Raw genomic sequence first — 124,265 nt, forward strand, 5'->3', positions numbered from 1 at the left:
CACCCTTCCCTGCACTCTACTTGATGCTTGAGTAATTTAGCACTAAACTTCGGCTCACCTTAGCCAGGACTATTGTTAGGCGCGCATGCTAAAAGCGCGAACTATTTGCTTTGGATCACGCTTGGGCTGCTGCACAAGCGCTCGTGCAGCGGGTGCTCCAGTCAAGTCAGTCGAGGATACCCGCTCGCGCTTGTACAGCCTTCACAGTTAGTCCATGCTAAGGTGAGACGAAGTATAGGTCTACTCAGTAGCTTAGGTATTAATAGGCACCATGTTCAAGATCAGTACACTCTCAGGTAGATAATAAAGGTTTCTCAAAGATGTGTCGCTGTGTGACCCGCGTCAGCCATGTCTACGCTCGCACCGCCTTCTCTTTGTCGTCGTTCCAAGCGCTTCCTCGCCCAGTTTATTTTCCTTCCGCTCTACCGGAGTGGCGGTCCCGTCGCGCGTGTCTACTTTCCGCCGGGTGGCGTTCCCATCGTGCGTGTCTAGTTTCTTCCAGCAAATCGGGGGCGGCGATGGTCATCCACGCGAAATAATGACCACCGATCAAGAGAACAATAAATGTGTGTGCGTACCTTTCGTCACGATGACCAACGATCAAGACAATAAGTGTGTTTGAACCTTCATTCAAAATTCTGTGCCACGCCTGTGTCGTGTGCTAAACAGCTTCACTGGTCATGCACCTGCACAGAGGGGAGTGGATCGTGACTTTTTGTATATTAAAGTTCATTGTCGCCATACTTAGAAACATGAGCAGCGTTTCTACATTAATACGAAGGGCTAAGCATATTTTTATATGTCTGTAAAATCAATTTAAATATAATAATTTTGAATTTGTTTAGAATGTTTTGTATGGAGCAGTTATCACTTTTAAAAAAGGCCGTTTAAGTACGGGACGTATCCCTGTTAACCTCGTTGCCACAGCATGTTATATATCTCTGAATTACATAAGGTGTACCATCATTCCTTAGGGATAGAGATGTTTTGGGAACTAGGTTAGCATGCATGCGTCCTGTGAACAACTGTGGCGGTACAAGTGCGATTTGCTGCTAACTAAGGGAAGTGTGTCATCATGTTAAAAATAGCTCATGTTCTGTTGGGAACCATGCATGTACATGTTCCATTTATAGATATGATGCCCACGCACCATTTCTTACAAGGTGGCCTCCCCCCCGCCCCCCTAAAATAAGTCGTGCTTTTTGTTTTTACTGCGAAGACAAACTATGCAATGCCGAACACTCAGCTTGCAGACAAAATTAGCGCAAGAAGTCTGGACCAAATGCCAAATTTACAGAGTCTGTGTTATTTGATCCAAACGCTATAAGGGACTTTGGAAAATTTTTATAAAGGAAAATGACTGGCCAAGAATACATGGAGATGAATGGCATGCACTTACAGAGACGGGTCTTACTTTCATATTTACACTTTCCGAAAATTAATCAAACATTCAAATGATATGGAAAGTTCTCAAACATTGACATCTAGTCTGGACTGCTAGCGCTACATTTGAGCAACACCAGCCTTTGGCAATCGAGCTTATTGTCGCAAGAAAAAAACGCTTTCAATCTATTTAGGGTACATGCTATATCATTGGACAAGTTTCTTTAAGTCCAGTTTGGCAAAATATACCATTTCGTGAAGGTATTTGTAAGTCCTGTTTTGTCGCACATACATGCACACATAGCTGGTGAAGCCGAAGTTCGCCATGTTGGGGTTTCGGCATCTTTTGTGAAAGTAACTTCGGTAGTTCCTTTGCGATTCGAGCATGTACCAAGGGAAAACTATTTTTTCCAAATTTATAAAAGAAAGTTAAGTACCAGGACCCAAAAAAGTTATACATTCTGGGGTCCTGATTGTATTGAACCATTACAATGAGTGTGAAGGAAAGCCCAGTTCTTTTGCCACCAAATTCATAACATTTTTTTAAGAAATTGAATTGTACCGGCTGACTAGATAAAATGATATGCCGTCAACTTACAACGTTCCCTGGAAAAAAAGTTAAACATTTTGTCATAATGAATGAACAAACAAAGTATGTTGGCTCAATTCTAAGATCTCCATAGGGACTAGTAATATTAAAAAGGAGAGAAACTAAAAAAAAAAATCTAACTATATACTTTTGTCAGCGCGCCGGTAACACGAAATGTCCAAGGCCAGAGCAGCGAGTAGGGGGCGCGCTCTGCGTCGACGCAAATACGTGGCACACGAAATAAGGGAGCGGAAGAATGCCGCGCATGCTTTCGCATTTACAACTCATAAAAAGGGCTTTAGAGTGCCTCCAGCTTTTTTTCTTTCTTTTCGTGTGTCTAAATGTTGCGTGGCTTAAAAGTTTAAGCGCGATATTTCTCCAGCTAGCTTGCACCATTACCCTTATATCAGTACTCTAACCTACAGTCTGTCGCAGGTTAAGCAACGGTGCCCAAGACGCTCCTGCAAAGCTCTCAGGTCAGCATGAATACTGGTATCCTCCTTTCCACTTGTGTCCCCTATAGTGTTTTTTTTGCTCCAGTGGAAAGGGTGGTGGGCTTCGTGGGAGGAGACTATCATTTGTTTCTTATGTTGCAATAAGCTATAGTGATCAAGTCTCCTGACACTGCTTAAAATTTGAAAGTTCTTGAAGAGCCCCTTGGACACTTCGGGTGAACCAGAGGCAACACGTGTGACGAAGATCCGACCCCCCCCCCCCCTCCGAGCTCAAATCCACGAGTCGTCTGCAAAAAAAAAAATATGATGTTAAATTGTGAAAAGTGTTTTGTTACAGGAAAGCTTATTACATATTTTAACTTACGCTTACTTATAAGCGTTTTTTTAATTGACCTACTTATTTATTCAGTGCATCTCTATATATTGCAAATATATCCCACTGTATTATTCTGTAACATTATCTTCCAATCTAGCTACAGTAAATCCCCCGATGTAGAAAACCACCCCAAGCCGAATACCTCCTGAATTAGTTCATGCTCTGTGTGCACCGACATAGCATATGCCGTGTGACCAACATACCTCAGAACTTAAACACCGCTCTAAGTTAAACAGTGCGAGCGGCAAAAAGTAAACGTTTTAGGAAGCCATCATTACAATGGCCACGAAGAATAGAATTGAGATTTTAAAGAAAACTGGGTGTAAATAGTATAGAAGTTAAAACTAATTATTCTGTACGTACTATCTTGAAACTCAAAACTGCTCGTTTTTTATAATTTTTTACATGCAGCACAAAACACAATAAGGTTGTCCAGAAATGCTTGAAAGCAACCCTAGAACAAACCGTTTGAAGGTTAAGAAGGTATTCAGATTTGGGGCCCCTGGTTCAGCTACCCAGGTAGCACAAAGTGGGCTCCGAGAGAGGGGGACGATCGAGGGTCCTATGTGGGCAGCCCACGTGGATCCCACGTCGTATTTGAAACTCAGGTTCAAGTCGACCTGACTTGGGCTGCCCACCAGGCTTCCCTCGTGGGACCCACATCGGGCTTACTTGGTAAGTCTACCTCGGCTTCCCTCGTGGAACCTGCAAGGGGCCCCCTCCTGCAGTCCACACGGGTTGCCGTTGACGGGCCCACGGTAAGCCTACTTGGGCAGCCCACCCCCCCCCCCCCCCTCTTACACACACACACACTTCAGAGGAAACCTGCAAGAATCCTACTTGGGCAGCCCACCTAAGTTTCTGTCGGGGAATTTCTGTGTGCCCAAGTAGCACAAAGTGGGCTGTGAGAGAAAGGCCGACGTGCGTCCCACTTGGGCAGCCCAAGTGTGTTCCACGCAAACATGTACAAGTTACTCAAAAAAAGTAATTAAGTTACTGAGTATTGACGTCAAAAGTAATTTGAGTAGAGTATAAATTATTCAAATAGAAAGTAATTGAGAAAATTACTAATTACCGTAAAAAAGCTGCGAATTTCTTTTACAGTTACATTTAAAGTTACTTTTATATGTTTTTTTGTAGTAAAAAGAAAGCACAGAGGTTTTGATCCGTTAGCGAAATTGTGCTAGTCAAATATAAATTGGCTTGTTTTTTTCACAGAAATGCTTTAATAGCTGGTTATGTTTCTGCGTGCCTAATTGTTTTGTACTTTGTTGTTTGTTTGGTCAATGTTGTAGTGCAAATGGGTCATTTCGTCATTTCTACTTTGAGGTTTAGCATTGTCTAAGCTTGATTTTTTTAGACAGTGTTTGCATGTTTACAGTGTTGAGTAAAGTACATCTAACAAGTACTTGAAGTAAAGTACAAAGTAAATGATAGGTTATGTACCTCAGCAGTAAGTAACCCGGTGCAATGTACTTGAAGTAACGTATATAAATACAGAATATTTTAAGGTAAAGTACAAACACTTTTAAGACAATCTTTCATGATGCCCTTTCATTCCCTGTACAGTGTTTTTTTAACTGGCAGGCATTGCTCCAGGGGTAATCGGTGGTACATCAGTTTTTTACGGGAATGGCAGCAAATATTGTATAAGGTCAAGTCGCCGCAGAGTATTTGTTTTAACCTCGCTGACGAGCTATTTGACACAGTCAACTTATAACGCGCTTATTTCCATCAGTCTTACAGCCGCCATTAGTTCACTCGGACAAATGACCAGATGACGCCTCGAAAGAGCGCGTTTTCTCACGACGATACCGCCACTTCTTTTTCAACTTCGGGGAATGTCCATTAAAATCGGGAGTTTTACTTTCCTCGGAAAATACAAGTACATGTTCAGAAAATTTACTTCGAGTAAAGTACAAATTTTCTGAACAGCAGTCTTTAAGTACAACGTACATAAAGTACTTCCCAACATTGCTTGTTTATTATTTTTTATATAAAAACGTTGGGGGAATTACTACTGGTTTTTCGAACGATCTTTGAATCTTTGAAATCTGCATATTCTGAGTTTTGAGAAGAAAGGCAACGCAAAAATGTAATCTGTGCGTAGCACAAACTACGGGAGCACCAGATGAGTTTCAGAGCAGGTGCTGCATTTTGTTGCCTCCTTTGAGTGAGGATGTAGTGTGTTCACCTCCTGTAGTGGGCGAGAGTTTCTACGTTGGGGAGAAGCGGTGACTAACCCCTTCTTCAAATTGGTCAAGTCTCCTTGAACTTCGGGACACAGATAAACGCCAGTCTTCGGCGCTAATCACGCAGTTACTCGGCCTCTCTTGCGTCGTATGTTCTTTTTTCTTTTTTTGGGGGGTGGGGGGGGGGTGTTTTGGACTTTCCAAACCATTTCTGCCCCCCTCCCCTTCCTACGCCACATGCTTTCCCCTCTTTGCAAATATCAGCTTCGTTCCAACACCTTATCTCCTTTGTGCAGGAATGTTTGTTGATAGGCGAAACAACCACTAAAATTCGAAAGTATTTGTAACTTGAGTAGAAGTTACGAGAAAAAAGTAATTAAAGTAAACTACTAATTACCAAAATAAAAATGTAATTGAAAGTTACTAAACTACTCAGAAAGGTAGATAAACTACAGTAAAGTGAGTAGAGTAGTTGAACTACGTACAAGTCTGGTCCCACGTCAGCTTTGCCAATCGGATGAAGTGGTGTCCGCGTGGGCAGTCCATCTGGACTTCATTGTGGGGCACACAGTGGACCTAGCTGGACAGCCCATATTGCCGTGAGCCAAGTAGGCAGCGCGGCCGTAGCCGAACGGTTATCGCGCTTGCCTCCCACGCGAAGGGCCAGGGTTCGATTCCTGGCCGCGGCTATGCATTTTTGTTAACACTGTAATGTGATGTTCTGGTGAAATCGAGAACCGTCTAGCTGATTCGAGGTCAGAATATTCTACGCGTCGAACCTTCTACGTCGAATGCTCCAGAAGCCAACGTGTGTACAAAAGCGGCTCCGCGGGCAAGCCGGAGTCAGTTTTCGCCCCAGCGTTCGACTGTGCTGCTACGCCGACTTCGACGCCCGCGACGCTCTGTTATTATCTTTGTACCCTTTTATTTTTCGGCACAAGTTCGCCACATTAAACGTTTATTTCTCCCTGTTTATTTCCTGTTTTCTTTTGGTCACCACCCGTGACATTTTGGTGGAGGTGCGGGGTACCGCATGCCCGTACAGCGTTCCCCTCCCAGGGCCCGCAGTGCAAGCCCGATTCCAAGCTTTGTGACAAGACCACTCAACGCGGAACCTGAAACTCGGACCAGTCGCCGCACCCAAGGTCTACACCCGGAATACGGACTTCTGCCACCCAGGACCAGGCAGCCTACGAGGCCGACGATGGACGACCAGCAATCGCAGTCCCCGACCGCCGCCGCGGTCGTCTACCTGCCTGTTGCCCAGCGAACCCCGACGACCTTCCATGGCGAGACTCACGAAGACGTAGAGGACTGGCTCCTGCACTACGAACGTGTAGCACGCCATAATGGATGGACCACTGAGCAGCGCCTCCAAAACCTCTACTTCTCCTTGGAGGGTACCGCGAGGCAGTGGTTCGAGAACCACGAGGCGTCGCTTACGTAGTGGGACACCTGTATCGCTGGCATGAAGGAGACATTCACGAACCAGACACGACGACAGCGAGCGGAAGACCTCCTTCAAGTCCGAACTCAAGGGCCCAACGAAACGGTAACCAGCTTCGTTGAAGACGTCCTCCGCCTGAGCAGCCGCGCCGACCCTCAGTCCACCGAGGAAAAGAAGCTGCGTATCCTGATGCGCGGCGTGAAGGACGACATTTTCGGTGGCCTCGTACGCAACCCACCGACGACGATTCAAGAATTTGTAACCGAGGCGACGAACATTGAGCGTGCACTGCAAGCCCGAGCCAGCCACTACCAGAGGCTACCCGGCGTCAGCGCGGTTCCGCCGTCCGCTTGCGACTTTGGCTCCAGCATCTCCAGCATTCGCGAGATCATCCGGGACGTCGTCCGGGAGGAAATTAAGAAGCTCCTGCCTGCTACCCACCAGCCGGCTTCGGTGTCAATAGCCGAAGTTGTCCGCGACGAGGTTTAGCGGGCAATTCAACTGGAGGCTCCTGCCAACGTAGCTGCACCCGAGGAGCCCACCGTGACCTACGCCGCAGTGGCCCGACGGCCACCGCCTCCTCCTCGCGCCTATGTCGCGCCGCCCCAACGCCAGTCTCCTGCGCCGCAGCACGACCGACGCCGCGACGACCAGCCCCAGTACGCCAGCCAGGAGCCCCGTGTACCCCGGAAGACCGATGTGTGGCGAACGGCCGACCGACGCCCGCCCCGCTACCACTCCGGGGAAGCCGACCATGTGTACCGCCGATGCCCATACCGACGACTCGGGCTGCGCGGATTCCACCCAAACGACCCGCGCCCCCGGTATGGTGAACGCCCTCGGGAGATCGACGAGTACCTGCGACGACCCCAGTCCCCCGAGCCTGCGTCCCGCCGCGACTTCCGGTCGCCATCGCCCCGACGTCCAGCTTCGCCGATGCACCGACCCCGACGTGAAAGCCTGTCGCCCCTCGCTCCTCACCGGGGAAACTAGGCGCGGCAACCCCTGGAGGTGGAGTTGCCGAAGACAACCGACGTAAAGAGCCTCCAAGAACGACGGCGCGCTCCCACTCTCCCGACCCCACGCATCACAACGACGCTCCTGCATCGGTGTCCAACAACCTGAACGTTGTGATCGACGGCCTCGACGCATCGGCACTCGTGGACACCGGAGCAGACTACTCAGTCTTGAGTGGGAGGCTCTCCCGCCGCCTTCGAAAAGTCATGACGCCGTGGGAAGGACCCCAAATACGAACCGCCGGAGGACATCTCATCACACCAGTCGGGAGATGCACTGCTCGCGTCGAGATCCACGGTGAAACGTGCCCTGTCAAGTTCGTCGTTCTGCAAGACTGTTCGAGGGACGTTATCCTCGGAATGGACTTTCTCTGCGAGTATGGCGCCGTCATCGACCTCGGAACAAACCGGCTGACGCTACGAAAACCTGCTCCACCAGCGGAGGAACCCCAAGCGACGTCACCCACGGTCCGAGTCCTCGCAAACCACGTAAACCTACCACCGCGGTCGAGTGTTTTCGTACTTGTCGGGATCGATGAAGCTTCCTGTGGCGAAGTTCTTCTCGAGGGAAGCCTCCAATTGCTCCTGGGAAGAGGCATAGGCGTCGCAAGGGGAGTAGCTGAACTTCAGGATGGGCGGACTGTGGCCCTCGTGACGAACTTCCGAAACGAAACGCAACACCTCACGAAAGGTGCAGCCGTGGGCCACGTCGAGAAACTCCGAAACCCCGCCGAAATCACCGCGATTACTGACGAATCCTCGCCGCCCCAGCAAGACAGTACGTCGCCAGCGCAGCTCGACATTGACCCTAAGCTTCCGGACCCTAAACGGCGTCAGCTGGCTAACCTCCTCGCCGAATACCGCGACTGCTTTGCGACGTCGTCGAAGATGCGCCAGACCGCGGTTGTCAAGCACCGCATCGTTACCGAGGACGACGCGCGCCCTGTGCATCGATCACCGTACAGAGTCTCCGCTAAGGAAAGGGAGGTGATCCATCAGCAAGTTCAAGAGATGCTGAATGACGACATAATCCAACCTTCAAGCAGTCCATGGGCCTCTCCAGTCGTGCTGGTTAAGAAGAAAGACGGAACTCTTCGGTTCCGCCTGGACTACCGGCAGCTCAACCACGGTTACGAAGAAAGACGTCTACCCACTCCCCCGCATCGACGACACTCTAGACCGGCTGCGCCACTCTCGATACTTTTCCTCGATGGATCTGAAGAGCGGCTACTGGCAAATCGAGGTCGACGAACGGGACCGAGAGAAGACAGCCTTCGTCACGCCGGATGGACTGTACGAGTTCAAGGTGATGCCCTTCGGGCTATGCACGGCGCCAGCAACTTTCCAGCGTGTCATGGACACCGTACTGGCAGGGCTGAAGTGGCAGAGTTGTCTCGTCTACCTTGACGACGTCGTAGTATTTTCAGCTGACTTCGACGAGCACTTGAGACGACTCCGCCATTCAGACCGCCGGACTCACACTCAAGCCGTCAAAGTGCCGGTTCGCCTATGACGAACTGAAGTTCCTTGGCCACGTGGTTAGTAACGAAGGCGTCCGCCCAGACCCCGAGAAGACTCGCGCCGTCGCGGCATTTCCAGCGCCGACAGATAAGCAGGCCGTGCGAAGATTCCTTGGACTTTGTGCCTATTATCGACGCTTCGTTCGGGATTTCGCAAGGATTTCCGCACCACTTACGAATCTCACGAAGGACGCCGAGAAGTTCGAATGGGCCGAGAAGCAACAGCAGGCATTCGACGAACTGAAACAACGACTCCAGACTCCTCCTGTGCTTGGACATTTCGACCAGGATGCGGAAACAGAAATTCACACGGACGCAAGTAACGCGGGACTGGGCGCAGTACTAGTCCAAGTGCAAGAAGGCATCGAGCGAGTCATCGCCTACGCAAGTCGAACATTGTCCAAGGCGGAGAAAAATTACTCCACGACTGAGAAAGAATGCCTTGCGGTCGTCTGGGCAATAACGAAGTTTCGTCCGTACTTGTACGGGAGCCCGTTCCGTGTAGTCACGGACCACCACTCGCTCTGCTGGCTTGCGAACCTGAAGGACCCGTCAGGACGCCTTGCTCGATGGAGTCTTCGACTACAAGAGTTCAACATGACAGTGGTCTATAAGTCAGGCCGCAAGCACAGCGACGCCGACTGCCTGTCCAGAGCCCCCGTCGAAACCCCTTCCGGCTGCAGCGACGACAATGACGACGAGTGCTTCCTAGGAGCAGTGAACACCGACGATATGGCACGACGTCAACGGGACGATCCTGAGCTGCGCGCATTAATCGAGCACCTGGAAGGGGGCAGGAGTACCGTGCCACGTGTCTTCTCACGAGTACTGCCGACCTTCGCCATCCGACAAGGTGTACACTACAAAGAAAACTTCGGCGACAACAACACACCGTGGTTGCTGGTAATCCCTAGTGACCTTCGAGAAGAGATCTTCCAAGCCTGCCACGACGACCCGACATCCGGACACCTTGGTTACAGCCGGACACTGGCCCGTATTCGTGAAAAGTATTACTGGCCGAAGCTCCCCAAGACCGTCCACCTATACACACGATCATGCCACGAGTGCCAGCGACGCAAGAAACCGCCGACGAGGCCGGCCGGACTTCTGCAGCCCATTTCTCCTCCAAGTACACCCTTCCAGCAGATCGGAATGGATCTACTTGGTCCTTTCTCGCCTTCGACGTCGGGGAACCGCTGGATCATCGTCGCCACAGATTATCTCACGCGGTACGCCGAAACGAAAGCTCTTCCTTCAGGGACTGCTGTGGAAGTCGCCAAGTTTTTCATCGAGTCCATCGTCCTCCGGCACGGCGCTCCCGAAGTTCTGATTACAGATCGCGGATCTTCGTTCATGGCCCAGCTGACGCAAGAGATTCTTCGTCTCAGTGGCACCGGCCATCGTCGAACCACTGCATACCACCCGCAGACCAACGGGCTGACCGAGCGACTCAACAAGACAATCGCCGATATGATCTCTATGTACGTCGACGTAGAGCACAAGACGTGGGACGAGGTGTTGCCCTACGTCACGTTTGCCTACAATACGGCGGTTCAGGAGACCACTGGATTCACCCCTTTCCAGCTGGTACATGGTCGGAAGGTAACGACCATGCTGGACGCAATGCTGCCCCATGAGCCATCTGACAATGAGAGCGACGACGCCCAGGCGGTTGCTCAACGCGCCGAAGAAGTCCGCCAGCTCGCCCGACTCATGATTCAAGACCAGCAACGCGTCGACGCTGGCCGCTACAACCTTCGTCGCAGGGACGTTCACTACCAGCCCGGAGACAGGGTGTGGGTGTGGACGCCCATCCGTCGCCGCGGCCTCAGTGAGAAACTGCTGAAACAGTACTTTGGACCATACAAGGTACTTCGTCGCCTCGGCGAGCTGAACTACGAGGTGATGCCGGACGGAATAAGAGCATCATCACGCCGCCCTCCACGACCTGACGTCGTCCACGTCGTGCGCGTGAAGCCGTACTACGCTCGATAGGACTGTGGATTTTATGTGTTTCAAGTGACTCTTTAGTTTGCCGTTCTTTTTATGTGCTTTGTTTTGTTTTGGGATGCATCGGGGCGATGCACTTTTTAAGGGGGGAGTAATGCCGCGCGCCAAGTAGGCAGCGCGGCCGTAGCCTAGCGGTTATCGCGCTTGCCTCCCACGCGAAGGGCCAGGGTTCGATTCCTGGCCGCGGCTATGCATTTTTGTTAACACTGTAATGTGATGTTCTGGTGAAATCGAGAACTGTCAAGCTGATTCGAGGTCAGAATGTTCTACGCGTCGAACCTTCTACGTCGAATGCTCCAGAAGCCAACGTGTGTACAAAAGCGGCTCCGCGGGCAAGCCGGAGTCAGTTTTCGCCCCAGCGTTCGACTGTGCTGCTACGCCGACTTCGACGCCCGCGACGCTCTGTTATTATCTTTGTACCCTTTTATTTTTCGGCATAAGTTCGCCACATTAAACGTTTATTTCTCCTTGTTTATGTCTTGTTTTCTTTTGGTCACCACCCGTGACAATATCTGCACGACGCGGGAACATCAATTTGCGCTGAGTCATTTCATAATTTCCCTAAGGTGTGGGGTATTTCAGTGCATACCAAACTGAGCGCGCCTCCGTTTCCCCGTGTGCCTACAGAAACGATTCCCTTTATTTAAATATATATAGAACGTCTTCAGCAAGCCCATAAAATTGGGCAATTTAAGTGTATGAAAGGGGAAAAAAAAATTAGCTGTGTACATTGCCAATATAAATTGCCGTTGGACAATTAATCGCGATACGTAGCCAGTTTGATCCCTCGAGAGACAGTGAAATTTAGAACAGATACGACGTCCTGACGTACGTGTTTCAAAGTCACTTTCAAATGCAATGCTCTGCTTAAGAAATTCCACCCACGTGAAACGGCCTTCTCAACCTAGACCAATATCTGCTCTGTTTCATGGGCGACGACACGTTTGTTTGTGATCACGCCATGACACACTAGTGCTGCACTTTTTAGAAGACCCCGCATTTTTAGAAACCTTCTTACATTTCATAGTTCACGAACGTCAGAACAAGCATAGTCACGAAGCTCCGAGAGTAGGACCGATGCCAATAGTGCTGTAAAGAGCAAAGATCCTGTTTAATACGCAGCCCCTTTCTTCACTGGAGCCTGCGTTTCAGATTAATATTTCCCCATGTTTGTAGCTGGGGTTAGGATTTCGGACACTGGTCTATACAGGGCAAATTAGTAATAAATTTTAGCAAGCCTAAAATTCCTCAACTACGTTTAAAATTACAATCCTCGGTGATTTCGTGTCACACTGAGCCGAACTCCTATGTTGAATATTCAGAACGTACAGTAAATATTCTGAATATTAGAAAAAAAAAGTGCCGTTTTGAGAGTTGCACAAATAGTACAAGTTGGGCATGCCAACGCTTCGCCCCCTTAAAGCTCTTATCTATGCTTACCTTCCCCCATATAGCCGAGGTAAAACCCAGGGAGAATTGCACGGGCAGCCCAAGTTAGACATGCTGACGCGGTGTCCACGTGGAACATAAATTTGTGCTTTGTCCCCGTGGAGCTTAGGATGAACCGACGTGTGCATTGCTTCGGCTGCCCAAGTTGGGCATGCCCCCGTGGAGCCCATCTTTGTTATATATTTGCCCTCTTTGCCGAAGTGGAACCCAGGGGTGCATTCCATTTGCTGCTCAAGGTGAGTATGCCCAAGTGGTGCCCCCGTGAAGCCCGCCTATGTGCTAAATCTGCCCCTGTATTTCCGCTGTGGAACCTACGGGGGGCATTTTATGGGCAACCCAAGTTGGGTATGCCCACGCTGTGCCTCCATGAAGCCAACGTTTTTGCCAACTCTACATCCGTATAACCGAGGTATGACCCACGGCAGCATTGCACGGGCGGCTCAAGTTGGGCATGCCCACGCTTTGCCACAGTGGCGCCCACATCACTACTATCTTGGCTCCCGCAGAGCCGAGGTGGGACCCAAGGGGTTCCTTAATGGTCACCCCAAGTCGGGCATAGCCACATTTTGTCACAGTACATCCCCCACGCGCAGCCGAGGCGGTGACCTAAGGATGTCGACAGGCGTCAGATTAGGGAGGCTCAAGTGAGGGTGGGTGCAACTGCTAGATCGGCGATCACGGGACATGGACGCCATTTCATTGCTAAATTTTGCTGGGAGTCTATGGGGCAAAGGGTCGTTTTCTTTCCTAACTCGGGTCATAAAAGCCCATTAAGGTGCTTGAATAATTTACACAAGGTATAAATGATTACTTTTCCATAGCCGCCAGTTTTGTTGCGATAGGTTAAGTATTTTTTTAACGCGAAAAATGGTAAATTCCGCCATCTTGGACGTTGCTGCTTGTCTGGCAACTTTGCTTTCTCCGCTCGACGTTTGCAATTCTCGGAGCGAGAAGGAAGCGAGAGAGGCTGCGCCAAGGCGCTCGTTGCTTGCAATGGGAGGCGAGAGGAGGAAAGGCGCATGGAGCAACAGAGTTGCAACAGAGCGGGCGACTGCTCTCGTGCAGGCAACACTGGCGCATATCCTTTCTCGAATCCTCTCCCTCAGGCGCCGCCATTAAATTGCAAACGCTCTCCAGGTTTTGAGTTGCGCCCACCCTCACTACAGCCTCCCTACGTCAGATTCGTACCGGTGGCGCCACCTAGCGGCCTCTGATGGCGAACCTCGCGCATGCGCAGAAACGTCATAGGGTTCGAGAGTATAACGACCTACTCCAAAACAATGTTCAGACCGGCTCATTTGAGGAACTTAAGTTTGTTTTTCTCGCGATTTTGTATTTTTATAGCGGCGCGCCGTCTGCATTCTAATAGACTGTCTCGTCTGCTTTCACGTTCTTCGTCCGCGCGCCCACCACGTCTGCGTTGTCGGTGTTTCCGTTCTGTGCGTCCTTACCAACGTCTGCTTCGGGTTCGGCCGCACTTCTCCGAGGTGAATTTCGTCGAGGTGTCCGCGTCGGCTAGCGGTCATAGGGGTTCTTTTGGCGTCCGCATCGGCATTTTCGGCTTGTCGGCGCAGTTTCTTGACGTCGCGTGTCTCCGAAGGGAATGTCGTCGAAGTGCTCGCGCCGGCCAGCGGTCGTAGGGGTTTTTTTGGCGTCCGCATCGGCGTGTTCGGTTTATCGGCGCAGTTTCTTGACGTCGCGTCTCTCCGAAGGGAATGTCGTCGAAGTGCTCGCGTCGGCCAGCGGTCGTAGGGGACTTTTTGGCGTCCGCATCGGCGTTTTCGGTTTGTCGGCGCAGTTTCTTGACGTCACGTCTCTCCGAAGGGAATGTCGTCGAAGTGCTCGCGTCGGCCAGCGGTCGTAGGGGGCTTTTTGGCGTCCGCATCGGCGTTTTCGGTTTGTCGGCGCAGTTTCTTGACGTCGCGTCTCTCCGAAGGGAATGTCGTCGAAGTGCTCGCGTCGGCCAGCGGTCGTAGGGGACTTTTTGGCGTCCGCATCGGCGTTTTCGGTTTGTCGGCGCAGTTTCTTGACGTCGCGTCTCTCCCAAGGGAATGTCGTCGAAGTGCTCGCGTCGGCCAGCGGTCGTAGGGGACTTTTTGGCGTCCGCATCGGCGTTTTCGGTTTGTCGGCGCAGTTTCTTGACGTCGCGTCTCTCCGAAGGGAATGTCGTCGAAGTGCTCGCGTCGGCCAGCGGTCGTAGGGGACTTTTTGGCGTCCGCATCGGCGTTTTCGGTTTGTCGGCGCAGTTTCTTGACGTCACGTCTCTCCGAAGGGAATGTCGTCGAAGTGCTCGCGTCGGCCAGCGGTCGTAGGGGACTTTTTGGCGTCCGCATCGGCGTTTTCGGTTTGTCGGCGCAGTTTCTTGACGTCGCGTCTCTCCCAAGGGAATGTCGTCGAAGTGCTCGCGTCGGCCAGCGGTCGTAGGGGACTTTTTGGCGTCCGCATCGGCGTTTTCGGTTTGTCGGCGCAGTTTCTTGACGTCGCGTCTCTCCCAAGGGAATGTCGTCGAAGTGCTCGCGTCGGCCAGCGGTCGTAGGGGACTTCTTGGCGTCCGCATTGGTGTTTTCGGTTTGTCGGCGCAGTTTCTTGACGTCGCGTCTCTCCGAAGGGAATGTCGTCGAAGTGCTCGCGTCGGCCAGCGGTCGTACGGGGCTTTTTGGCGTCCGCATCGGCGTTTTCGGTTTGTCGGCGCAGTTTCTTGACGTCGCGTCTCTCCGAAGGGAATGTCGTCGAAGTGCTCGCGTCGGCCAGCGGTCGTACGGGGCTTTTTGGCGTCCGCATCGGCGTTTTCGGTTTGTCGGCGCAGTTTCTTGACGTCGCGTCTCTCCGAAGGGAATGTCGTCGAAGTGCTCGCGTCGGCCAGCGGTCGTACGGGGCTTTTTGGCGTCCGCATCGGCGTTTTCGGTTTGTCGGCGCAGTTTCTTGACGTCGCGTCTCTCCGAAGGGAATGTCGTCGAAGTGCTCGCGTCGGCCAGCGGTCGTAGGGGACTTTTTGGCGTCCGCATCGGCGTTTTCGGTTTGTCGGCGCAGTTTCTTGACGTCGCGTCTCTCCGAAGGGAATGTCGTCGAAGTGCTCGCGTCGGCCAGCGGTCGTAGGGGACTTTTTGGCGTCCGCATCGGCGTTTTCGGTTTGTCGGCGCAGTTTCTTGACGTCGCGTCTCTCCGAAGGGAATGTCGTCGAAGTGCTCGCGTCGGCCAGCGGTCGTAGGGGACTTTTTGGCGTCCGCATCGGCGTTTTCGGTTTATCGGCGCAGTTTCTTGACGTCGCGTCTCTCCGAAGGGAATGTCGTCGAAGTGCTCGCGTCGGCCAGCGGTCGTAGGGGACTTTTTGGCGTCCGCATCGGCGTTTTCGGTTTGTCGGCGCAGTTTCTTGACGTCACGTCTCTCCGAAGGGAATGTCGTCGAAGTGCTCGCGTCGGCCAGCGGTCGTAGGGGACTTTTTGGCGTCCGCATCGGCGTTTTCGGTTTGTCGGCGCAGTTTCTTGACGTCGCGTCTCTCCGAAGGGAATGTCGTCGAAGTGCTCGCGTCGGCCAGCGGTCGTAGGGGACTTTTTGGCGTCCGCATCGGCGTTTTCGGTTTGTCGGCGCAGTTTCTTGACGTCGCGTCTCTCCCAAGGGAATGTCGTCGAAGTGCTCGCGTCGGCCAGCGGTCGTAGGGGACTTCTTGGCGTCCGCATTGGTGTTTTCGGTTTGTCGGCGCAGTTTCTTGACGTCGCGTCTCTCCGAAGGGAATGTCGTCGAAGTGCTCGCGTCGGCCAGCGGTCGTACGGGGCTTTTTGGCGTCCGCATCGGCGTTTTCGGTTTGTCGGCGCAGTTTCTTGACGTCGCGTCTCTCCGAAGGGAATGTCGTCGAAGTGCTCGCGTCGGCCAGCGGTCGTACGGGGCTTTTTGGCGTCCGCATCGGCGTTTTCGGTTTGTCGGCGCAGTTTCTTGACGTCGCGTCTCTCCGAAGGGAATGTCGTCGAAGTGCTCGCGTCGGCCAGCGGTCGTAGGGGACTTTTTGGCGTCCGCATCGGCGTTTTCGGTTTGTCGGCGCAGTTTCTTGACGTCGCGTCTCTCCGAAGGGAATGTCGTCGAAGTGCTCGCGTCGGCCAGCGGTCGTACGGGGCTTTTTGGCGTCCGCATCGGCGTTTTCGGTTTGTCGGCGCAGTTTCTTGACGTCGCGTCTCTCCGAAGGGAATGTCGTCGAGGTGTCCGCGTCGGCTAGCGGTCATAGGGGTTCTTTTGGCGTCCGCATCGGCGTTTTCGGTTTGTCGGCGCAGTTTCTTGACGTCGCGTCTCTCCCAAGGGAATGTCGTCGAAGTGCTCGCGTCGGCCAGCGGTCGTAGGGGACTTCTTGGCGTCCGCATTGGTGTTTTCGGTTTGTCGGCGCAGTTTCTTGACGTCGCGTCTCTCCGAAGGGAATGTCGTCGAAGTGCTCGCGTCGGCCAGCGGTCGTACGGGGCTTTTTGGCGTCCGCATCGGCGTTTTCGGTTTGTCGGCGCAGTTTCTTGACGTCGCGTCTCTCCGAAGGGAATGTCGTCGAAGTGCTCGCGTCGGCCAGCGGTCGTACGGGGCTTTTTGGCGTCCGCATCGGCGTTTTCGGTTTGTCGGCGCAGTTTCTTGACGTCGCGTCTCTCCGAAGGGAATGTCGTCGAAGTGCTCGCGTCGGCCAGCGGTCGTAGGGGACTTTTTGGCGTCCGCATCGGCGTTTTCGGTTTGTCGGCGCAGTTTCTTGACGTCGCGTCTCTCCGAAGGGAATGTCGTCGAAGTGCTCGCGTCGGCCAGCGGTCGTAGGGGACTTTTTGGCGTCCGCATCGGCGTTTTCGGTTTGTCGGCGCAGTTTCTTGACGTCGCGTCTCTCCGAAGGGAATGTCGTCGAAGTGCTCGCGTCGGCCAGCGGTCGTAGGGGACTTTTTGGCGTCCGCATCGGCGTTTTCGGTTTGTCGGCGCAGTTTCTTGACGTCGCGTCTCTCCGAAGGGAATGTCGTCGAAGTGCTCGCGTCGGCCAGCGGTCGTAGGGGACTTTTTGGCGTCCGCATCGGCGTTTTCGGTTTGTCGGCGCAGTTTCTTGACGTCGCGTCTCTCCGAAGGGAATGTCGTCGAAGTGCTCGCGTCGGCCAGCGGTCGTAGGGGACTTTTTGGCGTCCGCATCGGCGTTTTCGGTTTGTCGGCGCAGTTTCTTGACGTCGCGTCTCTCCGAAGGGAATGTCGTCGAAGTGCTCGCGTCGGCCAGCGGTCGTAGGGGACTTTTTGGCGTCCGCATCGGCGTTTTCGGTTTGTCGGCGCAGTTTCTTGACGTCGCGTCTCTCCGAAGGGAATGTCGTCGAAGTGCTCGCGTCGGCCAGCGGTCGTAGGGGACTTCTTGGCGTCCGCATTGGTGTTTTCGGTTTGTCGGCGCAGTTTCTTGACGTCGCGTCTCTCCGAAGGGAATGTCGTCGAAGTGCTCGCGTCGGCCAGCGGTCGTACGGGGCTTTTTGGCGTCCGCATCGGCGTTTTCGGTTTGTCGGCGCAGTTTCTTGACGTCGCGTCTCTCCGAAGGGAATGTCGTCGAGGTGTCCGCGTCGGCTAGCGGTCATAGGGGTTCTTTTGGCGTCCGCATCGGCGTTTTCGGTTTGTCGGCGCAGTTTCTTGACGTCGCGTCTCTCCGAAGGGAATGTCGTCGAAGTGCTCGCGTCGGCCAGCGGTCGTACGGGGCTTTTTGGCGTCCGCATCGGCGTTTTCGGTTTGTCGGCGCAGTTTCTTGACGTCGCGTCTCTCCGAAGGGAATGTCGTCGAAGTGCTCGCGTCGGCCAGCGGTCGTAGGGGACTTTTTGGCGTCCACATCGGCGTTTTCGGTTTGTCGGCGCAGTTTCTTGACGTCGCGTCTCTCCGAAGGGAATGTCGTCGAGGTGTCCGCGTCGGCTAGCGGTCATAGGGGTTCTTTTGGCGTCCGCATCGGCGTTTTCGGTTTGTCGGCGCAGTTTCTTGACGTCGCGTCTCTCCGAAGGGAATGTCGTCGAAGTGCTCGCGTCGGCCAGCGGTCGTAGGGGACTTTTTGGCGTCCGCATCGGCGTTTTCGGTTTGTCGGCGCAGTTTCTTGACGTCGCGTCTCTCCGAAGGGAATGTCGTCGAGGTGTCCGCGTCGGCTAGCGGTCATAGGGGTTCTTTTGGCGTCCGCATCGGCGTTTTCGGTTTGTCGGCGCAGTTTCTTGACGTCGCGTCTCTCCCAAGGGAATGTCGTCGAAGTGCTCGCGTCGGCCAGCGGTCGTAGGGGACTTCTTGGCGTCCGCATTGGTGTTTTCGGTTTGTCGGCGCAGTTTCTTGACGTCGCGTCTCTCCGAAGGGAATGTCGTCGAAGTGCTCGCGTCGGCCAGCGGTCGTACGGGGCTTTTTGGCGTCCGCATCGGCGTTTTCGGTTTGTCGGCGCAGTTTCTTGACGTCGCGTCTCTCCGAAGGGAATGTCGTCGAAGTGCTCGCGTCGGCCAGCGGTCGTACGGGGCTTTTTGGCGTCCGCATCGGCGTTTTCGGTTTGTCGGCGCAGTTTCTTGACGTCGCGTCTCTCCGAAGGGAATGTCGTCGAAGTGCTCGCGTCGGCCAGCGGTCGTAGGGGACTTTTTGGCGTCCGCATCGGCGTTTTCGGTTTGTCGGCGCAGTTTCTTGACGTCGCGTCTCTCCGAAGGGAATGTCGTCGAAGTGCTCGCGTCGGCCAGCGGTCGTACGGGGCTTTTTGGCGTCCGCATCGGCGTTTTCGGTTTGTCGGCGCAGTTTCTTGACGTCGCGTCTCTCCGAAGGGAATGTCGTCGAGGTGTCCGCGTCGGCTAGCGGTCATAGGGGTTCTTTTGGCGTCCGCATCGGCGTTTTCGGTTTGTCGGCGCAGTTTCTTGACGTCGCGTCTCTCCCAAGGGAATGTCGTCGAAGTGCTCGCGTCGGCCAGCGGTCGTAGGGGACTTCTTGGCGTCCTCATTGGTGTTTTCGGTTTGTCGGCGCAGTTTCTTGACGTCGCGTCTCTCCGAAGGGAATGTCGTCGAAGTGCTCGCGTCGGCCAGCGGTCGTACGGGGCTTTTTGGCGTCCGCATCGGCGTTTTCGGTTTGTCGGCGCAGTTTCTTGACGTCGCGTCTCTCCGAAGGGAATGTCGTCGAAGTGCTCGCGTCGGCCAGCGGTCGTAGGGGACTTTTTGGCGTCCGCATCGGCGTTTTCGGTTTGTCGGCGCAGTTTCTTGACGTCGCGTCTCTCCCAAGGGAATGTCGTCGAAGTGCTCGCGTCGGCCAGCGGTCGTACGGGGCTTTTTGGCGTCCGCATCGGCGTTTTCGGTTTGTCGGCGCAGTTTCTTGACGTCGCGTCTCTCCCAAGGGAATGTCGTCGAAGTGCTCGCGTCGGCCAGCGGTCGTAGGGGACTTTTTGGCGTCCGCATCGGCGTTTTCGGTTTGTCGGCGCAGTTTCTTGACGTCGCGTCTCTCCGAAGGGAATGTCGTCGAAGTGCTCGCGTCGGCCAGCGGTCGTACGGTGCTTTTTGGCGTCCGCATCGGCGTTTTCGGTTTGTCGGCGCAGTTTCTTGACGTCGCGTCTCTCCGAAGGGAATGTCGTCGAAGTGCTCGCGTCGGCCAGCGGTCGTACGGGGCTTTTTGGCGTCCGCATCGGCGTTTTCGGTTTGTCGGCGCAGTTTCTTGACGTCGCGTCTCTCCCAAGGGAATGTCGTCGAAGTGCTCGCGTCGGCCAGCGGTCGTAGGGGACTTCTTGGCGTCCGCATTGGTGTTTTCGGTTTGTCGGCGCAGTTTCTTGACGTCGCGTCTCTCCGAAGGGAATGTCGTCGAAGTGCTCGCGTCGGCCAGCGGTCGTACGGGGCTTTTTGGCGTCCGCATCGGCGTTTTCGGTTTGTCGGCGCAGTTTCTTGACGTCGCGTCTCTCCGAAGGGAATGTCGTCGAAGTGCTCGCGTCGGCCAGCGGTCGTACGGGGCTTTTTGGCGTCCGCATCGGCGTTTTCGGTTTGTCGGCGCAGTTTCTTGACGTCGCGTCTCTCCCAAGGGAATGTCGTCGAAGTGCTCGCGTCGGCCAGCGGTCGTAGGGGACTTCTTGGCGTCCGCATTGGTGTTTTCGGTTTGTCGGCGCAGTTTCTTGACGTCGCGTCTCTCCGAAGGGAATGTCGTCGAAGTGCTCGCGTCGGCCAGCGGTCGTACGGGGCTTTTTGGCGTCCGCATCGGCGTTTTCGGTTTGTCGGCGCAGTTTCTTGACGTCGCGTCTCTCCGAAGGGAATGTCGTCGAAGTGCTCGCGTCGGCCAGCGGTCGTACGGGGCTTTTTGGCGTCCGCATCGGCGTTTTCGGTTTGTCGGCGCAGTTTCTTGACGTCGCGTCTCTCCGAAGGGAATGTCGTCGAAGTGCTCGCGTCGGCCAGCGGTCGTAGGGGACTTTTTGGCGTCCGCATCGGCGTTTTCGGTTTGTCGGCGCAGTTTCTTGACGTCGCGTCTCTCCGAAGGGAATGTCGTCGAAGTGCTCGCGTCGGCCAGCGGTCGTACGGGGCTTTTTGGCGTCCGCATCGGCGTTTTCGGTTTGTCGGCGCAGTTTCTTGACGTCGCGTCTCTCCCAAGGGAATGTCGTCGAAGTGCTCGCGTCGGCCAGCGGTCGTAGGGGACTTTTTGGCGTCCGCATCGGCGTTTTCGGTTTGTCGGCGCAGTTTCTTGACGTCGCGTCTCTCCGAAGGGAATGTCGTCGAAGTGCTCGCGTCGGCCAGCGGTCGTACGGGGCTTTTTGGCGTCCGCATCGGCGTTTTCGGTTTGTCGGCGCAGTTTCTTGACGTCGCGTCTCTCCGAAGGGAATGTCGTCGAAGTGCTCGCGTCGGCCAGCGGTCGTACGGGGCTTTTTGGCGTCCGCATCGGCGTTTTCGGTTTGTCGGCGCAGTTTCTTGACGTCGCGTCTCTCCGAAGGGAATGTCGTCGAAGTGCTCGCGTCGGCCAGCGGTCGTAGGGGTTTTTTGGCGTCCGCATCGGCGTTTTCGGTTTGTCGGCGCAGTTTCTTGACGTCGCGTCTCTCCGAAGGGAATGTCGTCGAAGTGCTCGCGTCGGCCAGCGGTCGTAGGGGACTTTTTGGCGTCCGCATTGGTGTTTTCGGTTTGTCGGCGCAGTTTCTTGACGTCGCGTCTCTCCGAAGGGAATGTCGTCGAAGTGCTCGCGTCGGCCAGCGGTCGTACGGGGCTTTTTGGCGTCCGCATCGGCGTTTTCGGTTTGTCGGCGCAGTTTCTTGACGTCGCGTCTCTCCCAAGGGAATGTCGTCGAAGTGCTCGCGTCGGCCAGCGGTCGTACGGGGCTTTTTGGCGTCCGCATCGGCGTTTTCGGTTTGTCGGCGCAGTTTCTTGACGTCGCGTCTCTCCGAAGGGAATGTCGTCGAAGTGCTCGCGTCGGCCAGCGGTCGTACGGGGCTTTTTGGCGTCCGCATCGGCGTTTTCGGTTTGTCGGCGCAGTTTCTTGACGTCGCGTCTCTCCCAAGGGAATGTCGTCGAAGTGCTCGCGTCGGCCAGCGGTCGTACGGGGCTTTTTGGCGTCCGCATCGGCGTTTTCGGTTTGTCGGCGCAGTTTCTTGACGTCGCGTCTCTCCGAAGGGAATGTCGTCGAAGTGCTCGCGTCGGCCAGCGGTCGTACGGGGCTTTTTGGCGTCCGCATCGGCGTTTTCGGTTTGTCGGCGCAGTTTCTTGACGTCGCGTCTCTCCGAAGGGAATGTCGTCGAAGTGCTCGCGTCGGCCAGCGGTCGTAGGGGACTTTTTGGCGTCCGCATCGGCGTTTTCGGTTTGTCGGCGCAGTTTCTTGACGTCGCGTCTCTCCCAAGGGAATGTCGTCGAAGTGCTCGCGTCGGCCAGCGGTCGTACGGGGCTTTTTGGCGTCCGCATCGGCGTTTTCGGTTTGTCGGCGCAGTTTCTTGACGTCGCGTCTCTCCGAAGGGAATGTCGTCGAAGTGCTCGCGTCGGCCAGCGGTCGTAGGGGACTTTTTGGCGTCCGCATCGGCGTTTTCGGTTTGTCGGCGCAGTTTCTTGACGTCGCGTCTCTCCCAAGGGAATGTCGTCGAAGTGCTCGCGTCGGCCAGCGGTCGTACGGGGCTTTTTGGCGTCCGCATCGGCGTTTTCGGTTTGTCGGCGCAGTTTCTTGACGTCGCGTCTCTCCGAAGGGAATGTCGTCGAAGTGCTCGCGTCGGCCAGCGGTCGTAGGGGACTTTTTGGCGTCCGCATCGGCGTTTTCGGTTTGTCGGCGCAGTTTCTTGACGTCGCGTCTCTCCCAAGGGAATGTCGTCGAAGTGCTCGCGTCGGCCAGCGGTCGTACGGGGCTTTTTGGCGTCCGCATCGGCGTTTTCGGTTTGTCGGCGCAGTTTCTTGACGTCGCGTCTCTCCGAAGGGAATGTCGTCGAAGTGCTCGCGTCGGCCAGCGGTCGTAGGGGACTTTTTGGCGTCCGCATCGGCGTTTTCGGTTTGTCGGCGCAGTTTCTTGACGTCGCGTCTCTCCCAAGGGAATGTCGTCGAAGTGCTCGCGTCGGCCAGCGGTCGTACGGGGCTTTTTGGCGTCCGCATTGGTGTTTTCGGTTTGTCGGCGCAGTTTCTTGACGTCGCGTCTCTCCGAAGGGAATGTCGTCGAAGTGCTCGCGTCGGCCAGCGGTCGTACGGGGCTTTTTGGCGTCCGCATCGGCGTTTTCGGTTTGTCGGCGCAGTTTCTTGACGTCGCGTCTCTCCCAAGGGAATGTCGTCGAAGTGCTCGCGTCGGCCAGCGGTCGTACGGGGCTTTTTGGCGTCCGCATCGGCGTTTTCGGTTTGTCGGCGCAGTTTCTTGACGTCGCGTCTCTCCGAAGGGAATGTCGTCGAAGTGCTCGCGTCGGCCAGCGGTCGTACGGGGCTTTTTGGCGTCCGCATCGGCGTTTTCGGTTTGTCGGCGCAGTTTCTTGACGTCGCGTCTCTCCGAAGGGAATGTCGTCGAAGTGCTCGCGTCGGCCAGCGGTCGTAGGGGACTTTTTGGCGTCCGCATCGGCGTTTTCGGTTTGTCGGCGCAGTTTCTTGACGTCGCGTCTCTCCGAAGGGAATGTCGTCGAAGTGCTCGCGTCGGCCAGCGGTCGTAGGGGTTTTTTTGGCGTCCGCATCGGCGTGTTCGGTTTATCGGCGCAGTTTCTTGACGTCGCGTCTCTCCGAAGGGAATGTCGTCGAAGTGCTCGCGTCGGCCAGCGGTCGTAGGGGACTTTTTGGCGTCCGCATCGGCGTTTTCGGTTTGTCGGCGCAGTTTCTTGACGTCGCGTCTCTCCGAAGGGAATGTCGTCGAAGTGCTCGCGTCGGCCAGCGGTCGTAGGGGACTTTTTGGCGTCCGCATCGGCGTTTTCGGTTTGTCGGCGCAGTTTCTTGACGTCGCGTCTCTCCCAAGGGAATGTCGTCGAAGTGCTCGCGTCGGCCAGCGGTCGTAGGGGACTTCTTGGCGTCCGCATTGGTGTTTTCGGTTTGTCGGCGCAGTTTCTTGACGTCGCGTCTCTCCGAAGGGAATGTCGTCGAAGTGCTCGCGTCGGCCAGCGGTCGTAGGGGACTTTTTGGCGTCCACATCGGCGTTTTCGGTTTGTCGGCGCAGTTTCTTGACGTCGCGTCTCTCCGAAGGGAATGTCGTCGAAGTGCTCGCGTCGGCCAGCGGTCGTAGGGGACTTCTTGGCGTCCGCATTGGTGTTTTCGGTTTGTCGGCGCAGTTTCTTGACGTCGCGTCTCTCCGAAGGGAATGTCGTCGAAGTGCTCGCGTCGGCCAGCGGTCGTAGGGGACTTCTTGGCGTCCGCATTGGTGTTTTCGGTTTGTCGGCGCAGTTTCTTGACGTCGCGTCTCTCCGAAGGGAATGTCGTCGAAGTGCTCGCGTCGGCCAGCGGTCGTAGGGGACTTCTTGGCGTCCGCATTGGTGTTTTCGGTTTGTCGGCGCAGTTTCTTGACGTCGCGTCTCTCCGAAGGGAATGTCGTCGAAGTGCTCGCGTCGGCCAGCGGTCGTAGGGGACTTCTTGGCGTCCGCATTGGTGTTTTCGGTTTGTCGGCGCAGTTTCTTGACGTCGCGTCTCTCCGAAGGGAATGTCGTCGAAGTGCTCGCGTCGGCCAGCGGTCGTAGGGGACTTCTTGGCGTCCGCATTGGTGTTTTCGGTTTGTCGGCGCAGTTTCTTGACGTCGCGTCTCTCCGAAGGGAATGTCGTCGAAGTGCTCGCGTCGGCCAGCGGTCGTAGGGGACTTCTTGGCGTCCGCATTGGTGTTTTCGGTTTGTCGGCGCAGTTTCTTGACGTCGCGTCTCTCCGAAGGGAATGTCGTCGAGGTGTCCGCGTCGGCTAGCGGTCATAGGGGTTCTTTTGGCGTCCGCATCGGCATTTTCGGCTTGTCGGCGCAGTTTCTTGACGTCGCGTCTCTCCGAAGGGAATGTCGTCGAAGTGCTCGCGTCGGCCAGCGGTCGTACGGGGCTTTTTGGCGTCCGCATCGGCGTTTTCGGTTTGTCGGCGCAGTTTCTTGACGTCGCGTCTCTCCGAAGGGAATGTCGTCAAGGTGTCCGCGTCGGCTAGCGGTCATAGGGGTTCTTTTGGCGTCCGCATCGGCATTTTCGGCTTGTCGGCGCAGTTTCTTGACGTCGCGTCTCTCCGAAGGGAATGTCGTCGAAGTGCACGCGTCGGCCAGCGGTCGTACGTGGCTTTTTGGCGTCCGCATCGGCATTTTCGGCTTGTCGGCGCAGTTTCTTGACGTCGCGTCTCTCCGAAGGGAATGTCGTCGAGGTGTCCGCGTCGGCTAGCGGTCATAGGGGTTCTTTTGGCGTCCGCATCGGCATTTTCGGCTTGTCGGCGCAGTTTCTTGACGTCGCGTCTCTCCGAAGGGAATGTCGTCGAAGTGCTCGCGTCGGCCAGCGGTCGTAGGGGACTTTTTGGCGTCCGCATCGGCGTTTTCGGTTTGTCGGCGCAGTTTCTTGACGTCGCGTCTCTCCGAAGGGAATGTCGTCGAGGTGTCCGCGTCGGCTAGCGGTCATAGGGGTTCTTTTGGCGTCCGCATCGGCATTTTCGGCTTGTCGGCGCAGTTTCTTGACGTCGCGTCTCTCCGAAGGGAATGTCGTCGAAGTGCTCGCGTCGGCCAGCGGTCGTACGGGGCTTTTTGGCGTCCGCATCGGCGTTTTCGGTTTGTCGGCGCAGTTTCTTGACGTCGCGTCTCTCCGAAGGGAATGTCGTCGAGGTGTCCGCGTCGGCTAGCGGTCATAGGGGTTCTTTTGGCGTCCGCATCGGCATTTTCGGCTTGTCGGCGCAGTTTCTTGACGTCGCGTCTCTCCGAAGGGAATGTCGTCGAAGTGCTCGCGTCGGCCAGCGGTCGTACGGGGCTTTTTGGCGTCCGCATCGGCATTTTCGGCTTGTCGGCGCAGTTTCTTGACGTCGCGTCTCTCCGAAGGGAATGTCGTCGAGGTGTCCGCGTCGGCTAGCGGTCATAGGGGTTCTTTTGGCGTCCGCATCGGCATTTTCGGCTTGTCGGCGCAGTTTCTTGACGTCGCGTCTCTCCGAAGGGAATGTCGTCGAAGTGCTCGCGTCGGCCAGCGGTCGTAGGGGACTTTTTGGCGTCCGCATCGGCGTTTTCGGTTTGTCGGCGCAGTTTCTTGACGTCGCGTCTCTCCGAAGGGAATGTCGTCGAGGTGTCCGCGTCGGCCAGCGGTCGTAGGGGACTTTTTGGCGTCCGCATCGGCGTTTTCGGTTTGTCGGCGCAGTTTCTTGACGTCGCGTCTCTCCGAAGGGAATGTCGTCGAAGTGCTCGCGTCGGCCAGCGGTCGTACGGGGCTTTTTGGCGTCCGCATCGGCGTTTTCGGTTTGTCGGCGCAGTTTCTTGACGTCGCGTCTCTCCGAAGGGAATGTCGTCGAGGTGTCCGCGTCGGCTAGCGGTCATAGGGGTTCTTTTGGCGTCCGCATCGGCATTTTCGGCTTGTCGGCGCAGTTTCTTGACGTCGCGTCTCTCCGAAGGGAATGTCGTCGAGGTGTCCGCGTCGGCTAGCGGTCATAGGGGTTCTTTTGGCGTCCGCATCGGCATTTTCGGCTTGTCGGCGCAGTTTCTTGACGTCGCGTCTCTCCGAAGGGAATGTCGTCGAAGTGCTCGCGTCGGCCAGCGGTCGTAGGGGACTTTTTGGCGTCCACATCGGCGTTTTCGGTTTGTCGGCGCAGTTTCTTGACGTCGCGTCTCTCCGAAGGGAATGTCGTCGAAGTGCTCGCGTCGGCCAGCGGTCGTACGGGGCTTTTTGGCGTCCGCATCGGCGTTTTCGGTTTGTCGGCGCAGTTTCTTGACGTCGCGTCTCTCCGAAGGGAATGTCGTCGAAGTGCTCGCGTCGCCCAGCGGTCGTAGGGGACTTTTTGGCGTCCGCATCGGCGTTTTCGGTTTGTCGGCGCAGTTTCTTGACGTCGCGTCTCTCCGAAGGGAATGTCGTCGAAGTGCTCGCGTCGGCCAGCGGTCGTACGGGGCTTTTTGGCGTCCACATCGGCGTTTTCGGTTTGTCGGCGCAGTTTCTTGACGTCGCGTCTCTCCGAAGGGAATGTCGTCGAAGTGCTCGCGTCGGCCAGCGGTCGTAGGGGACTTTTTGGCGTCCGCATCGGCGTTTTCGGTTTGTCGGCGCAGTTTCTTGACGTCGCGTCTCTCCGAAGGGAATGTCGTCGAGGTGTCTGCGTCGGCCAGCGGTCGTAGGGGACTTTTTGGCGTCCGCATCGGCGTTTTCGGTTTGTCGGCGCAGTTTCTTGACGTCGCGTCTCTCCGAAGGGAATGTCGTCGAAGTGCTCGCGTCGGCCAGCGGTCGTACGGGGCTTTTTGGCGTCCGCATCGGCGTTTTCGGTTTGTCGGCGCAGTTTCTTGACGTCGCGTCTCTCCGAAGGGAATGTCGTCGAGGTGTCCGCGTCGGCTAGCGGTCATAGGGGTTCTTTTGGCGTCCGCATCGGCATTTTCGGCTTGTCGGCGCAGTTTCTTGACGTCGCGTCTCTCCGAAGGGAATGTCGTCGAGGTGTCCGCGTCGGCCAGCGGTCATAGGGGTTCTTTTGGCGTCCGCATCGGCATTTTCGGCTTGTCGGCGCAGTTTCTTGACGTCGCGTCTCTCCGAAGGGAATGTCGTCGAGGTGTCCGCGTCGGCTAGCGGTCATAGGGGTTCTTTTGGCGTCCGCATCGGCATTTTCGGCTTGTCGGCGCAGTTTCTTGACGTCGCGTCTCTCCGAAGGGAATGTCGTCGAAGTGCTCGCGTCGGCCAGCGGTCGTAGGGGACTTTTTGGCGTCCACATCGGCGTTTTCGGTTTGTCGGCGCAGTTTCTTGACGTCGCGTCTCTCCGAAGGGAATGTCGTCGAAGTGCTCGCGTCGGCCAGCGGTCGTACGGGGCTTTTTGGCGTCCGCATCGGCGTTTTCGGTTTGTCGGCGCAGTTTCTTGACGTCGCGTCTCTCCGAAGGGAATGTCGTCGAGGTGTCCGCGTCGGCTAGCGGTCATAGGGGTTCTTTTGGCGTCCGCATCGGCATTTTCGGCTTGTCGGCGCAGTTTCTTGACGTCGCGTCTCTCCGAAGGGAATGTCGTCGAGGTGTCCGCGTCGGCTAGCGGTCATAGGGGTTCTTTTGGCGTCCGCATCGGCATTTTCGGCTTGTCGGCGCAGTTTCTTGACGTCGCGTCTCTCCGAAGGGAATGTCGTCGAAGTGCTCGCGTCGGCCAGCGGTCGTAGGGGACTTTTTGGCGTCCACATCGGCGTTTTCGGTTTGTCGGCGCAGTTTCTTGACGTCGCGTCTCTCCGAAGGGAATGTCGTCGAAGTGCTCGCGTCGGCCAGCGGTCGTACGGGGCTTTTTGGCGTCCGCATCGGCATTTTCGGCTTGTCGGCGCAGTTTCTTGACGTCGCGTCTCTCCGAAGGGAATGTCGTCGAGGTGTCCGCGTCGGCTAGCGGTCATAGGGGTTCTTTTGGCGTCCGCATCGGCATTTTCGGCTTGTCGGCGCAGTTTCTTGACGTCGCGTCTCTCCGAAGGGAATGTCGTCGAGGTGTCCGCGTCGGCCAGCGGTCATAGGGGTTCTTTTGGCGTCCGCATCGGCATTTTCGGCTTGTCGGCGCAGTTTCTTGACGTCGCGTCTCTCCGAAGGGAATGTCGTCGAGGTGTCCGCGTCGGCTAGCGGTCATAGGGGTTCTTTTGGCGTCCGCATCGGCATTTTCGGCTTGTCGGCGCAGTTTCTTGACGTCGCGTCTCTCCGAAGGGAATGTCGTCGAAGTGCTCGCGTCGGCCAGCGGTCGTAGGGGACTTTTTGGCGTCCACATCGGCGTTTTCGGTTTGTCGGCGCAGTTTCTTGACGTCGCGTCTCTCCGAAGGGAATGTCGTCGAAGTGCTCGCGTCGGCCAGCGGTCGTACGGGGCTTTTTGGCGTCCGCATCGGCGTTTTCGGTTTGTCGGCGCAGTTTCTTGACGTCGCGTCTCTCCGAAGGGAATGTCGTCGAGGTGTCCGCGTCGGCTAGCGGTCATAGGGGTTCTTTTGGCGTCCGCATCGGCATTTTCGGCTTGTCGGCGCAGTTTCTTGACGTCGCGTCTCTCCGAAGGGAATGTCGTCGAGGTGTCCGCGTCGGCTAGCGGTCATAGGGGTTCTTTTGGCGTCCGCATCGGCATTTTCGGCTTGTCGGCGCAGTTTCTTGACGTCGCGTCTCTCCGAAGGGAATGTCGTCGAAGTGCTCGCGTCGGCCAGCGGTCGTAGGGGACTTTTTGGCGTCCACATCGGCGTTTTCGGTTTGTCGGCGCAGTTTCTTGACGTCGCGTCTCTCCGAAGGGAATGTCGTCGAAGTGCTCGCGTCGGCCAGCGGTCGTACGGGGCTTTTTGGCGTCCGCATCGGCATTTTCGGCTTGTCGGCGCAGTTTCTTGACGTCGCGTCTCTCCGAAGGGAATGTCGTCGAGGTGTCCGCGTCGGCTAGCGGTCATAGGGGTTCTTTTGGCGTCCGCATCGGCATTTTCGGCTTGTCGGCGCAGTTTCTTGACGTCGCGTCTCTCCGAAGGGAATGTCGTCGAAGTGCTCGCGTCGGCCAGCGGTCGTAGGGGACTTTTTGGCGTCCGCATCGGCGTTTTCGGTTTGTCGGCGCAGTTTCTTGACGTCGCGTCTCTCCCAAGGGAATGTCGTCGAAGTGCTCGCGTCGGCCAGCGGTCGTACGGGGCTTTTTGGCGTCCGCATCGGCGTTTTCGGTTTGTCGGCGCAGTGTCTTGACGTCGCGTCTCTCCGAAGGGAATGTCGTCGAGGTGTCCGCGTCGGCTAGCGGTCATAGGGGTTCTTTTGGCGTCCGCATCGGCATTTTCGGCTTGTCGGCGCAGTTTCTTGACGTCGCGTCTCTCCGAAGGGAATGTCGTCGAGGTGTCCGCGTCGGCCAGCGGTCGTAGGGGCCTTTTTGGCGTCCGCATCGGCGTTTTCGGTTTGTCGGCGCAGTTTCTTGACGTCGCGTCTCTCCGAAGGGAATGTCGTCGAAGTGCTCGCGTCGGCCAGCGGTCGTACGGGGCTTTTTGGCGTCCGCATCGGCGTTTTCGGTTTGTCGGCGCAGTTTCTTGACGTCGCGTCTCTCCGAAGGGAATGTCGTCGAGGTGTCCGCGTCGGCTAGCGGTCATAGGGGTTCTTTTGGCGTCCGCATCGGCATTTTCGGCTTGTCGGCGCAGTTTCTTGACGTCGCGTCTCTCCGAAGGGAATGTCGTCGAGGTGTCCGCGTCGGCTAGCGGTCATAGGGGTTCTTTTGGCGTCCGCATCGGCATTTTCGGCTTGTCGGCGCAGTTTCTTGACGTCGCGTCTCTCCGAAGGGAATGTCGTCGAGGTGTCCGCGTCGGCTAGCGGTCATAGGGGTTCTTTTGGCGTCCGCATCGGCATTTTCGGCTTGTCGGCGCAGTTTCTTGACGTCGCGTCTCTCCGAAGGGAATGTCGTCGAGGTGTCCGCGTCGGCCAGCGGTCGTAGGGGACTTTTTGGCGTCCGCATCGGCGTTTTCGGTTTGTCGGCGCAGTTTCTTGACGTCGCGTCTCTCCGAAGGGAATGTCGTCGAGGTGTCCGCGTCGGCTAGCGGTCATAGGGGTTCTTTTGGCGTCCGCATCGGCATTTTCGGTTTGTCGGCGCAGTTTCTTGACGTCGCGTCTCTCCGAAGGGAATGTCGTCGAGGTGTCCGCGTCGGCCAGCGGTCGTACGGGGCTTTTTGGCGTCCGCATCGGCGTTTTCGGTTTGTCGGCGCAGTTTCTTGACGTCGCGTCTCTCCGAAGGGAATGTCGTCGAGGTGTCCGCGTCGGCTAGCGGTCATAGGGGTTCTTTTGGCGTCCGCATCGGCATTTTCGGCTTGTCGGCGCAGTTTCTTGACGTCGCGTCTCTCCGAAGGGAATGTCGTCGAGGTGTCCGCGTCGGCTAGCGGTCATAGGGGTTCTTTTGGCGTCCGCATCGGCATTTTCGGTTTGTCGGCGCAGTTTCTTGACGTCGCGTCTCTCCGAAGGGAATGTCGTCGAGGTGTCCGCGTCGGCTAGCGGTCATAGGGGTTCTTTTGGCGTCCGCATCGGCATTTTCGGCTTGTCGGCGCAGTTTCTTGACGTCGCGTCTCTCCGAAGGGAATGTCGTCGAGGTGTCCGCGTCGGCCAGCGGTCGTAGGGGACTTTTTGGCGTCCGCATCGGCGTTTTCGGTTTGTCGGCGCAGTTTCTTGACGTCGCGTCTCTCCGAAGGGAATGTCGTCGAAGTGCTCGCGTCGGCCAGCGGTCGTACGGGGCTTTTTGGCGTCCGCATCGGCGTTTTCGGTTTGTCGGCGCAGTTTCTTGACGTCGCGTCTCTCCGAAGGGAATGTCGTCGAGGTGTCCGCGTCGGCTAGCGGTCATAGGGGTTCTTTTGGCGTCCGCATCGGCATTTTCGGCTTGTCGGCGCAGTTTCTTGACGTCGCGTCTCTCCGAAGGGAATGTCGTCGAGGTGTCCGCGTCGGCTAGCGGTCATAGGGGTTCTTTTGGCGTCCGCATCGGCATTTTCGGCTTGTCGGCGCAGTTTCTTGACGTCGCGTCTCTCCGAAGGGAATGTCGTCGAGGTGTCCGCGTCGGCCAGCGGTCGTAGGGGACTTTTTGGCGTCCGCATCGGCGTTTTCGGTTTGTCGGCGCAGTTTCTTGACGTCGCGTCTCTCCGAAGGGAATGTCGTAGAAGTGCTCGCGTCGGCCAGCGGTCGTACGGGGCTTTTTGGCGTCCGCATCGGCGTTTTCGGTTTGTCGGCGCAGTTTCTTGACGTCGCGTCTCTCCGAAGGGAATGTCGTCGAGGTGTCCGCGTCGGCTAGCGGTCATAGGGGTTCTTTTGGCGTCCGCATCGGCATTTTCGGCTTGTCGGCGCAGTTTCTTGACGTCGCGTCTCTCCGAAGGGAATGTCGTCGAGGTGTCCGCGTCGGCCAGCGGTCGTAGGGGACTTTTTGGCGTCCGCATCGGCGTTTTCGGTTTGTCGGCGCAGTTTCTTGACGTCGCGTCTCTCCGAAGGGAATGTCGTCGAGGTGTCCGCGTCGGCTAGCGGTCATAGGGGTTCTTTTGGCGTCCGCATCGGGATTTTCGGCTTGTCGGCGCAGTTTCTTGACGTCGCGTCTCTCCGAAGGGAATGTCGTCGAGGTGTCCGCGTCGGCTAGCGGTCATAGGGGTTCTTTTGGCGTCCGCATCGGCATTTTCGGCTTGTCGGCGCAGTTTCTTGACGTCGCGTCTCTCCGAAGGGAATGTCGTCGAGGTGTCCGCGTCGGCCAGCGGTCGTATAGGGGACTTTTTGGCGTCCGCATCGGCGTTTTCGGTTTGTCGGCGCAGTTTCTTGACGTCGCGTCTCTCCGAAGGGAATGTCGTCGAAGTGCTCGCGTCGGCCAGCGGTCGTACGGGGCTTTTTGGCGTCCGCATCGGCGTTTTCGGTTTGTCGGCGCAGTTTCTTGACGTCGCGTCTCTCCGAAGGGAATTTCGTCGAGGTGTCCGCGTCGGCTAGCGGTCATAGGGGTTCTTTTGGCGTCCGCATCGGCATTTTCGGCTTGTCGGCGCAGTTTCTTGACGTCGCGTCTCTCCGAAGGGAATGTCGTCGAGGTGTCCGCGTCGGCCAGCGGTCGTAGGGGACTTTTTGGCGTCCGCATCGGCGTTTTCGGTTTGTCGGCGCAGTTTCTTGACGTCGCGTCTCTCCGAAGGGAATGTCGTCGAAGTGCTCGCGTCGGCCAGCGGTCGTACGGGGCTTTTTGGCGTCCGCATCGGCGTTTTCGGTTTGTCGGCGCAGTTTCTTGACGTCGCGTCTCTCCGAAGGGAATGTCGTCGAGGTGTCCGCGTCGGCTAGCGGTCATAGGGGTTCTTTTGGCGTCCGCATCGGCATTTTCGGCTTGTCGGCGCAGTTTCTTGACGTCGCGTCTCTCCGAAGGGAATGTCGTCGAGGTGTCCGCGTCGGCTAGCGGTCATAGGGGTTCTTTTGGCGTCCGCATCGGCATTTTCGGCTTGTCGGCGCAGTTTCTTGACGTCGCGTCTCTCCGAAGGGAATGTCGTCGAAGTGCTCGCGTCGGCCAGCGGTCGTAGGGGACTTTTTGGCGTCCACATCGGCGTTTTCGGTTTGTCGGCGCAGTTTCTTGACGTCGCGTCTCTCCGAAGGGAATGTCGTCGAAGTGCTCGCGTCGGCCAGCGGTCGTACGGGGCTTTTTGGCGTCCGCATCGGCGTTTTCGGTTTGTCGGCGCAGTTTCTTGACGTCGCGTCTCTCCGAAGGGAATGTCGTCGAGGTGTCCGCGTCGGCTAGCGGTCATAGGGGTTCTTTTGGCGTCCGCATCGGCATTTTCGGCTTGTCGGCGCAGTTTCTTGACGTCGCGTCTCTCCGAAGGGAATGTCGTCGAGGTGTCCGCGTCGGCTAGCGGTCATAGGGGTTCTTTTGGCGTCCGCATCGGCATTTTCGGCTTGTCGGCGCAGTTTCTTGACGTCGCGTCTCTCCGAAGGGAATGTCGTCGAAGTGCTCGCGTCGGCCAGCGGTCGTAGGGGACTTTTTGGCGTCCACATCGGCGTTTTCGGTTTGTCGGCGCAGTTTCTTGACGTCGCGTCTCTCCGAAGGGAATGTCGTCGAAGTGCTCGCGTCGGCCAGCGGTCGTACGGGGCTTTTTGGCGTCCGCATCGGCATTTTCGGCTTGTCGGCGCAGTTTCTTGACGTCGCGTCTCTCCGAAGGGAATGTCGTCGAGGTGTCCGCGTCGGCTAGCGGTCATAGGGGTTCTTTTGGCGTCCGCATCGGCATTTTCGGCTTGTCGGCGCAGTTTCTTGACGTCGCGTCTCTCCGAAGGGAATGTCGTCGAAGTGCTCGCGTCGGCCAGCGGTCGTAGGGGACTTTTTGGCGTCCGCATCGGCGTTTTCGGTTTGTCGGCGCAGTTTCTTGACGTCGCGTCTCTCCCAAGGGAATGTCGTCGAAGTGCTCGCGTCGGCCAGCGGTCGTACGGGGCTTTTTGGCGTCCGCATCGGCGTTTTCGGTTTGTCGGCGCAGTTTCTTGACGTCGCGTCTCTCCGAAGGGAATGTCGTCGAGGTGTCCGCGTCGGCTAGCGGTCATAGGGGTTCTTTTGGCGTCCGCATCGGCATTTTCGGCTTGTCGGCGCAGTTTCTTGACGTCGCGTCTCTCCGAAGGGAATGTCGTCGAGGTGTCCGCGTCGGCCAGCGGTCGTAGGGGCCTTTTTGGCGTCCGCATCGGCGTTTTCGGTTTGTCGGCGCAGTTTCTTGACGTCGCGTCTCTCCGAAGGGAATGTCGTCGAAGTGCTCGCGTCGGCCAGCGGTCGTACGGGGCTTTTTGGCGTCCGCATCGGCGTTTTCGGTTTGTCGGCGCAGTTTCTTGACGTCGCGTCTCTCCGAAGGGAATGTCGTCGAGGTGTCCGCGTCGGCTAGCGGTCATAGGGGTTCTTTTGGCGTCCGCATCGGCATTTTCGGCTTGTCGGCGCAGTTTCTTGACGTCGCGTCTCTCCGAAGGGAATGTCGTCGAGGTGTCCGCGTCGGCTAGCGGTCATAGGGGTTCTTTTGGCGTCCGCATCGGCATTTTCGGCTTGTCGGCGCAGTTTCTTGACGTCGCGTCTCTCCGAAGGGAATGTCGTCGAGGTGTCCGCGTCGGCTAGCGGTCATAGGGGTTCTTTTGGCGTCCGCATCGGCATTTTCGGCTTGTCGGCGCAGTTTCTTGACGTCGCGTCTCTCCGAAGGGAATGTCGTCGAGGTGTCCGCGTCGGCCAGCGGTCGTAGGGGACTTTTTGGCGTCCGCATCGGCGTTTTCGGTTTGTCGGCGCAGTTTCTTGACGTCGCGTCTCTCCGAAGGGAATGTCGTCGAGGTGTCCGCGTCGGCTAGCGGTCATAGGGGTTCTTTTGGCGTCCGCATCGGCATTTTCGGATTGTCGGCGCAGTTTCTTGACGTCGCGTCTCTCCGAAGGGAATGTCGTCGAGGTGTCCGCGTCGGCCAGCGGTCGTACGGGGCTTTTTGGCGTCCGCATCGGCGTTTTCGGTTTGTCGGCGCAGTTTCTTGACGTCGCGTCTCTCCGAAGGGAATGTCGTCGAGGTGTCCGCGTCGGCTAGCGGTCATAGGGGTTCTTTTGGCGTCCGCATCGGCATTTTCGGCTTGTCGGCGCAGTTTCTTGACGTCGCGTCTCTCCGAAGGGAATGTCGTCGAGGTGTCCGCGTCGGCTAGCGGTCATAGGGGTTCTTTTGGCGTCCGCATCGGCATTTTCGGTTTGTCGGCGCAGTTTCTTGACGTCGCGTCTCTCCGAAGGGAATGTCGTCGAGGTGTCCGCGTCGGCTAGCGGTCATAGGGGTTCTTTTGGCGTCCGCATCGGCATTTTCGGCTTGTCGGCGCAGTTTCTTGACGTCGCGTCTCTCCGAAGGGAATGTCGTCGAGGTGTCCGCGTCGGCCAGCGGTCGTAGGGGACTTTTTGGCGTCCGCATTGGCGTTTTCGGTTTGTCGGCGCAGTTTCTTGACGTCGCGTCTCTCCGAAGGGAATGTCGTCGAAGTGCTCGCGTCGGCCAGCGGTCGTACGGGGCTTTTTGGCGTCCGCATCGGCGTTTTCGGTTTGTCGGCGCAGTTTCTTGACGTCGCGTCTCTCCGAAGGGAATGTCGTCGAGGTGTCCGCGTCGGCTAGCGGTCATAGGGGTTCTTTTGGCGTCCGCATCGGCATTTTCGGCTTGTCGGCGCAGTTTCTTGACGTCGCGTCTCTCCGAAGGGAATGTCGTCGAGGTGTCCGCGTCGGCCAGCGGTCGTAGGGGACTTTTTGGCGTCCGCATCGGCGTTTTCGGTTTGTCGGCGCAGTTTCTTGACGTCGCGTCTCTCCGAAGGGAATGTCGTCGAAGTGCTCGCGTCGGCCAGCGGTCGTACGGGGCTTTTTGGCGTCCGCATCGGCGTTTTCGGTTTGTCGGCGCAGTTTCTTGACGTCGCGTCTCTCCGAAGGGAATGTCGTCGAGGTGTCCGCGTCGGCTAGCGGTCATAGGGGTTCTTTTGGCGTCCGCATCGGCATTTTCGGCTTGTCGGCGCAGTTTCTTGACGTCGCGTCTCTCCGAAGGGAATGTCGTCGAGGTGTCCGCGTCGGCTAGCGGTCATAGGGGTTCTTTTGGCGTCCGCATCGGCATTTTCGGTTTGTCGGCGCAGTTTCTTGACGTCGCGTCTCTCCGAAGGGAATGTCGTCGAGGTGTCCGCGTCGGCCAGCGGTCGTAGGGGACTTTTTGTCGTCCGCATCGGCGTTTTCGGTTTGTCGGCGCAGTTTCTTGACGTCGCGTCTCTCCGAAGGGAATGTCGTCGAGGTGTCCGCGTCGGCTAGCGGTCATAGGGGTTCTTTTGGCGTCCGCATCGGCATTTTCGGTTTGTCGGCGCAGTTTCTTGACGTCGCGTCTCTCCGAAGGGAATGTCGTCGAGGTGTCCGCGTCGGCCAGCGGTCATAGGGGTTCTTTTGGCGTCCGCATCGGCGTTTTCGGTTTGTCGGCGCAGTTTCTTGACGTCGCGTCTCTCCGAAGGGAATGTCGTCGAGGTGTCCGCGTCGGCTAGCGGTCATAGGGGTTCTTTTGGCGTCCGCATCGGCGTTTTCGGTTTGTCGGCGCAGTTTCTTAACGTCGCGTCTCTCCGAAGGGAATGTCGTCGAGGTGTCCGCGTCGGCTAGCGGTCATAGGGGTTCTTTTGGCGTCCGCATCGGCATTTTCGGTTTGTCGGCGCAGTTTCTTGACGTCGCGTCTCTCCGAAGGGAATGTCGTCGAGGTGTCCGCGTCGGCCAGCGGTCGTAGGGGACTTTTTGGCGTCCGCATCGGCGTTTTCGGTTTGTCGGCGCAGTTTCTTGACGTCGCGTCTCTCCGAAGGGAATGTCGTCGAGGTGTCCGCGTCGGCTAGCGGTCATAGGGGTTCTTTTGGCGTCCGCATCGGCATTTTCGGTTTGTCGGCGCAGTTTCTTGACGTCGCGTCTCTCCGAAGGGAATGTCGTCGAGGTGTCCGCGTCGGCCAGCGGTCGTACGGGGCTTTTTGGCGTCCGCATCGGCGTTTTCGGTTTGTCGGCGCAGTTTCTTGACGTCGCGTCTCTCCGAAGGGAATGTCGTCGAGGTGTCCGCGTCGGCTAGCGGTCATAGGGGTTCTTTTGGCGTCCGCATCGGCATTTTCGGCTTGTCGGCGCAGTTTCTTGACGTCGCGTCTCTCCGAAGGGAATGTCGTCGAGGTGTCCGCGTCGGCTAGCGGTCATAGGGGTTCTTTTGGCGTCCGCATCGGCATTTTCGGTTTGTCGGCGCAGTTTCTTGACGTCGCGTCTCTCCGAAGGGAATGTCGTCGAGGTGTCCGCGTCGGCTAGCGGTCATAGGGGTTCTTTTGGCGTCCGCATCGGCATTTTCGGCTTGTCGGCGCAGTTTCTTGACGTCGCGTCTCTCCGAAGGGAATGTCGTCGAGGTGTCCGCGTCGGCCAGCGGTCGTAGGGGACTTTTTGGCGTCCGCATCGGCGTTTTCGGTTTGTCGGCGCAGTTTCTTGACGTCGCGTCTCTCCGAAGGGAATGTCGTCGAAGTGCTCGCGTCGGCCAGCGGTCGTACGGGGCTTTTTGGCGTCCGCATCGGCGTTTTCGGTTTGTCGGCGCAGTTTCTTGACGTCGCGTCTCTCCGAAGGGAATGTCGTCGAGGTGTCCGCGTCGGCTAGCGGTCATAGGGGTTCTTTTGGCGTCCGCATCGGCATTTTCGGCTTGTCGGCGCAGTTTCTTGACGTCGCGTCTCTCCGAAGGGAATGTCGTCGAGGTGTCCGCGTCGGCCAGCGGTCGTAGGGGACTTTTTGGCGTCCGCATCGGCGTTTTCGGTTTGTCGGCGCAGTTTCTTGACGTCGCGTCTCTCCGAAGGGAATGTCGTCGAAGTGCTCGCGTCGGCCAGCGGTCGTACGGGGCTTTTTGGCGTCCGCATCGGCGTTTTCGGTTTGTCGGCGCAGTTTCTTGACGTCGCGTCTCTCCGAAGGGAATGTCGTCGAGGTGTCCGCGTCGGCTAGCGGTCATAGGGGTTCTTTTGGCGTCCGCATCGGCATTTTCGGCTTGTCGGCGCAGTTTCTTGACGTCGCGTCTCTCCGAAGGGAATGTCGTCGAGGTGTCCGCGTCGGCCAGCGGTCGTAGGGGACTTTTTGGCGTCCGCATCGGCGTTTTCGGTTTGTCGGCGCAGTTTCTTGACGTCGCGTCTCTCCGAAGGGAATGTCGTTGAAGTGCTCGCGTCGGCCAGCGGTCGTACGGGGCTTTTTGGCGTCCGCATCGGCGTTTTCGGTTTGTCGGCGCAGTTTCTTGACGTCGCGTCTCTCCGAAGGGAATGTCGTCGAGGTGTCCGCGTCGGCTAGCGGTCATAGGGGTTCTTTTGGCGTCCGCATCGGCATTTTCGGCTTGTCGGCGCAGTTTCTTGACGTCGCGTCTCTCCGAAGGGAATGTCGTCGAGGTGTCCGCGTCGGCTAGCGGTCATAGGGGTTCTTTTGGCGTCCGCATCGGCATTTTCGGCTTGTCGGCGCAGTTTCTTGACGTCGCGTCTCTCCGAAGGGAATGTCGTCGAAGTGCTCGCGTCGGCCAGCGGTCGTAGGGGACTTTTTGGCGTCCACATCGGCGTTTTCGGTTTGTCGGCGCAGTTTCTTGACGTCGCGTCTCTCCGAAGGGAATGTCGTCGAAGTGCTCGCGTCGGCCAGCGGTCGTACGGGGCTTTTTGGCGTCCGCATCGGCATTTTCGGCTTGTCGGCGCAGTTTCTTGACGTCGCGTCTCTCCGAAGGGAATGTCGTCGAGGTGTCCGCGTCGGCTAGCGGTCATAGGGGTTCTTTTGGCGTCCGCATCGGCATTTTCGGCTTGTCGGCGCAGTTTCTTGACGTCGCGTCTCTCCGAAGGGAATGTCGTCGAAGTGCTCGCGTCGGCCAGCGGTCGTAGGGGACTTTTTGGCGTCCGCATCGGCGTTTTCGGTTTGTCGGCGCAGTTTCTTGACGTCGCGTCTCTCCCAAGGGAATGTCGTCGAAGTGCTCGCGTCGGCCAGCGGTCGTAGGGGACTTCTTGGCGTCCGCATTGGTGTTTTCGGTTTGTCGGCGCAGTTTCTTGACGTCGCGTCTCTCCGAAGGGAATGTCGTCGAGGTGTCCGCGTCGGCCAGCGGTCGTAGGGGACTTTTTGGCGTCCGCATCGGCGTTTTCGGTTTGTCGGCGCAGTTTCTTGACGTCGCGTCTCTCCGAAGGGAATGTCGTCGAAGTGCTCGCGTCGGCCAGCGGTCGTACGGGGCTTTTTGGCGTCCGCATCGGTGTTTTCGGTTTGTCGGCGCAGTTTCTTGACGTCGCGTCTCTCCGAAGGGAATGTCGTCGAGGTGTCCGCGTCGGCCAGCGGTCGTACGGGGCTTTTTGGCGTCCGCATCGGTGTTTTCGGTTTGTCGGCGCAGTTTCTTGACGTCGCCTCTCTCCGAAGGGAATGTCGTCGAGGTGTCCGCGTCGGCCAGCGGTCGTACGGGGCTTTTTGGCGTCCGCATCGGCGTTTTCGGTTTGTCGGCGCAGTTTCTTGACGTCGCGTCTCTCCGAAGGGAATGTCGTCGAGGTGTCCGCGTCGGCCAGCGGTCGTACGGGGCTTTTTGGCGTCCGCATCGGTGTTTTCGGTTTGTCGGCGCAGTTTCTTGACGTCGCGTCTCTCCGAAGGGAATGTCGTCGAGGTGTCCGCGTCGGCCAGCGGTCGTACGGTGCTTTTTGGCGTCCGCATCGGCGTTTTCGGTTTGTCGGCGCAGTTTCTTGACGTCGCGTCTCTCCGAAGGGAATGTCGTCGAAGTGCTCGCGTCGGCCAGCGGTCGTACGGGGCTTTTTGGCGTCCGCATCGGTGTTTTCGGTTTGTCGGCGCAGTTTCTTGACGTCGCGTCTCTCCGAAGGGAATGTCGTCGAGTGTCCGCGTCGGCCAGCGGTCGTACGGGGCTTTTTGGCGTCCGCATCGGTGTTTTCGGTTTGTCGGCGCAGTTTCTTGACGTCGCGTCTCTCCGAAGGGAATGTCGTCGAGGTGTCCGCGTCGGCCAGCGGTCGTACGGGGCTTTTTGGCGTCCGCATCGGCGTTTTCGGTTTGTCGGCGCAGTTTCTTGACGTCGCGTCTCTCCGAAGGGAATGTCGTCGAAGTGCTCGCGTCGGCCAGCGGTCGTACGGGGCTTTTTGGCGTCCGCATCGGTGTTTTCGGTTTGTCGGCGCAGTTTCTTGACGTCGCGTCTCTCCGAAGGGAATGTCGTCGAAGTGCTCGCGTCGGCCAGCGGTCGTACGGGGCTTTTTGGCGTCCGCACCGGCGTTTTCGGTTTGTCGGCGCAGTTTCTTGACGTCGCGTCTCTCCGAAGGGAATGTCGTCGAGGTGTCCGCGTCGGCTAGCGGTCATAGGGGTTCTTTTGGCGTCCGCATCGGCATTTTCGGCTTGTCGGCGCAGTTTCTTGACGTCGCGTCTCTCCCAAGGGAATGTCGTCGAAGTGCTCGCGTCGGCCAGCGGTCGGTGGGGACTTCTTGGCGTCCGCATTGGTGTTTTCGGTTTGTCGGCGCAGTTTCTTGACGTCGCGTCTCTCCGAAGGGAATGTCGTCGAAGTGCTCGCGTCGGCCAGCGGTCGTACGGGGCTTTTTGGCGTCCGCATCGGCGTTTTCGGTTTGTCGGCGCAGTTTCTTGACGTCGCGTCTCTCCGAAGGGAATGTCGTCGAAGTGCTCGCGTCGGCCAGCGGTCGGTGGGGACTTCTTGGCGTCCGCATCGGCATTTTCGGCTTGTCGGCGCAGTTTCTTGACGTCGCGTCTCTCCGAAGGGAATGTCGTCGAAGTGCTCGCGTCGGCCAGCGGTCGTACGGGGCTTTTTGGCGTCCGCATCGGCGTTTTCGGTTTGTCGGCGCAGTTTCTTGACGTCGCGTCTCTCCGAAGGGAATGTCGTCGAAGTGCTCGCGTCGGCCAGCGGTCGTAGGGGACTTTTTGGCGTCCGCATCGGCGTTTTCGGTTTGTCGGCGCAGTTTCTTGACGTCGCGTCTCTCCGAAGGGAATGTCGTCGAGGTGTCCGCGTCGGCCAGCGGTCGTACGGGGCTTTTTGGCGTCCGCATCGGTGTTTTCGGTTTGTCGGCGCAGTTTCTTGACGTCGCGTCTCTCCGAAGGGAATGTCGTCGAGGTGTCCGCGTCGGCCAGCGGTCGTACGGGGCTTTTTGGCGTCCGCATCGGCGTTTTCGGTTTGTCGGCGCAGTTTCTTGACGTCGCGTCTCTCCGAAGGGAATGTCGTCGAAGTGCTCGCGTCGGCCAGCGGTCGTACGGGGCTTTTTGGCGTCCGCATCGGTGTTTTCGGTTTGTCGGCGCAGTTTCTTGACGTCGCGTCTCTCCGAAGGGAATGTCGTCGAAGTGCTCGCGTCGGCCAGCGGTCGTACGGGGCTTTTTGGCGTCCGCACCGGCGTTTTCGGTTTGTCGGCGCAGTTTCTTGACGTCGCGTCTCTCCGAAGGGAATGTCGTCGAGGTGTCCGCGTCGGCTAGCGGTCATAGGGGTTCTTTTGGCGTCCGCATCGGCATTTTCGGCTTGTCGGCGCAGTTTCTTGACGTCGCGTCTCTCCCAAGGGAATGTCGTCGAAGTGCTCGCGTCGGCCAGCGGTCGGTGGGGACTTCTTGGCGTCCGCATTGGTGTTTTCGGTTTGTCGGCGCAGTTTCTTGACGTCGCGTCTCTCCGAAGGGAATGTCGTCGAAGTGCTCGCGTCGGCCAGCGGTCGTACGGGGCTTTTTGGCGTCCGCATCGGCGTTTTCGGTTTGTCGGCGCAGTTTCTTGACGTCGCGTCTCTCCGAAGGGAATGTCGTCGAAGTGCTCGCGTCGGCCAGCGGTCGTACGGGGCTTTTTGGCGTCCGCATCGGTGTTTTCGGTTTGTCGGCGCAGTTTCTTGACGTCGCGTCTCTCCGAAGGGAATGTCGTCGAGGTGTCCGCGTCGGCCAGCGGTCGTACGGGGCTTTTTGGCGTCCGCATCGGTGTTTTCGGTTTGTCGGCGCAGTTTCTTGACGTCGCGTCTCTCCGAAGGGAATGTCGTCGAAGTGCTCGCGTCGGCCAGCGGTCGTAGGGGACTTTTTGGCGTCCGCATCGGCGTTTTCGGTTTGTCGGCGCAGTTTCTTGACGTCGCGTCTCTCCGAAGGGAATGTCGTCGAAGTGCTCGCGTCGGCCAGCGGTCGTAGGGGACTTTTTGGCGTCCGCATCGGCGTTTTCGGTTTGTCGGCGCAGTTTCTTGACGTCGCGTCTCTCCGAAGGGAATGTCGTCGAGGTGTCCGCGTCGGCCAGCGGTCGTACGGGGCTTTTTGGCGTCCGCATCGGTGTTTTCGGTTTGTCGGCGCAGTTTCTTGACGTCGCGTCTCTCCGAAGGGAATGTCGTCGAAGTGCTCGCGTCGGCCAGCGGTCGTAGGGGACTTTTTGGCGTCCGCATCGGCATTTTCGGCTTGTCGGCGCAGTTTCTTGACGTCGCGTCTCTCCGAAGGGAATGTCGTCGAAGTGCTCGCGTCGGCCAGCGGTCGTAGGGGACTTTTTGGCGTCCGCATCGGCGTTTTCGGTTTGTCGGCGCAGTTTCTTGACGTCGCGTCTCTCCGAAGGGAATGTCGTCGAGGTGTCCGCGTCGGCCAGCGGTCGTACGGGGCTTTTTGGCGTCCGCATCGGTGTTTTCGGTTTGTCGGCGCAGTTTCTTGACGTCGCGTCTCTCCGAAGGGAATGTCGTCGAAGTGCTCGCGTCGGCCAGCGGTCGTAGGGGACTTTTTGGCGTCCGCATCGGTGTTTTCGGTTTGTCGGCGCAGTTTCTTGACGTCGCGTCTCTCCGAAGGGAATGTCGTCGAAGTGCTCGCGTCGGCCAGCGGTCGTAGGGGACTTTTTGGCGTCCGCATCGGCGTTTTCGGTTTGTCGGCGCAGTTTCTTGACGTCGCGTCTCTCCGAAGGGAATGTCGTCGAAGTGCTCGCGTCGGCCAGCGGTCGTAGGGGACTTTTTGGCGTCCGCATCGGTGTTTTCGGTTTGTCGGCGCAGTTTCTTGACGTCGCGTCTCTCCGAAGGGAATGTCGTCGAAGTGCTCGCGTCGGCCAGCGGTCGTAGGGGACTTTTTGGCGTCCGCATCGGTGTTTTCGGTTTGTCGGCGCAGTTTCTTGACGTCGCGTATCTCCGAAGGGAATGTCGTCGAAGTGCTCGCGTCGGCCAGCGGTCGTAGGGGACTTTTTGGCGTCCGCATCGGCGTTTTCGGTTTGTCGGCGCAGTTTCTTGACGTCGCGTCTCTCCGAAGGGAATGTCGTCGAAGTGCTCGCGTCGGCCAGCGGTCGTAGGGGACTTTTTGGCGTCCGCATCGGTGTTTTCGGTTTGTCGGCGCAGTTTCTTGACGTCGCGTCTCTCCGAAGGGAATGTCGTCGAAGTGCTCGCGTCGGCCAGCGGTCGTAGGGGACTTTTTGGCGTCCGCATCGGTGTTTTCGGTTTGTCGGCGCAGTTTCTTGACGTCGCGTCTCTCCGAAGGGAATGTCGTCGAGGTGTCCGCGTCGGCCAGCGGTCGTAGGGGACTTTTTGGCGTCCGCATCGGCGTTTTCGGTTTGTCGGCGCAGTTTCTTGACGTCACGTCTCTCCGAAGGGAATGTCGTCGAAGTGCTCGCGTCGGCCAGCGGTCGTAGGGGACTTTTTGGCGTCCGCATCGGCGTTTTCGGTTTGTCGGCGCAGTTTCTTGACGTCGCGTCTCTCCGAAGGGAATGTCGTCGAGGTGTCCGCGTCGGCCAGCGGTCGTACGGGGCTTTTTGGCGTCCGCATCGGTGTTTTCGGTTTGTCGGCGCAGTTTCTTGACGTCGCGTCTCTCCGAAGGGAATGTCGTCGAGGTGTCCGCGTCGGCCAGCGGTCGTAGGGGACTTTTTGGCGTCCGCATCGGTGTTTTCGGTTTGTCGGCGCAGTTTCTTGACGTCGCGTCTCTCCGAAGGGAATGTCGTCGAAGTGCTCGCGTCGGCCAGCGGTCGTAGGGGACTTTTGGCGTCCGCATCGGCGTTTTCGGTTGGTCGGCGCAGTTTCTTGACGTCACGTCTCTCCCAAGGGAATGTCGTCGAAGTGCTCGCGTCGGCCAGCGGTCGTAGGGGACTTTTTGGCGTCCGCACCGGCGTTTTCGGTTTGTCGGCGCAGTTTCTTGACGTCGCGTCTCTCCGAAGGGAATGTCGTCGAGGTGTCCGCGTCGGCCAGCGGTCGTAGGGGACTTTTTGGCGTCCGCATCGGTGTTTTCGGTTTGTCGGCGCAGTTTCTTGACGTCGCGTCTCTCCGAAGGGAATGTCGTCGAAGTGCTCGCGGCGGCCAGCGGTCGTAGGGGACTTTTGGCGTCCGCATCGGCGTTTTCGGTTTGTCGGCGCAGTTTCTTGACGTCACGTCTCTCCCAAGGGAATGTCGTCGAAGTGCTCGCGTCGGCCAGCGGTCGTACGGGGCTTTTTGGCGTCCGCACCGGCGTTTTCGGTTTGTCGGCGCAGTTTCTTGACGTCGCGTCTCTCCGAAGGGAATGTCGTCGAGGTGTCCGCGTCGGCTAGCGGTCATAGGGGTTCTTTTGGCGTCCGCATCGGCATTTTCGGCTTGTCGGCGCAGTTTCTTGACGTCGCGTCTCTCCCAAGGGAATGTCGTCGAAGTGCTCGCGTCGGCCAGCGGTCGGTGGGGACTTCTTGGCGTCCGCATTGGTGTTTTCGGTTTGTCGGCGCAGTTTCTTGACGTCGCGTCTCTCCGAAGGGAATGTCGTCGAAGTGCTCGCGTCGGCCAGCGGTCGGTGGGGACTTCTTGGCGTCCGCATCGGCATTTTCGGCTTGTCGGCGCAGTTTCTTGACGTCGCGTCTCTCCGAAGGGAATGTCGTCGAAGTGCTCGCGTCGGCCAGCGGTCGGTAGGGACTTCTTGGCGTCCGCATCGGCATTTTCGGCTTGTCGGCGCAGTTTCTTGACGTCGCGTCTCTCCGAAGGGAATGTCGTCGAAGTGCTCGCGTCGGCCAGCGGTCGTACGGGGCTTTTTGGCGTTCGCATCGGCGTTTTCGGTTTGTCGGCGCAGTTTCTTGACGTCGCGTCTCTCCGAAGGGAATGTCGTCGAAGTGCTCGCGTCGGCCAGCGGTCGTACGGGGCTTTTTGGCGTCCGCATCGGTGTTTTCGGTTTGTCGGCGCAGTTTCTTGACGTCGCGTCTCTCCGAAGGGAATGTCGTCGAGGTGTCCGCGTCGGCCAGCGGTCGTACGGGGCTTTTTGGCGTCCGCATCGGTGTTTTCGGTTTGTCGGCGCAGTTTCTTGACGTCGCGTCTCTCCGAAGGGAATGTCGTCGAAGTGCTCGCGTCGGCCAGCGGTCGTACGGGGCTTTTTGGCGTCCGCATCGGTGTTTTCGGTTTGTCGGCGCAGTTTCTTGACGTCGCGTCTCTCCGAAGGGAATGTCGTCGAGGTGTCCGCGTCGGCCAGCGGTCGTACGGGGCTTTTTGGCGTCCGCATCGGTGTTTTCGGCTTGTCGGCGCAGTTTCTTGACGTCGCGTCTCTCCGAAGGGAATGTCGTCGAAGTGCTCGCGTCGGCCAGTGGTCGTACGGGGCTTTTTGGCGTCCGCATCGGCGTTTTCGGTTTGTCGGCGCAGTTTCTTGGCGTCGCGTCTCTCCGAAGGGAATTTCGTCGAAGTGCTCGCGTCGGCCAGCGGTCGTACGGGGCTTTTTGGCGTCCGCATCGGTGTTTTCGGTTTGTCGGCGCAGTTTCTTGACGTCGCGTCTCTCCGAAGGGAATGTCGTCTAGGTGTCCGCGTCGGCCAGCGGTCGTACGGGGCTTTTTGGCGTCCGCATCGGCGTTTTCGGTTTGTCGGCGCAGTTTTTTGACGTCGCGTCTCTCCGAAGGGAATGTCGTCGAAGTGCTCGCGTCGGCCAGCGGTCGGTGGGGACTTCTTGGCGTCCGCATCGGCATTTTCGGCTTGTCGGCGCAGTTTCTTGACGTCGCGTCTCTCCGAAGGGAATGTCGTCGAAGTGCTCGCGTCGGCCAGCGGTCGTACGGGGCTTTTTGGCGTCCGCATCGGTGTTTTCGGTTTGTCGGCGCAGTTTCTTGACGTCGCGTCCCTCCGAAGGGAATGTCGTCGAAGTGCTCGCGTCGGCCAGCGGTCGTACGGGGCTTTTTGGCGTCCGCATCGGTGTTTTCGGTTTGTCGGCGCAGTTTCTTGACGTCGCGTCTCTCCGAAGGGAATGTCGTCGAAGTGCTCGCGTCGGCCAGCGGTCGTACGGGGCTTTTTGGCGTCCGCATCGGTGTTTTCGGTTTGTCGGCGCAGTTTCTTGACGTCGCGTCTCTCCGAAGGGAATGTCGTCGAAGTGCTCGCGTCGGCCAGCGGTCGTACGGGGCTTTTTGGCGTCCGCATCGGTGTTTTCGGTTTGTCGGCGCAGTTTCTTGACGTCGCGTCTCTCCGAAGGGAATGTCGTCGAAGTGCTCGCGTCGGCCAGCGGTCGGTGGGGACTTCTTGGCGTCCGCATCGGCATTTTCGGCTTGTCGGCGCAGTTTCTTGACGTCGCGTCTCTCCGAAGGGAATGTCGTCGGGGTGTCCGCGTCGGCCAGCGGTCGTACGGGGCTTTTTGGCGTCCGCATCGGTGTTTTCGGTTTGTCGGCGCAGTTTCTTGACGTCGCGTCTCTCCGAAGGGAATGTCGTCGAAGTGCTCGCGTCGGCCAGCGGTCGTAGGGGACTTTTGGCGTCCGCATCGGTGTTTTCGGTTTGTCGGCGCAGTTTCTTGACGTCGCGTCTCTCCGAAGGGAATGTCGTCGAGGTGTCCGCGTCGGCTAGCGGTCATAGGGGTTCTTTTGGCGTCCGCATCGGCATTTTCGGCTTGTCGGCGCAGTTTCTTGACGTCGCGTCTCTCCGAAGGGAATGTCGTCGAGGTGTCCGCGTCGGCTAGCGGTCATAGGGGTTCTTTTGGCGTCCGCATCGGCATTTTCGGCTTGTCGGCGCAGTTTCTTGACGTCGCGTCTCTCCGAAGGGAATGTCGTCGAGGTGTCCGCGTCGGCTAGCGGTCATAGGGGTTCTTTTGGCGTCCGCATCGGCATTTTCGGCTTGTCGGCGCAGTTTCTTGACGTCGCGTCTCTCCGAAGGGAATGTCGTCGAGGTGTCCGCGGCGGCCAGCGGTCGTACGGGGCTTTTTGGCGTCCCCATCGGCGTTTTCGGTTTGTCGGCGCAGTTTCTTGACGTCGCGTCTCTCCGAAGGGAATGTCGTCGAGGTGTCCGCGTCGGCTAGCGGTCATAGGGGTTCTTTTGGCGTCCGCATCGGCATTTTCGGCTTGTCGGCGCAGTTTCTTGACGTCGCGTCTCTCCGAAGGGAATGTCGTCGAGGTGTCCGCGTCGGCTAGCGGTCATAGGGGTTCTTTTGGCGTCCGCATCGGCATTTTCGGCTTGTCGGCGCAGTTTCTTGACGTCGCGTCTCTCCGAAGGGAATGTCGTCGAGGTGTCCGCGTCGGCTAGCGGTCATAGGGGTTCTTTTGGCGTCCGCATCGGCATTTTCGGCTTGTCGGCACAGTTTCTTGACGTCGCGTCTCTCCGAAGGGAATATCGTCGAGGTGTCCGCGTCGGCCAGCGGTCGTACGGGGCTTTTTGGCGTCCGCATCGGCATTTTCGGCTTGTCGGCGCAGTTTCTTGACGTCGCGTCTCTCCGAAGGGAATGTCGTCGAGGTGTCCGCGTCGGCTAGCGGTCATAGGGGTTCTTTTGGCGTCCGCATCGGCATTTTCGGCTTGTCGGCGCAGTTTCTTGACGTCGCGTCTCTCCGAAGGGAATGTCGTCGAGGTGTCCGCGTCGGCTAGCGGTCATAGGGGTTCTTTTGGCGTCCGCATCGGCATTTTCGGCTTGTCGGCGCAGTTTCTTGACGTCGCGTCTCTCCGAAGGGAATGTCGTCGAGGTGTCCGCGTCGGCTAGCGGTCATAGGGGTTCTTTTGGCGTCCGCATCGGCATTTTCGGCTTGTCGGCGCAGTTTCTTGACGTCGCGTCTCTCCGAAGGGAATATCGTCGAGGTGTCCGCGTCGGCTAGCGGTCATAGGGGTTCTTTTGGCGTCCGCATCGGCATTTTCGGCTTGTCGGCGCAGTTTCTTGACGTCGCGTCTCTCCGAAGGGAATGTCGTCGAGGTGTCCGCGTCGGCTAGCGGTCATAGGGGTTCTTTTGGCGTCCGCATCGGCATTTTCGGCTTGTCGGCGCAGTTTCTTGACGTCGCGTCTCTCCGAAGGGAATGTCGTCGAGGTGTCCGCGTCGGCTAGCGGTCATAGGGGTTCTTTTGGCGTCCGCATCGGCATTTTCGGCTTGTCGGCGCAGTTTCTTGACGTCGCGTCTCTCCGAAGGGAATATCGTCGAGGTGTCCGCGTCGGCTAGCGGTCATAGGGGTTCTTTTGGCGTCCGCATCGGCATTTTCGGCTTGTCGGCGCAGTTTCTTGACGTCGCGTCTCTCCGAAGGGAATATCGTCGAGGTGTCCGCGTCGGCTAGCGGTCATAGGGGTTCTTTTGGCGTCCGCATCGGCATTTTCGGCTTGTCGGCGCAGTTTCTTGACGTCGCGTCTCTCCGAAGGGAATGTCGTCGAGGTGTCCGCGTCGGCCAGCGGTCGTACGGGGCTTTTTGGCGTCCCCATCGGCGTTTTCGGTTTGTCGGCGCAGTTTCTTGACGTCGCGTCTCTCCGAAGGGAATGTCGTCGAGGTGTCCGCGTCGGCTAGCGGTCATAGGGGTTCTTTTGGCGTCCGCATCGGCATTTTCGGCTTGTCGGCTTAGTTTCTTGACGTCGCGTCTCTCCGAAGGGAATATCGTCGAGGTGTCCGCGTCGGCTAGCGGTCATAGGGGTTCTTTTGGCGTCCGCATCGGCATTTTCGGCTTGTCGGCGCAGTTTCTTGACGTCGCGTCTCTCCGAAGTTAATGTCGTCGAGGTGTCCGCGTCGGCTAGCGGTCATAGGGGTTCTTTTGGCGTCCGCATCGGCATTTTCGGCTTGTCGGCGCAGTTTCTTGACGTCGCGTCTCTCCGAAGGGAATGTCGTCGAGGTGTCCGCGTCGGCTAGCGGTCATAGGGGTTCTTTTGGCGTCCGCATCGGCATTTTCGGCTTGTCGGCGCAGTTTCTTGACGTCGCGTCTCTCCGAAGGGAATGTCGTCGAGGTGTCCGCGTCGGCCAGCGGTCGTACGGGGCTTTTTGGCGTCCCCATCGGCGTTTTCGGTTAGTCGGCGCAGTTTCTTGACGTCGCGTCTCTCCGAAGGGAATATCGTCGAGGTGTCCGCGTCGGCTAGCGGTCATAGGGGTTCTTTTGGCGTCCGCATCGGCATTTTCGGCTTGTCGGCGCAGTTTCTAGACGTCGCGTCTCTCCGAAGGGAATGTCGTCGAGGTGTCCGCGTCGGCTAGCGGTCATAGGGGTTCTTTTGGCGTCCGCATCGGCGTTTTCGGCTTGTCGGCGCAGTTTCTTGACGTCGCGTCTCTCCGAAGGGAATGTCGTCGAGGTGTCCGCGTCGGCTAGCGGTCATAGGGGTTCTTTTGGCGTCCGCATCGGCATTTTCGGCTTGTCGGCGCAGTTTCTTGACGTCGCGTCTCTCCGAAGGGAATATCGTCGAGGTGTCCGCGTCGGCTAGCGGTCATAGGGGTTCTTTTGGCGTCCGCATCGGCATTTTCGGCTTGTCGGCGCAGTTTCTTGACGTCGCGTCTCTCCGAAGGGAATGTCGTCGAGGTGTCCGCGTCGGCTAGCGGTCATAGGGGTTCTTTTGGCGTCCGCATCGGCATTTTCGGCTTGTCGGCGCAGTTTCTTGACGTCGCGTCTCTCCGAAGGGAATATCGTCGAGGTGTCCGCGTCGGCTAGCGGTCATAGGGGTTCTTTTGGCGTCCGCATCGGCATTTTCGGCTTGTCGGCGCAGTTTCTTGACGTCGCGTCTCTCCGAAGGGAATGTCGTCGAGGTGTCCGCGTCGGCTAGCGGTCATAGGGGTTCTTTTGGCGTCCGCATCGGCATTTTCGGCTCGTCGGCGCAGTTTCTTGACGTCGCGTCTCTCCGAAGGGAATGTCGTCGAGGTGTCCGCGTCGGCTAGCGGTCATAGGGGTTCTTTTGGCGTCCGCATCGGCATTTTCGGCTTGTCGGCGCAGTTTCTTGACGTCGCGTCTCTCCGAAGGGAATATCGTCGAGGTGTCCGCGTCGGCTAGCGGTCATAGGGGTTCTTTTGGCGTCCGCATCGGCATTTTCGGCTTGTCGGCGCAGTTTCTTGACGTCGCGTCTCTCCGAAGGGAATGTCGTCGAGGTGTCCGCGTCGGCTAGCGGTCATAGGGGTTCTTTTGGCGTCCGCATCGGCATTTTCGGCTTGTCGGCGCAGTTTCTTGACGTCGCGTCTCTCCGAAGGGAATGTCGTCGAGGTGTCCGCGTCGGCTAGCGGTCATAGGGGTTCTTTTGGCGTCCGCATCGGCATTTTCGGCTTGTCGGCGCAGTTTCTTGACGTCGCGTCTCTCCGAAGGGAATGTCGTCGAGGTGTCCGCGTCGGCCAGCGGTCGTACGGGGCTTTTTGGCGTCCCCATCGGCGTTTTCGGTTTGTCGGCGCAGTTTCTTGACGTCGCGTCTCTCCGAAGGGAATGTCGTCGAGGTGTCCGCGTCGGCTAGCGGTCATAGGGGTTCTTTTGGCGTCCGCATCTGCATTTTCGGCTTGTCGGCGCAGTTTCTTGACGTCGCGTCTCTCCGAAGGGAATATCGTCGAGGTGTCCGCGTCGGCTAGCGGTCATAGGGGTTCTTTTGGCGTCCGCATCGGCATTTTCGGCTTGTCGGCGCAGTTTCTTGACGTCGCGTCTCTCCGAAGTTAATGTCGTCGAGGTGTCCGCGTCGGCTAGCGGTCATAGGGGTTCTTTTGGCGTCCGCATCGGCATTTTCGGCTTGTCGGCGCAGTTTCTTGACGTCGCGTCTCTCCGAAGGGAATGTCGTCGAGGTGTCCGCGTCGGCTAGCGGTCATAGGGGTTCTTTTGGCGTCCGCATCGGCATTTTCGGCTTGTCGGCGCAGTTTCTTGACGTCGCGTCTCTCCGAAGGGAATGTCGTCGAGGTGTCCGCGTCGGCCAGCGGTCGTACGGGGCTTTTTGGCGTCCCCATCGGCGTTTTCGGTTTGTCGGCGCAGTTTCTTGACGTCGCGTCTCTCCGAAGGGAATATCGTCGAGGTGTCGGCGTCGGCTAGCGGTCATAGGGGTTCTTTTGGCGTCCGCATCGGCATTTTCGGCTTGTCGGCGCAGTTTCTAGACGTCGCGTCTCTCCGAAGGGAATGTCGTCGAGGTGTCCGCGTCGGCTAGCGGTCATAGGGGTTCTTTTGGCGTCCGCATCGGCGTTTTCGGCTTGCCGGCGCAGTTTCTTGACGTCGCGTCTCTCCGAAGGGAATGTCGTCGAGGTGTCCGCGTCGGCTAGCGGTCATAGGGGTACTTTTGGCGTCCGCATCGGCATTTTCGGCTTGTCGGCGCAGTTTCTTGACGTCGCGTCTCTCCGAAGGGAATATCGTCGAGGTGTCCGCGTCGGCTAGCGGTCATAGGGGTTCTTTTGGCGTCCGCATCGGCATTTTCGGCTTGTCGGCGCAGTTTCTTGACGTCGCGTCTCTCCGAAGGGAATGTCGTCGAGGTGTCCGCGTCGGCTAGCGGTCATAGGGGTTCTTTTGGCGTCCGCATCGGCATTTTCGGCTTGTCGGCGCAGTTTCTTGACGTCGCGTCTCTCCGAAGGGAATGTCGTCGAGGTGTCCGCGTCGGCTAGCGGTCATAGGGGTTCTTTTGGCGTCCGCATCGGCATTTTCGGCTTGTCGGCGCAGTTTCTTGACGTCGCGTCTCTCCGAAGGGAATATCGTCGAGGTGTCCGCGTCGGCTAGCGGTCATAGGGGTTCTTTTGGCGTCCGCATCGGCATTTTCGGCTTGTCGGCGCAGTTTCTTGACGTCGCGTCTCTCCGAAGGGAATGTCGTCGAGGTGTCCGCGTCGGCTAGCGGTCATAGGGGTTCTTTTGGCGTCCGCATCGGCATTTTCGGCTTGTCGGCGCAGTTTCTTGACGTCGCGTCTCTCCGAAGGGAATATCGTCGAGGTGTCCGCGTCGGCTAGCGGTCATAGGGGTTCTTTTGGCGTCCGCATCGGCATTTTCGGCTTGTCGGCGCAGTTTCTTGACGTCGCGTCTCTCCGAAGGGAATGTCGTCGAGGTGTCCGCGTCGGCTAGCGGTCATAGGGGTTCTTTTGGCGTCCGCATCGGCATTTTCGGCTTGTCGGCGCAGTTTCTTGACGTCGCGTCTCTCCGAAGGGAATGTCGTCGAGGTGTCCGCGTCGGCTAGCGGTCATAGGGGTTCTTTTGGCGTCCGCATCGGCATTTTCGGCTTGTCGGCGCAGTTTCTTGACGTCGCGTCTCTCCGAAGGGAATGTCGTCGAGGTGTCCGCGTCGGCCAGCGGTCGTACGGGGCTTTTTGGCGTCCCCATCGGCGTTTTCGGTTTGTCGGCGCAGTTTCTTGACGTCGCGTCTCTCCGAAGGGAATGTCGTCGAGGTGTCCGCGTCGGCTAGCGGTCATAGGGGTTCTTTTGGCGTCCGCATCTGCATTTTCGGCTTGTCGGCGCAGTTTCTTGACGTCGCGTCTCTCCGAAGGGAATATCGTCGAGGTGTCCGCGTCGGCTTGCGGTCATAGGGGTTCTTTTGGCGTCCGCATCGGCATTTTCGGCTTGTCGGCGCAGTTTCTTGACGTCGCGTCTCTCCGAAGTTAATGTCGTCGAGGTGTCCGCGTCGGCTAGCGGTCATAGGGGTTCTTTTGGCGTCCGCATCGGCATTTTCGGCTTGTCGGCGCAGTTTCTTGACGTCGCGTCTCTCCGAAGGGAATGTCGTCGAGGTGTCCGCGTCGGCTAGCGGTCATAGGGGTTCTTTTGGCGTCCGCATCGGCATTTTCGGCTTGTCGGCGCAGTTTCTTGACGTCGCGTCTCTCCGAAGGGAATGTCGTCGAGGTGTCCGCGTCGGCCAGCGGTCGTACGGGGCTTTTTGGCGTCCCCATCGGCGTTTTCGGTTTGTCGGCGCAGTTTCTTGACGTCGCGTCTCTCCGAAGGGAATGTCGTCGAGGTGTCGGCGTCGGCTAGCGGTCATAGGGGTTCTTTTGGCGTCCGCATCGGCATTTTCGGCTTGTCGGCGCAGTTTCTAGACGTCGCGTCTCTCCGAAGGGAATGTCGTCGAGGTGTCCGCGTCGGCTAGCGGTCATAGGGGTTCTTTTGGCGTCCGCATCGGCGTTTTCGGCTTGTCGGCGCAGTTTCTTGACGTCGCGTCTCTCCGAAGGGAATGTCGTCGAGGTGTCCGCGTCGGCTAGCGGTCATAGGGGTTCTTTTGGCGTCCGCATCGGCATTTTCGGCTTGTCGGCGCAGTTTCTTGACGTCGCGTCTCTCCGAAGGGAATATCGTCGAGGTGTCCGCGTCGGCTAGCGGTCATAGGGGTTCTTTTGGCGTCCGCATCGGCATTTTCGGCTTGTCGGCGCAGTTTCTTGACGTCGCGTCTCTCCGAAGGGAATGTCGTCGAGGTGTCCGCGTCGGCTAGCGGTCATAGGGGTTCTTTTGGCGTCCGCATCGGCATTTTCGGCTTGTCGGCGCAGTTTCTTGACGTCGCGTCTCTCCGAAGGGAATGTCGTCGAGGTGTCCGCGTCGGCTAGCGGTCATAGGGGTTCTTTTGGCGTCCGCATCGGCATTTTCGGCTTGTCGGCGCAGTTTCTTGACGTCGCGTCTCTCCGAAGGGAATATCGTCGAGGTGTCCGCGTCGGCTAGCGGTCATAGGGGTTCTTTTGGCGTCCGCATCGGCATTTTCGGCTTGTCGGCGCAGTTTCTTGACGTCGCGTCTCTCCGAAGGGAATGTCGTCGAGGTATCCGCGTCGGCTAGCGGTCATAGGGGTTCTTTTGGCGTCCGCATCGGCATTTTCGGCTTGTCGGCGCAGTTTCTTGACGTCGCGTCTCTCCGAAGGGAATGTCGTCGAGGTGTCCGCGTCGGCTAGCGGTCATAGGGGTTCTTTTGGCGTCCGCATCGGCATTTTCGGCTTGTCGGCGCAGTTTCTTGACGTCGCGTCTCTCCGAAGGGAATGTCGTCGAGGTGTCCGCGTCGGCCAGCGGTCGTACGGGGCTTTTTGGCGTCCCCATCGGCGTTTTCGGTTTGTCGGCGCAGTTTCTTGACGTCGCGTCTCTCCGAAGGGAATGTCGTCGAGGTGTCCGCGTCGGCTAGCGGTCATAGGGGTTCTTTTGGCGTCCGCATCGGCATTTTCGGCTTGTCGGCGCAGTTTCTTGACGTCGCGTCTCTCCGAAGGGAATATCGTCGAGGTGTCCGCGTCGGCTAGCGGTCATAGGGGTTCTTTTGGCGTCCGCATCGGCATTTTCGGCTTGTCGGCGCAGTTTCTTGACGTCGCGTCTCTCCGAAGGGAATGTCGTCGAGGTGTCCGCGTCGGCTAGCGGTCATAGGGGTTCTTTTTGGCGTCCGCATCGGCATTTTCGGCTTGTCGGCGCAGTTTCTTGACGTCGCGTCTCTCCGAAGGGAATATCGTCGAGGTGTCCTCGTCGGCTAGCGGTCATAGGGGTTCTTTTGGCGTCCGCATCGGCATTTTCGGCTTGTCGGCGCAGTTTCTTGACGTCGCGTCTCTCCGAAGGGAATGTCGTCGAGGTGTCCGCGTCGGCTAGCGGTCATAGGGGTTCTTTTGGCGTCCGCATCGGCATTTTCGGCTTGTCGGCGCAGTTTCTTGACGTCGCGTCTCTCCGAAGGGAATGTCGTCGAGGTGTCCGCGTCGGCCAGCGGTCGTACGGGGCTTTTTGGCGTCCCCATCGGCGTTTTCGGTTTGTCGGCGCAGTTTCTTGACGTCGCGTCTCTCCGAAGGGAATGTCGTCGAGGTGTCCGCGTCGGCAAGCGGTCATAGGGGTTCTTTTGGCGTCCGCATCGGCATTTTCGGCTTGTCGGCGCAGTTTCTAGACGTCGCGTCTCTCCGAAGGGAATGTCGTCGAGGTGTCCGCGTCGGCTAGCGGTCATAGGGGTTCTTTTGGCGTCCGCATCGGCATTTTCGGCTTGTCGGCGCAGTTTCTTGACGTCGCGTCTCTCCGAAGGGAATATCGTCGAGGTGTCCGCGTCGGCTAGCGGTCATAGGGGTTCTTTTGGCGTCCGCATCGGCATTTTCGGCTTGTCGGCGCAGTTTCTTGACGTCGCGTCTCTCCGAAGGGAATGTCGTCGAGGTGTCCGCGTCGGCTAGCGGTCATAGGGGTTCTTTTGGCGTCCGCATCGGCATTTTCGGCTTGTCGGCGCAGTTTCTTGACGTCGCGTCTCTCCGAAGGGAATGTCGTCGAGGTGTCCGCGTCGGCCAGCGGTCGTACGGGGCTTTTTGGCGTCCCCATCGGCGTTTTCGGTTTGTCGGCGCAGTTTCTTGACGTCGCGTCTCTCCGAAGGGAATGTCGTCGAGGTGTCCGCGTCGGCTAGCGGTCATAGGGGTTCTTTTGGCGTCCGCATCGGCATTTTCGGCTTGTCGGCGCAGTTTCTTGACGTCGCGTCTCTCCGAAGGGAATATCGTCGAGGTGTCCGCGTCGGCTAGCGGTCATAGGGGTTCTTTTGGCGTCCGCATCGGCATTTTCGGCTTGTCGGCGCAGTTTCTTGACGTCGCGTCTCTCCGAAGGGAATGTCGTCGAGGTGTCCGCGTCGGCTAGCGGTCATAGGGGTTCTTTTGGCGTCCGCATCGGCATTTTCGGCTTGTCGGCGCAGTTTCTTGACGTCGCGTCTCTCCGAAGGGAATGTCGTCGAGGTGTCCGCGTCGGCTAGCGGTCATAGGGGTTCTTTTGGCGTCCGCATCGGCATTTTCGGCTTGTCGGCGCAGTTTCTTGACGTCGCGTCTCCCCGAAGGGAATGTCGTCGAGGTGTCCGCGTCGGCCAGCGGTCGTACGGGGCTTTTTGGCGTCCCCATCGGCGTTTTCGGTTTGTCGGCGCAGTTTCTTGACGTCGCGTCTCTCCGAAGGGAATGTCGTCGAGGTGTCCGCGTCGGCTAGCGGTCATAGGGGTTCTTTTGGCGTCCGCATCGGCATTTTCGGCTTGTCGGCGCAGTTTCTAGACGTCGCGTCTCTCCGAAGGGAATGTCGTCGAGGTGTCCGCGTCGGCTAGCGGTCATAGGGGTTCTTTTGGCGTCCGCATCGGCATTTTCGGCTTGTCGGCGCAGTTTCTTGACGTCGCGTCTCTCCGAAGGGAATGTCGTCGAGGTGTCCGCGTCGGCTAGCGGTCATAGGGGTTCTTTTGGCGTCCGCATCGGCATTTTCGGCTTGTCGGCGCAGTTTCTTGACGTCGCGTCTCTCCGAAGGGAATGTCGTCGAGGTGTCCGCGTCGGCTAGCGGTCATAGGGGTTCTTTTGGCGTCCGCATCGGCATTTTCGGCTTGTCGGCGCAGTTTCTTGACGTCGCGTCTCTCCGAAGGGAATGTCGTCGAGGTGTCCGCGTCGGCTAGCGGTCATAGGGGTTCTTTTGGCGTCCGCATCGGCATTTTCGGCTTGTCGGCGCAGTTTCTTGACGTCGCGTCTCTCCGAAGGGAATGTCGTCGAGGTGTCCGCGTCGGCTAGCGGTCATAGGGGTTCTTTTGGCGTCCGCATCGGCATTTTCGGCTTGTCGGCGCAGTTTCTTGACGTCGCGTCTCTCCGAAGGGAATGTCGTCGAGGTGTCCGCGTCGGCTAGCGGTCATAGGGGTTCTTTTGGCGTCCGCATCGGCATTTTCGGCTTGTCGGCGCAGTTTCTTGACGTCGTGTCTCTCCGAAGGGAATGTCGTCGAGGTGTCCGCGTCGGCTAGCGGTCATAGGGGTTCTTTTGGTGTCCGCATCGGCATTTTCGGCTTGTCGGCACAGTTTCTTGACGTCGTGTCTCTCCGAAGGGAATGTCGTCGAGGTGTCCGCGTCGGCTAGCGGTCATAGGGGTTCTTTTGGCGTCCGCATCGGCATTTTCGGCTTGTCGGCGCAGTTTCTTGACGTCGTGTCTCTCCGAAGGGAATGTCGTCGAGGTGTCCGCGTCGGCTAGCGGTCATAGGGGTTCTTTTGGCGTCCGCATCGGCATTTTCGGCTTGTCGGCGCAGTTTCTTGACGTCGCGTCTCTCCGAAGGGAATGTCGTCGAGGTGTCCGCGTCGGCTAGCGGTCATAGGGGTTCTTTTGGCGTCCGCATCGGCATTTTCGGCTTGTCGGCGCAGTTTCTTGACGTCGTGTCTCTCCGAAGGGAATGTCGTCGAGGTGTCCGCGTCGGCTAGCGGTCATAGGGGTTCTTTTGGCGTCCGCATCGGCATTTTCGGCTTGTCGGCGCAGTTTCTTGACGTCGCGTCTCTCCGAAGGGAATGTCGTCGAGGTGTCCGCGTCGGCTAGCGGTCATAGGGGTTCTTTTGGCGTCCGCATCGGCATTTTCGGCTTGTCGGCGCAGTTTCTTGACGTCGTGTCTCTCCGAAGGGAATGTCGTCGAGGTGTCCGCGTCGGCTAGCGGTCATAGGGGTTCTTTTGGCGTCCGCATCGGCATTTTCGGCTTGTCGGCGCAGTTTCTTGACGTCGCGTCTCTCCGAAGGGAATGTCGTCGAGGTGTCCGCGTCGGCTAGCGGTCATAGGGGTTCTTTTGGCGTCCGCATCGGCATTTTCGGCTTGTCGGCGCAGTTTCTTGACGTCGTGTCTCTCCGAAGGGAATGTCGTCGAGGTGTCCGCGTCGGCTAGCGGTCATAGGGGTTCTTTTGGCGTCCGCATCGGCATTTTGGGCTTGTCGGCGCAGTTTCTTGACGTCGCGTCTCTCCGAAGGGAATGTCGTCGAGGTGTCCGCGTCGGCTAGCGGTCATAGGGGTTCTTTTGGCGTCCGCATCGGCATTTTCGGCTTGTCGGCGCAGTTTCTTGACGTCGTGTCTCTCCGAAGGGAATGTCGTCGAGGTGTCCGCGTCGGCTAGCGGTCATAGGGGTTCTTTTGGCGTCCGCATCGGCATTTTCGGCTTGTCGGCGCAGTTTCTTGACGTCGCGTCTCTCCGAAGGGAATGTCGTCGAGGTGTCCGCGTCGGCTAGCGGTCATAGGGGTTCTTTTGGCGTCCGCATCGGCATTTTCGGCTTGTCGGCGCAGTTTCTTGACGTCGTGTCTCTCCGAAGGGAATGTCGTCGAGGTGTCCGCGTCGGCTAGCGGTCATAGGGGTTCTTTTGGCGTCCGCATCGGCATTTTCGGCTTGTCGGCGCAGTTTCTTGACGTCGCGTCTCTCCGAAGGGAATGTCGTCGAGGTGTCCGCGTCGGCTAGCGGTCATAGGGGTTCTTTTGGCGTCCGCATCGGCATTTTCGGCTTGTCGGCGCAGTTTCTTGACGTCGTGTCTCTCCGAAGGGAATGTCGTCGAGGTGTCCGCGTCGGCTAGCGGTCATAGGGGTTCTTTTGGCGTCCGCATCGGCATTTTCGGCTTGTCGGCGCAGTTTCTTGACGTCGCGTCTCTCCGAAGGGAATGTCGTCGAGGTGTCCGCGTCGGCTAGCGGTCATAGGGGTTCTTTTGGCGTCCGCATCGGCATTTTCGGCTTGTCGGCGCAGTTTCTTGACGTCGTGTCTCTCCGAAGGGAATGTCGTCGAGGTGTCCGCGTCGGCTAGCGGTCATAGGGGTTCTTTTGGCGTCCGCATCGGCATTTTCGGCTTGTCGGCGCAGTTTCTTGACGTCGCGTCTCTCCGAAGGGAATGTCGTCGAGGTGTCCGCGTCGGCTAGCGGTCATAGGGGTTCTTTTGGCGTCCGCATCGGCATTTTCGGCTTGTCGGCGCAGTTTCTTGACGTCGTGTCTCTCCGAAGGGAATGTCGTCGAGGTGTCCGCGTCGGCTAGCGGTCATAGGGGTTCTTTTGGCGTCCGCATCGGCATTTTCGGCTTGTCGGCGCAGTTTCTTGACGTCGCGTCTCTCCGAAGGGAATGTCGTCGAGGTGTCCGCGTCGGCTAGCGGTCATAGGGGTTCTTTTGGCGTCCGCATCGGCATTTTCGGCTTGTCGGCGCAGTTTCTTGACGTCGTGTCTCTCCGAAGGGAATATCGTCGAGGTGTCCGCGTCGGCTAGCGGTCATAGGGGTTCTTTTGGCGTCCGCATCGGCATTTTCGGCTTGTCGGCGCATTTTCTTGACGTCGCGTCTCTCCGAAGGGAATGTTGTCGAGGTGTCCGCGTCGGCTAGCGGTCATAGGGGTTCTTTTGGCGTCCGCATCGGCATTTTCGGCTTGTCGGCGCAGTTTCTTGACGTCGCGTCTCTCCGAAGGGAATGTCGTCGAGGTGTCCGCGTCGGCTAGCGGTCATAGGGGTTCTTTTGGCGTCCGCATCGGCATTTTCGGCTTGTCGGCGCAGTTTCTTGACGTCGTGTCTCTCCGAAGGGAATATCGTCGAGGTGTCCGCGTCGGCTAGCGGTCATAGGGGTTCTTTTGGCGTCCGCATCGGCATTTTCGGCTTGTCGGCGCAGTTTCTTGACGTCGCGTCTCTCCGAAGGGAATGTCGTCGAGGTGTCCGCGTCGGCTAGCGGTCATAGGGGTTCTTTTGGCGTCCGCATCGGCATTTTCGGCTTGTCGGCGCAGTTTCTTGACGTCGTGTCTCTCCGAAGGGAATGTCGTCGAGGTGTCCGCGTCGGCTAGCGGTCATAGGGGTTCTTTTGGCGTCCGCATCGGCATTTTCGGCTTGTCGGCGCAGTTTCTTGACGTCGTGTCTCTCCGAAGGGAATATCGTCGAGGTGTCCGCGTCGGCTAGCGGTCATAGGGGTTCTTTTGGCGTCCGCATCGGCATTTTCGGCTTGTCGGCGCAGTTTCTTGACGTCGCGTCTCTCCGAAGGGAATGTCGTCGAGGTGTCCGCGTCGGCTAGCGGTCATAGGGGTTCTTTTGGCGTCCGCATCGGCATTTTCGGCTTGTCGGCGCAGTTTCTTGACGTCGTGTCTCTCCGAAGGGAATGTCGTCGAGGTGTCCGCGTCGGCTAGCGGTCATAGGGGTTCTTTTGGCGTCCGCATCGGCATTTTCGGCTTGTCGGCGCAGTTTCTTGACGTCGCGTCTCTCCGAAGGGAATGTCGTCGAGGTGTCCGCGTCGGCTAGCGGTCATAGGGGTTCTTTTGGCGTCCGCATCGGCATTTTCGGCTTGTCCGCGCAGTTTCTTGACGTCGTGTCTCTCCGAAGGGAATGTCGTCGAGGTGTCCGCGTCGGCTAGCGGTCATAGGGGTTCTTTTGGCGTCCGCATCGGCATTTTCGGCTTGTCGGCGCAGTTTCTTGACGTCGCGTCTCTCCGAAGGGAATGTCGTCGAGGTGTCCGCGTCGGCTAGCGGTCATAGGGGTTCTTTTGGCGTCCGCATCGGCATTTTCGGCTTGTCGGCGCAGTTTCTTGACGTCGTGTCTCTCCGAAGGGAATGTCGTCGAGGTGTCCGCGTCGGCTAGCGGTCATAGGGGTTCTTTTGGCGTCCGCATCGGCATTTTCGGCTTGTCGGCGCAGTTTCTTGACGTCGTGTCTCTCCGAAGGGAATGTCGTCGAGGTGTCCGCGTCGGCTAGCGGTCATAGGGGTTCTTTTGGCGTCCGCATCGGCATTTTCGGCTTGTCGGCGCAGTTTCTTGACGTCGTGTCTCTCCGAAGGGAATGTCGTCGAGGTGTCCGCGTCGGCTAGCGGTCATAGGGGTTCTTTTGGCGTCCGCATCGGCATTTTCGGCTTGTCGGCGCAGTTTCTTGACGTCGCGTCTCTCCGAAGGGAATGTCGTCGAGGTGTCCGCGTCGGCTAGCGGTCATAGGGGTTCTTTTGGCGTCCGCATCGGCCTTTTCGGCTTGTCGGCGCAGTTTCTTGACGTCGTGTCTCTCCGAAGGGAATGTCGTCGAGGTGTCCGCGTCGGCTAGCGGTCATAGGGGTTCTTTTGGCGTCCGCATCGGCATTTTCGGCTTGTCGGCGCAGTTTCTTGACGTCGCGTCTCTCCGAAGGGAATGTCGTCGAGGTGTCCGCGTCGGCTAGCGGTCATAGGGGTTCTTTTGGCGTCCGCATCGGCATTTTCGGCGCAGTTTCTTCACGTCGCGTCTCTCCGAAGGGAATGTCGTCGAGGTGTCCGCGTCGGCTAGCGGTCATAGGGGTTCTTTTGGCGTCCGCATCGGCATTTTCGGCTTGTCGGCGCAGTTTCTTGACGTCGTGTCTCTCCGAAGGGAATGTCGTCGAGGTGTCCGCGTCGGCTAGCGGTCATAGGGGTTCTTTTGGCGTCCGCATCGGCATTTTCGGCTTGTCGGCGCAGTTTCTTGACGTCGCGTCTCTCCGAAGGGAATGTCGTCGAGGTGTCCGCGTCGGCTAGCGGTCATAGGGGTTCTTTTGGCGTCCGCATCGGCATTTTCGGCTTGTCGGCGCAGTTTCTTGACGTCGCGTCTCTCCGAAGGGAATGTCGTCGAGGTGTCCGCGTCGGCTAGCGGTCATAGGGGTTCTTTTGGCGTCCGCATCGGCATTTTCGGCTTGTCGGCGCAGTTTCTTGACGTCGCGTCTCTCCGAAGGGAATGTCGTCGAGGTGTCCGCGTCGGCTAGCGGTCATAGGGGTTCTTTTGGCGTCCGCATCGGCATTTTCGGCTTGTCGGCGCAGTTTCTTGACGTCGCGTCTCTCCGAAGGGAATGTCGTCGAGGTGTCCGCGTGGGCTAGCGGTCATAGGGGTTCTTTTGGCGTCCGCATCGGCATTTTCGGCTTGTCGGCGCAGTTTCTTGACGTCGCGTCTCTCCGAAGGGAATGTCGTCGAGGTGTCCGCGTCGGCTAGCGGTCATAGGGGTTCTTTTGGCGTCCGCATCGGCATTTTCGGCTTGTCGGCGCAGTTTCTTGACGTCGCGTGTCTCCGAAGGGAATGTCGTCGAGATGTCCGCGTCGGCTAGCGGTCATAGGGGTTCTTTTGGCGTCCGCATCGGCATTTTCGGCTTGTCGGCGCAGTTTCTTGACGTCGTGTCTCTCCGAAGGGAATGTCGTCGAGGTGTCCGCGTCGGCTAGCGGTCATAGGGGTTCTTTTGGCGTCCGCATCGGCATTTTCGGCTTGTCGGCGCAGTTTCTTGACGTCGCGTCTCTCCGAAGGGAATGTCGTCGAGGTGTCCGCGTCGGCTAGCGGTCATAGGGGTTCTTTTGGCGTCCGCATCGGCATTTTCGGCTTGTCGGCGCAGTTTCTTGACGTCGCGTCTCTCCGAAGGGAATGTCGTCGAGGTGTCCGCGTCGGCTAGCGGTCATAGGGGTTCTTTTGGCGTCCGCATCGGCATTTTCGGCTTGTCGGCGCAGTTTCTTGACGTCGTGTCTCTCCGAAGGGAATATCGTCGAAGTGCTCGCTTCGCCTAGCGGTCGAAGTGGTCTTCGTGAAGTCCCCTTCGGCGTCTTCGGGTTGCTGGCGCTGCATATCTTGACGTTTTTTCCTCCGCGGCGAATGTCGTCAACGTGCTCGTGCTGTCTTTGTTCCCCGCCATTGTGTTTGCGTTCGGCTGGCAGCTTTGTCCCTCCAGACAAAACATGTGAAATGTAAGAACTCAAAGAAATTGCCAGACAGGTTTAGAACTGCTCGTCAAATTTATTCAATAAACGTGAAAAATAAAATGCACGGGTAGATCGTCACCTGGTTCCTTTATGTAATAAACATACACGTTAAACTGCATGTTTCGCTCACGCTGTAGTTAGAAGCGTCATTAAATACACTAGATACTAAGCGGATCCCGTATAAGCGCATAGTGCGTGGCTAAATACGAATACATAACTGTTTCCACTCCCGTGTTCTTTATTTTGATCGAACTCAGAAGTTGCGTGCACCGTCTCGGAAGCTACAAATGTCCTAAAGCGATAAGGATGGCGTCCCCTATATTAAAAAAAAAGAAAATAATAAAAGACAGCGCACAGTCACTTTTGCGTTATTTTTCGTGTTGACGTTGCATTATCTACATTCGATGATCGCACAAATTAACTTCAGGTGTATGTCAGCGCCGTTGTTCGTCTACCTTCTCGTTATTGTCCGTGTCTTTGAGCAGTTTTTAAGTTTTTAACCATGAAATACCAATTCTCTCAGACGTCAAGCTTAGTTAACTTCAGTTTTCGAGATTGTGTTCCTCGGCGCGTTGTCGTCTGCTTGCGTATTTGGTTATTGTATTACATTTTGTCTACTTCTCGACTACGCTTGCACTGTACCCAGTTTCATAAATGGTGTGCACCGCAGGCGAAGGCTAGAGTGTGACCAGGCTACCTCTTACACAGCAAGGAATAGTTCCAATAAAAAAAAAAAGCCGTTTGTGTTGATATGCTACAACAGCACACATTTCATATATCTTTACTTTTCCGATCGATTTCCACTGAAAGGACATTTATTTGATTAATTTATACTGTAGGCATTTCTGCTAAATTCTGTGGTCTCGTTAGGCTCGAACAGCTAAAGCCAGGCCGAACCGCTTTCGAAAACAGCGCAGCAGCGTCCTCGCGACTGCGAGTTCTAGTACAGTACGACATTACATTTTTACCAGAGGTGATTTCCACAAACTATAATGAACACACATTAAGGCGGGCAGTGATCACCGGCAACTTAGTGCTTACGATAGGCAAAAGCTTCTCGATGAGAGGAGATGATCGACCGCTCGGGCGGAAACGATGTGAACGGACATGACGGGAGATCGTCGTGGCAGCCGATTGAGAGGGAGTGAAAAATGTTATTTTCGACAAAACGTTTTTTTCTTGAGTCAAGACATTCCGCATATACGATAAATGCAGAAACTATATTTTTGTGGCGCTCGTTTGCCTTTTGTGTTGCGCCGGAAAGACGCTATTCTAAGACTAGCCTTTTTTTTTTTTGCCCAAGCTTATAATTTCTAGTGATTTTTCCCCCCACTTCAAAAATTTGTTTTCCTCTTTTCTGTAAGTAAAGAGCGTATCCTCTTTACTTGCGATTCTTCCTTGGACTCACCCTCACAATCCGACGATGGCTACCGCGGCATCACCAGTGCCGTGCACCTCCAAACCATCGTATTATCCTCAAAAGGCGAAACGAATTTCTATGCATGTGCTAGGAGCTTTGGTGAAGGAGTCGGAAAAATCTGGGGCACGAGGAGCGTCATTCAAAATACGATAGAGCTAACAGGTGTGCGTAGACCAGGGGCGGATCCAAGGGGGGGGGGGGGGGAGACAAGGGGCGACGGGGGCGGCCGCCCCCCCCCCCCCCCCCTCCCCCTTCTCGGAGGGCAATTTGACATGGGTGAACCTCCCGGTGCATAAAAAAGAATGGGAGAATAGTATCCTTACAAATTGTCCGCCCCCCCCCCCCCCCCCTTAAAACGGAGTTCTGGATCCGCTTTGCGTAGCCGCTGCAATTCCAAGACTGTATGTGCGGGTTGCGCAAGCAGACGACAACGCGCGGAGGAAAACAATCTCGGAAACTGAAGTTGACTAACCTTGACGTCTGGGACAATTGGTATTTCATGGTTAAAAACTTAAAAACTACTCAAAGACACGAACAATAACGAGAAGGTAGACGAACAACGGAGCTGACATGCACCTAAAGTTAATTTGTGCGATCATCGAATGTAGATAATGCAACGTCAACACGAAAAATAACGCAAAAGTGACTGTGCGCTGTTTTTAATTTTTTTTTTAGTATAGGGGACGCCATCCTTATCGCTTTAGAACATTTGTAGCTTCCATGACGGTGCACGCAACTTCTGAGTTCGATCAAAATAAAGAACACGGGAGTTGAAACAGTTATGTATTTGTATTTAGACACGCACTATGCGCTTGTACAGGATCCGCTTTGTATCTAGTGTATTTAATGACGCTGTTAACTACAGCGTGAGCGAAACATGCAGTTTCACGTGTATGTTTATTACATAAATTTCCCATTGGACCACGAATATCCGAGAGACATCCGGTTTAGATCCGAACGTCCATGACCCCAACGACCGAAACGGGACGTCCAAGGGACCAACGCGGGACGTGTATTTCAGGTTATAAAGAACGTCCATTTTCTCTGCTCCTGTGGATGTCCTCTAGATGTCCGTTTTGGGATTTGCCCGATAGATCCCGGGCATGATATACTCTGGACGTCCACTCTAACACAATATAAATCACTTCGATTAGAGGGTCTAGGATAGTGCATTCCAAAAGCCAGAGCAGCACTGAGCATCCGGAAGGCCCTAAGTTTCAAAAACTAGCGAAAAGACAGCGAGTGTGCACGCAAGCTGGTGGTAGCTAGCCAATCGTGTCGAATAAAGCCTCTGCGCTCGCAGCATGCAGTCTCAGGTGTTGAAGTTGCCTCCCATGGCTTTAACTTCGGCTTTCAGATTTTCCTACCCTAAACTTATTAATTTAATGGTGATGCGTCCTGTTTTCATCCCGTGTGTTTTTGTTTCGTTTTCGGAGTTATTTGCTGGAGGGGCTGCTAGATCGCCATCGTCATCAATCCTGTTTTTCCGGCTCCTCTGCAGCTAGTGCGCGCGCGAACGTTTTGGCGGGTTTTCCACTTCTGGTTTCGTCGTCTCGGAAATAAGGTGAGTACCTCATTGTATTCATTTAGTCCGATATGTATCCTATTTACGTAAAAATTCGGCTATACCGCCATTGTCTACTGAGGCATGTCGTAGCGTAGTAGCCCGCGTTGACTGTGAGTACTGTGCCACCATGCCTGGATCACGGGCGGCATACGCCTGCGAGAAGCCTCCCGAGAAAAAAGAACTTTAGCGCTTCTTGAGCATGCCAGCGGGTCCATATCACAAGAGCGAATGACATTTTAGCGAACGGCGACATTTGAGCCAATGGTCGTTTTAGCGAATAACGGGGGCGCGCGTTAACCCATCCGTCGCGCTGCGCTTTACGCCGCTTCGCGGCGACAATCTGCGGCAATTCATTACAAAATAATGAACTCACTTGGCCCACCCGAAAACGCCACTTTGCGGCGTCCGACTGTTCGCTAAAGTGTCATTCGATGAAACGTGGGCGTCCGCTAAAACGTCATTCGCGCCCGCGGATCCTCGCGGGGGATCCGCGGGCATGTTCCGCGGATCCCCCGCGGGCGCACCAGATCAAAGGAGGATCCGCGGGCACCAGGCCAAAGGGGACACGATAATTTCGACGGTGAAAATAGCAGTGCCACCAGATGCGTCGTGGAAAGGATTTGCTGTGGCGATGAAAGGGTTATTCGGTATGGACAATATTATAATGTGGTGTGGTGCAAGAAAGCTGACACTACGGATGCTTGTCCTTTCAGCAACGTACGAGCAGGCACGGAAGAAGCTGGAGCGTAGCCAATACACATCGGAACTAAGCAGCGACTCAGAAAGGCCGCAATGCAAGAGGATGCGGAGGCCACCGCCCCAGTGGTCGCAGTCTGACGAGGAACCAGTGCGACACAAGCCAACAAAGGCAGCCCCCCGAAAAGTGCCTGCAGTACTGGCAGATTTTCCTCAAGGTGATTTGCTGAAAATTGCATCCTGTCTCGTGTTACACAAGACAGCCCTGAAAGTAAAAACAACTTGTTGCAACCAATGCAGTGTCGAACACTTCTTTCCCAGGCCTGTTCACTGCTGCATCAAAGGAGGGAAGCAGTTCTGCAGGAAGACAAAGTAAGTGAGCTTCCTCATGCTTGGCTCACATGTGGCTCATATCGAGGCATCACGGTGATGCTCCACACTTCACCACTGCTCCTAGCCAGCGGCTTGACAGTAGTAGTCTTTACTATGATTCCTTCTACAAGTATTGAAAAAAAAAAGCTTGCTGGAAGCCTGAGAGTGGCGGTCAAGTGCGAGGCTTCAGGAGGTTCTTTTTCAAGTTCTTTCTTCGAGCTCCGGTACCCATCATGATTTGTTGACACTCCCACAGGTTTGTCGTGTATGAACCGAAGTTGGTACTTAAACTTCAGTTAAGCTGCCGATTTCTCATTATTTCTATTCTGCTTTTAGTATCCTTCAGGCTCCAGTGTGCCGGACGACCTGGGAAATTTTGCTCCTGAGATTTGTGGGCAAGGTAAATTTAAAAAAAAAACAATTTTTAAAAGTAAATTAAGGCATTTATTATATGTGCTGCAATTGAGTTTATCCACAAACAAATTTCTAGGGTAGGAAGAAATGTTATAAGGTTTTCTTTGTTGAAATTCAGATATGTACAGGATTGAGCAATAACATTACCTTCAACTATTTTTGTATGCTGTGCAGGTAGCAGCCACTCGCAAGTGCCCTCAGATTCCTCTGAGAACTGCAGCATTTTAGACACAAGTAAGCATTTTTGTAATTGTATAGTAATAATCAGATTTATCAAAAATTTAACCTAGGGAAAACTTATGCTATTGCTGTCATTTCATACACAGCGATAGTCCTATTAGGAATCACTGCTATATGTTGTGTTCTATCGAACACCGCGGGTCTGTTTTGTCATTAAGTATGCATATGGACGCTCGCAAACATGAACAAGCACCGGTGCTGCTAGTCTCGACTTCTTTTTCTACAAAAGCTCTCCCTTTTTACTAAAATATCCATCGCTATATGTACCGGTGCCTAGCTAAGATGAGGAATTTTGCTCATAAAAATGTAATGCACTGTAATCAAGAATTAAGCTGTCTCATACCAAGGGAAGTTTACTGTACACAGGTTACATATTTTAAACCTCCTATTGAACAACCTAAATTAATTATGTTGTTTTATATTTCTTAACAACCTCATGCCTTGTAGCTTAGAAATGAGTTTCCTGGAATTGACTGTTTTTTTCCCTTTCACGTAGAGACATAAGGAGCTTGCAGTAATCCAGTTCACCTGTTGAAGGTAGTATTGTTTAATTGTCTCCTATTCGCAACTCCAGGGGCTTCCACGTCACCCAGCGGAAAAGACGTGAAGGATGGCAACAGGTTGTTCGTGCCTGTCCAACTGTGCTTCAAAAATTGGCGCAGCATGGCAACTAAAATGGGTAACAGAGAATTTGGGATTAAATGTGAACCATTGGAGTTGAAAATATTAATACAGAAAATTTAATCATATATATACTTTTTATTTGGGCAGTAAACTTGTTGCACTACAGCCTTGCATCAATCAAACATTAAATTGCATTAGATGAGGCATGCTAGGGGAGATCTTTTCAAGATAACATCTGGACATGATCATGGCTGGTTGACTAGTTCTGAGACCTTGCGAGATAAATTATCAATATTAAAATAAATAATGGTAAGACCTTTTTCTCTTTTTTTTTTTGGCGTCCCCAATCGGGTGCAGGGGGCATATTGGAAGCGACTAAATTTTGCAAATCCTAGGTGCCAGAAATGTGTATGTAAAAAGACCAAAAATTTAGCATGCCCTTAAATTTTATGAACTCTTCAATTCATGAACATTAAGGGCATGCAAATGCTAATAGTCTATTTGTATCTCTTTTTAGGAGTAGCAGACAGCTGTCTAGAGGACATTTAGAAGTCTTAAGTAGCGTTTCTAAAGCCTGAGTACTTGTAGGGCTTTAAGCAGGACCCACAAGATCAGGGTAAATATTTTTCAGTCATTCTAATAAAATTTCATTAAGTTATAGATTTGGGGTGTATTGTAAAAAAGAAGCAGGACCAAGAAATAAATGATGCTGACATCTGGCAAGGTGATTGTGCTGGCATGTTTGGTATTGTATGCTGTGCCTCTTTTTGTATTCCTGTTTTCTTCTGCATCTTAATTATTTTTTTCTAACCAAATATCTTTTTTTGATATATCTGGTGTGCCATAAAGAGTTACGGATAAAGACAACAGTCCTTATCCGCTTCCAGTGAAAGGGATCATAACGTGAGCTATCTAAGCCTTCAAAAGTGGTGAAGCCTGAGCGCACAAAAATGTATTGGGAATGGAAGATCACAAAATTGTGTTTCTAACTATACTCTTTTCTACTTTTTCCCCAAGCAATTAATTTGAAGCGTCATTGAAGATTATATGGACCTCGTCATTTTTGCCCTTTGGGTTGGTTGCTCAATTTTTTTAAGTTAAACAATGGAGTAACTATGTAGTTTCATTGCAAAAATTATGCCACGCCCAATAAAATTGCAAGTGTAAACTATCTCTATCCTCGTGTATAATATATTTTCAATTGCTTTCCTTTTCCATACAACAAGCATTCAAGCAGCACGTCCTGCAGCTGTTAAACATCACCCGCTTCACACTGCAGCAGCATGGCGAGATGCTCAACAACCTCTGCGCAACCCTTCCAGTCCACGCAGTTATTGCACACCCGTCCCTCGTCGAACAAGCGTTCAACACACTACCTGACCTCCTGGCCTTCGAGAAAGAGTTGGATGAAGAGAAGGCTCCACGTCTTGTAAGTATTTTACTTTAATGCTGCTATACAGCTGTGCGGCTGCTTAAAGGGTAACTTGGCTTAATTTCAGTTTAAGAGAACACTGCAATTGTCTTTTGCATCATATTGAAAGCCACATGACATAATCCCCTGAAAGGTTCATTAGACATTGTACATAGAGAAATGTTTTGATGGGTATGCAGCTGTTGTTCGGTTTCTATTAAGTACCTGACCACCCAGTCAAGTGAAGTAAAAATAGTGGCGCTTAATTCAAAGCAAATGATGCCAGAGCAAAATGATCAGTGATGAAGCGCAGTTCTGCAGTGGCTGCCGAAGAAAGAAGCCGGGTGACCCTCGCTAGAGCAGTTCCCATTTCTGCCGCGAGAAGGCGAGCAACGAACTGGAGATTCAAATAGCAGGCAACATCCGGTGCAGGGAAGAGCTCTGTCAGTAGTGCTGTATTTGCGTGGCCAACACTGCACTAGTTGCGTTCGAGACATTTTACCACAAATATTTTTTTCACATTATCATGCCTGGGTTATGCCATACTTTCCTGAATTAAGTTACATTCACCCCAAATATCCCATGCTGTCTTTTTATGCAGGTTCATGAGCTCGAGCAACTCGGGGGCAAGACTGCAAGCAAGGCCACGAAGCGGATGCTGACGCATCTGCTAACTGATGAGCTAGCTGCACAGTTCTCGTGGATCGGAAGAAAGGGAAAACTCAACTTTTCAGTTTTAAAGACTGCCACTGCGATTACTGGTAAGCCAGAAACTTGAGAAAGTGACTATTTCGACGTCAAACAAAGGTTATATTTGGGCAGTACTTTTTTTTTGTCTAGGAGATAAAATGTACTCCCCTTTATCTTTGAATTTCTAGAGTCGGATTGAGAGGCCTTGCAGCACTTCCGACGCTGGAACACTGTCATCAGCAAGGAGCAGAGTGCTAGCAGGCGGGGAGTAGGAGGTCAAAACAGCTTTCTTTTGTGTGCGTCTGAGGTTTCGCTTGCAGACTTTATACATATCAGATCACAGAGGTTTGTTTTGAAGTTCATTATGCCAGGCCTCTTGTATGTGCATTTGTTTTCTATTTCATACTTGCATTTCACTGCCTGTGAACATCGTTTCTGTGCTCTTGTGGATTTGCACCTCAATATTTTTTCGCACGTCTGATTTCAGGCGGAGTGACTTTTTTTTGGAAGCTTTCATTGTACAAGTTTTTGCTGTACTTTTTTTTCACAAAAAAAAGTTTTTTAGGGAAGTTGCATATAGTGTGGTGCACCTTGCAGTGGTTAGCTACCCTTGTTAATGTTACAGTAAAACGACTGTGAACCACTGTGCATTCCAGCTGAGGTGTTGTTTTTGAAGTTGTCTTTGATGGCAGGTGAAATAAATTTTAATAGAAAATTTAAAGATTTTTGGTTTGAGTTTTTGTGAAGAAATGTGTTCTTCCTTACACTTAGCATAACATTTGTCAAGATTGTAATGCTTGTATGTGGTTGAAAGGGCTCAACTGGGACACAGCATAAGTGATAAAACGTTGCCTCTCAAAAAAAGTGGTGATGTGTTCTTTCTAACTGTGTCATAGTATGTACTTAACATTTATGTGTAATTTCGTGCCACTTGTTAAACTTGCATGTGAATCCTCTCAGGAATGCTCTTGATTAGGAATTCATTCTATTTTTCCTTTACCCGAGCATTCAAAATGACCAAGATGCTGCTAAATCAAGGTGCTCCTCTTGGAATTACCCTTTCCTGTGCATGTCAGAGGTTTCGTGAACCTTATATTTTCTCACTATACCCACATCTATTTCTGGAAAAAAAACATCCTGTCATGCCTGTGGCAACCAGTCATTTTGTTTTAGAGGGAAACCCTGCAAAAAGAGGTCCATAAATATTGTGACTCGAAATGGTGAAATGTGCTTAGATGCTGAGCATGTTAATTTTATGCTCGCTTTTCCTGCACAGCTTGTTAATTTAGCTTGGTTGTATCCTAGCTAGGCCTTCTTGTTTGCTAGTCTCTCTTAAGCCACTGCAAAGTGGCTTAAGAGAGACTTTTTTAAAACACCTTAGTTGTGGGATTTGCATCCTACATAATGCATTCCCTCCCTCTCCCCCCCAAAAAAAATTAAAATAAAGATTAAGAAATATTAATTGCATGGTACTGATTTGGAGTTTTCCCAAAACTGGCCCTTAGACACATTTAAGTCCTTTTTCGGGAGAACTCAAATGAGTCTCATGTCTTTAATATTGCTTCTTGGGGTATAGATCGTAATCAGGCTGCGTAAAAAAAAAAAGCTTTGTTTTCTTTTCAATGCCCTTTTAAAGCCACTATGACAAGTTGCTGCATCAACTGCAGAAAACTTGATGAGCAGACATTTTTAAGAAATAAATGTGGGAAAACGCAAGAAAATATGGCTAACGAAAGTTTTGGCATGCATAGGGAAAGGCATTTTGAAGGAAGCATCCTGACCGGTACGGTCAAGGTGAGCTCCAGTTCGGATAAAAGAAAGGATGTCCCGTGGATGTCCGTTATCCATAAAAGGTTATTCTTTGGACATCCGGTGGATATGGAATGTCTCTTTCTGATCATCCGAGGGACGTCCGAAAGTCCGACTTGGATGTACGTGGGATGTTTCCTGGATGAACAATTTCTTTGCACAGGCCCATCCTAAGGACGTCCCCAGTACGTCCCTGGGATTTCTGCGGATATCCTACGGACGTCCCAATGTTCATTGCCGGATGTCCACCGGATGTTCCTTGGATATCTATTGTCCAATGGGAAGGAACCAGGTGACGATCTACCCGTGCATTTTATTTTTCACGTTTATTGAATAAATTTCACTAACAGTTCTAAACCTGTCTGGCAATTTCTTTGAGTTCTTACATTTCACATGTATTGTCTGGAGGGACAAAGCTGCCAGCCGAACGCAAACACAATGGCGGGGAACAAAGACAGCACGAGCACGTTGACGACATTCGCCGCGGAGGAAAAGACGTCAAGATATGCAGCGCCAGCAACCCGAAGACGCCGAAGGGGACTTCACGAAGACCACTTCGACCGCTAGGCGAAGCGAGCACTTCGACGATATTCCCTTCGGAGAGACGCGACGTCAAGAAACTGCGCCGACAAGCCGAAAATGCCGATGCGGACGCCAAGAAGTCCCCTACGACCGCTGGCCGACGCGAGCACTTCGACGACATTCCCTTCGGAGAGACGCGACGTCAAGAAACTGCGCCGACAAACCGAAAACGCCGATGCGGACGCCAAAAAGTCCCCTACGACCGCTGGCCGACGCGAGCACTTCGACGACATTCCCTTCGGAGAGACGCGACGTCAAGAAACTGCGCCGACAAACCGAAAACGCCGATGCGGACGCCAAAAAGTCCCCTACGACCGCTGGCCGACGCGAGCACTTCGACGACATTCCCTTCGGAGAGACGCGACGTCAAGAAACTGCGCCGACAAACCGAAAACGCCGATGCGGACGCCAAAAAGTCCCCTACGACCGCTGGCCGACGCGAGCACTTCGACGACATTCCCTTCGGAGAAACGTGACGTCAAGAAACTGCGCCGATAAACCGAACACGCCGATGCGGACGCCACGAAGTCCCCTACGACCGCTGGCCGACGCGAGCACTTCGACGACATTCCCTTCGGAGAGACGCGACGTCAAGAAACTGCGCCGACAAACCGAAAACGCCGATGCGGACGCCAAGAAGTCCCCTACGACCGCTGGCCGACGCGAGCACTTCGACGACATTCCCTTCGGAGAGACGCGACGTCAAGAAACTGCGCCGACAAACCGAAAACACCGATGCGGACGCCAAGAAGTCCCCTACGACCGCTGGCCGACGCGAGCACTTCGACGACATTCCCTTCGGAGAGACGCGACGTCAAGAAACTGCGCCGACAAACCGAAAACGCCGATGCGGACGCCAAGAAGTCCCCTACGACCGCTGGCCGACGCGAGCACTTCGACGACATTCCCTTCGGAGAGACGTGACGTCAAGAAACTGCGCCGACAAACCGAAAACGCCGATGCGGACGCCAAAAAGTCCCCTACGACCGCTGGCCGACGCGAGCACTTCGACGACATTCCCTTCGGAGAGACGCGACGTGAAGAAACTGCGCCGACAAACCGAAAACGCCGATGCGGACGCCAAAAAGTCCCCTACGACCGCTGGCCGACGCGAGCACTTCGACGACATTCCCTTCGGAGAGACGCGACGTGAAGAAACTGCGCCGACAAACCGAAAACGCCGATGCGGACGCCAAAAAGTCCCCTACGACCGCTGGCCGACGCGAGCACTTCGACGACATTCCCTTCGGAGAGACGCGACGTGAAGAAACTGCGCCGACAAACCGAAAACGCCGATGCGGACGCCAAAAAGTCCCCTACGACCGCTGGCCGACGCGAGCACTTCGACGACATTCCCTTCGGAGAGACGCGACGTGAAGAAACTGCGCCGACAAACCGAAAACGCCGATGCGGACGCCAAAAAGTCCCCTACGACCGCTGGCCGACGCGAGCACTTCGACGACATTCCCTTCGGAGAGACGCGACGTGAAGAAACTGCGCCGACAAACCGAAAACGCCGATGCGGACGCCAAAAAAACCCCTACGACCGCTGGCCGACGCGAGCACTTCGACGACATTCCCTTCGGAGAGACGCGACGTGAAGAAACTGCGCCGACAAACCGAAAACGCCGATGCGGACGCCAAAAAGTCCCCTACGACCGCTGGCCGACGCGAGCACTTCGACGACATTCCCTTCGGAGAGACGCGACGTGAAGAAACTGCGCCGACAAACCGAAAACGCCGATGCGGACGCCAAAAAGTCCCCTACGACCGCTGGCCGACGCGAGCACTTCGACGACATTCCCTTCGGAGAGACGCGACGTGAAGAAACTGCGCCGACAAACCGAAAACGCCGATGCGGACGCCAAAAAGTCCCCTACGACCGCTGGCCGACGCGAGCACTTCGACGACATTCCCTTCGGAGAGACGCGACGTGAAGAAACTGCGCCGACAAACCGAAAACGCCGATGCGGACGCCAAAAAGTCCCCTACGACCGCTGGCCGACGCGAGCACTTCGACGACATTCCCTTCGGAGAGACGCGACGTGAAGAAACTGCGCCGACAAACCGAAAACGCCGATGCGGACGCCAAAAAAACCCCTACGACCGCTGGCCGACGCGAGCACTTCGACGACATTCCCTTCGGAGAGACGCGACGTGAAGAAACTGCGCCGACAAACCGAAAACGCCGATGCGGACGCCAAAAAAACCCCTACGACCGCTGGCCGACGCGAGCACTTCGACGACATTCCCTTCGGAGAGACGCGACGTGAAGAAACTGCGCCGACAAACCGAAAACGCCGATGCGGACGCCAAAAAGTCCCCTACGACCGCTGGCCGACGCGAGCACTTCGACGACATTCCCTTCGGAGAGACGCGACGTGAAGAAACTGCGCCGACAAACCGAAAACGCCGATGCGGACGCCAAAAAGTCCCCTACGACCGCTGGCCGACGCGAGCACTTCGACGACATTCCCTTCGGAGAGACGCGACGTGAAGAAACTGCGCCGACAAACCGAAAACGCCGATGCGGACGCCAAAAAGTCCCCTACGACCGCTGGCCGACGCGAGCACTTCGACGACATTCCCTTCGGAGAGACGCGACGTGAAGAAACTGCGCCGACAAACCGAAAACGCCGATGCGGACGCCAAAAAGTCCCCTACGACCGCTGGCCGACGCGAGCACTTCGACGACATTCCCTTCGGAGAGACGCGACGTGAAGAAACTGCGCCGACAAACCGAAAACGCCGATGCGGACGCCAAAAAGTCCCCTACGACCGCTGGCCGACGCGAGCACTTCGACGACATTCCCTTCGGAGAGACGCGACGTGAAGAAACTGCGCCGACAAACCGAAAACGCCGATGCGGACGCCAAAAAGTCCCCTACGACCGCTGGCCGACGCGAGCACTTCGACGACATTCCCTTCGGAGAGACGCGACGTGAAGAAACTGCGCCGACAAACCGAAAACGCCGATGCGGACGCCAAAAAAACCCCTACGACCGCTGGCCGACGCGAGCACTTCGACGACATTCCCTTCGGAGAGACGCGACGTGAAGAAACTGCGCCGACAAACCGAAAACGCCGATGCGGACGCCAAAAAGTCCCCTACGACCGCTGGCCGACGCGAGCACTTCGACGACATTCCCTTCGGAGAGACGCGACGTGAAGAAACTGCGCCGACAAACCGAAAACGCCGATGCGGACGCCAAAAAGTCCCCTACGACCGCTGGCCGACGCGAGCACTTCGACGACATTCCCTTCGGAGAGACGCGACGTGAAGAAACTGCGCCGACAAACCGAAAACGCCGATGCGGACGCCAAAAAGTCCCCTACGACCGCTGGCCGACGCGAGCACTTCGACGACATTCCCTTCGGAGAGACGTGACGTCAAGAAACTGCGCCGACAAACCGAAAACGCCGATGCGGACGCCAAAAAAACCCCTACGACCGCTGGCCGACGCGAGCACTTCGACGACATTCCCTTCGGAGAGACGCGACGTGAAGAAACTGCGCCGACAAACCGAAAACGCCGATGCGGACGCCAAAAAGTCCCCTACGACCGCTGGCCGACGCGAGCACTTCGACGACATTCCCTTCGGAGAGACGCGACGTGAAGAAACTGCGCCGACAAACCGAAAACGCCGATGCGGACGCCAAAAAGTCCCCTACGACCGCTGGCCGACGCGAGCACTTCGACGACATTCCCTTCGGAGAGACGTGACGTCAAGAAACTGCGCCGACAAACCGAAAACGCCGATGCGGACGCCAAAAAAACCCCTACGACCGCTGGCCGACGCGAGCACTTCGACGACATTCCCTTCGGAGAGACGCGACGTCAAGAAACTGCGCCGACAAACCGAAAACACCGATGCGGACGCCAAGAAGTCCCCTACGACCGCTGGCCGACGCGAGCACTTCGACGACATTCCCTTCGGAGAGACGCGACGTCAAGAAACTGCGCCGACAAACCGAAAACACCGATGCGGACGCCAAGAAGTCCCCTACGACCGCTGGCCGACGCGAGCACTTCGACGACATTCCCTTCGGAGAGACGTGACGTCAAGAAACTGCGCCGACAAACCGAAAACGCCGATGCGGACGCCAAAAAGTCCCCTACGACCGCTGGCCGACGCGAGCACTTCGACGACATTCCCTTCGGAGAGACGCGACGTCAAGAAACTGCGCCGATAAACCGAACACGCCGATGCGGACGCCAAAAAAACCCCTACGACCGCTGGCCGGCGCGAGCACTTCGACGACATTCCCCTCGGAGACACGCGACGTCAAGAAACTGCGCCGACAAGCCGAAAATGCCGATGCGGACGCCAAAAGAACCCCTATGACCGCTAGCCGACGCGGACACCTCGACGAAATTCACCTCGGAGAAGTGCGGCCGAACCCGAAGCAGACGTTGGTAAGGACGCACAGAACGGAAACACCGACAACGCAGACGTGGTGGGCGCGCGGACGAAGAACGTGAAAGCAGACGAGACAGTCTATTAGAATGCAGACGGCGCGCCGCTATAAAAATACAAAATCGCGAGAAAAACAAACTTAAGTTCCTCAAATGAGCCGGTCTGAACATTGTTTTGGAGTAGGTCGTTATACTCTCGAACCCTCTGACGTTTCTGCGCATGCGCGAGGTTCGCCATCAGAGGCCGCTAGGTGGCGCCACCGGTACGAATCTGACGCCTGTCGACTGTTCGCGCTAACAGTGTCGCGATGTGTACAGTCCAAGTTGAACATGCCCGCGATTTGGCCTCCGTAAAGCCTAGGAGAGACATGCCCGCGCTTAGCTCCTCAAAACCGAGATGGGACTCACGGAGGGTTTATATAGGCATCCCCACTCGGGCACGCCCACGCTTAGCCGCCGCTGATCCCACATCATCACATTTTGGCCACCTTAGAGCAGAGGTGAATCCCACAAGGGTTTTAAATGGGCAGCCCTATTTGGGAATGCCCACACCTTGCCCCCCTCAAGCCTACATCTGCGATAACTCTGCGCCCGCATCAAGGAGGTTAGAAGTACTAGGAGGGGGCACGTTGCAATATTGGTGAAGCCTAGTCATAAAAAAGTTTAAACGATTTTGTGCCCAGCGTGACCGCAGATCTCTCTGGCGATTGGTGCGCGTGACATGTCACGTGTGAGATGGATGGTTGAGTGTAGAAGGACTCCTTGCAGGCTTGCGCGCGCCCCGTCCGGTAGGTTTTATCAGATCGAAGGGTCACGTGATGTGGTCACGTTGGCATGGTAAGTGAGGAGAGTAAGGACGAAAATGAGAAAGAGGCGAGGCCGGCGAGGCGTCAAGGGAGCATGGCTTGTGGAGGCTACGCGGCCTACGTCATGCCCTCTCCTACCCTTCTATTCTCCATGGCCCGCATAGCCAAAGTGGGCAGCCGCGATTGAGCATACTCTCGCGCAGCCAAGATGGTACCCGTGAGAGTATTGCATAGGCCTCGTGCGCATTGGTATGGAGCAAACTCTGACGCCCTCATTTTGGGTAGTACTGGATGCCTGTTTAGGCCTCGCACTACTTTTGGTATCTTCGCCGAATTTTGTTTTTATTTCTGTGTAGCGCTGAACAAAGAAAAAACACGTTTCGACGTCCGACATCTGCTAGATTCAATGCCGCAAGGCAATCGAAAGTTTCAGATTCATGCCACTACCCGCAAGGTTCGCGTCTCTGATCTCTTGGTGGTGACGTAAAAACACCTGCCGTCCCGACTTTTTTTCCCCTTTTTTTTAAAAGCGCGATACGGTCGTTTCTAGGTTGACGCTCTTTTTGCCTTTGCGTAGACCTGTGCTTCGACGGTGTTAGAAAGTTTTGGTTCGTTTGAGCTTTCCTCCTTATCGCGTCCCGCACCTGAGCCGGCACGCTCCTATATCTGTGACAGTTTGAACCACTCAGGCTTGTACTACCCAAAACAAATTCTCATAAATCACTTCTTGGAGTTGCTCCTACGCAACGCAGGGGGCCTATGTACAGCCCAAGCTGGGCATGCCCAAGCTGCGCCCACGTGGGACGAACGTGGGTTTCGTAGTGGCTGCCTGAGCCCCCATTGCCCACGTGGGCCCTACATGGGCCCCACCTCTTGTGCTGCCTAGGTAGCTACACTTGGGAGGCCAGAAAACGCTCATTGCCTGAGCGAACAAAAGGTAGCCTATCTGCACGTCGCGTAGATCGTATGCTTTATACTGGAGTGCAAGGAGCTCAAATTCAGCCTTTTCTTTTTATCTGTCAGTGCTCCCTAGCTCCGAAGGCACATTAAAAACTCCAGTTTAGCGGCTGTTTCGAACTACACAAGTCGCAGTTTGAGAGCGGGGGGTATAGGTTTTAAAGGCACGGGAACGCTTTGTAACGAAATCTCGTACCCGCAGAAAATTGCTTATCCGTCGTCTGTTTGATCGTTCGTGCATACATCATGGCAAGACATGTCAGAACAATTGTTTTTTTTTTATGTTGCGCCAGAGACCGAGGTCAAATTTTGACGTTAGTATCTGCGCAATAACCAGTAAGGGGCGAAGTGCCCGATGTCGCTTTACTGGTTTGTTTGGCCGGGATCGAAGGAATGACCGTGGAGATGGAGTTAGATTAAGGTTTTGGTTCGCCAAGTTCAATGCCGTTCAAGGTTATGAGCAGGAAAGGCTTACGTCGGGTGGTATCTGACTTCCTGCGACGGAGGGTCGGTTGGGGTATGTACACAAGAACAAGGAAGCGGGAATAAGCATCACAGCTGTGATTAGCCCACTTTGTGCGTCATCCTCTTTTTCGTTCCTCTGCGTGAGGATTTGAAGATGTTAAAAGTTCACCAGCTGGCCTACACGTTCTTTGTTACGTTTATTTAGGTCAAGTGATGTTGCAGTATTACGTAAGACCACGACTTGATGTCGGACCTTAGCGAAACGTGACGGCGTTCAGTGATGTCAGATCACATGCCCACGTCGCGTGACGTAAGGTCACGTGACGTCACGGCGTCTCGTGACCACGTCGGGTGTCGCGAAGACATTTGACTTTATGGTATCGCATGACAGACCGACCTGACAACATAATGTTACGTCACGTTTACTGCCTTCTAAACAAATTTAATCGATCGCTCCGTTAAGTGCTGCATCCCGCGAATTATGATTTTCAAGATAAGCGTTTTTGAACGTTTTACTTTGATTAATTTGTGAATGATATTTCCAAGGAGGGTTCGGAATAACCCTGCTGGGAAAGGAAATATCACTTCAGTGACCAGAGTTGTCATCTCGAAGCTACGAATAAATTATTCTTGCTAAAAAAAGTTTATTTCATTCCATTTTGAGCACGAGTATTGCAGGAGGAAAGGCAGTTTTCATTATGAATTTAACCGGTGCCTGCGCTAGACGAAGGAAATCCAGTTGACAGTGGTAGAAAAAGTAAAAGTAGAGGCCACTTCCACCAGCTCCCCTGCTCGCTCACCGTATTTTCATTACCAGTTTTCATGAAGAGCAATCCCGCATATTTGCACGAAGCGAGTGAGTTCATAAATATAGGCAAATAAAGCTGGACACAAGCGTAAAGATTTTTTCTAAATTTTTTATTCACTCGAAGGTAGATGCCTTCAGGATGTCTCATGGTTCTACAGGCACGTTGTTGACCTTATAGACGATAGATGTGTTTTTTGGTTCTACAGACATGTTGTAGAACTGATAGAACCTCGTTACACACTCTTTACGGGCATCCTCCGTAGCACACGTGGCATTTTTGTCACTGTCACTTCCAAGTTGCATAAATTTCGAAATAAGTGAGTCCACGAAGTGCGACACCTTCACAAAGAGCGCTGGTCTCGCCGGGTTAAAGCAATCATCTGGCCCGTCAGAAATCACACCAATAAGAGTCCACCGGCCGTTATCTTCGTACATCAAGGGTCCTCCGCTGTCTCCCTGAAAGTAAAGCATAAGAAATTTTTAGACTCAATTTGATTTTTCTTATTAAACAGAAAGAGTCGAAATATCTGTTTATGAAACATAACACCTTTCTCAGCGTGATTTACTAGCAGTGCTACTGCTAATGTTACAGCGTTTTGCAGGTTTTCAGGTTGTAGCGCATGAGCGTTAATGACTACAACGTTCTGCTGTAAGAAACAAAAATACCCAGAATGAACAAAAGAACAGACATCAAGGTGTTGCTTCTAAATTGAAAGCATTTATTTGAGAAATTTTCTTGTTTAGCACAGGGGTTGGACAAGGTTATATCTCTCAATTCTTCTATTGTAAGAGCAGTACATATCCGCCGTTATTCACGTAAACCTGATATTTGTAGACCGAGCACAGTAGCTGAACCTTTACGGCATTGATGCATACTAAGCTGCACAAATGTTGGCTCTCCAGATATTTCCCTTGATAGCAATAAAACATAAACAAAAGGAAGGAAGTATTTTTTTGATGCAAGCATGTTTTTAGAATTTCTAATTGGGAGCTGTTCTACAGAGTGTTAGAAAAAAAGGTCGTAGTTTTATACGTGCAGAACAGTGTAGCATCTAACTGAACGTACAAGAACGTTACCATTTAGATCGCAAGCAAGGCGAATTTTTGAACATAACAAGACGTTATGATGCTTCGTTTTATGACAAGTGCGAGCGAAAAAAAGCTACAACTAATCCTGGATGTAACCCTCTCCTCAGCGCGTGCTTTTAGTGAATAACTACAAGCTTCTCTTAGTAACACAATGAGTGCGGTCTTATTATTGTTGTCACAAAACAATATTGAGGTAAAATGTCGAGCATTTCACACAAACATGTTTCACAAATGAAGCGCAGCCGAACTCACAAAGAATTCTACAGAGGCAGAAGTATGTTTATTGCGGTGTAATCTGAGGAACTATTTCTTTTGAACTTTCCTTCTCAGAGCTGGTTGTCGTTGTCAAAAGGAACGCGCGAAGACCACCCATGGGCAAAGTTTGTTGAATAGAGTTCATCGAATAGACAGGAGCACAGCATGATCACTTGAACATGGGACCGGTTACCACCCAAACCTTAGCAGGCATTTCGGTTATGGTTTCTGTCCGATCGCTGCTGTGACAAGACTTGATCAGGGTGTAAGATAGACAGGTAGGGAAACGGCCTATAGAAGCCTACCGCAGCACCGTGACCGGATTGTGTACTTGTCTGCTTGCGGGTACCGCCGATTTGCGACAGATGGCGCTGCGGCGAGAAGAAAAAAATCGAAATCGGATTTGCATGGAACTTTATGGGAAAGTGCGCTAAATAAACCGAGTGCACGACAACCCTCCATTGAAAATCCACGAGAAATCATCTCCGCCAGTTTAGCCAGATATTGGAATAGATGTAAGCAAAACTCCAAAGATGCAACACTAAACGAAGAGCTCAGGCAGATACGGAATAGAGTGACGGAGAAGAGTAGACTAGCAAAAAAGAAATTCAATGTGACACAACCCAAAAATTGTAGGAAAAACCTAAAGAAAACGCGTAATATTGTGAATCAAATAATGGGAAAACCACCTGAATACAGGACTGAGGAATGTATAAAGAAAAACGTTGGAGTCACCGATTACTATACTCTCAGTAACAATTTCAATAACAACTTCGCTAAATTTGTACAAGATTTGCGCGAGCCAGTAAACAATACACAAACACTGGAAAGCCACTGTCGAATGTATATTACTCGGCATACCTATACCACAAACGACGAATACAGTTCTAGAATATATAATTAACAGTATGTCAATCATAAAACCGGCGGGATATGATCTACTAAGACCTCGAGACATAAAAGTGAACTATAACAACTTAAAATATGTTTGCTGGCGGTAATAAATGGAGCACAGAAGACACGTATTATACCCGATAACCTTAAGGTTGCGATAGTCCCACTTGTTTATAAAAAGGGGGGAAAATGAATAAGGCAACTACAGGCCCACCGCACTAATGTCCGTCATCTCGCGGATAAAGGAAAAAGTTGTTTTAAAAATTATGACCTACTTTTGTGAGCAATATTCACTAATTACCAACACCCCAACTTGTAATGCTTTCGGAAACAATATTGTACTACGCTTTTAAGTGAAGCCATGACATATTACATGAACTAAAATAGATTCTAATAATGTAGTACTTCTAATACTTCTTGACTGGACAACGGCATTTGACAATTGACCTTTCCATATTACTACATAACATAGAAAACCTTGGCTTTCAGTGGAACTTGCTATATTTGTTTAAATATTACTTTTTCAACCGGACGCAACGAGTTAGAAAAGAAAAATGCTTCAGTGACTATGCACATAACTTCCGGTATGGCTCAGGGATCTGTTTTAGACCCTATGCTTTTTATCATCTACAAGAGCGGTCTTGCCTAACTCCGTCTAACATCTAACCTCTATCAATACGCTGACGATACAGCCTTAGCCCTGGCTAATAAAAATTATGATGATGCAGTCAAAAGCATGCAAAGTGACTTCAATATATAATGAACTAGATTTCTCAAAACCCTATATTTGACAACAATGACAAAACTCCACTAATGTGCTTTCGAACGCCCCCAAAGGCGTATTATTTTTACAAATCTCCTCTTTTTACATACAACTCAATGCACTCAGTGCAGTTGTACGCCAATTTCATGTACCACAAACACTAAATATATAGGCACGTATTTCGACAAGCATCTGTCGTTGAATTCCCATGAAGATCATCTAATAAATCACTTACGAACCATATCATCCTACTTATACAGACTGTGGAAGCCCGCGGACATCTGGCTGAGACGATTAATTTAGCAAAAGTTAGCAGAGTCAAAACTAAGATATGAAATTACGATCTATGCATCCTGACTTCGAAAAACAAAGAATAAATAAGTTAATAAAAAGGATGTTGCGGAACATCGCATATGATGCCAAACCTGAAAATATAGTGTTTGAAGATCACTTGTCACAACTGAACCTATCGACAGTAAATAAACTGCGCAAATTTGTCATTCTAACGAATCATTACTTCACACCCGAGTTCAAAATGAACGCCATAAAAAAAGGCAACTGAGAAACACGGAAAAGTTTAAGATACAAACAATATAGTCTAACTATAATACTAGGCTCCGCAAATTATATGTGCCTGCATATGTCAACCAACTTCCTTAAATATTTCACACCCTCCACTCCTTCAAAATTTGTAAAAAAGGAAACGAGGAAATCGTGTATACAGAAAACTGAAGGTTAACTAGTCGTTCTGCCGAGCTCTTTTTTTTCTATTTTCTTCTGCGTACCTTGGCCGAGTACAACATTAATAATGAAGCGAAATCTGCATGCGTTCCCCAATTCCCTGAGTACAGTATTACAATTACTTGTAGATTTCCACCAGATACCTCGACAAAACGCGTTGGTTTATTAGATGCCATTGTGCATTTTCCCTTGGGATACCTCATCCTCGCTTTTGTCGTTTGTTGGAATCATGACTGTTTTTTTTGTGTTGTTTGTGAGTATTTGGCACATTCGTCACACTGCAATTTCTCTAGTAGTGTGCACGTGATATCTAATTTGTAGCAAATATCTTTTGTCTTTGTTTTGTTTCTTTTGTGCCTCCACACTGAATATATGTTTAAACAAATGTTTGTAGGATTGCGAAAACGGAGCACCCGCGTAAAAGGATAGTTTGAATGGATTACCCGTTCTGACGCACAAGCACATATGTGCTTTTGTGAGACGGTTTTTTTTTTGTACCTTGATGCGGATCTGTGAATAAGCTATTAGTATTACCTAAATGTGGCGCGCCGATTTGCATTCGAAGCTGATTGACAGCGCCACTAACGACAGCGTCCGCGTTGCATCGTATAGTGAACCGCTGCCGACCCATGCCTCATCTAATGCTCCCGCGACGCCTATGCACCGTCTGCGCCCCGCCGCAGTCATCTTTTTCGATTTCGCTCTGGCGTACCCACGTCCAGCGTTACTTTGCTTGCATTTTCATGTCATACGACCCGCAGCAGTTCTCAAAGCTTGGGCTCAATCGTGTGTCCCGAACAATACTCCGCCATGTTTTCTGTTTATCTGAGCCGGAATATGCGTCTACAGAGCGTTTGTTTGTTCTGCGGTCCGAATATCACCACTGGACGATATTCCTCACTGCCGGTAATTGATAATATCTATAGTAAAAAGTATTTGTCCCTTCACTAATAGTCTAATTGCTCTCGCTCACTGGCGGATTGAATATACGTACAGGAATATAGGTGATCGTGGCAGGTTTCACGTGCGCATGGAGGAGATTTGTTTTTCGGTCTCCAGATCTCGTTAAGAAAGGTGGCGCCGATTATGGCCCTGAACGTATCCTTTCTTTGAGTAGGAAGTATTAATGTGCAATCAAGGTGCCATATCATCTTGAAAACGTAGTTTAGTCACACAAGCATAATGGAGATACTTCACATTAATATATCATTCAAAACGTCTAGACAAATCAAGGTGCTTGAGACAAACTTAGTTTTTCACCAGATGAACAGAGCGGCATTTATCTCCAAAGTCCTGCAATGCATGGGATACAGTATTTGAGATACATTCGTCTTAGTTTGATAAGGAAACGTTAAAGCCTTTCCTGAGAGAAAGAGAATCAAGGTTGAATCATTTCCTCCCTAAAGTTAGAGAAAAAAGGAATTGGAGTATAAGCCTCGTGACACATATTTCAGTGCTAAATTTAGCGGGGAAAAACTTTTTGCTGTTAACTTTAGCGGGAAATCTTAATTACCGTAAAGACCACCTGACAGGTCACGTGATGCATTTTTCTTTTGTAAATTTTGCAATACCTTTAAATCGTTTTTTAAATCACTGGACATCAATTTTGTCGCCATATTTAACGAAAAAAACTAAACTGGTTCTCAGGTAACGGGATTCTGACTTTCCTGCTCAATTTAGCGCATTTTTTAACGTGAGAGGGTAGGCAACGTCGATTTGCTCTCTAAACAGCGGTGAAATGATGACTCGGAGGGACGGACGATCGGCTGGACAAACATTTAAGACTAAAGGGTTACACTAAAATGAACTGCATGCTTTATGCACTTAGATGCAAGAAGAAATAAGAATTATTAGATTATTTTTTAGTGTTATTGGAAGCACAATTCAAGGATTTTCTTTACTCACCCCACATGTTCCTCCATTTGTGCAAATGATGTGGCCAGGAACTTCGCTTTTCATTTGGACAGAGCATTGATTTTGATCCATGATATCTAATTTTCGTTCCATCAGTGTTTTTGGGTTTCGAAATATGACCAGATTTGTTTGTTCCGTTTGTGATTCGACGCTAGTTACTTCACTTGATGTTTTGTTTATGGGCTTCTGAATCTCAAGGTCGTTTATATCCATTTCGGATTCAAGATCATCTTCATATTCATATGGATTGTAGTACTCTGGGAGTAAAAGAAATATTTATTTGACATAATAATAAAGGCCATACGAATGTTTTTACATTCCCGGGCCTTATTGGTCATGCCAGCATGTGTGAAACACCAACCACAATCTGAACAACGTACAAGCTATATGTCACAAAACGCATTAGAAAAGCTTTTTTTAATTATCAGTTTAATATATAAATTACGGAATCATTCAAACATGCGTAGTTGTATTTTATAAGGATTTTCGTCTGTAGTAAATATTAAAATCAGGCCATTTACCATACACTCTTCCCCAGCCAGCAGCATAGGGTGTACTTCTTGGAGGGGGATCGTCACATTTTTGCGGAAGGCAGATTGGCTGAATATGATCAGTATAGTTGACTTTCGTTTTTAATTTGACAACAGCAATGTCTTTCTGTGAAAGTAATATAGAAAAAAAAACATGATGCACGACATTTAAAAATGTGAGGACCGTTGCTATTTACGTACCATGAAAAGGCCACAGTTGTCTTGAATAGGGGTGCAGATGCTTTCAACTTCAGCACAGATCACCGGGCTTTCAGGATCCTCATTGTATTCTTCATCTAATTTTGGAGATACTTCAGAATTTCTGGTGTTCTTTTCACGTATATTAGCATCTTGTGGAGTGTTACATTGAGAAACATTGGTTTGGAGTGTGGTTCCAAGACGAACTGAAAACTCATGATCGCCTTGATTTCTTTAATTACAAAGAAAAAGCAGCGAGAGTTACTGTTACCGAATTCAGTAAGTTTTACATTTAGAAATAATACGCAAATTTAATTAATACACTTGTGATACAACCTGCGTCCGACACCTTTGACAGGCACAATATCGTTTATTGGCCTAGAGTTAGAAATTCATATTGGAGTTTAAAGGCCACGTTTCTCACCCCGTGTAATCTGAATGCCTGTCACACGATAATTGTTTAAACTTTAAAGAAAATTTTGATTAGCGGATGTCTGGTCTAATTATGTGCCGCCATCAAATGCGAATAGCAGGCTACAAAAAGCAGAAACGCGTGTGTTGTTTCATGGCTCAAACCGCACTGCACGGGGAGTGGCTGAATAACCCTTCAAACTAACGAAGAATGGGTTGCGAATATGCGAGACAGTACTCAAGTGTTTTATGAAAACAAATCAAAATACATATTTACATTAAATTGGAAAACAAAAATCACGTACCGAAAACAATGTGCTGCCGTTACCACATATTCCTGGGCAATCAAGACCCCTCCGCATACATAGGTATCGTTTGAATTATAGAATGCGACCATCCAGGGCCAGTGATCCGGAGGAGCCTCGGTACCATTGATGATTCTTGCAGAAATATGTTTTACTTTTTGGCGCTTTCCGCACTTATACTGAGCATCCCTTTCGTCTGTGCGTGATAGACTTGCAGATTCTGTAATCATCCCGTTGGCGAGTGCACATTCAAACACACAATTTGCGTTGGAAATTGATACTGCAAAAAAAGTGACTATATGCTCGACTTCAATATTCGATTTTGGAATGCACAATTTGTTTTCTACAAATAATCAACATCGTCGCAGAGTGTATCCTACCTGAGATGTAGCTGATATTGTTTTGAGTTTACGGTCGCAAAGTGTCAGGATGAAGAAGCAGGGAGTCATTTCCTGTAATGGATTCAAACTCATCGCGAAACAGGGACTGTTGTTCCTTGCGGACCGAGAGAATTCTAATTCTACAGTCTAACAAAAAGCTAGTTGTAGCTGCATCTATTGCCATTACTGCCTTTCCACTATCTGTTTCACCTCAAATATTCCACGGGCAGTAAATGCGGTTGCCATACAAGTTAAGCAAATCGAGAAAGTGACCATTAGAGAGTTTTAGTAGATCGTTCCCATGACTCCGACAGCAATGCCCGATACACCGTTGCCGTTTTTAGTCAAGCATCTTATCGTTATCTTGGGTATTGGAGGTATGAGATCAATAATCAAAAGCTCTCTATTACGACTTCATGTGTCTTCGCAGTCAATTCTATGAACCTTTCCAGCGACATTTTCGAATAAAGTGGTTTACACTGCGTGTTCCTGGGTTTGAGAGAGTACGGCTGTGTTGGCCGACTGCGCTGGGCCGCGAGTTTTCTCTTCAAAAAGCAGTAGCAGCCTGCGTAAGCGCAACTCCGGACACTGGTCGTGGCTAAATTGATCCGTTTTATTTAATCTTTGTGTCTTGTGTCGAATAAAAATTCTCCTTGCTTTTAAAAAAAAGCAATGTACAATTTCATGAAAAAAACAAAACAAATGAAAGCTACTTTTGGTGGCCCCGTACGCCACAGGAAAAAACCAAAGACAGGTGAAATGTTTGTTGTATTTTATGCGGAATTTCACGATGCCCTACACTCAGCCGTGTCAGCCTACAAGGATATTAACTGCCGAAAATATTTGTCCACTCAAGAAAGCCGAAAGGCATCAGTATTCCTCGGTCACAACACGACGTCCAACAAGTCTCATCAATCGAACAACATATTGCACGTACCGCACGGTGCTGCTTGATCCGAAAAAGAAGTTTATCCAAGAAAGATTTCAAATAACACAACATATCTAATATATATTGTCGACGAACAGTCCCTTTACAACATTTGGACGGAATCCGGTCTATTTCAAGGAATGTTATGAAAAGTGCCGCTTTTTTTTTTTTCAATCTGTATTGGAACGTCTGACGGGAATAGTTTGATTTGTAAAAAGAAAGGAAAGTTTTTATCAATTTCAATCACTGAATGTCCTCTTCAAAATGCAGTTCCCTTGCGGAAGTTGTTTCTCACATGCTTATTACCTTGTAGCGGTTTGTTTTTATGCGATTTTTTCTCAACATGCATTGCTGTCGAGATGAATATAAGTCTTTAATGTGCAAGACAGGTATTGGCGGAGCAGCCCATAAAAATAGAAATATATATTAGATTGGACTGTAGTCACGATTCGGTTTTGGAACGAGTTAAAGTCAATACAGATCTCTCGACAAGCAACGGTTGCACTATCGCGAGAAAGAATAATGTGAGTTGTGACTGAGTAACTGCGTATTACATTATGTAGTCAAATGGTATGAGAAATATGCGTGATCTCTACATGCATGTTGCGTGAGACTTAGCGCAAAGGTAATCACAGAGTAAAAATTTCATCCGTTGTTAGTGTTTTTGGCCAAATTTGTTAATTATTATCACTTTGCTACTAATTATGGTTTTCTCACTCAACAAGTAGTATATATGAAGTCGTATATAAGGTAATAAATCGGCAGGTACCTTCCACGCTGCTCTATTTCAGGCTGGAGAAAAACGTCCATTTCTACGTAAACATTTCTAAAACTCAAAAGGGGAGCTACAAAGAGGAGACACACACAGACGTCTGAAGTAGAGCCGTCCTGAGAGAAGACGTCTCAATCGAGACGTCTTGTGTTTGTCCCCTCCTTGTAGCCTCCGTCTTGGGTTTTAGAAATGTTCAAATTTAATCAGCTCACCTACCTTATTACGTTATCTTCATGTGCTACGTGTCCGCGTTAAATGAGCTTATGTTGATCTGAGCAGCGTAGGATCTGCCTTCTTTCCTTCGCAGATACAAACCGCACGTATATTGACATTTGAACTATTAAGGGGTTTTGCCGCAGCGCAGATGCGTTTTTAGCAAACTTGCGCCCGTTACTCGAAAAATGTAATGAATTACAATTACAAATTACCGAGCCTCAAATCTAATTCATTAGCGTTACAAATTACTTTTGCTAAAAAGTAACGAATTACTTTACTCGTTACTTGACAAATTACTTTCCCGTCACTTTTCAAGTAAACCTATCAAGAAAAAATTAGAAACAATTTTGATGTTTTCAAGAATGTTCTTTAACGCTACTTTCCATTTCTCAAACGCCCGCATTATGGTAGTCCTTGTAAAAAATAAAATACTTTATTTAAGAGAAAGAATGTAGGTGCACTCCATTCACCTGGAAGCTGACGAGACAACAAACGCTGCAACCGCACCCACTATCCCGCTAGCTTACGGCGACCGAAAATGATCCCTGGAGTTCTGCAAACAACGCTAGAAGAGCGCATGCTCAGTAGCAGCGTCTACCTATGCTAGGAGATTCGGAAGTCAGGAACTGACTAACGAAAGCTTCCCTTTGAAACTAACCTTTCGAGCGTGAGTGCCACGTCTCAAAGCGGCGGTCTCGTGCCCGTAGCTTTGTGCAGGTGGCGAAAGCCGTCGAAGAAGTTGGCACGGGTGAAACGCTCTCAGAAACAAATAAATCCGAAAAAGCTTCTCCTGCCCAGGAGATGTAAAGCGCCATTTACAGGCGGTGGAAAGGGGCAGAACCTACTCGGCGTTGTCGTCATATTTTTTCTCGCATCTTTCTAGATGCCTTTAACGTTTTTCTAGCGCTTCTAGTGACCGGTCATAAAAATTGAGTTATTATTTTGGTCATTCTTCTCTTCACAATATTTTCGATTTTGTCGGAATTGCTCTGTCTTTGTGCTGCTGAATTTCCTACTCATATTGCTCCAGTTCTGTGTTATGTTCATATGTTTAAAAAGTAACGAGTAATTAAAGTTATCCGTTACAAATATTTTGTAACGACATTACATTACAAATTACTGGTGCAAGAAAGTAAAATGGCAATTACAAAATTCCTTGAGAAAGTAACGGATTATAAGTAAGCCGTTATCGGATTACTTCACAAGTCTGGTTTTTAGCGTCTGGTATTACCGCCCACTTCCGAGCCACTGCAAGATACATTTCACAATGTCTCGTGATAACTGACCCTTCATTAAAGGTTTCGGCACTGAGATGCCAGAAGGATTCAGTAATTCTACTATTATTCTTTTGAGCGTAAAGCTGATGTACACTCATGACTTCTATGGGATAACCATTTAAGTCGGGAGTCTCCAAAACACAGTACGCGGGTCGGATCCAAAACGCGGAGGGCGCCCCACTTGCCCGCGACTGGCTGCGGTCCTCGCAGTGACCCCCGGGCCGCGGCCCTTCACCAGCAGGCCCGTTTCTATCGGCGCAAAAATAAGCGCGTGTAAGACATCGCGTCGCGACGCTCACCAAACGCTTCGTGTTACTTACTTGCTTATATTCTGGCCCTCAAGGCCGCGAAAACACCTAACGCGGTCCCTTAGCCATAAAGTCGGGAAACCTCTTCTACATTACAGAGATTGAGCGTCATGATGTAAAAGGCATCGTTTCTAATATATATATATATATATATATATATATATATATATATATATATATATATATATATATATATATATTTATATATATATATATATACATATATGTGAGGCAGAGTAGCTTGAGAACAATGGACCGGGAAAATGTAATAAGTCAGAGATCCGTACTTGCGGAGTTGCTATGCTAGGAGTTTATTGCATGTATTTCGACAGTTTCGCCGAGAGGCTCGGCTTCGTCAGGAGATGGCATACATGTGAGGGCATCAGACTGTGCAAAGCAGTAAGGGGCCAATGGGGCGAGGAGGACGTGACGTCACGAAAAATAAAAGTAAAAAGACATAAAAAAAAAAGTTGTATTTGAGCGCGTTCCCACGTTAGGGCGGCGGGTTTCAAAGCTAAAGAGGCGTATATGAAATCTCCGACACTGCGGTGGGTACAATAGGTCATAAACGGACGGCACAGGCTCTGGAACGACATCTTCGGTACTAATTGTCCGTAAGGCTAAGCCGATGTGGGCGTCCGTCTCCGCGACGGTCACCCCTCGTCCCCTCGGGCGCCGCACGCCGCGGAAGAGAGGGGAGAGGGGAGCAAGCAGCAGATCGCGGGGCAGGGGGGGGGCGCAGGGGAGGGTGGGGCGAATACCCCCGGATAGTTGCAAAGCCGTCGTCGTACCAGACAGAGAATTAAAAATACAAATTTAAAAGATAAAACATTAAAGTAAAACTTAAGGTAAATACAAATAAATACGCATGCCTCGGGTCAAGACCGAGTAACATTGTGTGCAGCAGGACAGCATAGCGCGGAAGGCGCAGGTTTCCTTCGCCTTTCAATGAAAAGAAATGGAAATTGAATATTAGCGGATCTCGCATATGAGTGAGTAGACCAACGAAAAAGGACGCAATGTGCACAGAAGCGCGTGTGGAAGGCTCGCTGTTTCGCACACACACACACACACAAACAAAATAATAGTCCAATTCCACCAGCTAATACAGTGCCACTTGGTCAGGGTGAGAATGGTGATCCCTGTTAATTCTTAGACAACGTTTTAATCGCTGCAAGTGTCCCTGGATTTTCATTTATTCCTTTATCGATCGTGTTGAATCGGTATATGAGATACGATTTGCGCTGCTCCCGTTCGCGGTCTGACTTAAATCCGGTTTCAAGGATCGTTACCGAAAGTTTTCCGAACGAATGATGTGGGAGGCTAAGGTGTTTTGAAAGAGGTAGGCTTGGGAGCGATTTTGAATGAGATTTATGATTATTAAAGCGTTCCCTGAATGCTCTCTTCGTTTGCCCTATATATTGCATTTTGCAGACAGTGCACTCAAGCAAATAAACCACATTTGAAGAGTCACACGTCAGGTTCCCTCGAATTTTTAAGCAGAATTGCGATTGTGTGCTGCTAGCGGTGCTAGTATGTTGCATTTGTTTGCAGACCAGACATCCCGGTTTCTTGCACGGCTTGCATTCGTCATTTGACAATGACGAATTCAGTCGAGAGTTTACAAGTGAGTCTCTTAGGTTACGTGATCGTCTGTAGACCACACCGGGGGCGGACGGAAACGCACGTTTAAGACGTTCGCTTTGTTCTAGAATATTATAGTGCCGTCTCAGTATACCGTTTACATTGGGAAAGTTTGTGCTGTAAGTTAGGCATAGATTCGTGCGTTGTAGGTCGGGTTTGGAGGGCCGGTTCGCAATCAAGTCCTCGCGGTTCAATTGTTTAGCTTTTTGAATTGCGTCGTCAATTACACGTAATGGATATTTTTGTTTTCCCAGCATTGTCTTTAGGTTCTGAGCGCTCGCATCAAAATCTTCCTCTTTCGTGCAAATCCGTTTGAAACGGTGGGCTTGGCTGTAAGGGACGCTGTTTTTACAATAGCGGGGGTGGTCGCTCTGGTAATGAAGATAATGTTGTCGATCTGTCGGTTTACGGTAGAGATTTGTGGAGAGTTTACCATTTTCAATTTTTACAGTTACATCTAAGAAGTTAATATCCGTTTGAGAGTAGGCGTAAGTAAAATTAATGTTCGGGTGTACAGAATTGTAACAGCCTATGAAATCCAGCAGTTCCTCCTCGCTGTGTGTCCAAATAAGAAAGATATCGTCTATGTATCTCTTGTAGAGAGTTGGCGTTAGGGGGAATTCAGAAAGAAATTTGGACTCTAGCTTTCCCATAAATAAGTTGGCATAACTGGGGGTCATTTTAGTGCCCATAGCGGTTCCGTTGACTTGCCTAAAATATTCATTATTAAATTCAAATGCATTAAGTTCTAAGACCAGCCTCGTTAAACAGGAAATGACGTGACAATCCGGGGTATCTGGTTTCTTATGAAGTTCGTACATGTCAATTAAAGCAGCTATTCCGTCATCGTGGGGAATGTTTGTGTATAGGAAAGAAACATCAAGAGTGACCAGATATGCTCCTTTAGGTACGCACATACCCGAGATATCTCCTAGAAACTGAGTGGTGTCTTTGACATACGAATCGAGAGTTGTAGGAATATGGCTTATTAATTTGTCTATGAAGCCGGAGATAGGTTCGGTTATTGTGCCTATGCCTGATATAATTGGGCGCCCTGGGTTACCAGTTTTATGAATTTTAGGAAGCATGTAGAAGCGACCTGGTCTTGGATGTAGTGGGTTCATCACATTATGTTCGTTAAGGACGTCACCTGGAGGTGTAGGAGAAAATAAAAACTCGTGTTTCATACTCTAAGTATGAACGGTGACGTTCTCAGTCCTAGTGGCGCACTCGCACTTGAGGATGAGCTGCGCTTGCGAAGCGGCGGCGGATGCGGTTTGCCAGCGAACTGCCTTTTGTGTTATCGCTCCAAATAGGTTCGGACTTTTATTGTTTCGGTGTCAGTTTAGGTATCGCCGTGACACACACCTATGCTACAGTTCATCTTTTGGTATGAGGATCGCGGTTCAGATTTCTGAGTTGTGATCGCCGAGCACGCAAGAGTATTTGCGTCTCTTTTCTTATGCTTTATTTGTTTTTAAACTCCAGCCAAAGCTTCCGCTGAAGCAGTCGGACAGCATCCAAAGGTAAATTACACCGTGTTAGATCACCTCAAATTTTGTTTGTCTTGCTACTGACGCAGATATGCCACAACGATTTAAGTGATGCTGTTAATTTTATTAGCGCTGCAGTGCTTTGAGGTTATTGATGCGTAAACTCTTCCCTTGATGAGAAATCATAGCGCGGACGCGATACACCACAATGGGAACACGCAGACGCTACGGCGCGAAGTCAAGTTCTCTTTGTATCGCGCTCTGTTAACGCTGGCCCTACAAAAGAGACTCTGGTGAACCTCAGCTCGGAACACGTAGAGCGAAAGCTCGCGCAGCGGAGCCCAAAGATCATGGGCACAATGCCCACCACTGCTAGCTTACGCCGGTCAAATCGCTAACGAACCTGTGTACAGACACAAAGGAGAGTGCCGCTTTCCTCTCACTCACTTGCGCGTACACGTTGCACATCACTCGCTCGGTTTGTTTTTAAAACTTTTTGTTGCCAAACTTCGGGAAAATCCTAACGGACGACCAAAGGGACAGATCACAGAAGGTGGAGACGATACACCATACAGATGGTGTCCAACGACGCACACGAAAAAGACGCCATGTTTTTTTGCAGGGCACTAGAAAATCTGCAGATACTTTAAACGAAGAAAACGCGAAAGATCTAAAAAAGTGCTATCATATTGGCTCACTCTGGTATAATGCTTACATTGTAAAGTGGAGACTAATATATATATATATATATATATATATATATAAATATATTAAGTTACGCTTAACACAATATTTTGGTTGGACTATATTCAGCTGCGCATTAAAACGGCGTGCTGCGGCTCTGTAGCTTGGGTTCCATTGCTACATAAGGTTGTGCTGGAGTACTCGCGACTCCCGCGAAGTGGACGTCACGTAGTGGGAAAACGCTGAACTAGACGGAACAGGTTTCTGTTTGCCTCTTTTGGCTTCCGTGATTACATGTTGTCGGTGCTTTGCACGATGAAACAGTTGTCCCGGTGACTCTGTAGCAACTGTAGTATCAGCATCTTACCTAGGTTGCTCTTAACACAACCTACGCCACCACGTGAACCAGCCATTCCGCGTTTTTCATCGTTCATCAGCACCGTGGAAGGACAGTAGGCAGTCCTTCCGAGAGATGGCAGTAATGACATTAATTTAATAAAATGTCAGTAATAAAATTACGTAAACATTTTTTGATAATAAGTAATGTAATGGATTAGTTTCATAGGCTAAAGATTCAGTAATGCAATGAATTAATTCAACTTGAGGAAGAAAATAAAAAGGGACGGACTTTTTCTTCCTTAAGATTATTTATCCACACCAACCCGCACGTTCTGTCCTTGCAATGAATTACTTTCAGTCAGTAAATTCAAAACAATTACTCGTTAATTTTGAAATGACTTTGATCCTAAATGAGAAAGCTCAGTTGCCAACTTTTTTTACAAAAATAAAACAAATAATTTTTATGCAGACATTTCGTGAAACAGACAACAGGGCAAATAAAGGACGCCTTGTGCGAAAAACTCGACAGACGCACAAAGCGGCTGGAAAGGCGAAAGAGAAAAGCTTACGTGCAAAGACATGACTGGAAGACCACGGCTGACGAATCCCATGCAAGCGGATTCGCTGCGGTTACGTCATCCCGACGACACTATACGTCCTTCATACGTAATCTTACATTGCGGTGGGAGCTGTACCAGTCACAAGAAATAATCAACCATCTTCCTTTGATCGCCTGACCCGTCCCTTTCTCTGCACGCAGGTACGAACGAGAGCCCGGTTATGTGGCGAAAGATAGACGCTTGAATGTTCCAACGAGCACGTATCTTCCACCTCAGAGTCCGCTTAGGGATGAACGGCTTAAGGGCCAAAAGGCGAAGGGTACATCACTAGTGAGGTCAACACATTTTAAAACCTGAGAGGACAGGACAAATAGATCTCCAGCCTTCTTGCTGGAGTGTCAAGCAAGGTCAAACCATAAGCTTCGATCATTGTGAAGAACTAACGACCGGAATAAATAGTTAACAACAAACGCTTTGTCAAGGCCCCGGACGTTTCATGCGTATTCTTGGCCTTGTTAAGTAAAGGCGATTTTCGCAGTCGGAAAAAAACGGGAATAGAGCACAACAGCTACCGCTCGGCGTAGGCCTCACTGCCTTCCTTTAAGAACTTTATTCGGAAATAAGCCTAGGAGCAGATATTGCTACAAGTTTGATGGGACACAGTACACATTTTAGCAAGCTCGCGGCATCCATTTTTTTATGTAGCGACGCTTCCACCCAGCAAATATTCGGCTCCTTTGTGTAATAACGCGCAACAACTTAGGCTTTTCGGGTTTTTGGGAACAATACTCCTTGAGAGGTACAACCGGGAATACGTCAACCAGTGTTTTTGTGAGAATAGGCGTAGATCACGTAAGGTAAATATTTCATGTAACGATTTACTGTAAGATCAAGCTCCTATGGCCCGACTTAACATACGACACGGACTTTTGGTCATTCTCAATGAGGAAGAGGAAAACATCACATTTTTGACTAATAACGTTCCCTGTTGAATGAACCGGGAAACCGGTCAGTCGACTCTTTTTCAGTCATATCTAAAGAAGAAGCTATTCATGTTGTTTAACACTCATGTCATGTCCTCCAGCAGAACGACCGTTAAGTATCGTTCGATTCGTGTTGCATCGGGCTTTTTCGGTGTAAACAGGAAGACCTGAGTTTTGGTACATATGCTATAAATAAAATGAGCACGAATGACTAACTCGATGCATTGAAATTAAATGTCAAAGTAATTTCATTACTTTTTTAATATAATTGTAATGTAATTACTTATAGCCCGCGGTAATTTTTTATGTAATTTATTTACTTTTTGCAGTTTCATAAAAGTACTTAATAATGTAATTTAATTACTTTTTAAAGTAATTTGGCCATATCTTATCGCTTCTTTGCTTTTTCGAAGAAAGTCAAGCCTCTGAAAACTCGGTTACGCCAGCACATCGCCGCAGGTTCGTAATGTTGAAGATAACACTCAGGGGCTAGCCATTTTGAGTCAAATGGTTGCTTGATGATGCCGCAGCGTTGCGCGTTGAGCTGGCACATGGTACTGCATGATCTGTTTTAAACCGCCATATTTGTCCGATATTTGAATCTCCTATAGGTCGCTGTAGAAACAAATATAGATAGAGACGGAAACATGGGCTGTCAGCCTGAGAGGAGCAGGTAGTAATATTGACTGGAGCAAATATTTACAGCGTGAATGGTACGTTTACTAAGAGATTAATTCCTTATACCATTAATATTCAATATTCAGAAACAATATTAGCGGCAAAAAGGCAGGTTGTTTGTAAATTATTTATTCGTAAGGTTGTCACCGGAGAAAAGCCGTGCTTTGAGAAAGGCGGGTATAAGAGTAAGAATAGCAAACGACGCAGCAAGTGATCGGTATAGCGTGGGTTCATACACGTGTTTTCGCGTGCTGCGTTTGTTTACGTGATCCCTGTATGCGGTACGTTCAGTCGATATATGACGTGCGTAATGTTTGTGCAATATAAAGTGTAGACGGTGCAATTATATCCGCGCGAGCATTGCAAATAATTTTGTGGCCTTTCGATTGGGCTATAGCCAGCACCTCCTAACTTCTCCTGCTAAGTGGGAACTAGATCTTTTACATCAGTTAGCATTCACCTCTAAACCAATGTAGTGGTTTCTGCTTGGTCTTGCTGATGAGACGAGTTCCCTTTATTAAATTTTTAAGTATTAACTGTTAAGAACACGCATGTTGCAGGCTGTAGTTGCTATGAAGCTAGTAACATATGCGACAAGAGTAACAAACCAAAAGTTAGTAAATAGTACGACCTTCTTTCTAAGAGTACCCTCTAATTAATCTGACCAAAAGTATAATAAAAAGCATCAGACTATTTCGCGGACGTTGGGTAGTACGCAACGCTCGTCAAGGCGGTACCCGGAAGGAACACATTCCCCAAACACATATTTATGAATTTCTGATGAGTACAATACGGCTGTACGATAAATAACGATGAAGCAATTTCTGCCGTGTCCCGTTTTATTCGTTCCACAGGTGCAAGGGGTGAGATTTCAATATACTGCAGTAATGTTTGGAGGTGGGCTAGTCGGTGATGCATTGTAAACATAGAAATAAAACAGCGCAAACGAACACAAGGACAAGTAGAAGAAGGGACACAGACACAGCGCTGACTCACGACTTACTTTCTTTCTCATCTTTTTAAAACATATCAACATAAGAAGACAAGAAATGAAAAATAAAAGAAGAAGAATCCAGCATGTAGGACATCCTCTCTGTCATATGCCATCTGAGGAATTTTTTACACAAACTATACATTATATACCGTTACAAAAAAAATTAAAAAAGCCAAAAACCACAGCGCGAGCCCTAATGCTCTGTGCATACCTGTCTTGCACGCGGACTCTTGGTATGTCGGAACCCTTTTCTGGCTGCATGTAGGCACGGGCCTGTGGTTATATGATCACTCCCATGGAAGCAGAAAAAAAAGTATTAAAGAAACGTGCCCAAACTCCGAAGAAACTCGAACTCTTCACTGTATAACGTCACTGACTCTGAACTGACGCATAGATCGGGACCGTGTTGTCGAATGTAAAACGCTTCATGAATTTCCCTTGCCATTTTTTGTAAATCTTTAGCCAAAATTTCAACGTCACTTAACCGAGGGGAACAACCACACCTATCACAATGAATGGCTAGGTGACCCGAAGATGAAGACCTCAAAGACAGATAATGCTCCCGAGCTGCCCAATATACACTTTACCACATGAAAAGGGTATTTTATAAACGACCCCCACAGCACAAGCTACATATTTGATGCGATGGTTTATTCCACACCCTACACGCTGAAGTCCTGCTCTCTCAATGGACGCACACAAACGGGATAGCTTGGAAGGGGCTGAAAAGACTATGGGAACTCCGTATTTAACAGCCACTTTTTTGATCCTGTGGGAAAAACTGTGCAAATATGGTATCACCACAGGTCGAGAGGCAGGCTTTTGTCTAACATTGTCAAGTATGTTAAAGGGATTCCTGAATAATTTTAAAAGTGACTCCGCTACCCCCACTATGACAAGTTTCGGGAAACCCGCTTTTGTTAACCTATCTACTTGACACAGAAAACTGTTGAAACTTCTGTGAACACAGGATTTCAATAAAGAAGCTCTCAAACATGATTTTGCAATAGCTCTTTTTACAACTTTTGAGTGCGTAGATTCATAGTGGGGGTAGCGGAGTCACTTTTAAAATTATTCAGGAATCCCCATAACATACTTGACAATGTTAGACAAAAGCCTGCCTCTCGACCGGTGGTAATACCATATTTGCACAGTTTTTCCCACAGGATAAAAAAAGTGGCTGTTAAATACGAAGTTCCCAAAGTCTTTTCAGCACCTTCCAAGTTATCTCGTTTGTGTGCGTCCATTGTGAGAGCAGGACTTCAGCGTGTAGGGTGTGGAATAAACCATCGCATCAAATATGTAGCTTGTGCTGTGGGGGTCGTTTATAAAATACCCTTTTCATGTGGTAAATTGTATATTGGGCAGACGGGCAGGTGTATTAATGTTCGAGCTCGGGAGCATTATCTGTCTTTGAGGTCTTCACCTTCGGGTCACCTAGCCATTCTTTTTGATAGGTGTGGTTGTTCCCCTCGGTTAAGTGACATTGAAATCTTGGCTAAACATTCACAAAAAATGGCAAGGGAAATTCATGAAGCGTTTTACATTCGACAACACGGTCCCGATCTATGCGTCAGTTCAGAGTCAGTGACGTTACACAGTGAAGAGTTCGAGTTTCTTCGGAGTTTGGGCACGTTTCTTTAATACTTTTTTTTTCTGCTTCCATGGGAGTGATCCTATAACCACAGGCGCGTGCCTACATGCAGCCAGAAAAGGGTTCCGACATACCAAGAGTCCGCGTGCAAGACAGGTACGCACAGAGCATTAGGGCTCGCGCTGTGGTTTTTGGCTTTTTTAATTTTTTTGTAACGGTATATAATGTATAGTTTGTGTAAAAAATTCCTCAGATGGCATGTGACAGAGAGGATGTCCTGCATGCTGGATTCTTCTTCTTTTATTTTTCATTTCTTGTCTTCTTATGTTTATATGTTTTAAAAAGATGAGAAAGGAAGTAAGTCGTGAGTCAGCGCTGTGTCTGTGTCCCTTCTTCTACTTGTCCTTGTGTTCGTTTGCGCTGTTTTATTTCTATGTTTTCAATATACTGATGTGTTTAAGAAGGACTATTAATAAGGGTTAACAGCAGATAGTTAAGTGCAAAGCTAACGGTTCAAATGTTAGCATTCACCTCTAACCAATTTTGACTTATTAACAATCGAATCGAATGATTATCGCGTCATCTTCAATATACATTCACTATGCTCACTGCAGATGTGTACGGACAGAGATAAGGCAACGGAAAGCTCTGAGCCTTACTGACTAGCAAACCACATTCTCCACGGGAGTGAGGAAAGTTTTAGTCCTAACACCACGAAAGTGACTTTTAGACCTGGACAAAATCTTTTGTATTAAAGAAATGTACACTAGTAGTTTTCACATGTACCAAGAATATCAAGCCTAAATTTTTATGAATAAACTAATAGTCTGCTGTTTCGTGCAAAACCCTATTCCAGGCTAAACGTTAAAGGGATGTTTTTAAATTGGTATACAAAATCCCGGTGCTCTTCAGTGAAGATATATGCTGATGAGGCTTTCTTAAAACACATGGATATTTATGGCGCGTTCAACGTTCTATATATATCTATATATATATTTTTTTTTCTTCTCAGTTTTATACCCACGCCTTCGGCCTCCCGCCACCATGCCCGTTATATATATATATATATATATATATATATATATATATATATATATATATATATATATATATAGGTATATATATATATATATTTTTTTTTAGGTTTAAGTAACTCCAGAGGTTGGCCAAAGGCAACTAGATATCCCTAGGAACGTCAATTTGTATCGGAGCCTCTTAGGAGGATTGTTTTATTGGTAAAAATACAGGAAAGTTCGTGATCCTTTTTAATCGCTGCCTGTCCTTTTCGAAATGCAGTTGTCTTGCAAACGTTTTCTCACACACGCTTATAAAGTTGTATTCCTTTATTTTTATACAAGCATTTCTCAACATATATTGTTGTAGAGATGAATATCATTTAGCTAAGTTGCAAGACACCTTTTGACGGGACAATGAATAGAAACAAAGATATATATTTGATGAGGCTTTAATCGCGTCTCACTTTTTGAACAAGTTAAATTCAATAGACGCCCCGCGACAAGCAACGAGGGTACCAACGTGAGAAATACTAAGCTTAGTTCTAACTGAGTGACTGCGCATTAGCTTATGTAATCAAGAAATAAAAGACATATGCGTGATCTCTACACACATGCTGAGAGAGACTTTGCGCAAAGGTAAGGCTAGAGTCAGAAATACATGTCCCTTCACAATTGCTTTCTGCGTCAATAGTAAACTTATATCACTTCGCTAATTAATGGCGTTTTTCTCACTTACCGTATAGCAAAGCAATGGTATATACGAAGACAAGAAAGAGTGAATTCATTGCTCTCAATATGGGCAAGGACCTTCCAGGCTGTTTTTTGATTCCACTGGAAAAAAACACAAGTGCTGCGTGTCCGTGTCAAATGCGCTTAAATGTGAGCTAAATGACCTTATGCTGATGCAAAATTTTCCTCCATTCATCCTCAGATACAAAGCGCTCGGTTAATGACATTTGAACTATGATGTTATCTTGATGCAGCTCAATTCCGTTTTCAGATTCTGATATCACCGCCCTCCTGTAAACAACTGAAAGTAACCTTTGAAAAGGTATTGTGTTATTTTTATCCCCATATCAAACGTTCCGGCATTCAGATGTCAGAGGGGTTTTGAAATTATATTATTATTGTTCTGAACGCAAAGTTGACGCATAGTCACGACTTCTTTGGTATAATGGTATAATTCAGCGGTTTTCAAAACACGGTCCGCTGGCCACATCCGGCTGGCGGAAGTTTTCTCTCTTGCCCACGGCTGGCCTCGGTCCTTTCAGAAACCCCGGGACCGCGGCCCGTTTCCAGCAGACCCGGGGTGACTGGCGAAAAAATAAGAGCATGCAAAGTAGTGGCGTCGCGAAGCTTACCGAACACTTTGAATCCGTGTCGATTCCTGCTGTAAGTTGTGACCAATATTTCTTGCACATTGTCACCACCGGCGTCACACTTCTTAGTTCACTCTTTCATATCTGTGTAACTGCGTGAAAAGGGAAAATATGGGTAAGGGTGCAAGCGGTGCAGGTGCAGGGTTGAGAAAAAACAGAAAAACGGAGACGAAATAGAAAATAGACAGAACGACGTATCAAATTTTCTGTGTCCTTTACTTTTCGATGTGTCTTCTCTACCCCAGTCTCAGGGAGACAGCGTTGAGAAGAAGGATCAAAACGTAGACGAGACAGAAAATTGACAGGACAACAAGAAAAAGCTTGATCGAGACAACAACATCTATTTACTGGAAGATATAACAAAGCAAAACAAAGCACTATTGTGGCCGACAAAAGATTGGGCGAATGAGAAGTCTTATCAGTTTGCTTGGCATGTGAATGGAAAAATTCTCGTGAGATGAAAGGCAGGTGAGCGGGCGGTTGCGATTGAGCCTGCAGATACTCTGCTTTAACTGCGTTAGATGCCACGTGAAAGATTAAAAGAGGGACCATCTTTCGTAATTCTTAATCTTCATAATGTGCTTTGTCGGTACCTGAAACAGCTTCTTGGAATCAAGGACGAGTGTTCTATTTTTTTTTTATGTTTTCAGGTGAATGCACAATCTGCTAAAAATAAAGCGCCTAGTTTAGAAGTTCTTTTTGCCCAGTTTCAATTTTTGTTCGATATAATAATGCTGACCGAAACGTGGTATGCAACAGAAACCGAAGTACTTCGAATGCCATTATACTCCAATTACGTTTTGAATCGCACATCTCGTCACGGGGTGGTGTGTTTACTTGTAGATAAATCAATAAAATGCGAACTTTGGGCTCATTATTGCTGTATCACTCAAGACTATGAAGTGCTTTCTGCGAGTACCGGGAATACTGTTAGAAATGTGGTTTATCGACCATCAGATGGCCGCAGTACTTCTTTCAGTTTCGCGAGCGGCTTTTACAAGGTCGTAAATGATAACCATTACGATTTAATTTTGGGGGGTCATTGGAGCCTCTGTTTCCCTTGTGAAATTCGGGGGGGGGGGGGGGGAGGGGCAGAGCTCCCCTCCCCCGCCCCCGGACCCGGGCCATAATCCTTACCGAGACGCTGTTTACTCGCCATGCAACCAGCTTCTAGTAGTGGCATAACGTCCACGCTGCATTTATTGACAAAATACATGGGTAATGAAATCCCAGCGTGCTTTCGTTAGCTTCAATTTCCAATTCTGGTGAGAAGGTAACCCGCACCACCCGGCCCTCCCCTCCCCTCCCCTTCCCCCCCCCCCTCCCCCGGGAAAATGGAAAGTCCTAGCCGCTGTACGTGTATGTTCAGTAAGCACGACAGTGGGTGCGCCCGAATCGCCGCGACTGCCCTCAACGGCGTTTCGCTAGATTCACTGCATGGTTACAGCAGGCGGAGAACGCCCCCACAAAAAATAGTCATACACAAGGAATGGGCAGGTTGACATCGATGAAAACAACGTATGCATGTCGTAAATGACGATGAATCGCTCTGTACACTTGTGGTCAACCTGGGGATTCAAAGCGTTTGGCCCAGGTTGCCCCTCCGACAATCGCCAGTGGTCATCTCCACCGCGAGGAGGCCAAGGGCAACTGGCCACGCGAGCCGCTCTCCGCCGCTGATAAAGGGCCGTCGCAGCGGATGCGCGTGGGCTAGGGTGCCTTCATGTGCGCTTCGCATAGAGTGATGCCAACTGCCTGTTTCCCTTTCCCACACCCTCTTCCTCCGCCATTTTGTTCCTCTCATTGTTTCCCCGTGCGCCGGAAAGTGGCCTTTGTATCCATCGGTAATCCCATCCGAGGGGAAAATGCTAATCCTCCCTCCGTGGGTTCCACAACGCTGCTCCGAACTTCTGAGATAAGGTGCTTGTTTCCGGGAGGGTTATAAGCCCCACGGATTATTGCCGAGGAACAAAATGGCTGCTGGTTTGTCGGCGAGTGGTATTACAAAAGGTGGCATCACCCTAGCAAAGCGCACATGAAGGCTCCCTAGCGTGGGCATTTCGGGATCGCGGCGCGGGCGATAACGGTGATTGAAGGTCCTCGTGGTTCTTGAACCGGTGTGCCTTGTCACTCCCCGAGGCGGGTAGCAGCAAGGGAATTCGCACACTCTCTAGGCTCGTGCGATTTGCCTGCACTGCCTGCACCGGTGAAGAAAAGTGTAGGGAGGTGTACTTCCGGTATGTGTATTGAGAGACGACCCGAGGAACATCTCCCTACACCTTTCTGCACCGGTCCCGGAATTGCAGGTAAATCCAACGAAGCTTCTGCGGACACCGCCCAAAGGCGTTGCACCTGCACCGACGCTACCACAATTTTATTATTTTCCGAACGCTCCCTGCTTCTGCTCTCCTCGGCCTACGTGAGTTGTCGATTTGCGCGCGTGTATATCAGAACTTCGCGGGCCTTGGACACTGAACCCGGATCCAGGTAGCTGGGTTGCACGATTATTACGATTGTTATCGAACCGATGACGCCAGCTGTTTCAGTTGCTTCTATAACACAGTAGATACAGGTCAGTTTGATGCTCAGCTTCTTCAATTATCCCGCAGCATGCGCCGCCTGGTATTTATGCACCATCTTCTTAGAGTGAAATTGCTGCAGTAATCGCTCCATGGCCCTAAAGCAAACAAAACATAATATATAAATTGTGATACGATAATTGTTGCTGAAACATTGATTAAAAATGTCATCTTTTTTGTGTAAGTAATGGTTTTCTGTGCGCAAAATCATATTCAAGTCAGTTTCCAAATTTCCTTACAAAATTCACATTCGCGTGGATTTAAGTGACGGCTTTATTATCGGTTAGAAACCAAAGCAATCATTTTATAAACATTACATATATAAATTGACAAACAGTCAAAATAATTCGGTTCCCATTCAGAAAACACGTCAAAGCGGCATTGCATTTTTTTTTTATTTTGTTACTGAGACATGCCAATTCCATAGTTAATTAGTAAGAGTCAGTTGAGTTCGTTTCTTGCGTTTTTTAAATTTCGCAACCTGTAGATGGGCGTACGCTAGAAGCTTCTTCACGTCGTAGGTTGCGTAGTCTGTCAGCTGCAACTCCTCGTTTATTTCCTTCTAATATTCATTGTGGCCTTTCCTAAATGTCAGTTGTTCACCTCAGCCTTTTATTTTCATTTCATTGCACTCGCCTTGAGTAAACAAACGTTATTTGAAAGGCAAGTGCCTCACGTCACGACATTTAACAATGAAAAAAACAGACGAGCAGTTTCATTTAGAGTTGTTTGCTTAAATAAAAGAGCAAAACGTGCTTGAAGCCCCGCGCCTTTCGAGAGAAGTCGTAAAATGAAAGCCGACGTATTGATCCTGATTATTTTCTACTTAAAACACAACTCTGCATCTTCTCTTCATTTAACCGGTATGTATTTAGCATGCGTTAATGAAATGTAATTGACATGTAGCGCGTTTTCACCGCTAGAATTATGCAAACCATTTTAAAGTTCAAGATTATACAGCTACATTGTGATCAATATGCTATACTCAACATATTTCAGCTGGATTTTGTTGCGATCTAGAATGTGGACCCCCAACAGGCCAAGTCGATATGGTAATTCCCTATAAGTATCTTGCAAGCAAATTCAACTCAAAATTATTTTCCCTAATTAGGAAAATGTTCTTGACATACGGGATAAGCAGCCGGCATCATCAAACATCAACACTGGAATTTGGTACAGTTTCCAGTTTCACATCTAAATACTATTGTAACGTATTGTCACGGCGTAAGGCCAAAAAATGATAAATAATTAACTAAAACGGAAGGTTTGATCGGCGAACTCTTGCTAAACAAAATAAAAAGCCAGCGCCGAGACAGAAGAAAGGCGGGCGGTGATTTGTCCGCGTAACAGAGAGCGAGAGAAAGGGAATCTTCTGCACTCTAAGAAAAAGTGAGCACCCCCCTAGTCCTCATGCCTTTTGACAACTCTAACTACCCCACAAACTTACTTAACTATCCACTGGGCTCGACCCATTGAGCGTTACCACCCTGTTGGCAAGTGACAAGCATTGGGTGGTCACTTTTAATAAACTCTTGAATTGAACATTCGAGCGCATGTAGTCGTTCAATAGTAAAAGTCACTTCCAAAATCTCAAAAATATTTGAAACTTGTTTTCTCTGTGTGTTGGTTACCATTTATTCAAATTTGAACCGATTGAAACAGGCGTGGGGCTCAGTTCGCCTCAACTGTCAGAAAACAAACATTGCCAAAGAGCACAGGCAACCTTGGTAGGCAGCTACTAAAACCCGAGGCAGATAAAAAGTTTCGCGGTTGTCCTTTTTGGTTCCGTCGCGGGTTTTACCATGTACAGCAGTAAACAGCTGGCAGCTGACGTTGTGCTTGAGGAATTCAATGAAATCTTTAGGAAAAAAAGCACACGAAGCTACGCACGGGCGTGAGTTGACTTGAATGTTCGCCGCACGAGATACTCATGTCGTCTTTTATTGTGCGGTTCAGTAAAGAGCCTGCTCTCATTAAAGATGTGATCGGTCAGTTCTGCGTGCAGATCAGTTACAAATGGCCTTCTCGGTTCTGCCGAACTTGTACGCCTCTTATACCCAATTTTTTGCATTAAAGTGCAGTGAAGTATGAATCATTGAACACCACAACTGAGGCCGGACAGGACGAACGTACACAAATATCTGGGATCATGTACATGTATTTCAGTATTTCTCTGTCTCGGGATATATGATTCGCCTTCACTGGCTCATTTGGCACATTTCATCGAGCATACTCGATAGAAAATGCTTCAAACAAAAATTCTTCAAACAAGTGTGTGCCATCCCAGGTGGAGTACTTTGAAGGGGACTAGGATTTCAGGCCTTCCGGCACGCGTTCCTTTTATCTATATAAAAGATTTCAAATAAATTTCCAAAAATAAGGCGTTGGCAAACATACAAGTGCTATTTGTTTTAGATTTTTTTTTTAGAAAAATTACTGCTGCAGACGCCAGCAGGTGCCGCGCAGAGAACTATGTTCTCGGCGTCCTTCGATGCTTAGATACTTTAGCATACGTCTTTCGCGTTCATTGCAGGTGAAGGCACGGGCCCGAAGGCCGCGCGAGCGCGAGCGCATAGAACGCATATTTGAAAGACACGTGCTTGAGCAGAAACAATTAATTGTAGCAAAAAGAAGAAAACTGAAACAACGCTTCGTGGAGGACCCGCAGACGGGCTTCGCTAGAATTAGCTGCGCGTGCTCAGAGTACTCAACGTGTACTCAACCGCTGCTGAAGTCATTCCTATATGTAAAAAGAGAAAAGAAAATGCATCAGCATGTTCAGAAAGTTGCGAATGCAGAAATTGGTTTTGATAATTAATACAATTAATTAAACAGGCTTCTGTATGCTTGAAGTGTAGGTTAGCGAGAAAACAAAACTGATCAAAACGTGACGTGTAGCGACTATTCAATCTTTTCTTATAACCTGCAGTTCACTTTTGCAATACATTACATAAGAGATACGAGCGCTTTCCTAAGGGCAGTAGAGGAAAATATTATATACGGGTAAATCTTGCACAGTTTTTTCGTATTTATGTAAAATATGACAGTGGTCACCATCCTAATCGGTCACAGAAAATACAGCAGTATATAAGCTGGTGGTGTCGACTACTCGTGTGTATAGTGTAAAAATCTCTAAGAGCACGCTTTTCCTTGGAATATCTGAATGAAGTCGCTAGGAAAAAGCTGTACCAGGATCTTGTTGACGTTACCCTGCCGGCTCCACTGTATAGAGCTCTGTATTCTACAGGTTCGGGACAGGATGTCCTGAAACGTGTTAAGAAAATGTCCGTCTCAGCGTGCATCAAAACCTTCTTTTTTAAGTTGCACACCGGTACTCTGCCTGTTAAAACGTGGATGGTGGAGAGAGGTATGTTTGTCGCGTGAGGTGACCACTGTTTCTTGTGTAAGAAACCTGAGTCAGTTGAGCACGTCTTCTTGGACTGTTTGGACGCTATATTTTTCTGGGATGTGTTGCAGCGTACTCTAAAAAAAGGAGTTTCCTCTGGATTCCCATGGCATACGGCTCCAAGCAGTCGAAAACGAGAATTGTCTGCCTTTCGATCTTTTCATGTTGCTCGGCCTTCACAGCATATGGAGAGGCCGCATGGCGGTTTGCCATGCAGATGTCGAAACAAGGCCTGTGGAGGAAAATTTTTCCGAGTCTGTCCGTTATATTGTAGAAGTTTGGAAGGTTCGATCAAATGCCCCGGAGTGGTTACCAACAATGGAAAAACTGTTAAATGTAAATTTTTTTAACCATGATCATGTTGTACCTTGAGCTGTTTGTGAACGCGTTCATGTATAAAATACTATGGTATCATATGTTGCGTATGTGCGAAGTGTGGTGTGGAATATGTACATACGTGCATGACTGGCGAGGCGATCAAAGCTATTAGTTTCTATTTTTTTTAGTTTGAGCGCTGTCCGTTAGTTGGCGCGTGTCACCGCCCGATTCAAGGAGTCGCGCGTTTATGTCTCTACTTATTTGAGTGAGAACATGGAGGCGTTTCATGGCTCAACGGAACAGCCTAGGGAGGGTTCGGTTCTCGGCCCCTCGTCCCAGTGGGATAAGTCCCATAGCCAGTTGAATGGCTGTTTCGTGCGGTGAATAACGCCAAGTGCGTGCATAGACGCGGTGAGGATTACCAGGGACTTGAAAGTAGATGACGAATGCTAACAGGTGAGCAGGAGCGTTGAACGATCGGAACCGACGCCGCTTGAATCGGTGATACTTCGCCTCATCGCTGTCAACCGAAAACGCCGGATCACTTGCGGCAAGCACAGCAAGCAGCTGCTCTGTTCAATAAAGACATCATTCCATTTGTCGCTATACGATTTCTTCTGTGAATGTTTTCTGGCCGCGAAATAAATGCAGCCGGCCGAGCGAAAGCAGTCGCGGACAAAGCCCCTCGAAAGCCCCCCTCACATCGTCGCCCCTACTCGTAATAGGAGCGGTGCCGGTACTTCGAGGCGCGTTTTGGAGTGATTTAGTGCGCACGGAAGGCAGCGAACGGGCGTACGCACTTGAGCATCGTATTTTAGCGAAAAGCAGTCCAGCTCGCTAGGCCTTACTCGTATTGCTCCACTGTCACTTGCCAGCCGCCATGTTGCTTTTGGGGGTGGTCACTGTGACTACCTGTTGATTATGCGCCGTGTGACTACCCATGGGGTCGTTAGTATCACTAAGGGGGGTGGCGATATATCTGACGGCTTCTGACTACCCCAGATGTAGTACCCTACGGCTACCCTTTTGTTGAGAGTGTAGAAGTCCGTGACCAGGCGTTGCTTTTCGGCCCTGCGCGTTCCATTTTCACTCCTTTTAAAAGCGCATCGTCCAAATTCAACGCGAAAGGAAAACAAAAATGACTAATAAAAAAACGCAGTGAGACAGAGAGCGAGAGAGAAATTACTTTAGTGAAACACCAGTCAATGAACGTCAGGAGAGAAGTCCATCTCCCACGTCGCCCCTAGCCGTCGGCCGGAATGCCTTAGGACACAGCAACAGCAAGGGCTTGACCGATGATCTCCTGCTGGACTTTGGGTTCTGGGCTGCGGAGCAAAGTCTCCCAGGATTCTAGAGTGCGCGAGCTATCGTACTTAGTCGGACATCTCCATATCATGCGGACCAAATTTGCTGCCTCATCGCAAAATTATCACGTTGATATGAATACTTCTGGAGGCCACTTCCTGTAGAGTACGTCGTCCGTATGTCTCCCTGCGTCGCCGGAAATTCGGGCGGCTCGTCTGCAAGCTGGGCACGCAGGGGGCCTTTGCCAGGCGCTCGAGACTGGCCTCCTACAAGTCAGCAGCCCATGGCGGCCCTTCGAAGACCACTGTCGCGAAGACACTTTTCTTGATATTGATTTCAACTTTTTCAGTTCCACTCCGTTCAGTTGGGGGTAGGCTGCCACGTACACCATCCTACTGATTACGAAAAGTTGCGCGAGTCTCAAAAGACTCGCCTCCTTCATCCCAGCGTGCCTGTTCGCTATTCGCGACGTGCGCGACCGAAAGCGTCGCTGTGGTCGGCCTTCCACGATTGGCCCAAAAGCTGACTATGACGTCGGAAAGGGTATATCATCGACGGAAATAAGAGGAATGAAAGAACTTGAATTTCGACGGTGTTGGCAGTGTTGCTTTAAGAGCGCAATGATTTCAGGCTTCCACCGTGCTATTTACAAAGACCATCGAACTTGTTGTTCGCAAGGTAATGACGTCACAAGGGGGAACCATAAGAGGGCGCCACCAAAAGATCTCGCCGCTAATTCCTCTTATGAGACGACCCGTCCGATTTGCACTGGCTTCTGATCTAGCAGGCGCTGTATGATTCTTCTGGTTCGCCTGAATCCTTAGTCCGAGGACGCGGATACAGACGATCGCGGAGATCTCTCCGCCTCTGACATACTGGTGGATGTCCGCCTCGCGCTTTTGGTGAAGCCGCCGTTTTCCTGGGGGCATGAGGGACAGTGCTTCAGACTTTTCTGCCCAACATTTGAGTCCTTCGGGTTTCGGGTACTTCTCGATGATATCAATGGCACTTTGCAGGGAGCTTTCAATTCGCCCGTTACGGCGCTTGTTAATCCATAATGTTAAGTCATCCGCGTATAAGGTGTGGTTTAGATTCTCAATTTCCCCGAACTGTTCGGGGACTCTCAACATAGCAATCTTAAAGAGGGTTGGTGATAACACCGAGCCCCGCGGCGTCACCCTCCTATTCAGCCTAATGTCCTCAATGCACTCTTCTTCTATCCTGAAAGTGGCTTTCCTGTTCGTAAGAAAGTCCATTGATGTAATTTTACACCCTTTTCCCGACACTGAGTGAGTTCACATTCTCCAAGATCGACAGGTGTCTCACGTTGTTAAATGCCTTTGCCAAATCTAACTCCATGATAGCTCTCGTGTCTCGCGTTTGCTTCTCTATAATTTGGTATTTGAGCTGCAGCATCATCTCGCATGCCGACAGCTTTGCTCAAAAACCGATCATGGTGTCCGGATAAAGCCCATTTTTTTCCATGTACCTACTCAGCCACGTCTGAACGACGTGCTCCATGAGCTCACCCACGCAGGAGGTGAGTGATATCATCCTGAGGTTGTTGAAGCTCAGTTTCTTCTCCCGGTTGGGAATGAAAATAAGGTTTGCAAGTTTCCACTCCTACGGTATCGTCCCTTTCTACCAGGACTCCTGCATGTAGGCTGCGAGGTTGGCGATGGACCTGTCGTCTAAATTACCGAGCATTTTGTTGCTCCCTCTCTCCGCCGGCCCAGCCGCTGACTTAGACATCAGCCGGTTAATCTCCACTCTGCCCTCAGCCAGGGACATTGGAACGTCTAGTTCCAAATTCTCTCCCCCTCCGTAGTCCGGGTTGGGTTCAGGTCCGGCGGGGTTGATGTACCTGTTCCGAACTTTTACGTGTTCATTCTTAGTTCCGTCAGATTGATACGCCGGTCTTTCCACCTGTTGTTTCGGCACTGACTTTGTGCTATCCGGATCTAAGAGGTGGCGAACAAGTTTCCAGGTCCCCGCGGTACTCAAAATCCTCTCCGTCGGATCGCAGACGTTCATCAATTTTGCTTCGTGAGCGCGATTGCGCGCTCTTCAATTTCCTGTTTAAAGCCGCTCTTTGTTTTCTGATATTCCGGTTCAATTTCCTCTATCTATGCCAGTCCTCCGACCTTTTCTTTGTGATCTAGAGATTTATTAATCTCTTGTCTACCGCATCGTTGCCCCTTTCGGTTTCCACCGCACGCTTGCGCGCGAAGTCTCTAAAGTTCCAGTGCAATGCGGTGTTTTTACTGGATCTGTAAGACATGATTGTCAAATAGCAGATCCAGCCGACTTCCTAATACATGTTGGGTGAGCTGTCCATATGCCGATACCTCTGCTCAGCTGCCCGGTCCCTTTTCTCCAAATTCTTCCTAAAGTTCTTCAGTGATCGAGTTTATTATCCCCTTAATGCAGTTGCTCTGCGAGATTCTGCGGGCTTCTGAATCCGATTCCCTCAAACCCTGTCTCCGGATGAATATGACACAGCAATACTTCGCTCTCGGCAAAAGGGTTTATTCACTCACTCATTGCCTACAGCTGCTCCAAGCCCCAGCGGTAGTAGTCCACAACGCGTCATGGGGACGTCGTCGTCCAGGGTCGCCGTCCGGTCTGTTTGTCGAGTCCGCCACTCGACGTCTTGCCCGCACTTTCCCCGCGCCTGCGTTCGTCTCCCGCCAAATCCCGCGCCAGCGTCCTCGTCTCTTTGTCACCGCTGCACCATACTTCGCGTCCCGCCGTTCGAGAAAGCGTCATCGTCCAAGAGCGCTCCCGTCCAAGAGAGAGCCTTCCTTCGTCCGGCTTCCCCTTTTCAAGCTTCGCTTCTTTGTCTTGGGAAGCCAGTCGCGTGACGTCAGTTGGCCTAGGGGAGCGCCGTACACGGATCTCTGGTACGCGAGGCCATGGTCGCTCCCCCGAGGCATAACGTATATCAGAGGACGAAAATTAAGGTCCGGAGGGCCGGCGCAGGGGAGGGCAGCCAGATCTCCACAATTCTTATATCGCTGATGCAACTGCTTTGGGAGAGTTTGAAACATTCCCAACATGCGTTCCTCAAAGGGCTTGCGCCATTTATAGTTCTGGCTAGATTCGGCCTCAAAGTTTGCCTCCAATTTCACTATTTTTAGGTCTATCACTGTCTCTGTGTCCTTATCTATGTTGGGTTTGTCCACGTCCTTCGCCCTCTTAGCCGGCGGCGGAGCCGCAGTGTGCGCCTCTGGTTTCCCTACATTTGCCTTTTCCGGCACTTGCGGTTGTTTCACAGGTGCTGTATGAGGCTTCAGAGCTATTTGAAGCCCCGCAATCTGCCTACTCATCGCCGCTAACTGTTCATTAAGCATGCGATTTTCTGCCTAAATCTTGAACATTTCTTCATTGCGTTTATCCCAGAAGGTCATGTCTACCCAACCCACTTTTCGGCTCGACGACTTGGGTCTCGCTGGGTTGTTGAGGACACCGCCTTCGGAGGTTCCCGCAGTCCCGGGTCTGCCCTTCTGTTGCTTCTCTTCTTGCCGTTGCGGCAGCCGCGGGAAGGAATCCGATCTCCCTCTCGACACGCTCCGGTTTCTTGACTCACTCCTGGATCTCCCCTGATGCTTTTCCCATCGGCTCCTCCCCACTTCGGCCTCCTTTCCCTTCCACTCTTCCTCTTCCATGCCCAGATTAGTTTCCCATTTCCTCTTCTCTATCGCCATAACGGGTACTAAAAGCTTCTTTCCATTTCCGGTCTGCTGTCAAATTACCTTTACCGCACAACCTACACTTGGGCTCGCATACGTAATCCACGTGTGGGGCTGCCATTCTGCATCCCCGACAATTAACTTGGGCGCTAACACATACGCCTGATCTGTGTCCTAACTCGCCACATCGGTAGCACATCTCGTAGCGTTTACTGCAGAGCACGTGCTTCAGACGTACGCCGTAGCAGTACATCCACATCGACACTGTCTCGTGTTTGAAGGTTGCGATTGCCGAACTGGAGTTGCCCAGCGATCCGAACGCCAAGTATCGGTGAATTCTTCGGATGTCCAAAGGCCTCCGTCAGTTCCTCTATTGTCAATCTCGGGTCGATGCAGGGTACTCCACCCCGCACCGTGCGGCGCGAGGTACGCCGTGATTTCGTAGTCGTCGTCATCGGTCTTTATAGACTTAATCTTCTAGCACCCCACGTCCAGGGTGCTGGAAATCAGGGTGCCTTTCTAACAGTGTAACAGTGTAAGAGTAAGTGTGGTGTCTTTTTTAGAGTTGCTAGAATGCTACCTTAACTCAACCTTTGTGTCCTTTGGGGATGATGTTTACGTTCGAAAGCGAGGCATATGTATCGGCTCGCGTGTTTCGCCAGTGCTCTGCGATATATGTTTGACTGAATGTTGAATGTGATAAGGGATTACGTAAGGATATCGAAAGATTGGGGAATTCACAATCTGTCGGTATGTGGATGATTTCTTGGTGCTTTCCCCGAAGTCCGTTATTGTTAGCATGGACTTAATCAACAATGTGCTGGATTGTATTAACTAGATACCACATGGATTGACGTTCACCCATAAAACAATGATGAAGGGAAGGCTGCATTTTTTGGGGGGGGATTTGAGCCTCAACCTCGAAGGTGACCATGTTTGTTGGAAATATGAGCCGCGAACTAAGAAAAGGGTTCTGCTCTTCAATTCTGCTGAATCCAAACGCGTTAAAAGGGGAACAGCATCGTGCCTAATGAGAGCCTCGCTGGCAAACTCATGCCAACATGTAGCGGATGAAAGCTCCCTCACGCAAGTGAATCGTCTAAAACGCGAAGCGTACCCCGATCGCTTTTTGGGGGAAGTAGCGGATAACTTTGTTTTCAAGATGAAGAAAAAAGATGACGATCATATTCCTCCCAGACAACTGACGAGACCGGCGGTGATTCCTTGCATTCACAATCTATCTCACAATCTAAAAAACTGGAGGTTCATTTTGAAGTACCCGTGGTGGCTTCAGCGCCTTACAAGCTGTCTCATCTATGTTAAAAAATAAACAACGAAGAGGGAGAGGGTAAATTGTGTCAAAACAAACACGCTAAGCAATACATGAAGTGCGCAACGTCAGGGGTATATAACATACCAACGACTTGCGGGAAATTGTATGCGGGCCAAACGGGGCGTTCCAGAAATGAGAAAGCCAGGGAACATGCCTGGTCAGTGAAACAGTCCCCGTCGAGCAATCTTGCGGTGCATTATGATAGGTGCCCATGTGGCCCGGAATTGGAAAAAAACAACAGTTCTGGGCAGATACGCTAACAAAACAGCGCGAGAAATACATAAGGCATTCCGCGTAACACAGCAAGGGGAGAGTCTGTGTATTAGTGCGCCATCACTGCACTTAACAGATAAAGAGTTTTTTTTTTTTATTTTTGAGCCACCATCCAGATAGACGATATTAACAGTCAATGTCTGTTTCAATAAAACTTCAGTTGAGAATGCGCTTCGTCTCTGTCCCCCTCTTCATCCTTGTTTATTCGACGCTTTCCATTCAGTCACTCATAGACTGGCTTTGAAAGGCATAGTCTGAGGTAACTAGCCCCTGCAACAAAATTTCGTGATTCCTACATTTTAGCAGAATCATCTCCTCCTGCGGCTTGCTGCATATGTTCCCATTATTCTTGGTTCACTGAATTCCGTCGAAGCGGCCGTTGCAATCGGTGTGTGTTTACAAACATTCCCATTTACACAGGCAAGACATTAGACACTGCCACGCGCGTAGTTGAGCGAGAACGTGCGTGGCCGAATGGTTACCGCGCTTAACTGTCGCGTGTAAGATCTGGGTTTCATTCCAGGTAGCGAAAAGTTCTTTTATTTATTCTTTCCACTTGTCGTTCTCGGATGTTCGAAAACTTTCTCGTCTCATCGTGTTACGAATGTTCTACGCGCCGAACGTTCTAGGCCGAATGTTCCAGAAACCCACGCCGATACAAAAGCTGCTCCGCGTGGCGAGCCGGGATCAGTCTCGCCCAGCGTTCGATCCTGCTGTTACGCCGACTTCTACGCGCGCGACGCTCTGTTATCTTCTACTCCAGTTTTGTTTTGGGCACAAGTTCGCCCGATTAAACGTTTATTTATTTCTGTTTATTTTTTTTTTTGTTTTTGTCATTAACAGTGACATTCTGGTGGAGGCCCTGTGTAGCAAACTTCCTCATTCCGGGTGTTGGCCTTGGGTGCGGCGACTTAATCGGGTCTTGGTAGTGTCTTCGTCGGGTCATCGTGGGCCTGTTGTCGGACTTTCCCTGCGGGCCCTCGGAGGGGTACGCTGCAGGGACATCCAGCACCCCGCGCCTCCAACAGAATAATACGGGTGGTGACCAAAAAAGAAAAATAAATAAACAGGAATTGATAAACGTTTAATGGGGTGAACTTGGGGTGAACAATTGCGATCAGACGTTTGTCTCTTCATTCAAATTGGTTTGCAAAGACATTATAGTTCTAGACTTCACTTATTAAAGCTAAAGCAAGAGTGCAGGCGGCATGTTTAAAAACCGACATTTTAAAAGAGGGGAGTGGGAAGAGTGATGATGATGATTTTGGGGGTTCAATGGCGCAAGTGGGAATAGTGTTGTCCCGTCCCGTTTCCCTGCTCTGGTTAAAAATGTGAATACTTCACTTGCTTTCTATTCTGTTTATGTGCTAAGGTTTTGGCTAATCATTGTAGTCACAGCGTACTGACAGCATCTCGTATATGTTCTGACGCTACAATTCAAAGTAACTAGTTAGTGCTACTAATTATAGTTAAGCATGAAGAGTCAAACACTTTCATCTAAAAACCACTCTGCTAGCTCTCTGTTTTATATCCCGGATCTCACTTAAATGTACCGCTCGGCTATTTTCTTTCTATAAAGCATTACCTCCTACTAATTCCACGTAATCATTACCTATTAACCGTTTCGAATCCGTTTCGTTCAGAGAATTGTGGACTTGCTACAACAACGCCAGACTCTGTGATAAGCGAACGCATTTTGAACGGCACAAACGCGACTCCTGGAGCTTGGCCATGGATGGTTGAAATTTCGGATGTAAGCGGACACCGCTGCGGTGGAGCCCTGATAAGCTCACGACATGTGTTGACAAGTGCTCACTGTCTGACGTAAGCAATTTTAGATTCATCATTTTGTAAGGTTCTCATTGAATAAATCTCAAAGCAGACTAAAATAGTTTCTTTATATCAACGATAATTAACAGTTTTACAAAACTCAAGAAACCCAAAATGCCGGTGACACTTCCCTTGAAAGTACTGCCGTAGTTTCCGGAACCGTGGTGCGCACACGGCTCATAGTTCGCACCTCGTGCCTAGAAGACGACGTCAATTGCGAGTATAAAGTATAAACAACAAGTAAGCGATTTGTTGAGCGACGAGACAAGCGACGGCGACCCGCTTCGGTGCCGCTGGGTCAGTCGAGCGACGAGGGAAACCGCAAGGAAGCAACGGGAGCAAAAGACCAAGGATATGAACGAATTTTTCTAACAACCCAGCAACCGAGCGACGCGACGAAAGACAGTGAGAAATGTTCGTCGCTCGTCGCTGAATCTCGTCGCTATCGCCGTCGCTAGTCTCGTCGATCGCTAAATCGATTACATGCGATTCAGCCCTTAACGTCAGTTGTGAGTTGAAGTAAGTTGCGAGTTAAGCCTAAGTTGTGAGTTAACCATCAGGTGTGAGTTAAACATCAGGTGTGAGTTAAACGTCAGTTGTGAGCTAAGCTTCAATTGTAAGTACAGCGCTTGTCCTCTGTGACTTTTGCTTGTCCTTGTCCTTGGCGCTTTAGTGTATATTGCCTAGTATACGTAAAAAACAGCTCTCCTAACAGCACGCCTTAAAAATGTCTGCTTTATTAGTTTAAAGAGAAGCTTGTATCATACATAAATCATCCCTAACCGACTCCGTCATTCACAAAATCCGTCATGTCTAGTCATAGTGAACGATCTATAAAAAATAAAAATCAATCCTTGTACTGTACGCACCTGGAGATAGTCCGACCCCCTTGAAGTTTTGAATGTATATATTCCGCAGAACAGTTCGGAGAGTACGGTATCGGACATGGGACGCCTTGTTTAAAACGCGATCGTTTAAATTTGTTTAAAAAACATTAACAAGTCGCTTTCGGGGTCAAGAAAAACTGTGTTTGTTCATTTCCCCATGCTCCCCCACAACACCACCTAACTACGGAGAACGTAAGCATATCGTAATAGACCCTTTTCCAAAGTCCGCGCCCTCGCCTGTCCGCCATTGCTCGCTCACATACTCTGAGCGCGTATTGGACACGAAGACTGCGTCATCGTTCGGCGAGCACTCAGATCCAATCACGCGCTTCGGGTCCCAGCAATGGCGACCGCCAATGTTGTTGGCGGAACTTTTGAAAAGAGGCTATTGTGGTAGGAGACATGAAGTACGCTCCTCAGTCGATACACGTCGGAAGTCGATTCATTGACCCGGAGCTAGAGCACATGGAGGCGGCCGAAGATGTGTGGGTGCGGTTACTGGTAGCAATGAGTATGTATTTGATTCACTCTCCGTTTCTGTACATCCTTTTGCTTCTGCAGTCATGGTAACCAAACCGTTTTTTCTGATATTTCCTCTCACGGGTATGCGTGGTCCGTGTGTAACGCATCTATAAGGCATGGATATGCGCGCGCCGCAGCTGCAAGATAAAACCCTCTCCTCGTCTTGGTTGCATGCGGCACCACCAGATGGCTGTTCGATATGCGGCTATTTAAAGCTAATGGTAGCTTCAATTAGTGGTCGAGTGGGCTAACGCTTTAAGTGGCCGCGTGGACTAACCCGTCTCAGCTCGGAGCGTGGAGCGAAAGTTTGCGCTGGGAACCTCCTGGGTTCGATCCCCGCCGCCCCCACCCGTTTCGATCTGGATGAGTTCCATACCGGAACGAGCTCGTGGAATCACTACTGCGTGATGCACGTTGGAACCCCCAGGTTAGCGGTTGCACTGCACTGGCTAAATTTCTCATCGACAGCTAAGAGGCAGATCACCCATTGAGGCATGTGTCATCAAGGTTGTATTAACATACAAAGCAAGCAAATTGATTTTTGCCCTATTTCTCACAGAGAGAGATAACACAAAAAGGGTACGCAGCAGGCATAAAAAATATTAAGTGGAAACTTTCAAGAGGGTCGAGAAAACGTCGAATGCAAAACCGTAAAACATAGGTAGAGAATCGCGCTGAGCGTGTTGTCAGTCCGAGAAGCGGCAGAAAATTTATAGCTGATAGAGGGCGCGAGAGTCGCACCAGCAGCATCAGCATAAGCAACATGGCGACGGCCTAGGAGCGTTTTTCGGAAAGGTGTATAGAGGAGGCTATGTCTGAGCGGGAAGAGCACGCGCCCAGGTGCCATAGGAACGAGACAAATTGTCTCCCTTTCTTTCTTCCTTAGTCGCGCCGTATGGACGGCTGTTGCCTGAAATTACTCGGGCGCGCGCCAGTTGAACATTATCTGGTCGATCGCATCGCAGCGTTCGTCGTGCTCCGTGTCCTCATATATATATATGTATATATATATATATGTGTGTTTTTTTAACTTAACAGATTTTTTTTTTTTAAATGCCGTGAAAGTTGCACTAATGTGGTTTGTGCAGGTGAGTTATACGGCCAGGCTGACATAGCCTAGGGAGCTAATCATAATAATCAGCCGGCTAATCAATTAGAAATCGCTAATCAACTCTCTATTAATATAAAAATAGGATATATTCTTCCAATTAGAAACTTGCTCAGCGTCATCGGAAATTACTAAATCAACTCCTTTTAGAAGGGTATAACGCAAGGGCAATATTTTACGGCATTCCGTAAAAACGCTCAATTTGGACGCGTTTCTAGGTTTCGATTTTTTATCGGAGCGCATCTCTGCGCCCACGGTCCTGCTCCCCAGTGGCTGAGACGCGCAACACACGTGCGCCCAACTTCCCTTCTTGCTACGAGGGAGGCCAGGGGGTGGCTTCGCGCCACGACCTCCGGGGGGCAGGACCGCGGGTGCGAAGATGCGCTCCGATAAGAAATCGAAACCTAGAAACGCGTCCAAATTGAGCGTTTTTGCAGAAAGCCGGAAAATGCTCCCCAAGTGTTGTATCCTTCTAAAAAGAGTTGATTTAGTGATTTTCGATGATGCTTAGCAAGTTTCGAATATGAACTATGTATTATGAACTTTTATTAATCAAAAAGTTATTAAGGAATTTTAATTACTTAGTCAACTTATCGTTACAATTAACCCCCTATTCTTTGTCCCCTTGGCACTATTACTCACCTGCACAAACCGCATAAGTAACTTTAACGGCTTTTTTTAAACAAATCTGTTAATTTAAAAAAAACACCCGGTGTACCTATGTCTGTCTATCTATCTATCTATCTATCTAGCTATCTATCTATCTCTCTCTCTCTTTCTCTACATGTATATATATATATATAACTGGGAAGAAAAAAACCTTAGGTGAAAAGAGTAACAACGTACGATTTATTCTTCGACGTTTCGGCCGGAGTCCGGCCTTCGTCAGCAAGGCCGGACTCCGTCTTTTCCTGACGAAGGCCGGACACCGGCCGAAACGTCGAAGAATAAATCGTCCGTTGTTGCTGTTTTCCCCGAAGGTTTTTTCTTCCCAGTTATAAACCCACGCCTTCGGCCCGCCACCATGCCCGCTATATATATATATATATATATATATAACGGGCATGGTGGCGGGAGGCCGAAGGCGTGGGTATAAAACTGAGAAGAAAAAAACCCTTAGTGAAAACAGCAACAACGGACGATTTAATCTTCGACGTTTCGGCCGGAGTCCGGCCTTCGTCAGGAAGGTATATATATATATATATATATATATATATATATATATATATATATATATATATATATATATATCTATATATATATATATATATATATATATATATATATATATATATATATATATATATAGATATAGATATATATAGATATAGATATATACAGGGTGTTTTTTTTAGCTGCACAAATTTCCCAAAAAAGAGGAGCTGCCTTAGGGCACTTTTAGTTATGCCATTAGCATACCAGACCGGGCGCCCACTAGGAACAAGGTATTTTTGGCAACTAGGCGGCTAATTAACGGAGATCTCTTAATTAACTTCTTAATTGTTGTTTTTAGAGGGCCTATTTCATTTACGAAACTGAAGACCAACCTTAATATGCTCCAACCCCACATCGAAATAAAGGCACAAAATATTTCTGCGCGCGTTTCTGGCTAAATTATTTCTTTCCCGCATGCTCTTTCAAACCGAAACTGACCAGAACAAGGGCGTCAATGGTGTCGATATCTTCGCCCTCGCTAGGCAGTGACGTCACCTGTGATGCAGGCACTGCCGTCAGCGCTTTTGCAATACGTTGCTCTCTCCTTAGTCTTTTGCTTACCGCGGCAGGTGTAATTTAGTCGTCTGCGGTCGGCGTGAACTGTGCTGGGTCATATTGCCGCGGGCGCAGCTGACCAAGTAGGCAGCGCGCCCGTGGCCTAACGGTTATCGCGCTTGCATTCTACGCAGAAGGCCAGGGATCGATTTCTGGCCGCGTCTAAAACATTTTTGTTGATACTGTAACTTCAAGAACCGTCTTGCTGATTCGAGGTTAGAATGTCCTACAAGCCGAACCTTCTACGCCGCATGTTCCAGAAGCCCACGCGGGTACAAAAGGGGCTCCGCGTGGCACACCGGAGTGTTTCGCCCCAGCCTTCGACTCTGCTGTCACGCCAATGTCGACGCCCGCGAAGTTCTGCTTTCTTCTGTTCCCTTTTTATATTTGGGCACACGTTCGCCCCATTAAACGTTTAGTTTCTTCAGTTATTATCGCCTCATCCCTTGTCATTCGTGACATTTTGGTGGAGGTGCGGGGTATTTGCGTTCTATGCCCGTGGACCGTACCCTTCCGAAAACACGCCGGCCAAATGACGTGCTTAGCCCCGGGAGGCTACCCTTCGCAGACGACCAGACCAAGCCCCGATCAAGTCGCCGTAACCAAGGCCTACCGCCGGAACTCGGACCCCTGCCGCCCAAATCAAAGAAGAAGGCCGCGACGATGACCGCTCCGCCCGTCATTGTCCTGCCCCTCGCCCCCCGATCGCCGACACCTATCCATGGCGAAATCTATGAAGACTTCGAGGACTGGATCTTTCACTATGAGCGCGTGGCCCGCCACAACGGATGGAACGCCGAACAACGCCTCCAGAACCTCTACTTCTCGCTGGAAGGCACCGCGAAGCACTGGTTCGAAAACCAGGATGCTTCGCTCACTTCGTGGGACATCTGCGTCACCGAGTTAAAGCTAACTTTCTTGAACCAACACCGGCGACAGAATGCGGAGGACCTGCTCCAGACGCGGACACAAGCCCCGACGAAAGTGTGACAAGCTACGTTGAAGACGTGCTACGACTCTGTACACGCGCCGACCCGCAAGCCACCGATGAGAAGAAGTTGCGCTTCCTCATGAGGGGCGTCAAGAGCGAAATCTTCGGTGGCCTTGTCCGCAGCCCCCCGACGACAGTAGACGGCTTCGTGGCCGAGGCGACCAACATCGAGTGAGCGCTGTCGGCCAGAACTGTGCGCTATCAACGACTCGCCTGTGTGTCAACGGTTCCGGCTGTCTCGCCTCCTCGCTCCGATGTCGATGGTGTCGGCATCGAACACCTTCGGCAGATAATCCGGGACGTCGTCCCGGGGAAGATCAAGACGCTTCTATTATATACCTGCCGCCGCAAGCCCAGCTTCGCCCTCAATCGCCGAGATAATCAGGGAAGAAGTTCACCATGCGCTGCAGCCAGAAGTTCTCGTTGGCTCCACTCCCGAACCGCCCACGCTGAGTTACGCCGCAGCTACCCGACGACCACCGCCCCCAGCTTACAGGTATACGGTGCCACCCCGACGTGAGCCTCCAGCGCCACAGTATTCCCGACGCCAAGAAGATCGGGCGCACGTCCGCCCAGAACAAGCTGCGCCGCGAAGGACCGACGTGTGGAAGACGGCCAATCGACGCCCGTTGTGTTATCACTGCGGGGAAGCCGACCACATCTACCGACGATGCCCCTACCGCCAGCTGGGCCTACGAGCGTTTCCGCCCAACGACCCTTGACCATGTCTCGGAGAGCGACCTCGGGACATCGAGGACTACCTCCGCCGCTCTTCATCTCCTGAATCGTCTCCCCGCCGAGTATTCCGTTCGCCATCTCCCCGCCGCTCGCCATCGCCCTTCCGCCGGTCTCGCCGAGACAGCCTGTCACCCATCGCTTGCCGTCGGGAAGACTAGGCGCGGCAATGCCGGGAGGTGGCGTTGCCGAAGACGAACGATACGAAGATTCTCCAAGATCGTCGGAACACTCCCACTCTAACGCCGCAACGGGCCGAAACGACGTTTCTGCAACGGTGTCGAATAACTTCAACGTTATCATCGACGGCCACAACGCGACGGCAGTCGTTGACACCGGAGCAGACTACTCCGTTTTGAGTGGGAGACTCTCTCGTCGCCTTCGAAACATTACGACGTCGTGCGACGGACCGCAGATACGAACCGCCGGCGGACATCTGATCACACCTGTCGGCAGGTGCACTGCTCGCGTTGAGATCCACGGTGAAACCTGCCCTGTGAAGTTCATCGTTCTGCAAGTCTGTTCGAGGGACGTCATTCTCGGAATAGACTTCTTGCGTGAATGCGGCGCCATTATCGACCTTGCGGAAAACAAGCTGACGCTTCGGAAACCTGTCCCATCGGCAGAAGATCCCAAAGCGACGTTAGCTGCAGTGCGAGTCCTCACCAGCCACGTCAACCTGCCGCCGCTGTCGAGTGTCTTTGTGCCCTTCGGGACCGAAGAAGCCACCTGTGGTGTAGCACCGCTCGAAGGAAGCGTTTAACTTCTCCTCGGAAGAGGTATTGGCATTGCAAGAGGCGTAACCTAGCTCCAGGACGGGCATACCGTAGCTCTTGTCATCAACTTTCGGCAAGAGTCGCAGCACCTTACAAAGGGTACAGCTGTGGGCTACGACGAGGAAATTCAGGACTCAGCCGGTATCGCCGTGATTTCAGAAGACGCCTCTCCGACGCAGCATAAGAGAACCACGCCGTCAGAGCTCGACATCGACCCAACCCTCTCTCTTCCCCACCGACGACAGCTGACTGACCTCCTCGCCGAGTTCAACGAGTGCATTGCCACGTCATCAAAGGTGCGCCAGATGACTGTTCCGAAGCATCGAATAGTTACTGATGATGACGCACTTCCTGCGCATCGGCCACCGTACCGAGTCTCTGTGAAAGAAAGGGAAGCCATTCAGAAGCAAGTTCAGGAAATGCTTGATGACGGCATTGTCCAGCCCTCAAACAGTCCGTGGGATTCCCCATTAGTCCTGGTGAAAAAGAAAGACTGAACACTGAGGTTCTGCGTAGAGTATCGCCGACTGAACGCAGTAGCAAAAAAGGACGTCTATCCGCTGCCACGCATCAACGACCCCTTGGACCGGCTGCGCCACGCCCGATACTTTTCGTCGATGGACCTGAAGAGCGGGTACTGGCAGATTGAAGTCGACGAACGAGATCGTGAGAAGACGGCCTACGTCACGCCGGGCGAACTGTATGAATTAAAGTAATGCCGTTCGGGCTGTGCACAGTGCCGGCCACCTTCCAGCACGTTATGGACACCGTCCTTTCCGGCTTGAAATGGCAGAGCTGTCTCGTCTACCTTGACGACGTTGTGGTATTCGCGAGCAAACTCGACGAGCACCTGAGACGACTGCGAGTCGTGCTACGGGCCTTCAAGGCTGCTGGGTTGACCCCCAAGCCTTCCAAGTGTCGGTTCGCCTAT

The 124,265-nt window shown here is 52.0% G+C and overlaps 2 protein-coding genes and 1 long non-coding RNA gene across 4 annotated transcripts; 2 read left to right on the forward strand and 1 right to left on the reverse strand.

Moving 5' to 3' along the window:
• The first annotated feature begins 65,087 nt into the window (after positions 1–65,087).
• Positions 65,088–66,863, forward strand: LOC115321915. Of its 2 annotated transcripts, none has more exons than XR_006077265.1 (4): positions 65,088–65,170; positions 65,887–66,087; positions 66,191–66,241; positions 66,830–66,863. It is a non-coding gene; the product is annotated as an uncharacterized LOC115321915 (long non-coding RNA). The 2 variants fall into 2 exon arrangements; XR_006077266.1 differs by lacking the exon at positions 66,830–66,863 and adding an exon at positions 66,588–66,631.
• Positions 66,864–67,177: 314 nt separating this feature from the next.
• LOC121832967 lies at positions 67,178–69,819 on the forward strand. Its single transcript, XM_042288303.1, has 5 exons — positions 67,178–67,201; positions 68,108–68,135; positions 68,740–68,948; positions 69,532–69,691; positions 69,809–69,819. The coding sequence occupies exons 1-5, from the start codon at positions 67,178–67,180 to the stop codon at positions 69,817–69,819; spliced, it is 432 nt and encodes a 143-aa protein (XP_042144237.1).
• A 9,789-nt stretch (positions 69,820–79,608) lies between these two features.
• Positions 79,609–101,215, reverse strand: LOC120842802 (enteropeptidase-like). Its single transcript, XM_040213980.1, has 6 exons — positions 101,167–101,215; positions 86,565–86,784; positions 85,852–86,080; positions 85,642–85,777; positions 85,112–85,377; positions 79,609–79,920 (listed from the first exon to the last, which is right to left on the reverse strand). Exons 1-6 carry the CDS (start codon positions 101,213–101,215, stop codon positions 79,609–79,611), a joined length of 1,212 nt encoding a protein of 403 aa, XP_040069914.1.
• Between the last annotated feature and the right edge of the window lie 23,050 nt (positions 101,216–124,265).

This window comes from Ixodes scapularis, unplaced genomic scaffold, assembly GCF_016920785.2.
Source record: "Ixodes scapularis isolate PalLabHiFi unplaced genomic scaffold, ASM1692078v2 ptg001614l_1___fragment_2___debris__unscaffolded, whole genome shotgun sequence".
Lineage (NCBI taxonomy): Eukaryota > Metazoa > Arthropoda > Arachnida > Ixodida > Ixodidae > Ixodes > Ixodes scapularis.

Coding starts and splice junctions, on each gene's coding strand:
- LOC121832967 (XM_042288303.1), top strand. CDS start 67,178: ATGAGGAATTTTGCTCATAAAAAT. Junction 67,202..68,107: donor GGAATTTTGCTCATAAAAAT/GTAATGCACTGT, acceptor GAGTACTTGTAG/GGCTTTAAGCAGGACCCACA. Junction 68,949..69,531: donor AAGAGAAGGCTCCACGTCTT/GTAAGTATTTTA, acceptor CTTTTTATGCAG/GTTCATGAGCTCGAGCAACT.
- LOC120842802 (XM_040213980.1), bottom strand. CDS start 101,215: ATGAATTCACTCTTTCTTGTCTTCGTATATACCATTGCTTTGCTATAC. Junction 85,378..85,641: donor TGGCTGGGGAAGAGTGTATG/GTAAATGGCCTG, acceptor TTTTACTCCCAG/AGTACTACAATCCATATGAA. Junction 79,921..85,111: donor CAAATGGAGGAACATGTGGG/GTGAGTAAAGAA, acceptor CTTTACTTTCAG/GGAGACAGCGGAGGACCCTT.